This window comes from Taurulus bubalis (assembly GCF_910589615.1).
Source record: "Taurulus bubalis genome assembly, chromosome: 8".
NCBI lineage: Eukaryota > Metazoa > Chordata > Actinopteri > Perciformes > Cottidae > Taurulus > Taurulus bubalis.
Window position 1 is genome coordinate 6,156,709 of NC_136596.1, and position 144,179 is coordinate 6,300,887.

Genomic DNA, 144,179 nt, shown 5'->3' on the forward strand with positions numbered 1-144,179 from the left:
ATAGAGTGACAACTACAATGTGGCCAGTTAAGGCACTTTTTTTTTTTAAACTGACAAGCTTGGCTAGAGCGTTGCCAGACCTAGTAGCCAGACATGAGCAAAGTTCATTTGAGTGTCAAAGACACTGGCAGAAATATAAAATAAGAACACCTTCCGTTCCTTTTCTCTGGATTATATTGACTACAGATTAAAAAAAGAAATACTCTGTACGAAGTGCAACTACAGCAAAAACTATGCACCAAAAACATAAAGACAGGAATCTCAACAACAAAGTTTTCCACTATTGTTTGTAAGACTGGACACAGTGTACTGCATCTCCCATTGCAGTCCATTAACATCAACATAAGCATGCAGTGTGTGTGTGTGTGTGTGTGTGTGGCTGAATAAAGGGCAAAATTAAACAATGCAAGAATTCATGGCTGCGGGTGCAACCGGCCTGCCTGAAATGCTCCATTTACAATCAATTATTGCTCATCAGACCTTCAGTTTTGATAATCTGTCATACTGGAATCCTGATTAAAAACATTCCCGCATCAAAAACCAAAGCCCCATTATCACGCTGAACTTAACAGCCCTGTAATGAGCACTTTCAAACCAGCTTTTCTTTTATGACGGGTTAAGTTCTTTGCTCCTCTTTTCTTTTTTTCTTCACATTGTCATTTCCTTCAGAGTTTAACATTCTTTTCAGTCGAGTAATTAAAGTACTATAACAAGAGGCCTCCATATAACGGTCCCTCCACTCCGACATGTGGCCTCATGTTAATCCCAGCATTAGTCTCAGCCCCTCACTCATGTGAAAGCTTCTGTGAAAAGCCCTGGCATGGCTGGTGCTTCATCTCCATCTCGTGCATGTTTCTCCTCCATTTCTCTCCTCCTCTCGGCCAATTGCGTACTCTCAGACTCGCGGGAAGGCCGCCTCGGCCAATGAGAAAAGAGGGAGGCTCAGCCCAGGCCTCCTGGGGTCTCTTGGTAAACATTTAAGGCCTCTGTGGTCAAACCTCCTCCCACTACCTCTGCCCTAAAATACACACACACACACACACACACACACACACACACACACACACACACACACACACACACACATCTTGACTTGGCACCCCCCACTGCCAGCACCATGCCTCTCCCATGTTTCCTCAATTCGCTATTGATCATCTGTGTTTGTGCAAAAAGGGAGCTGTCAAGAGAGGGAGGAGGCGGTTAGGAGTAGATGGGGTGATGGTGTGAGGTTGAAGCCAAGGGAAAAAAAAGGTTATGGGGTGAGAGGTCACATTATCTCTGTGTTAGCCCTTTCTATAGCTGCAGAAGAAAAGCATGCACACACAAACACAGATGTTGCAAGCCCAAGTTTATCTTGGGGTTCCTCCAAAGAAAAAGCAGAAAAGCCTGCTATTTTGCCTGCTATTTTGTCTTCATAACACACACATTCACCATCTCTCTGCACAGCTGGTGGACACTACTCATCTACCTTTTTCTATATATGTGTGTCTGAGGATGCTGAAGCGAATGTTCTTTTTTTGTGAGGACAGTAGTGGCGTCATTCAGCTTCACTTGCATTTCTAATTTGTTATCGATCGGAGAACCACCGTGTGAGGAGGTCTAAATGTCACAAATATCCTTGTGTTTTGTATTACTTTTGAAGCTCATGACGAGTGAATTAGGAGTATAGAGATTTTTTTACATTTTCTGTGTTTTGGATGGGTGTTTATTTAGCAAAGAGACAGTAGATTGCACCAGTCCAGTGTTTCAGAAATCACTATGATCGTCTATGATATCCTTACATTATTTCTCTAAAAATGCAATTATATATTTGGAGCTTTTGTGATGGTTTCTGAATATCCTTTAGTGGCCTTAGAGGTAATATAGTCTCTGAACTTCTTGACCACTTGCGGCTCATAGGAGCGAAAGGCGACGCGATACACAGTCCCCGCCGTCTTCCGGGAAGCGTAGCAATTCCCCACTGGCAGTGAAGAAGAAGACTGCTAGCACATGAGAACAATGAGCAATTAAAAAAAAAAAGGTTTAAAAAGGAAAACACATCCAACCTGTTTGTCAGACCTAAAGGATATATGCGTTTTGTTAAGAGACAACGAACGTCAAGAAAAATACCATCGAGGCTATTTACTTAACATCCTGAAAAACTCGAAAAGCTAGAAAAGGAGTGTGTGGATGTTTACCTTGAGGTGGGAAGCAGGCTTGGAAACACACACACACATTCATTAACACGATTATAGAAATGCATACATCCGTGCACAGACATAAATGACACTGAGGTTATCTCTTGAATGGGATTATGGTTTTGATGGACCACCTCTACACTCGCAGCCCTCGATGAGCTGTCAACCTCAATCTGTGAGAGACACTCGGTAGAAACAGGTGCACACACACTGTCGTTAAAATAGGGGCGTGTTGGCCTTGGGATAATTGACATTACCTTTTAATCTGTCTCTTTCTTTACGTCCCACCATGCCTCTGTCAACATTGCAGTAATATCAGACAGCCGCGGTGACCGCCTGAGTGGAGTTAAGTGCTTCGGGCTAGAGGAAATGAAGTGCAAGGCAGACAGAGAGTGCTGGCAGACGTATCACTGAAGGTAAAAACCACCAGGACAAAGCTCCTCTGAGGGAGTGCTATTTCGGGCTGTCCAAGATGAAAGTGCGCAATCAAGAGAGAAACATTTTGATCAAATCAGAACTAAGAGTCCTTATGTCCTCAATCTTGTTTTTTTTGTGACCAGAAAAGATGTAGAGGGCAGAGCTAATTACAACCAAAATCTGAAAGACCATTTGTTACAATTAACTTTCATAAACTGTAAACACAATGGAAAAGGATTTTATTTGGAAGACGAAAACAAGGACAACTCCTAGACCGGACAATGCCGTGGTAGCTACCTGTCAATCACAAGTTAACCACTTAAAACAATGTATTTAAGTCTGTGACTCATCTTGTAGAATGTGACATACAATAAACATGCAAGGTCACTGTTGTTGCACAGTGTACCTTAAGGGCCTTACAAGGGGGCCCCGGGCATGCTAGCTAAATATGTTAAATGTAAATATAATATGTGGGTGCACTGCAAAAAGTGCATAGTCAAAAACAGTCACTGGGCTAGTAGGTCATCTATGAGTTCTTTTTATTTTTTTATCACGTATCCAAACATGTTTTTGGTGATGGGGCTGTAAACAAAGCACTTGATCTATGCCTTTAGTCCAACAGGGTTTCAAAAATATCCTACAGTATGACAAGAGGCATGACTTTCAGTGAGGCTTTAGGGACTCCTCAAGTCTTTGAATGAACTAATGTGATGCCTCCCATTAGTGCATTCTTGATCTTTCGCCGCCTCACTATAAAGTGTCTCACTGCTGGGCTAATTGAGGGCTGAAAACAACTTAAAGGAAGATGTTAATCAATGTAATATGACTTTGGAACCAGTTACTGAATTACTTGCCATGCCCATATAACAAAATCTATTCAGCGACTGATTTCTCAAGGAAAGCTCCAAAACAAGAGGCAATTTAAAGGCAAACTACAATCATGGAGTAAAGCTCACATGAGTGTGATGCGACGAGGAAACCCGCTGAGAGGAGCAAGCTCTTTGGGTGAAATGTGTCGACGTTAGCTAGCCAGCGGTGTAGCTAGCTGGTGGTGTAGCTAGCTGGTGGTTTAGCTAGCGGATGGTTTAGCTAGCCATCGTTGTATCTAAGTAGCTAGCCAGCAGTGTATCTAAGTAGCTAGCCAGCGGTGTATCTAAGTAGCTAGCCAGCAGTGTATCTAAGTAGCTAGCCAGCAGTGTATCTAAGTAGCTAGCCAGCAGTGTATCTAAGTAGCTAGCCAGCAGTGTATCTAAGTAGCTAGCCAGCAGTGTATCTAAGTTGCTAGCCAGCGGTGTGTAGCCAACACTGCACTTACACAGTAAAATCTCGCAAATATATATATACTAAATCTTACCCAAAAGACTTGATGTCCAGCCATTGTGCTTACAGTTTTTTTTTTTATTATTGCTCACACACTAAATTCACACATAAAGCACAATTATACTGAGACCCAATTCGCAATTCAACATTCAACAGCACTTTAATTTGCCAAAACACGAGCATATCAAAAATCCCTCACCCATTGGACCAATTATCCAAACACCTGATTGCTTGATTGCATACTCATCAATCAGGCAACAACAATGGAGACCAACATAGCAGTGAGACGCCTGTTTACAAAGACGTGTGGTTTTGTTTTTGTTTTCGCAAGTGATTTTGCTGTGTTTATGCTTTGCTTAAAATATGCTCTTTTCAGATTTTCAGTGCAAAATGCGACCCTTGGAAATACATTAATGCACTGATTGATTTCACAACGTGGAGAGAAATACATATTGTCATGAGTGTGAAACACAACTCGTTCATGTGTGTTGTGTTTGGTCAATATATTCATGTAGTTCACTCTGACAATGTTGCCAAAAAAAGCAAAGGCTGGTTATAACTGAAAGAAAATGTAGAATGTGTTTTAGATTGAGCACAGTGATTCGACATAAAACAGGTCTTGCTGAAAAGCAAATTTGTCTAATAAATGTGACAAAACGATACAAACGTGAAAAAAAAGTGGTTATGTAATAACTAACTTGTTCGGAGCAACACAACAGGCCTTTCCATTACTGTACATCCAAAAACCGCCAAGCAACTGGCACCAATCCATGGAGCATCTTTAATCACTCCGCCTCGACAAGGCAAGATTTTATTTCAGGGCTCGCATGATCACCACCGTATATTATTTCACCAATATCGTGGCAGAATGACTTTAACACCGTCGTCATCGTTTCAAAAATAATAGCAAAGTTGTCCACGGTCAACTGTTGGGTCTCTCAATAATTACACAAGAATCATGCAAATAGATAATCTGCCCTCGACTTTCCCCCTCACCACTGCAACCTCTTTCTTTAAAACAAACACACTGAGAGTAAACATACCACAGACTTCAACATGAGCCTGCATGTTAGACCAGAAACTAGTGAGGAAGAGTCCACACAGACGAAGAAGGCAGGGCCCGAAAACTGCAGCCCAATCAGCTGCTTCTAATAGACCTCCAGCTGGATGTATTCACATAAATACTTGGACCTGTGGCGAGATGAAAATGCATGCGTTCGTGGAGTGGGTATAGGCCTACGCATTTTTAAACCGTGTCTCTGTGAGCACGCCCAGGCATTCAGATCTGGCTACTGGATGGGCTCTAATGTCTCCTGCTCTTATTTCATAAGAGGGAGAGAGAGAGTGGAAAACTCAGAGTCAGCACACTGGCATGAGGAGAGCCAGTGCTGGAAGCAGGACACACATCTGCAAACCCCGCTACAATCTGTATGTGTCTGTGTGTCTGTGTGTGTGTGTGAGCCGAGTGAAAGCCAGAGTTGGGTTGTTAGCGTGCATGCGTGCATGTGTAAAATCAAGTGTGTGTATCAGAGCGAGAACAAGAAAGGTAAAGAGTGCAAGCAAGTGCCCGGGTCCAGCAGGAACAGTAGAGAGTGTGTGTGCCGCACAGATCTGAAAGTGTATCTTTGTGGAAAAGTTCTGCTTTGCAGCAAGTTGTGTATCTGTGCACGCACGGGCATGCAACAGTTTGTCGAAGATATTGCAACTAATAGCTGCCAAGCTAAATTCCGCCTGGATCTAACTTGTTTTACGTCTGTTGTCTCCGCTGCTTGACATTAGCACAATAACCTCGGTTGGTCATTTCATCCCCAGGACAACTTCCTACCGGTCACTCCCATGCACATCCCTTCATACTTCATATTTAAATACACTTGCCCCTTTACCGTTACTTTCACATACACCTACAGTACACTTGTTTGTAGTACTGTCATCTGTTTGTCCGTGCACTTTATTTTATATTTTATATTCTGTTGTAAATTGAATGTTTCTATTTCTGCACTGTGATGATTGTTGACAAATTGTTGACAAATTCCTCGTATGTGTAACACACCTGGCAAATAAACGGTTCTGATTTGAACTAATCAGACTAATCGGGTTTCAAATAAATGCCACACATCCAGTGCTTCGCGTTCAATCCCATGTGGGAGAATAAAGAATAAGTATAAATGTGCAGCACGTAACTCCTTCTATGTCCGATGCACACACATCCTGACAACCACCATCACTGAAGACAAAGTGTGGGTTATTGTGTGTCAAATCTAATGGTTTTCCAGAGTGCTGTCAGAACAGCTGTACTTAATGTTGTATGTGGGAGTGTAGCAAGCAGTGAGACAGAAACTGATGGAACTATAATGCCTCTTGAAACTCCTCGCCTCATCTGTTAATACACCTTGTACCTCAGCTACCTGGAGCGGTTCTGTAACGGCTGCTATTAAACCCCAACGGACTTTCTCTCTGCATCTGAGGAGCCAGATGCAACGATGAATCATATTAAATATGACTCAGCTTTATTTTGGTGAACGTCATCCAACCATGCGCCCTTAAAGGAAAACATGGTTTGTGATAGGCATAGCATCCCACAGTGTCCTGGATTGTGAATTATATCTAAATTGGCCCCGAAACTAACGCCATCCAGCGGACGCAGCATTTTATACAGCTATGCGATGTGATTTAGGTGGAAAGAAAGATCTGGGGAAACAACAGAGGAAGAAGTCAGTAAAAGGAAAAAGTCATGGGACTCAACGGTGCGGTAAAACCTTTTTCTTTAACAAACTGAAATGTTACGCAAAACCTGATTCCCTCAAAATGTGGATAACTCAAAAATGTGATGAATGACGATGAGAAAATGAATCCTCTGAGAGGGAGAGTGTATATTAATTATAGAGTTTGCACATTGCCTCTCATCACAGTGTGCTGTGCTTTCCAATACAAACTATATATCATAATAATAACAATAACGTCAAACTGTTACAGCCATGATTGGCAATAATTTCCACTGAATCAATGTAGTTACGTGGTCTGGCGACTATTTGTAATGGTCATACGTCATTTAACCAGTAATAATCTAGACATAAGATGGTTCCAGTTACTGTATAATAAAAAAAGAAGAAACATAAATCCTGCTGCTTTTCTCTGTTTCATATTGATGTGTTGTTTTTTGGCAGCTAATGAGACAACAGCAGTTTAAAAGGCAGCATGAACTCTGGCAACTTCTCACTAACACTAACACATCTGTTGACTAATAGATCAGAATAGTTGAAAAGAAAATGTACCATCTCCTTATGGTTGCACTCCTCGTGTCATGCATCTACAGTAAATACGTGAATAAGCATGGCATAGGCTTATACTGATTTCTCTGTGCATACAGCTATACACCATGCTGTATACTATCTCAGCTGTGCACTTTCAATTTCGAGGTTTGATCCCCCCTTTTTGTTTCCTCTCTATCTCGGGCAGATGTTTCTATTCCTCCCTCGGGATCTGATGTGTTTCAGTACATCCGTCCACACTGGCCATGGCAAGTTGCAGCGGAATTTTAGAGCAACTTTTAAACGTATGTCACACATAACGTGAGCTCCATTCAGCCGTGCAGTACACTCAGCATACTAAATGTGTATGATTGGTCGAAACATTTTTTTTTGTTGCAACGAGCAGCCCGAGTTGTAAAAGAAAAGAAAAAGAAACGTTTTGCACTTTTTGTTTCGGTTTTTTTTTGTGTGTGCAAAGGTTCCAGGACCGTGCGTAAGCGGCGTAAACACATGGCGTTTCGGGGGGATATAGATGAACGCACAAAAAAGTATAAAATAAAATGCAACAGAAGAAGTGGAAACACAACACACACACACGCGCGCGCGTACTCACTTTCGACGTCTCGAGTTGAAACCCAGCGAAAGACAGCGCGGATCGACTTTTTCACAACTTGGTCATCTGATGGCCAGCGTGAGCAACAGGCACAGAAAAAGTCCTGCTTCTTCACTCTCAGCCTGCTCGGGCCGGTCTGATCTCTGCGATCAGTGTTTCCACATCATCCCGATCATTGGAGAACCGCGCAGACCTGCGGCGCTTTTCGCGGTGGAGATAGTTGTTTTGATCTTATCTGCAACTCAGTCCATCATCTCGTCCACTTTCAGGGCTACACGCGCTACGTAGCTAAGACCGAGCCAGTGTGTGTGCGTGTAAGTGTGCCTGGTGCGTGTGTGTGTGTGTGTTCGTTCGTGTGTGTGTGTGTGTGTGTGTGTGTGTGTGTGTGTGTGTGTGTGTGTGTGTGTGTGTGTGTGTGTGTGTTTCTAATGGCGGTGAAGCGCCCTCATCCGCCAGAAATCCAATCTGCTCCATTATGAGCAGGGACAGCCGGGGAGAAAGACTGTCCGGGCCATAACCTCCAAAATAAAACTCTCCTGCATGCGAGGCGCTGGCACGCTTTATGGCGAGGGACAAAGTTTACACCAAGCAGCGAAGCAGCATTTTACTAGTCTGCTGGTTCACAGAGAGAGAGTCGTGCTCTGCGTACGAGAGGGCACGTGCAACATATGCTATTTCTATTTTAAACCAACGAGTTTGATGCTGATGTCCTGTGCACGTAGGCAGACAGTTGAAAAGGCACGATGCATACAATGACTTTAGGTCTCTCTGACTGGACTTGACTGCGGGAACTTGTCATATCATAATGATTAGAGTTAGTTTTTTAAAGTGTGACTATTTATTTGTATCATAGATTTTCCAGATTCAAGACTTTACTGCATTCGGCACCTCACACATTTTCCATTATTATACTTTTGTATAAGCTCGGGGCTTAAGCTTTGTTATATTCCTTTAAAAACAAAAAAAAGGTTGATTTGTCTATATTTAACATATACCGTGCATTCTTTGTAAGACTGTTAAACTGAAAGACTGAACGCGATTAGTCTCAATTCCTGTTTCCACAAGCAAATATAATGTATTGACCCATGTGCACAGGGTTGCCGCACTGGATACGCATGCGCACGGCAGCTGTGCACGCGCCTGCATAATAATGCGTGGCCCTAATATCACAGCGAGATCAAAGGTGTTTAAACTTTAAATCATGTGATCCGAGCTCATCTGTTGACAGTAAAACGCCCAACACTTTTCTGGGGTCGTAATAACGTGTAATAACGTGTCATGTTTCCAGATGATCCAGATGTCCTAGTGTCTATCAGAATCGGCTCCTCAAGAGGACACCGAGGTCACGGATCACGTCATATCTTCGTGTTGCTACATGCACGATTTGCAACCTTACGCACGTAAATTAGGCTTTTGTTTCTGGGAAACGCGAACGCGTCACGTCTACCATACGGGCTGCCGTAATTTAAACGCGGGGGCTGCAGGCGGAGTGGCCCTATACGCTAAAGAGGGGGGGATGACGCGCTCGAGCTGTTGCCCCGGGTTACCCGGTGATTCGAGATGGAGATTGCTGTTGAACGGATCCCGATGGTCCAAGTTGTGTCCAATAGTGGTCCACAACTTTTCTCCTTTCCCCCCCGCGGAGCATGCGCGACCCGTCGACGTGTCAGTTCACAACAGAAACTGTGTTGCATAATTAACCATAGCCGACCGGTTTATGTGTGCACGCGAGCACGGAGGTTTCTGCGGTTATTTTTTTTTTATTTTTGTTGCCACAGTCTGCTGCTTGTTGCACATAAATTAACCAGCGGACATGCCGCGCGTAATTGTGGCTTGACAGTGCACAACGTCACTCCAATTAGAGGCTGCAGCTGGAACAGATACTTGCTACCTTCAGATGGCTGTAAAGAAAATCCCCAGAGAATGTAATATTAATATTATTACTATGTCTGCTTGGCATTAATAGCCATAATACAAACTGGATCTAACTTCACACAACATGATGACTTCAATGCTACTCGCAGCTCACGAATGGCTGCGCATGTCTGTAAAGTGGACCCTCACGTGGAGGGTCCACTGGAGAGAAGTGACGCCACGAGAGGCTCGCCCAGAATTTCAGCTGTCCGGATATACACGTACCCTCCCCTCCCGGCTCAAGAGCCATCAATTAGCATGGCCGGCCCGCCCCGACACGTGAGAGAGACACGCCCCCATGCGCCCAGCTGTTGCTGCTGCTGCTGCTGCTGAACTGCTGCATGTATTTGCCTGCGTGGACCTTGTGCTAGTTTTTATTTGTCGGGCATTGAAGGCAAACATCAATCATGAGGAAAACTAAATCAATTGCAGTAAAGAAGCCAAAGCATCAGTGTTCAAATTTGCAGACAGTTTCCTGTTCACTTTATACAGCTGCACAGTGTGCACCTTCACCTTATGATGCCATGTATAAGCCAATAAAGTTGAGTTAGAGACAAGATGATAAGCTGGAACCTGCATGCATTCAACACAGTCAGCTGGGGAATAGAAACAAAGACGGACTGACACACACACACACACACACACACACACACACACACACACACACACACACACACACACACAGGCAGCTGAAGGAGCGGTGTATTTCCCTCTCCATCAATGCACCGTTGTTGTTGTTGTTGCACAGAATTTGTGATGCGAGGAGAAAATAAATGAAATTGGCACGTCTGCATTGAGCGCAGCCATCCTTTTTTTATTTTTATAGGCTTATCCCCCATCTCTGTCAGATCCACAAGGCCCACAAGTTATGGCTTAGCTTTCCTAAGTCCTGCGGCTGCAGTGTGCATACAACCACCCTGTGAGACAAACACAGCTTCTCCCACGCAACGCACACACGCTCAATTGCAACTTACGAATCTGCACAGAGGAAAGAGCCATGACTGAAATGTATGCAATGAGGTTTCCCGGTTTTGTTTAGCATCTTGAAATGCCAACTTTCTTTCTTTCTTTATTTCTGGAAACAAAAGGTAAATTCAAGCCATGTTGTGGTTACTGTAATTAGCTGACCTTTCACTGGCCCTGTGACATTAATTACCAAACAGAGAAAAACCACACTGCAAACAATGTGTGTGTGTGTGTGTGTGTGTGTGTGTGTGTGTGTGTGTGTGTGTGCGTGTGTGTGTGTGTGAGACCCCCGGACGTGCACATGCATTGGTCTGGGGGGGATGGAGAGCCCTGATTGGAGCAGAGCGGGGGGCGTCCATTGAATTAGTTCCTTTGTTATGGAATACTCATTCCTGCGATTGTCTGCCCTGAGTGATCATGTGCACTTATACCGGATTGAATGTGACAACAGAACAATGCATCCGGCCCTCAGGCCGCTGCCACTGCAGGGCGCTGGGGGCCCAACCCCGACAAGTGTGCCCTCAGACATATTCATCCATATCCAATAATCCACAATTAATAAAGGACGGGCCAGGGGGAGGATGTTCAATATCGACGAAAAGACCAGAATCAACCACGCATCAGTTCCACAAATACTTTTCAACTTCCACATCCTGTCTGTGAGTCTCAGCCCTGGAGGCTCCTGCTGACACTGTACATATTCGTGAATGGCTCATATTTATATAATAGTTTCATTTCTTTAAAAGGGCTAAATAATTCCCTATAACAGCTTTAAGCGCTAAGCTTCAAGCACACATGAGTCAAAACTGAAGTAAACAGTGAGTTCGTCAAGGGCTATTTTTGGCGGCGGATTTACTGTGTCAGTGAGTACTTACAGCAGGGGACAGGTGTCTGCAGGAGCAGTAAACAACCAAGAAACAGACAAAAACAACAACTACAGCTCCAGTTCAATGTAATAATGTAGTATGTCTCCCAGTGTAACCACATTACTCATTTATGTGTGTTTAATAGGTTTTGAACAGATATAGCACAGAGGAATGTAATATGTCAGACTTTTACACCGGAAATATTGGTTGGATGTTGTGATTTGTCGAAATCAAAAAATATGTCGCCACACTTTTCTGCATTTCCAGATCGGTTTGCTTCAAACTCAGAGCCACTAAGCTTCAGTCCATGCAACCATATTCCTGTAATAGTTTCTTGTTGTTTTTGTGATAGCTATGCCGGATCTCTCCATGTTTGGCTGTCTGTTTTATTTCCCACATAATGAAAGAGTGCCCTTTGTGTCATCCCCTTCATGTCACCTGTAATGCATTTAGTGCAGCCTCACACCACTCACAACTATATGTCAGCACCCTGCTGCCTATTGGATTAGGGTACAAGAGAGGAGATGCTACAGGGGGAAAGCAGACACACACACACACACACACACACACACACACACACACACACACACATAGAAATAACACCAACAACAGCAACAAATACAAGGATCCCTGTGCTCCTGGTTCCATATCTTCTTTATAACCGATCTACCTATAGATTGAAAGGGATTCACATGTAATTCACCATTAGCGCTTCTAAACCCTGATCCAGTATTGCGAGTATTGCAGCAGGAGGTCGGTGGGACGGACGCGGTGAAGTGAGGAGGAAATTAAGCGAATTGGTCGAGATTGCATGGGATGAGTAAGATCCACCGAGTATCAGCATGAGAGCCCCGCCATGTGCAAAACAACACAATTAAGAGGGACGCTTAGCTTAATCAGTGAATGCATCATGCAAATGCTGTTGTTTTTTTTTGTTTTTTTCAATGCCTACTTTATTAATCTTGGCCCATATTGCGGAATACAAATCAGGGACTTAACTCTAATGAAAGGAGGAGAGAGTGAAAAGGGTGGGATGAGACAAAACGGGAGGATGGAGAGGATGATGCCCGAGGAGGGAGGAGGAGACGGTTGCTGCGCTGCTGCATTGAACCTCGTGGGGAGAGGTTTTAGCAGAGTTCAGTCCATTGTCGAGTCTACTTCTGCAATATCTTTGCCTTAACGATGCTTTATGAATACACAATTCTGCACCACCACAGCCTCAGAGAGCAATATCACGGTAATAGTTACTGCAGAATTATAGATTTATGTCGTACAGGTGTTTTTTTCTATTGGTGTTCCACCTCACCTGTTATAGGTGCACGGAAAGAGTTTTAAATCAAATATACTCAACAGAAAGGATCTTTAGATTTGACTTCCATGCACATTTTCAGTAAAAAAAAAGAAAAGAATCCCTTATTTTGTCAATTACGCTGCCGGGTGAATATGGTTCTCCAAATTCTCCAAAAAGTAGTGGTGAATGAGGCCATTATGGAGAAACCTCTGGGAATTTATAGGAAATACCTCATTCTTTTTCGTTTCTATGGCCTCAGGCTGTGTAAGGACCACTATAAACACACCTCTCTAACATGGCACAGCACCAAGAGGAAGTTGTGCGCCACAGAAGAGCCTTTAACATATTTTTTTTATACACACAGTGTTTTCAATACGCTGCATCCTGGTGCTACACGCCATGTTTTCACTGTCAACACACTGTTGCAGACTTCCGGAAACTATCTCGGGTCAGTGCAGGGCTATCTTCCGTGTGACATCATTTCTCAGTGGCCCCTTTTGATTTCAGTAGACAAGAGGCAGCCGGAGGCCCACCCTGCAAAAAACAAGACCCCAGGAAACCTCAGTCTCCATTATGTATGGATGTGTGCTAATGGTCCACAGTCTGCAGTCTAAATAAACAGACTCTGAAAATGTCCCAGCAATGGACCCAACACATCATGGCTGCCAACCCCCACAGGATCTTCACGGCTAGTTGACTTTTAAGCTGCATTCACACACAAAAAAAGCCTCATTTTCATTCACTTCTCCTTCATTCAGACTGCAACTTTACACGTTCATCCACACCGACAGCAGAAGGGCTTCACCTCCATCGGCTGCATCGTGAGTAGGAGCAAAGGATTAAGCAGTCGTTCCCTGCATACCTGCCTTTAAAAGTCAGTGTAAGCATGAGCGTTCATACACACAACACACAGACATACAATGTAAATAACTGTGGAGCGAGGGCCTAAGAGATAGACATCCTGTTTATGGAGAACAGTCAGATGAGTTGAGAGGAAAAGTCAGATTCTCTCTCTCTCTCAGAGACGCACACAGGGACGTTTTTTTTTTTCCTTAACATTTCAGCATGGGGGAAAGAAGTGAAAAAAAAAATAAATCTCTGCTTCACCAGTATTCAGCTCAGCTTAATGCACCTAAATTGCAGCAATCATGGTCCTATTTTAAATCTGTATGTCTATGAAAATGATTGTTGAGACAAAAGAGCCTTTTGATGGAAGAGCTGCCAGGAGGGGATGGGCATACTTTTACCACAGACTCGTGGTTACCTAGGGGACTAGAACAAAAGAGCACCAGCGAGGTACATTATCCTGTCATGCCTTCCATGCTGCCTTTAGGGCGTCCGAACGCTGCCGCCAGGGACACCGAATATGAATGGGGTGGTCATTTTTAATGGGACAAACACAACTTATGACACATAGTAAGTGAGAGGGCCAACTGTGCATGTGGATTAGCTACAGGAGAACCCTAAACAAATGCATCTGTTCTCCTGCTGTCATATCCATGTTTGACAAATATTTTTCACACTTCATATCTCTATGGTCAGTGCAAAGCTTTTGGCAACCGAGCAGTGAAATATAGAGCTGCTAGTCACGCCCCCTGCTGGCCACAACAGGATATTCTCCCTCGCTGTGGGTCCAAGTTTTCATGCCAGGGCTGACCTCAGAGGAGAGGAAAGCAGTGGAAGGCATATTTACCATGGATATTACACTTGTGGATGTCTGCAGAAAAGACATGAAAGAAAGGAAAGAGAGAAGACCAAAAGAAAAAAAAAGAAAAAAAAAAATCACAACTGACCTACATGAGAGTTTTGTCGTTTGTGATTACTTCAACGGTGATTTACTGGTTATTTACTGGACATTTAATAACATTATCAGTGCTGTGAGGGACTGAAAGTGTGACTCGTCCACCACGAGAAAAATCTGTAATCATGAAACCATTTGTATAACAATTTTATTGTATATATATATATATTTTCAAATTGTACAAATAACAGATGCAAATATTTAAAATCAGAAGGCAACATAACATTTTAAATAAAGTGAATTCATTCAATTGCTTGTATTATAGTCTCGCTCTAAAAGTCATATCTTTACGGTATATATGAGAGTGAAGCATGGATCAGAGGGCAGTGGATTTTGTCTGAAAGTTCTAGAAGCTGACTGTAAAAATGCCAGGTCATTATGAACCTTGGATGAAACGTTAAAAGAATATCACGTCAAATCATGAAAAATCTCTTTCCCATGTTGAACTGAACAGCGGGCGACTCCATTAGTCAGCAGCTCACGAACCTGTGTCGGGAAAAGTAATGTGGGAATAAATTGAGTCAAAGTGAGTTTTTCCATTTTCCATTTGGGTTTTTGGGGTTCGGCACCGGAGTCTGATGATCTGCGTTTGCCTGCTTGTCTCGTTGAACAATGCAGTGCTCCTCCTCAGACAGCTGAACCGACCCGAGTGTACCGCTGTCTCTAAATGTATGTTGGTACTGCTGCATGTATTATTGTCTGAAGTGAACAAACCCAGTTTGAGAGGAGATTGTGAAGCTCCCTAATAAATTCTAGAACCTTCCGTCCTGCCATCACGGCTCCATGTAGCTCTCTCGGTAAATAAGAACAGAGCCTCTCTCAGTTCTCCCAGATGAATAACAGTTAGAAACCCATCAGCGCTGATCCAGTTCATTGACCCCGGCAGGCAATCCTGAGACACACACGTGGCATGCATTACTCAGGAAATGCCGAAGCGTGTCTTGGTGTCAGGATGACACGCCAATGAAATTAGTGGTTTCCATTCATCTGGCAGCCAGCAGAAGTTAGAGAACTAGCTCCCATAGGGCTTGACTCGAGAACATCGCAGCAGCCAGGAGACGCCATCCAGAAGACCCGATAGGGATTCTGCTACTGTATCCTGCACCTGAATAAGACCCGAGAAACACAAACACAGGTTGAAAAATATATACACTACCGTTCAAAAGTTTGGGGTCACCCAGACAAATTTCCAGTTTCTTCGCAATTTCTCACATGGAATAGCCTTCATTTCTAAGAACAAGAATAGACTGGCGAGTTTCACATGAAAGTTCTCTTTTTCTGGCCATTTTGAGAGTATAATCGAACCCACAAATGTGATGCTCCAGATACTCAACTAGCTCAAAGGAAGGCCAGTTTTATAGCTTCTCTCACCAGCATAACTGTTTTAAGCTGTGCTAACATAATTGCACAAGGTTTTTTTTAAATCATCCATTAGTCTTCTATGCGATGAGCAAACACAGTGTACCATTAGAACACTGGAGTGATAGTTGCTGGAAATGGGCCTCTATACACCTATGTAGATATTTCATTAAAAAACACATAACATTAACAATGTATAGTGTATTTCTAAATACAATTTAATGTTATCTTCATTGAAAAAAAATGCGCTTTTCTTTGAAAAATAAGGACGTTTCTAAGTGACCCCAAACTTTTGAACGATAGTGTATATATATATATATATATATATATATATATATATATATATATATATATATATATACAATTTAAAAAAGCCTCAAACTGACACTGGATTGATGTGAATGCAGTGAAAGCCCTTCAGTTGATCAGACCCTTACCATCCAGGGGTTAGCCAGCTGGGGTAGTCCGAGTCTCTTTGCGATGTCGACACAGGGCGTTCGACACCGGGCCCCGTTTCGGCTGGTTCTGGTTTGCAGGTGGGTTATCCGGACTTCTTCCGATTCTTCTCTGGAGACACAGGAGAGCACCAGCAGGGGCCTGGTCGCCGAGCCCTCGGCAGAGCTCAGTACCGCCCGAATCTGAGCCGCCTCGGACTCCCCATCACCTACCGAAGACATGCAAATGATCGGCGTTGGCAATTCATATGGCGAGAAAACGCTGCGACATTGGCGGTAGCGGGAGCAGCGAACAGCAATGCCGTCTGATCTCACCTCTCCCGGGCTCGGCGTTGGCGACGTAGATGAAACCGTCCACCGCCTGGCACACCTGCTGGACCTGAGGAGCAGGGCTGTAGATTGGACAGCCCGAGTCATCGGTTCCTTCCAAGGTAAAAAGTTTATTGCTGATGCTCTGCTGCTGCACTCTGGCTTTCTCCCTCTCTGCCCTGCACACACACACACACACACAGTTCAATGACTGTGGCCCGTATTCACGATAATACGCAGAAAAACTGATGACTGCAACTCCCGCGGTGTCTTCGAACACAACGTGCTTACCGATTGGTCGAGTACAGAGTCAGGATATTGAATTTGTGTTGGTTGTTGAAGATGTAACTGATCCCTGAGCCAATACCTAGAGTAGAAAAACAAGGATGGTTAGATTCTTGGGGCAGCTTGAACTGATAACAATGATTGGCTAATACTGCCACCTAGTGGTGGGCAAGTACACCTACAACACACAAGTATGTCTATGTGACTCACTGTGCTAATAATAACGCCTGGTGAGAGTTTATCCTTCATTATCAGCACTCTACATCATTTATCATCATCATCATCATCATCATCATCCCACCATTTATCTGTCTTTGAGGAGTGCCCGACACCGGAAGCACATCTGGAGTTTGCATGAGCCTCGTGACTAAAGAGATGTCCAGCTGCTCCATGCCGGGGCCGAACATGGCATAACGCGGCTCGGACGCGGGCACGAGAGACTGAAGAAAAGAGGTCACGACCTCATACGCTGGCCGCGAGGGAGGCCATTGTCGTCGGCAGGACGGGCAGCCTTTCAGGTATCTGTTGAGACACGAATAAATAATCTCGGTCAAACAAACTTTGCACCTAGATGCAGGACGATGAAGAAAAACAAAAATGACACCCACTCTGACATGTAGTCCACTTTCGATTCCGTCTCTTTGACGTCCCACTCTTCTCTATCGTCCAGGCTCTCATCTTCATCGATCAGCGGCGCGTCCAACAACTCCAGTTGGGGCATGCTCACGTGATCGATGGAGGGCCAATTTGGCATGTCCCTGAGCAGGAAGTACCTCCACAGCAACGGATCTCTGACCATGGCCCTCCAGTACCGACTAGTGGCTCCCAGGCCGCAGATATCCGGTGGAGACAGAAAGGTCATGATCAGGAACTGTACGTCAACCTTGGAGAGGGAGGACGCGATTTAATAGGATGACTTCAACGAAGCTAAAACAAAAACAAAAAAAGGGTCAAGAACTAGTTAAGAGGCAGGGAGGAAACGGTGGAAAATCACTTTAACGTGTAACAATATGGTATGAATAGAAATATTCAAAGGGATAAGTAAAGCCCAGCATTTCAACTGTTACTTTAGTGAGAGTTGGCTACGTAAATATTATCAGCGAAATGTGGGCTGATTAAGTATCACAGTAGATTATTGTAGTTTATAAAACTACAATAGAGTAAGTAGAAGTACCATGACAGCACGACCTGACTAAATAGCTATTTCTCTTTATGGAGGTTAATGTGACAACTTGTCCACAGTTTTGTTCCACATTTTCGGATCTAGTGCATTTGACTCACAGTTCAAATGTGATGCTTTATGAGGCCCATTCGACCAGCGTTATGACATTGAAAGCTGCACCTTGAACAGACCTACCCTGAAGCTGCCTTTAAGGCATTTCCAATTAGTCATATAATTCGCTTGCTTTGACATCACGACCGGTTGTTAAGTAAAGCACACTTGTGTTATAGAATTATGGAAACAACTTCCACATTTGAGTTGCAAGGGCGCCGGTCCCATGACCGCACGTGCCAGTTTAATTCTGGGAAGTAAAGTTTAGTTATGACGTTCTCCAGCAGACTTAAACAACCTACGCATGAGGAATACATATTGGACATGTCACGTGTCAAAGGTGCACCAGTCACAAAAGCCCTTCAGTTTCCTGGCTGTTAAAGAGTTGCATTTGAACCTCACATACCTTACCCTCTCTACCTCGGTTTATCTATGAGTTTAACATATACACTTCAAACGCGGAATAGTTTTGGACATCTGAAACGAAGCAAATGCCATGTCCATTAATGTCACTCACCGGTAAACTATCCATGAATCCCGGCTGTGTTTCTCTCACAGCGGGCGTCAAATCGTCTTCGACAACTTTACCACCGTTTGGAAAATATCGATCTCTGAACCGCCGCAGGCTGCGGATCACCACCGACTCGTTGAGCTGCTGGGTCTTTGCTGCCATGATGTTCAAACAGCGAGTCAATCACTGTAATATCGACGTAGTGAGCGGTGACAGTACATCCCCGTCTTACTTCCTTGTTGTTAGCTGTCGCGGGGCATTGTGGGTACTGACTTCCTTCAATAACGTGCAGTTAAATCGTGTTTTTCTTAAAACAACGCGCGTGTTTATTGTCAACGAGGACATAAAAAACAGAAAAATGATTTTTCGTCCAAACAACACAGAGTCTCTATTAATAGTTATACTATCAAGATTATTTTTGCAATAGATGGGAATACAAGTGGCGCATTACAAAGCTGGTATGAACAAATCTGAACATACTTCAAATAGTCATGAATACATCATTGTCAATTGTTTTTGAACACCTTTCTTTTGCCTTTAGTGTATATTTGTATACACACATACATATATAATGTATATGCAATTATAATATATTAAAAAGCATAACAAAACGGCAAAAAACAATAAATAAAATGTTACTGTGCATCGTCTCATTTCCAGCTGAATTATCTTCAATCTTTTAAAAAAAAGAAAAGGAAAGAAAAAAAAGGTCAATTTCATTAATAACCTTTTTATATTTATATTAATGTTATTATAACACATTCTCAGAGCAAAATAAGTGCCCCAGTCAACAGTCTGGAATCAAGATGATAACTGCTTTTTCAGCAGAACAGGGCACAATGTTATTTAAAAACCTTGGCTGCATCCCCTGCCAGTTTTACACCACCAATCTTATCCGTTCTAACCTCTTGTTTGCCTGCTTTGGCCTGGGCCGTTTGGCATGGGATGAGGTTGCCTGTAGACACTGATTCAAAGACTCTTTTTTTTTTTTCTCCTTCACATACACTTTCTCCCCATGTCTCCACCTTCACCTTCCACAACATTACACCCCACCTGATGGATTGCATTTTTATTTGGGGTTGACACACATTTGAATACTGAACTTAGATTTGTGCCTGCGAGCAACTTCAACACAGGGGCAGCTGGGTTCACTGTAAAATACTAAGGATTTCCTTGGCATTTTCTGTGTTCCAGCCCTGGCCCTGCAGAGGGCCCTCACAGGCAAGCACGTATTTGTTCAGGATCTGTGTGCCAATGTCCCGAAACTGGAGGCGATCTTCTTTGCGATCCATAGTGTCAGCACTGCAGTCCTCGTACTTGACCGCCCAGAAACACATTTCCCCGATGTACATCATCGTCAACAGGTGTGTGTCTGAGAAGATGCCTGGACAAAATCAGAAGTAGTGATTATGATCAAACAGCTCACATGAAGAATTGTTTCAAACTTGACTGAAGCTGCACAAGTTTGTGTTATTAATAGATAATTGATGACATATTTACCTTCAGATAGGAAGTTTGCTGTAGCAGTGTCATGGAGCACCACGCCATCGTTGAGCTTCACAGAGTTTCTCACCTGCAGCATCCGCATTAGGTAGCGCACCCCTTCCTGAATACACTGGATTGAAATATCAGTCAGGTGAGCATTAGGACTAATCTCAGCATATGCCAAAAAACAACAACCTTAAAATACTAAACTTCTGTTTTTACCAAAACAAAGTAAATCTATCTGGCAGAATCATCCCACTACTTTGTTCACAAAAACAATTTACTGAATCTACTTAGATCTCTTCATACCTTAAGGAATGTGTCCTTGTTCTTCTTAATCCACTGTTTTCGTTGATGAAGGGTGTGGCAGTACATGTACAGCAGAGCTCCACGTCTCCAATAGAGGCATTCTAACAGCTCAAGGCCCAACATAGACTGCACCTATTAAAAGAAATAAATAGTACTGTTAGACAATGAGATGGAAGTAAACGTGTGCTATTGCTTTTTTTGTGCAAAACTATGAACATTACAGTGGAATTGACATTACTGGAAATACGCTAAAAACATGTGCAGAACATGCACACATCATCATCTTGAGACACACGTATACACACTTCTTGTGCTGGTGCTAGCCTCCCTGCCAAAACTTCTGGCTCAGTCAGGTCTTGCAGCAGCTGCTGGATTTTAAAAGGTGAGCAGTCCTCAGGGAACTCTTGGTCCACCAGTTTATTCTCTTCATAAAATGTGATGTCCAGGATCACCTAAATGATTAAAAACAAATGTATACTCAGACTTGTAATGTAATACAATGTTCAAGAAAACTATGCAACAAGTTTCACAATTACAAACAACTGTTTAAGTCATCAGAAGCAAACTAAATTACTGTCAGCCAGGAAGTGGGCGCCACAACTGTAGCCTCTTCTCTAAAGCAAACTCGAGTGCCTTATTTTACATATTTTCTTATACTATTAGCATTTATAGCAATGTATTTTTTTTTACCTTAAGTTTATTGTAATTCTGTGTGTAAGGAGGACCTAGCAAAATACGCTTTTCATTGTACGGAGTAACTGTCTGTTATCTGTGCATATGACAATACAAAGATCTTGAATCTTGAGATCCAAGGATCACAACAAACAGCTAAATTCTAAAGTATTGAGTAGTCAGTAGTTTAGATCAGGGTTTAGATCACTTCACATCAACAAGACAGCCGTATCAATCTACAACTAATCTCTGACTCAGCACACACATAGCTTTAATCTTCCTCAATCTAAGCATCTCTTGGTACAAAGTTAAGTAACTTTATCGCAGGTTGGGCATACATTTTCACTCCTACATTGTGAAAGCCATTTTATCAGTGAGTTCAGTAAATAATACCCCTGTTTGTAGATGTATAGCATATGGTTTTGAAGTCAAAGGTTACACCAAGGGGCTACGAGTTGGATGTTTATAGGGGTAAAATAAATAAACATCCATTTTGGCAATGATTTGGTGTTTCTGCCTTCTTGGAGGATGGCTTTCCCTGTTTAAGGAAAGCAAGCGTGACTGATTACCTTTGAGTTTTGGACTCTAAGACAGATACACATCACAACCTGAACATCACCTTGAGTTCACGGAATTTGAGATCGGCATTTTCCCCTATTTTATGATGATTCATGGGAAACAGTCAGATACTAAACACTAATGAAGTGTAATGTAATGAAGTACCTGTGTGTAATCCTGAAGCACCTTGGAAAGGTTGCTACTTTCCCCTCCTTGCCTGTAATAGCTTTTCAACTTGTCTAGTATGGCAGACGCATTCTGTAAATAGTCATCATCTATGGAAGAACGATATATTAACAGGTTACCAATTACAGGTCTACTCAAGTAAATAGTCTCCAATGTGACACATTTTTGAGTACAGTTAAGAGTTTTAACTTCACAAAGTTAAAAGGCAATGTGACTATTTGCCAACATAGTTAATTAATACAATCACAGCATGACATGTGAACTAACATGTTCTCGCGTTTGACAATGTTTACATGTATACTGACTAAGATAACAGCTCAAATCAAACATAATGTAATGGCAACTTAACTTCTAACTCTCGTCCCTATTGTATTTACTTTGACGGGGCGTCCTGTTTCATGACCAGCTAACGTAAAACGTTTGTCAACAATAATGCATTTTTAGCTAACGTTAGCAAATTTACGCTAGCCGTTAACTCGGGACACCCGGATGTACAAAAACAAACGGGCAGCAAGTAACCGTTACTAAGCTAACGGTTTACTGCCCGTTAGTTAGCTGTAGGTGAAGTATTATTTGCCGACATGCAACGTTTCACCGTTACAGCGGCTGTTGTTATAGTTGCAAGCAGTGTTAGATAACGTTAGCTAGCTTGCTAGTTAGCTAACAAACTGAACAGTAACCTAAGCCACGCACGCGAGGTGCCAAGAATGGCGACGAGACCCCAACAAATAACAACGTATTGTCGATACCTTGCTTTTCAGCTCTGAGACTGGAACACTTGATGTCTAACTCAAATATCCTTCTCTCCAACTCGAAACCCTGTCGCCTGTAGTCGTCGGCCATGACTAAAAGTATGCGTCACGTGAGCCAGGGATTACTCACGTGCTCATAGTGTCATCCCCGTTTCCAAGACATCAGTGCGTTTGTGTGCGCGCGCGCGCCTGCGCCTGCGCCTGGGAGAGTATTTATCTCCGCACTACGCAACTTATTCCACCCTTGAGTTTAAACAAAAATAATAACATTAATGTCTCTATAGTGGAAGCATTTTGCAGCTCGCCGAGTACTACACGGTTGCGTGGTGCTGAAAGGGTTAAATGCAAATGAGCGTGCCGAGCCTCTCTCTGTATTCACTCGAGCTGGTCCAGCCCACTGAGGCATCGGCCAATGTCATTGTGGCGCTGAGTTTTTGGTGCGCGAGCTAGCATTGCTAATAGCCACACTGCGACCTTTCAGCAGCCTACATCATCTGTCGTCTCGTCGGCTGGAGCTATTACTGTGCTCCTCGTCTCTCTCTCTCTCTCTCTCTGCCCGTGTCTCCAAAACATGGCGGCCCTCAGAGCTTTGTGCAGAGCGGAGAATGTGTTCTTCAAAAACCTCTCAGGTCCCCGCAGAACCAAATTAAATGTGGCTAATCTCCAATTGAGCAAGGTTGGTACGGTTCCGTTGATTGGTCCTAGAATTAACAAGGTTGAGACGTGGTGGTGGTCGGACATGGCAGGAATACATGGGTCGTAACATTGGGACTACTTGATTCCCCTTATGTCGGAATAAAGTTAATTTTGTAATTCCGCATTCATTACACACATGTTACTTTTGTTTAACTTTTCGGTGAACTGACCTTAATAAGCTGCGACAGTTTAACCCTGGCAGGGCTTCTCCATATTCACGTCAACACAGTTCGTCACCACATGGCAAACTTTTAGCTGACTTTTAGAAATGCACAATGGGAATTTGCATCTGGGCACTGACTTAAAACAATGACTATTATACATTAGTCAAACCCGCAGCTTTACACAAAGCATAGCTGTCAGTCCAAACGTGAAGGTGTGCTCGCGCTTGCATAATGTTATGTCTGCAATTTGACCCCATGAGGAAAAGCAACATTAGTGAATCCGTGTTACTGAAATCACATTATCACCGGTGTATAATCTAATTGCACTAAACACAGCCAATAGAATCAAACCCCAATACTAGTCAATACAGTGGTTCTAATCCATTGTAGCCCTGTCTGTAAAATAATAGGGAATACATGTGCTGCAGAATAATGTTATAATCCAAATTGGTTTCAGCACCACAGGTACAATTTGAGTTGAGTCCTAAGTAAACTGTTGCTTTGGGTTTCTTGGCTGTGGGCTAACCCTCAAGCTTTGCTCCTTTTGTTGAAGGATTTGTTCGTCAGTTTTGCTTATCTTTCCTCTCCTCAACCGAAATAAACTCCATCAGCCGTTTGAACTGTACAAACATATTAGCTGCCCTCAGGCATCTGTCAGTTCTGTTTTAACTAGCTGTGTTAAAAATAAATACAATTAAAGTGTTGTTATACTGATATGTTCTTATTCATGAACACGTATAGTCGGTTCCTTAAGCACTTTTAAAAAACTACATAAATGTTTAGTTTAGTTTCATGCTCTTGATCTGCTTTCCACAGACCTGCGGCTGCTATTTTTCTACCTCCAACCAAAGAAGTTCACGCTTCTACTCGGATCCCACAGAGGCAGTCAAAGACATCCCAAGTGGCGCTACCATTCTTGTGGGAGGTAAGATAAACAACACTTTCACAAACAGACTCTTGCTATTACACGGTGGTTTACATAAACGCCTCAACTGACAGTGCTGGCAAATTACCTCACTTTTCGTTTCTTTTTTACTGCATGCCAGCTTCGTTAACTGAAAAGTACAAAAAGATGTTCAACAATTTTATGTTGAATGACCGCTCAACAACAGCAAAGTGAGCTTGAACTCTGTCTGGCATGGTGGTTGCATGGTGGTTGCTTACCACTTACGGAGGCACACAAATTCCACAGCTCTTATTTATAGTCAAGTTCGGAGTGACATTGTTAAACATTTTCCGTTGTGTCATGCCTCTACCTGGGGGGGAAAACACAGACAAACAGAAATCTGCCTCACTCGGTGTAATATTATAAACAGCATATACGGACAAACGACTAGAAATACCTGAGGCTTGATTCAAGGTTGACCATGTTATTGGTTTTAAGGTGTGTCCTGTGTGATTTGTAACAGCTGGAAAAATCTTTTTGCTTTGTCTTCTTTCCAAATGTGCCGCGCTCCTAATCTACTCTGTGAAAGTTCCACCTTGAATTACCATAGTTAATCATTGTCACACGTTCTGCAGTGGTTCCGTTCCGCTGCTTCCACTTGTTTTTGGTTAATTATGCTTTGTCTGTCTTTTTACGTGTTCCAACACAGGTTTTGGATTATGTGGCATCCCAGAGAATCTCATCAACAGTTTACTGAAGACTGGCGTTGATTGTCTCACGGCCGTCAGCAACAATGCAGGGTAAGTGTGTGTGTGTGTGTGTGTGTGTGTATGTGTGTGTGTGTGTGCGTGAACATGTGCTCGCAAACCACACAGGACACTTTTTATGGCGAAGCTTGATTTTAGATATTAATTTAACGCCATCGCCACCATCATTCGAAACTCCCAACTTGTTAGTTATTTTAGGATATGTTGATTGAGATTATTTTGTTTATTTAATTCGTTGGTTTTTTTTGGATCCATGTTCACATCTGGAAAGGTGAGCGGTGTCGTGTATCCCGTCCTGTGTCATTTCTGTTTCATTAGAAAGTGTGCGTTTAACTTTTTTAATGAAATAAGAAAGTTCAATCTGACTTTCTCACACCCGTTTTGGATAAATGATCCCAATGCAGTCTTGCTTGGACTCACGGATGAGTGTGTCTCTTCATCTCCTCGACAGTTTTTAAAGACACATTGGAGAGGTATCGGTGACCTTGTTGCTGTATCCTCAAACAGGCGATGTTGACCTTGAAAGATGCCCCGAAGTCAGCTTCTGATATGTTATCAGATTTGCAGGCACAAGGAAAAGGCGTCGCAGTTGACTGCCTCTCCTTCAGTGGTCAGGTGACGTTGTGTGTGATGTGTGTCTTTTTCTCTCAGTGAGACAAACTCCAGATACACTTTCAGAGGTTTCCTTTCTGGCAATCAGCAGCTGACATCGATGCCCTTTATTAAGCATCCCTTTCTTGTTATCGCATACCTTGATGTGCAGCAGAATCTTCTTTAGCATTATGTTGATGTCTCTCTTGTCGACTAGGAAACGGTCTTTTGTCATGTTGCAGCCTTTCTCCGTAATTAAATCCCAACTTGCCGCTACACAGTAAACGTACCTTTATCTGAATTGTTTACATGGCAACACTGAAACTTGAGTCACTGGAATCTGTCCCAGTTAAATATGAAGACAGATTCTGCAAAAAAATAATTATTTCCCCCTGACTACAGCCTGCAATTTAAAAATCCTCTTCCATCTTCTCCATCGAAAGTAGTAGCAAACAAAAAAGATTGAGCTTTCACCTAAACCTAATTTTCTGGTGCAAACTGTAATTGCTTAACTGTTCCAATTTGCACTCTGCGTACAGCACAAATTAGAAAACCCCACTCTGAAATCGATTATTATAGAAACTTTTTTTTAAACATTCATATATATATATATATATACATACATACATACATACAGAGAGTTATATTTGTAACTTGGGCCAACGGTTGGGATGTGCTACTGTAATTGCAGTACACAGCACCAGTATTAAAGTCTCAACTATTGGAAAAAAAACTGATAAAACTGCAAAGTTGAGGTTTAGGGTCACAAGTGGTGGCACACAGTGATTCTTATTGTAGCTGTGCAGTAGAAAGATTGAATGGGTTCAAAGTCTTTGCACAGGCACTTTGAATACATGTATCTGTGCCAGTAGCTATTTTAGCTAGAAAAACACACTGTCCTACAACATGAGCTCCACAGAAGTTACTCTTCACTCAACTTTTTCTCTTGGACTTTGTGGTGGACTTTGATTTTTGGAAGAGGTTCTCAAAAATATTTACATGAGCCAATCGTGAGCCAAAAATCATTGCACCCCAACTATTAGATTCCAAATAGTGACCATGTTGTCTCTTGTGTGTGTTTTCTGAGCCGGTCCATACGGCATCGTATGCATGTCTACCTGTAGGCTACATGCACATTTTAGTGGGAACTATAGTATAGTTCAGTCGTGCGTCTGGCTCATATTGCAACAAGGGACTGTTATTGATTATTCTTGTTTTGCAAAGCGCGTCTGCAGGCAAGAGGCCTGCAAGGGGAAATCATTAGTTATGTAACATTTCATTTTGGACAGAAGATTTCCAAAAGCTGAAAACTCAACTTCCTCTGCTTCCTTGTTCTTGGATGCCTGAATGGGATTTCCATCCTCTTCAAGTCTCAGAGGGAGGACAAGAGTTTACACTATCTATGTGTTACTTTTATCTCAGGAATAATGCCGCCATGATAACAGAGAGGACACGATGAGCACTTTGGAGAACACAATTTCTTTCCCCACAGACTGCTATAATCCGAATCCTTATTTGTAGTATTGCAAAATATGACGGCTGGAAGTTTTTGCGAGTAGAAGGGTTTCCCTTAATGATCTCTCGTGAGTCCATATAAGAAGTAAGTGCAGTGTGTTTTGATGTTTTGACACACTGGGAAGATTGAATTCTGGCGTGATGGAGAATGACACAGTGGGCTCTCAATGCACTGTAATACGAGATAAGAGGGGAATTCAGCTCTGCACCAGAGGAGATGATTGAACTGTGACAGAACTGCGCCCCCTGCAGCTTTGTATTCATTCTTTAATCCGCATAGATTCTGTGTGAAAGGCAGAAATTGTGTCCAATGCTGAAAGCTTTATCTCGGAGAGCTCGCATTTTGGCTCTATATTGTTGTCCGTCCCCGACAGGAGAGTCCACCCATTGCAGCCGACATGATGTTTGTCCTCAAACACGCAGCAGTTCCATTCACAAGATCACAAACTGTTGCCGTTAGTCCGACTTGTCAAATCCTTTGACATAGACGACCTTCGATGTTTTTGTAACTCTAGCGGTGTGTGGGACAGGGTTACACTCTCATCTGTTTTTGATATTCTGAGTGCACATGGCCTAGATATCTTGTCGGCTGAGGATCTGAGATTAGAGTTGTGGACAAAGGGTTCCTGGGAAAGAGGAAAGAAGAAGTAAGCTCTTTGCCAAGCTCAGCTTTTGTATTAGGCTCTGAGCGGTGACGCTTTTCACATTAACATACAGTACTTTACTTTTAAAGTTTGATTATTTGATTTGATTGCAGTGTTCTCAGATGAATACTGCCTGTAATCAGATGGAATTTTACAAGATACAAGGGTGAACCCTGTTTAAACCGCTTTATATGTTTTATGAAGACTATGCTTTCATATGTTAATAGTTGACCAGCCACATAAAGTCAGTCACCTCACACAGACGGCCATGAATATCCTAACAACCCTAAGTAACACAATGACTTTCTTGGGTCACAGAGAGGAGTATGTCACAGTGAAATGAGCTTTTCTCACAGTTAAATCCTGATTGTTTCTTCAGGTGTTCGTGGTCTCAATGTGTGACGTCCTATGGTAACCCAGACTTGAGACTCGGGTTCATTTTTGCATGCATCACAAAAATAATAATTCTGTGCAGTTTGGCCAGACGATTAACAAGGTGACGCTCTCAAATGTCTCAGTCATTACTCATGAGCTTTCCATCACGGCCGTGGATAGGCTGTTCCCGTCTTTAAGATCACATGAAAGGAGCTTTGTTACTTGGTTTGGCCCAGTTACCACAACCGTGAATGACCTCTCTGGGGGTTTTCTGTAATATGAGCTATATTACAAACAGTACAAAGGACACTCCTCCCAGTCAAAGAGTAGGGACACATGAGCCCTAACCAGTGGAGAGAACTATTTAAATCAGTGGATGTAGTTAAGATTTTAAAGAAAACAGATCAACAGATTAAATCTTCAATGTCAAAGTGGCAACAAATCTCTATGAGCTAACCACATTTACACATTTTCACCCATTTAAGGCGATTTGCAGTTAAGCCAAGTTTTGCAGCCTTATGTCAAACTACTGCATTAAACTTGTGAAATCTTTTTCCATTTTCTCATTTTCTTTCAAATTTGTTGAATATTGAAAATGTGAGTTTAAAGCCACACTTTTCTGTCTCCAATGTACTGTTGCCTTGCTGTGGCTCAGGAGATGGAGCGGTCGTCCAATAAGCAGAAGATTGGCTGTTCACTCGTCTTTGGTAGAGTGCTGTGTGTGTGTGTGTGTGTGTGTGTGTGTGTGTGTGTGTGTGTGTGTGTGTGTGTGTGTGTGTGTGTGTGTGTGTGTGTGTGTGTGTGTGTGTGTGTGTTAATGGGCGAATGTTTGCTTGTGTTTGTAAAGTGCTTTTAGTGGTCGCGAAGACAAGAAGAGCGCCATATAAAATCCGACAATTAACAATTTACCTAATCGTTCCCGTTTCAAAGGTTCATGATGATGCGCGTATGCTTTTCTTCAGAGTGGATAACTTTGGCCTGGGCCTGCTGCTGAAGACTAAGCAGATCAAGAGGATGATCTCATCATACGTCGGGGAGAATGCAGAGTTCGAGCGACAGTATCTGACGGGGGAGTTGGAAGTAGAACTGACGCCACAGGTTGGTCTGGAAACATAAAAAAAAATAATACCAAATTCACTCAATCAAGAGGTCTTGACATGTTCAATTCCAACATTGAAATGATCAGACCTCATACTGTATATGTGGTATGCTGGACAATAACAAAGGCATGCAGTGGACATTTATGTGTTGTAGTCTTTTAATCTGACACTTTTTTTTCCCCTCAGGGAACTCTTGCAGAGAGAATCAGGGCTGGGGGTGCTGGGGTTCCAGCCTTCTTCACAGCCACTGGTTATGGCACACTGATCCAAGAGGGAGGCGCTCCTATTAAGTACAACAAAGATGGCAGCATTGCCATCGCCAGTGAGAAGAGAGAGGTGAGAGTTTTGTCGACTTCCCAAGAGCTTGTCGTTCTCTCAAGAAATGAAAGCCTCTCACCTCTCTTCACAGTGGACGACGCATAAAGGCAGAGGTCGAGGAAGTCATTAGGATAGGCCTAACATTACAAAAAACACACGCTCAGAGTGTGAACGTCTGCCTGCAGGGCACAGCGCAAAACTCGTGACTCGGGAAAACATGCTTTGTTGGAACATTTTCAAATGAAAATTGCAACTTGTTTGTGTGGTTTGATTCTAGTCTTTAAGTAGGCCAAACAACACTGCATTTAAGTAACGAAAGTTAAAGTTTACAAAAATAAAGCCTTTCACAGATGGCGTAATGTTTGTCGCGCTATTGATTTCCTTGTGTGAAAGGAAAAAAAAATCAGCAATAATGACTAACCTAGATGTGGAATCTCATCTCTTGCCTAAGTCTGAAATGCTGTACAGGGTCAACATGTTCCTACTCGCCACGCGCTCTTTAATTTGTGTTGTCATTGTACAGGTGCGGGAGTTCAATGGCAGGCACTACATCATGGAAAAGGCCATCACTGGAGACTTTGCACTGGTTAAGGCATGGAAAGCTGACAAGGCTGGAAACATTATTTTCAGGTAACGGGATATCATGGAAAATACCAGTATTTATCTCGGAAAGGATTCAGGTTCTTCCGGCCTCAAAGCACATTGGACTAGTCCTTCTCACCTCGCTCGTGTTTGCACAACAATCTGCACACGATGATGCTCTCATGTGGTGAGGGTGAAACGGGTGAAGGACGGGCCGGGATTGGTTTCCATTTAAGAAGTTCTTAAGTATGGAAATGATTTGAACCTTGATCTTTCAATAAGATCTTTGAGGTACATCTTCCATCTGTATTAGCTCCATGCTTTTCTGTTGTTTAATGCATCGTCTCGATATCAGCTTCTATATCTTGAATTAGAAGCTGTTCAACAATGTACATGGATTAAAGTCAGAGAAATCCAAATAATAAATCACTCGCTAAGGATAATGAGTGAGGAGGATTAATGGATATCCTCATCAGTATTAACACAGTCTAAATGAAGTGTTGACCCTCCATCTACCATCAGTCAGGTAGTTTGCACCAACCTGGTGGATGGAATGATTTGAAAGTAGATGTAGGAAAGCATTTCTCCACAAGAGAGCAGTATCTTCCATTGAACCATCAGGCCATACTGGATACTAGATATTCGATGTTACACTGAGAGTTTTTGCATTTACTTGCTCATCTCTAGCCTTGGATTGAAACATTATTATTATTTGTTTTCATATCCCTTCTTTTTTGCTCTCCTCTGTCAGGAAAACAGCCAGGAACTTCAACCAACCCATGTGCAAGGCCGCCAAAACCACCATAGTTGAGGTATGAATTTCCAACAACGCAGGCTTGAGCTTTCCTTTTAATGGTCTTCGTGCATTACGTATACTTTCATTTTCTGGGAATTTAGTTATTCTGTCCCTCTCAGCTGAAAGCCACCCTCCTTCCGTGTGTGTCGTTATCTGAGGGTCTCCTTGCTTTGTTGACGTAGCCGGGCCACGCGTGCTTCTAGTGCGCGTTGGCGCACGTGAGCGTGCTCCACTGATTAGCTCGCGGCCGCCGCTCTGCGCTGCTCTCACACGGCGGTTACAGCTGACGTCGCGGAAGTGTAGAACCCACCCTCCGGTTCCCTCTCTGGTGAACACTGTTAGCTCCGTCAGCACTTTTGTTAACTATGAGCCTCTGGCTCGCCATCGACATGTTGGCGAGCCAGTGCTCCCAATCTCGTATTCTGCACCGCCTGGAACTGATCTCGTATGATGTGACTTTGTGTGGCTTTGCCTTTCAACTCACTAAATCACCCCACCACCCATACAAATACCCATGTGGATTAAAAAAACACATTTTATTTCGGTTTAACTTTAGTTCGTGAAGGAAATGGTGTAAAAATAAAACCAGCCATTTGACATTTGATCCAAAACCACACAAAGTCTGTAGTCTGCTATTCATTCGTTGCGGCAGAACAACGACACAGTCGAACGACAAAAAAAAGAAACATCCTTTTCACACTCGAGGTCGGAAAGCTGAAATGTGAAACGAGCATTTTACAGGTGCAAATGGTTTGTATTCAACTGAATATAACTCTTAGACCTCCAGATTATTAAACGATTAGAAGTTCAAAGATCTCAGCCTCAATTTGTATGGCCGACAAGAAAGTTAGAACGTCCCGCTATCTCTGGGATGTCTGTGTCACCCTATCTGTCTGGTTACCGGCCTGCCTAGCATTTGATTGTCTAGAAAGGCGATCGTGTGTGTGTGTGTGTGTGTGTGTGTGTGTGCATGTGTCTCCAACACACAAGCGGCTTCACACCGTTTGATTAAGAGAGCAGCAGGAAGAAAAACTGTGTGTGAGAAAACCATAAAACACTGGCGCTAACAGGGGCTCACATAAATCTAAGTAGGTTCCACAAAGCACATTTTCAATTATTCCACGGTGGCTGGATTTGAGATTTAGTCCTTTGTTGATTTTAAAAATGTCTGGGACCAAATGGGGAGAGTACATTTTCTCTTTTTAAAGCAGTATGTAGCAAAGGTATTTATTTGGTTTTAAGACGGTCGTCTGCACAGTGTGTGTGTAGAGACAACGCCTAGGATGCCAGTATTGGATATCAATGAATTATGAACAGTGAGTTCCATGTTGAAAAAGAGAATTATAATAGGATAATAACACTAGTCACTCTGCCAGCAAGAAATAGTCTGTGTGACGTCTGCTAGAGTTGTAATGCAGACGGTGGTGACATAAATGATAATGCAGCTCTGCTCAGACGGCTGCTTTATTAAATGCAAGCATAATTGGTTGTATTTAATATTGAATAGCCTGCTTCAACCCCTGTGCACCCAGAATCATCTGTTCGGGGTATTTTTGGTGAGTGTGAGAGGATGAAACAATTGTTAAATGGATTTAGAGACCCAGACTGCATTTGGACTTTTTCTTTTTTTTTTTTTTTTTCCTCAAATCCCAGGTGCTTTTCTGAGATTGTTTTTGTGGCATTTCTACTTGCATACAGTGGCAGGAATGAATGAAAGGAAGAGAGAGGGAATGACACGGCAAGTTAAATGTGAGATTTAGATGCCACATTATCACAAGCTTCCAGGAAGCACCAGCCATACTTCAGTTAACAAGCACCGAGAAAAGTTATGGACACAAGCAGCTTCTGCAAAATCTCATGTATTCAGAAATAATGAATTTCCCAAACAAGGAGACAGTATACAGTCATTTTAGTTGAGTACTAGACATTGGTGTGTCGCCTCAGGAAAATTATAAATTGCTTTTGCCCCTATTTGTGAAAAGAAGTAACGTCTCAGTCAATTAACCTCAACCAAAACACATTCCAGACCCTGACACAGATCGGCTATTTTGGGAAAGCAAAGCTCTGCATTTGAACTTGAATTAATCCATTTTCAACGTAACTTTGTGTTCCCTGCCAGCAGTAAAAACCCGACTGTGTCAAACAACTGTGTCAGTTTCCGCCTCGTCTTTGAAGATGTTGCATTTCACTCCTTTTTCTTCGCGTCACGTTCTAATAACAAATGGTGCTTTCAGACACTTGTCATCCAGGGATCAACTAAATGCTTCTATCCATCCAGTGGGGCGTTCATTGTAAATGTGCTACGGTCTGACAAATAATATCAAACAGGATTTTCAAATGTTAAATTGGAATTCGGTACATTTCAAAACTGTCTTCCTTGCATCATGCGGTTATGGATTTATTTGAACTTTCTTTAAAAAATATATATAACCAAAACTGAAAAAAGTGAGGTCTCCCTCTTATTTGATACGGATACACTTCAAAATAATAAAATAATAATTAAACATGTATCCTCATGTCAAATACATCAAATAAGTGCCAAATTGGAAATTAACTAATATATTCAAATGTGTATTTGGAATGATATTCATTAGTGGTGCGAAGTACTTAGAATCCCATTATAGCTGCCTGAATCTTATGAACCTTATGAGCCTGAACCTCTTATCTTCCTATCAAGGTAATTTATCACATTGTACCTGCCATTTTTTTTATGGTGCCTTTTATTTATGGCACTGCAGGTGTAAAATATGAACATTATCGATGACAGACATATTTAGTGGCGACAATACAATGATAGCTCTGTATTGCAATACCTATTAAGGACCTTTTTATCTCCGATACTGAAGCAATTACCATCTCTCTGGTAATACATGTATCTTTTAGGATTCAGTGCATGCTCAGTCATGAATCTGGTAATGTGCTGTCAATATTGACCCTGCTATCTTAGTGCACTCATTAAGGCTGGGAAAGGAACCAACAGACAGCGGGTCAGGTGTTTTTTTTTTTTTTTTTTTAAGCTCTTGGTGCAAGCTCTTTGACGATCATGTTGCAGAATAAGCTGCTCGGCTGCTGCACCATATTTCTTTCTCCATCGCCTGTAAACAGGCAGGTGGGCTCAAGCTGTTCAGGAGCTATGCCATCCATTGTCATCAAAGGGCAAAACAATTTTGGGACATTGCGATGGGAGACCAACTGGACTCATGAAAATTGGGTCGAATAAAGATTATGCACTTCTCACGTCCAGTTTAAGGGCGGCAACTTAGACGGAAGATATAACCAGGACGGCTAGGTTGATTTTTATCTGATTCAATCAGTTGGGAAAAATACCTCTGCTGACCTCTAAATTAGCAAAACGAGATGACTGTGTCCAGTTTACGTGTTTTACGAGTTCTTCACTTGTGGCTTAGTTCTTTTGAAAGGCATATTCAGTTGGAATATTTACATACCTCATATCCATAACTGTCTATTTGAAATTGAATTCTGAGCAACTTCTTCGCCTCCGGCTCAGTGGATGTGTGTGTAATGCATTAGAGGTGTGTCAATGGGTAACCTGGTGACTCCACTTCTGTACGGCATTAATGGAAAATTCTGGGAAGAACCAATCTTCAAAAATATTACATAATGATACGTGTGCCATTTTAAAAAACACCACTACGGCTTCATTGCTTAAGGTCAGTGACCACTGGCGCATCATTGTAGTCCTTATTTTTTTTATTTTTTTGACTGAATCTAAACTACAAGAGGTGTGTCAGAAAACGAGATAACACAAAAAGCACTTTAAAAATGACCAGATCATCATCAGTCCTGTCATGGTTACTAGGCAACCAAGCCCTGCTATTCAATGGTTCAATGTTGCACGGTTTCTAGCTGGTCCAGTTATTCCCTCATCACAGTTGCAGTGAAGGCCCCCATTGCATTGTGGGATACAGCACACCAGAGACTGAATCAAAGCAGTGGTTTCTGCTGTTGTTCGACCATCAGTCACGGTAAATGACTCAACTGTATTCTGTTACTGTGGCGGTGCAATACAGCGGCGTGGGTGTTGTTGTGCAAGAACAACCAACCAGTCATGCATGAATTTAATGAATGTATTTGTCAGTATGTTCTTTTACCATCTAGAAGTCTAATTGGACGTAAATTACCTCCATCCCCCAGGTTTCACCCTTAGCCTCCCACAGTAAATTTATGTTGAAACAAAAATGGCAACATACAACCTACACATTTGTGTGGTGAATTGTTAACTGTAACTATGTGTAGGTGAATGCTTTATAGTGCTTTTTTTTCTTTGTCCCGACAGTTTTTTGCCTCGGATTGACGGTTGTTATCATCGTGGTGCATGATGCTTTGTTTGCTCCCTGCTGGAATTCTAATTATTTATCACAGCCCACATTTGTAATGCTATTTTACAGCACTTGCTATGCCTTGTTGAGTTTTCTTGACTTGTGCCCCCGACTAATTCCATTCCTCAAGCTACTCTTGGCAAATAATTATGAATCCACTCGTTTTCCCCATCATTTCCTGCCTAAAGAGGTTCTTGAATTAGCTTTCGTGTACATAAGAAGTGCAACGAATGTCATCATTTCGTTCCTTTTTATGCCTTGGCAAAACCTGGCACAGCAGTGGTGCCTGTCTGCACCTAAAGGAGGCGCCTCCTGCAGGCTACAAGTTGGCATTGCAGCTCTGGGCGTGGTGGGGGGAGGGGGGGTGTTTTATCTGGATACCTTTGGCTGCAGGTCCCCGATCCCCAATCTTTGGAAAGTTTAGCTGATATATGCTTAACGCCAATTGGCCTGCTAATGATCTCTCTCTGCTTTCCACCTATCAGGAATTTTACCTGACGAAGATCCAAGTAGGATCAAAACAGTCATTAGTTAGGATTTTGGTTTGCTAGACTTGCATGCGATGTGAATATGATTAATCTTCCACACGCCCTTATGAATGATGTCAGGAGATGCGGTGACTTAAACCGAGTAAAAATAGAAGAGCTATGAGTAAGGGAAGTCTGCTAGCCGCTAGGCTAATTCATGCAGTGTAAAATGCCATCGGCAATCAGTGCCCTGTCTCCGAGCTGCTGTGTGAAAACCTTATTTTTGTTTATCACAGCACACTTGTAATGCACTGCAGGTGGAGTTGTGTTTTTTTTTTTTTTTTTGACATGGCTTTGAAATTAAAATCCTTGCTGTGCAACATTGTAATGACTCTTGTTTTGAGCCAGTATCTCTACAAAGGCATTGCACACTTCTGAGGCCCCATGTTTGACATGCTATAGTATGTGACACCAGCACAATTAACATTGTCCTCAGTATTGTCTCAGTCTGGGTTTTTCCTATTTTTTTTCTATTACTTTTTAAACCTTGAGCTGAAACTTCTCCGGCGCAAATGGTGGTAATTGCAGGGATGGCTGGGCTACAACCCGAGCAAATTGCTGTAATAACTATGGACAGAGGGGAATAAAAGCCTTTGACATCCTTTTCCCCCACAAGAGCGCGCGCACATGAGCTCGTTTGTATGCATGTAGGAGAAGAAAACGCTCTACGATGACACTGATAAGACCGACATTGCACTAGCTTATCCATTCAGCAGACTTTAGATGGTGAGATTACACATCAATTCATGAATAAGCGACCTTGATGGTGATGGAGGACTACCCAATTTGTTTATAGTAGCCTTGATAGAAAAAAAATATATATACACACTTCAGTGAGCCAATGAGTAAGGCTTGATAATGGTAGCAGAAATACAAGAGCAGATGATATTCTACATTCATGTGTCAGTTGTCTGAAACAAAATGTAGGTCGTCCGTTTGGCTGTCCATTTCCGTTTTGGCGCTGGTGCATCAATTTGTGCAGATAACAGACATCAAAATCATATTAGTGTCTGATTAAAGTAGTCGACTGGAAGTAGTCTTGCGGCTGCTCTGCTCGGGCCTCTCCTGCATTAATTCAACCATTTGAAGGCACAGTCAACAGAAAAGATGATTCATATTTAAGAACTACTGTGTTTTGCGGCTTACCTTTTTTCTTTTCGGGATATTGCCAGCAGTATTGTGCCCATCTGCACTGCCAAATAAGAGGACGCGCTGAGTGATGGCATTGGCTTGTGTAAGAGTGTGTCAGTTTCGAAATAGGCTTAAATTCACTGATTGATACTAAAGCCAGTGACAAACTGTATGGCGAGTTTAATAATCAGCTGTACTGTAGGTCTCTGTATGAGTGATTTGAACAGAAATGCAGGGAAGAGGAACGTATAGATAAAAAAAAAAAGCCATGACGGGAGCCAACAGAAGGGGAAGAGAATATTCACAAACTGAATGTTTGAAATGGTAAATTTGCATGTTACACGCTTTGACTGGAAAGTTCAAAGTTCCCTGATGATTGCCTGCCTATCATCTGAATCTGAGGCTCGTTGCGCAGAGGCTTATGTGTTCTTTGAAATGTAATGTAAACATTACTATTTGAGCTAGGACTGGAGTTTGAAATCCTTATGACGCAATGTCCTTTGGTGTGCAGTGCGTGTGTGTGTGTTTCTAAGCTTCTATAGCGTCGCCGGGGTTTGCATTGGCTGGCCGTCTCCCAGTCTCTGGATGCAATGGAGGCTGTCGGGAGGCGAGGCAAGTTTCCACTGAGAGGAAACAGATTGCTCATGTTGTCAGTATTCCGGGTTAAGGCGTGGAGCCGGAGCTGAGCCCCGAAAGTGGCAGCAGAGCATGGCCGAGTGCCCGCGTACACATACGCACACATACGCACACTGGGAGGAAGATGGAGAGGCTATAAATACTCAGGGTAATGAGAGTGTGGTGTCACTGTCATCCGGATCAGCTGTTGCCCGTACCCACACCCTCTCGTTCTCCGGACTGTCGCACGTCAATGTCACGCACACAAAACACACACACAATGGATCGTGAAGTCGAGGTAGCTTTGCAATTATAGTGTAGGGCCCGCTGACGATTGTACGGTCTGTAATATCTCAGTTTGTCAAGGTGTTATACAGATATGCTTTAAGATTGATAATCGAAACTTGATCGGTCCCTGTGGACGAAAGTGGTCGCGTTTGTTTTTGAGCCCATTTAGAAAATGTCACATTTCACTGCAGCAGCAGTCTGCCCCGCTCAGTCCTGGGCATGGTGCCCCGCTCCAGGCCCAGCAATATGTCCTGGGTCTACACCACCATGCTGTCGGTGTTGGCTCCCAGCAGGGACCTGCAGAGCAGCAAGGTGAAGCTTTGCCCCGGGCCGGAGGAGGAAATACCGCTGCCGGGCCACTGAGCTACCAACCTAGTTGCACCAATGACAAGCATTAGGAATAACTATATAGAAAAAGCTAAAGGTCTCTCAAATTGTTTCCGTTGACTTATGTTGGTCATATAGAGTCACCAGCTAAAAGTTCCTCACAGTCCTCACACATTTCAGTGTGTCTGTTTGCACCCGGGTGACAATCGTCACACGGCAGCTATTTGGCTATTTAAGCCCAACAAAGGTAAATATGACAAAAGACGTAGTTGCATGGCGTGGTGGTGTTTAGTATAGATATAGTTATCAGTCATCCCAACACTTTGAAAATACAATAGCCAAACAGCTACTTGCCAGATTGAAATTCAATTTGATGTAAACATTTATAGTCCCTCGCAGATGATTCCTTATGATCGTGGTCACAATCAGGATTTATTACCACCATCAGGCTAAATGTCCTCGGTCAACGTTGTTTCAGAGTGTGCACTAGATGTTGAAATGGAAGGCACTAATTTAGCCCACTGCCTTTTTGTAACAAGGATGTAATGAACATAGTAGCCTTTAGAAGCTGGCAGCTTACTATTTTGTCAGAATCATACTGCAGATAAGATCTAAAGACACAAACGCATGATCCAAATTGCTCACGTATGCCAGAAGGCCAATAGGGTCGTGATCCGCTCAAATGAATACTTTTTGGAGCATTGAGTGTGATTGGTACTGAAGGGTTGTCTGGCTGCCGAATGCCCGTCTGAAAGCGTGCTGCCGTTGTTCACTCACTGATCATATTCAGTCTCACTTCCATGCACTTGAAAATGCGGTCAACAGCAAATGTAGCACTTTTAGTTTTAGTAAACATTTGTGATAAGCAGGGCACATTTCCAGCATTGTTTTAATTTAATAACCGTAGAGGAAACACTGTATGCAACACCGCTGTTGGTGGTTTATTTTAGGAATCTGCAAGCATTGTGATCCAATCGGTTTGAGATTAACACGATTTGACAAAGCTCACAGCCTAAAAAAAGGCACAAACCTTCGAGAGAGGAAAAAAGAGGCTTGTTGTGTCCCCGGAGGGCACTTTGATTCCCTCTATCCTCCTGCCAGCTCACTTCATGCCTGGCTCTGCTCTCATTGATGTGAAAATCATTCTACAGTTACAGGAATATCAATGTGTGTGTCTGTGCGTGTGCCTGTTTGCTTGCTCCACACACCTTTTGTGTGTGTGTGTGAGATTGTTTGTTGTTCTTGTGTGTTTTTAAATTTCATTATAATGCTTTATTTGTCCCCATCCATTGAACCTCCTGTCTGAACTGCAGCTGAGCGCCGGTGCAGGCGGGACACATCACCTAGATGAAAGGAGCAGGAGGCTTTTTTTATGTACACAGCACATTTAAATTGTATGAGCTTGTTATTGTGCCGCGACTTCGCTACGGAAGGCTAATTGAATATATCGAGTGGAATACGGGGTTTGTTTTCATGTGACCACTGAACAAATGGACATGGAGAAACTCATATTGGACGTGCGATTTCTTTCTTTTTTTTAAAGGGCCACGCTATTTAACGCTTTTGGAACGAGGAGACATAATTAGGGATTTTCAAACTGTTTAATCAAAGGAATTACCAGTAATCTCAAGTGTCAAAATTCATGCCATCAAATATCTGCACTCAAAGTCTTCCCTATTTTCCCACTGTAACTGTTTCATAATGTGACGAGCTCAGTCTTGCTTGATGAAGACGTCTTTGGAAATCATCGTTCTCACAAAAGACAGATCAAGCCCCCGAGAAGGATGTGGGCGGATGTGTGGGACTGCCGTCTCAATTCTCTCGCACTACCAATCTCATCTTGCATGGCCTCATTTTCACCGTGGAGCGTCAGAGATTTACCATAACCCGACTGAGGGAAACCAGAAGAAGAGTCTTAAAATCACGCCGCAGCCCTGAGTGGCCCTCGCTCGCCACAGACCAAAGCCTGTGTATCCATGACAACACTAAGATGGGATCCACTCTTAGGCATTGACTCCTTTCAGTCAGTGCCGAGTGCTGAGGAAGAAAGTAGCGATAAGGAGAGATTCAATTCAATTTGCTCTGAACGGCTGCTTGCCCCTCATGTAAATGGAGTAACTAGGTTACACTCTGAGCTGCACACAAGCGTAAAAAGGGAGGGCGAGAATTATGTTGTCATGGTTAAGTCCCCGTTTGATCCCCCAAAAAAGATGTGTCAATAACTCTCTTTTTTTCCATTTAATGTGTGTCGATTCCAAAGAACTCTCTCCCCCCCCCCCTCTCTCTTGGAGTCTCTTCTGTTTGTTAAAGCAAAAATCCTCTACACTTAATCTGATTCTTATGTTGACCTACAATCTGAAGGCCCCATTGTGTTTTATAAAATGTAAGCAAACAGAAGCATGGCATATGCGTTTTTTAGGAGCCAGAGCAGGCTAAAATGAGCAGCAAGATTGAGTGGAGCCCACACATGCTGTCCCTGAACACCTGTGTAAGGTCAGGCTGTAGGCTCGGTTTATAGCAGTTCCTAATGTTACCTAAGGAGGAGGGTGCAGGTGCGTTTGTTCTGGGATTTCTATCCCAGGCATCTTGACCCGGCTCGGCTTAAATCAATAGCCATTTCCATCTGTCTTGTTAGTTAGACAGAAATAACCCTTTATGTACACTCCTCGTCTGCTGCTGGCCGCTTTCTACATAAAGGTGGTGCACTTCTGTCTCAGCCAGGAATATATTGTTTAGCGGATATCTGACACACAAAATGATGCCATATAAAAGTAATTAAAGTGCTATGGGTGGGGGTGTATTTAGACAATGTACATGGCCAATGTTGTAGCAGCTCCACTTAGAATCCGCAGAATAAGCCGAGCTGTAAAGGTTGTCAGAGATTCTTCAGGCCGGAGTTTGTGGAATAGACCTAAAAATATAGACCTGTAGCTAAACATTGTTTCCCCACATAGGGGAGTAAAATATGTATGTTTCTTTTTGAACTGTGCGTTGGGTTCGACCAAAATTCTCCCAACGCCAAAACAATCTCCCCCACGAACCCCGACTCCATCTCCTTTTATCCCAGGATCAAGCTACGCCCGCTGGGCCTCGGTGTGTCTGATGATGCTCTTCTGTTTTTAGTCACACAGGCTGGTTTTCAGAACACAGGCGGCTTTCAGTGAACTCAGTGGGGCTGCGAAAAGAATAAATGTAAGATCGTCTCCAACAAATATTTACCTTGACTTCCCCTTGAAAGGCATGACTTGTGTGTGTCATCCTCAGGGTTGTTTGTAGCTCAATTGAGGATTTAAGAAAAAGTCTGCTGTATTGTTTAAAATAACGCGTGAGCTTAGGGCTGGGTGCTATGGCCAAAAATTCATATCACGGTATTTTGTAAGATTCTGGCGGTTTCACGATATATCACAGTAAACACATTCATTCATTGACGCCGAAAAGGACCGCCGGCCAACTGAACAGCTGTTGCGAGTGGTGAGCAGCTGTTTGTTGGTACATAGAGGGTGTTGAAAGCTAAACGTGGAGGGACTTAGGACCCGGGGGAATGTAGGTGGAAAAAAACTGCGACGGGGTGTCTTCTTGGTGTGATAGTGGGTGAGCTGTACCCAGCATGCAGTTCGACGGTGTAATTTTATAAATGTACAATTATTAAAGAGCAATAGTTGTGGGTTATTAATTGTTGCTATAAAGTGTTAACCATGACTAAAGTTCTAACCATGACATATAAGTAGCTCTGACCGCTGCGTCCTCAGCGGTGAAAAATACATTTTGCTGCCTGCCAAAGAGCCACAACAGTTGTTACGGCTATGGACGGTATATGAAAAATTCATATTGTATGGAAATTTGAAACCGGTATATACCGCTCAGCCCTACTTGAACTTCCTTTCTTTTCAATCAAGTGTGGCCCTTCACAACTTAAAAATCAAGATGGTCTCTTAAGATAACCTCGCCGAATGAGAAAAACTCTTCAATCAGTTAATCTGTCCAGTTTCATAGCCGGGTAGACAGAGGCTATTTTCTGGGTGGCACAGTTCCACCAGATGCGTGGGTTCTTTATCTGAACTTTAATCTCAATGGTCGTGAGATATTTTACAGTGTAAAGTGGAGCTCACCCCTCTGTGTCTGTGTAGGTGGAGGAGGTGGTGGATGTCGGGACCTTTGCTGAAGAGGACATCCACATACCCAGCATCTACGTCCAGAGGGTTGTCCAGGGAGCCAGCTACGAGAAAAGGATTGAGGTACAAAACCAGGCCTGTGCATACATATACATTCTCTCCATCGTTTCGGAATTATGTGAAAGTCGTGTTCCATTCATCAATTGGTTAAATTAATAAATAAAAAATGGAGATTTATCATTTAACATCAAAGTGCACAGTCAAACCCTTTCTGACTAAGCCATTGTAGCAGGATTTTACATTTCCAGCATTGTTCAGAAACGCACATACTCGCTCTTCTTTATTCATACGTGTCTTTATGCTCAGGCAGAAATACCCTCTCAGCATGACGTCTCCCTGATCCTCATATATTCCTGTTCCAGAAACGCACGGTAAAGAAAAGCCAAGAAGGGACGCCCAAACCAAAGAAGGAGTCGGATATTGTTCGGGAGAGGATCATTCGCCGGGCTGCTCTGGAGTTTGAGGATGGGATGTATGGTATCCTTTGAAAAAGAATGCAAGCCGCGGGAAAATCACGAAATCGTATTCGCTCTGTGCTCGAGGTTCCTCCCTTTTGAATTACAACAAGTAAAAGCAAACCAGGTGTGCCCTGCCTGCCTTCCTTTCTTTTCAACACACAATGAATAAGTGTTGCCCTTGTGCAAGTTGATTGCACTTTAAAATGTATACGTTGACGTTTATTTATGTTATTGTGATAGCTTTGGTCCTTATGAAAGCAGGGGCTGATTTATGATGAACCAATCCCGGATCTCAAATCGTTCAGCATGAAATATTTGGTACCTTGGAAATGTTATGACTTCATAGTTCTGTGGAATCCACGGTGTGCTCTACCGTGTGTGTGTGTGTGTGTGTGTGTGGGTGTTTCTTTTAAAGCAGCTTTCAAAAGCAATGCTGAATATGTTTTTCTCATACCTGCTTCACGTTGCATGACTTCAAATGTAATAATCTTTAACAAAGCGCCAATCAGCCAACCTCGGTATTGGTATCCCCATGCTGGCCAGCAACTTTATAAAACCAGACATCACTGTCAACCTCCAAAGTGAAAATGGAATTCTAGGACTGGTAAGACACCTCCAGAGAGCTTTCTTCCCACTCCGGCCTCAGCGCTTTCAGTCTGGATTAGACAAGCTAACGAGCAGCTTATTTTCCGTCCTGTGTGTCCACGGTCGTTTTTAAGAGCAGTAAACATTTTCCCACTGATTTGTGCTCTCGGCATGTATGAATAGCCACTCATTTGAGTGGTATCATTTGAAATGCACCGGGTTTGTTATGTAACAGATCGTGGCAGGTTGACTTTCTCTTCCATTTTTCGGTCTCACGATCATTATTTGCTGACAGAGCCTTCAACAAAGGCTGCTGCTGCCGCTGCTATGGAATGACTTTCCATTCAGTTGTTTTGGCAGGAGAATGTGAGCGCCTTTGCTAATGCCGTGTTTGTCAGAGTTTCTTTTGATTATATGTGCCAGTTTTAAAGAGATACTGCTCTCCTCTCCTTTTCTCTCCATCCCATCCAACAGGATTGCTCCCTTTGTTGAGCACAGAGAAAATCAATGTCTCATCAAATCACCAAAATGTGATTGTGTCTTTTTTTTTCTTCTTTGAAAGATCATGGCCGGTGAGGCTAAGTGACGGGTGAGAGTATGTGCTGCTGCCTCGCCTGTGCACACCGTCTTGTTTATGTTCAATCTTTTCTTCATAGGGCCCGTACCCCACTGAGGATGCAGTGGACGCAGACCTGATTAACGCTGGTGAGTGTTATCCTAATCAATACAATGATATACTGTATGTATGTAAAACTACAACTGTATAGATTAAGAGAGCTTTTTCGGTTAACATTTAACATCTCGTCATTATTTTTCTGATTTCCTGCATTCTACATACACATGTTGATAATTGCATGTGTGTGTGTGTGTATTTTCTATGAAAGTCATTTAATGTTTTGTCCAGTTCTTTTAAAGTGATACTAATTTATTGTTGACACTTCTCCCATTTCAATCAATACTGCACATTTTCTTTGATTTACGCAATTATTTTATATGATTTAACTTCCTTTCTATGCGATTATACTTATATGTGTTGCATTAAAATAACTTTGCTGTGATAGATGAAGCCCAATATGTGTGCTTTGCCAAAAGATTCATAGAGATTCACTGACTGGTTTTATTATTTTTGCCAGTCACATTTGCACACTTAGTAGTTGGTAGTTTTTTACGTTTGCACACAGCAGCACAGACGGTTACGTCACAGCCACACACCCAGGACATGTCGTCGGTGTGAAAGTGGTTCAGTCTCACCACCATTGGAATAGATGGTTAAAAAAGAAACTTACATATTTTACTCCCCTATGTGGAAAAAAAAGTTTAGCTACAGGTCTATATTTTTAGGTCTATTCCACAAACTCCAAAATAAGCTGTGGGGGAACAACCTTAAAATATTATATTATGATTTATTCCAATGTATGTTCCTTAGAGTAATCGTAGTGACCGGCTCGTCTGCCGACAGCACGGAGTGTCTCCCTAGCACAGGCCTGCTCATAACAGAGGTTGCATTGACTTGCATTACGATGCATTCAAGAACAATTTGTATTGGGTAAAGGTCAATTATAATGTTATCATGATGTGTTCAAATGCAATTTTGCTGATAAACTTGAGTAAATACAATTGTTTAACTTCGTAAGACTAGCTCTAAGCAGCTTATAATACATAATTAAAACTAATAATATAAATAAAACTAAATATATTTTAGCAAAGCAATTGTCGAAATAAAACTGCAAGATTTTACTCTTCATCTTTTTGAATTGTGATTTTTCATGCAAATAACCGCCATAGATGACGACAACAAAGCTAACGGATACAATTTAGAATTTTTTAGCATATGCACGGACTTCGGGAAGGTTGAAATAACTTTTCAGGACGGAGGTGGAAAAAGCTATCAATTGTAGTTCTTAAAAAGAAAATCGGAATCGGCAGGTGAGACTTTTAATAAGAAAACTACAACTGCTGCATCTCTAAGAATTAAACATGTCGTCTATCTGTTCTGCAGGAAAGGAGACTGTCACTGTGCTCCCAGGGGCTTCCTATTTCTCCAGTGACGAGTCGTTTGCCATGATCCGAGGGTAAGGCCATAACACTGACGCTTCGATATGTATTTACTGACTCAAAGTCAAATATGCCTCACATTTCAGCTTATTAATACCTTTAAAAAATTAAATCATGATACTACCGGTCACTTCTCTAAACTTGTGGTGAAGTTTATGCAGAAAAAAATAAACAAAAAACACACTTTCTTTTCTTTTTCTCAGCAAATATTTCCTTCATTTACTAATTTTATCCCCTGTACTATAACCTGACCATTATATTTGACCACAGAAGATGGCCTTGATTTGGATATTAGCAAATAGCTATGTCACCACACTAGATATAGATGTGTCACCAGTACAACCAGACAGCCGCCTTGCCAATGATCCCAAAGTCCCTGGTTTGTATTGATTTGCCAGCTGTCTGAAATTGCCCACCTGCACACCCTGCAGCATCAGTTCTGTCTGTCCACCCAGTGGAAATCCAATAGTGTTCATAAATAGCGCCGTCTAGTCACACTGGCAGGGAGCGAACAGGACCGCGTGTGTGTGTGTGTGTGTGTGTGTGTGTGTGTGTGTGTGTGTGTGTGTGTGTGTGTGTGTGTGTGCGCGCACATTTAAAGAGACCAGCGTCACTGAGGGAGAATAGCACAACATATGATGGATTGTGAGCTGTGTGTGTTCCTCTCATACTGGGATGACTTGTACGTCTTCATCACAAACCTTGTTCACTTCTTGTAGCGGCTATGTGTTCGTCTATTGGTTGCCATATGCGATGGAGGAACGATGAGGAAGTTACTGTCAGCTGCAGTGCCCTAAATACTGATTTAAATATATGCAACTGCAAGCATCCTAACAATGCTCCAAACTGCTTTCGAGGCAGGTAGCAGACCTGATTATTCAGGAAGAAAGGACTGAAAGGTGCTAAGAAGGAGTTTAAAAAGGGATGAAAAAACAAAAACCTTCCCACTAACTTTTCACTGGTGACAACTTCTGAATCCAGAAAACGACAGCGATGGGAAGATGGTTATTATTGAGAAGGCATTTCTTTGTCTGAATATATACTATCATCAATTATCAAGTATGTGCATTTGTATTGTGTGTCTTGTAGCAGTACTGTATGCATTTTCTGATGAGTGGACTTGATGAGTGAGTTCATGAGCAAAAGAAGTGATTCTGAGGTTGACAGCTGTCTTCTTCTTTTGTGTCATCCCCTTTAGCGGTCACATCAACCTGACAATGCTGGGAGCCATGCAGGTGTCAAAACACGGAGACCTGGCCAACTGGATGATCCCCGTAAGTTGGTTTCACATCCATCTTTTTACAAAATCTGTCTTACTGGTTCATCTGCTGGGGATCAACACGCTTTATGAAGCATATAATAGCCTTTTTTTGTGGTTCAAATATTTTGGTTTTTATTTAGTGTCAATCAGAAGTGCACTTGACTTGAGGCTTTGGTATTGATGTCAAAATTGTAAAGAAAAGAAACTGAATACATGTCTGCATCTAGCAGTTATCTTTATTATGGATTAATCCGGGATTTGTCTGTAACTTAAAATTGTTTTAAAATCTAACCACAATTGCAGAGAGCCGAAAGCGACGTCTTCAAATTGCTTCTTCTGTCCGAGCATCAGTCCAAAACCCAAAGATATTCAGTTTGGTGGTATATTATCTATCTTCAGAGCGTTGACTGAACTGTCAGCTCTTGTTTGTTTTATAGAGGATTGCCTTCAGCATTCCTCATAATCGGAGGTGTCTTTGTCGAAGCGGATTCATAAAGGTGCAGCCTTGTCTATCGTTATTCAAGAGCACAGGGGTGTGCTTGTCAGGGAGGTCGAGGGGAAGGCCTTGTTTGGGAGCACTACAGTATATAATGGCTTGGAGGCATTATTGCTCGTTGTTTCACCAGGTCAATTGGTCTGAACTCCACCGTCCTCCTCAGTGATTACTTAAGTCACAAACCCATTAAAAGACCGTTCACGACGTGGGAGGGCTCAACCAGAAAGGCGACCCCCCCCCCCTGGCACACATCTGCTTTCTCCTTGACTGAAGTGTACTTGCAAGGTCGCTTCAGCCATCGCATCATTTTATGCAGATGCGTCTTCTTTAAGTGGGCCGAGATGTTCATGTGTAGAGACCTTGAGGATAAAACACACAAGTTGTGCACCGAGGTGGAGGAATGCTGATCTCTCAATGTCGCGTCGTGATTAATTTTCTCTTTACCTCTCCAGTTGTAATTGTTTGACCATGGTAATTGCTAATTAGCCGGTGGTTAATTAAACATGTACAGACATTGAAGTCCTGCAAGTGGAGCTGTTATTCAGAAGCAGCGGGTTTATCTGGTTGGGCCATTCTAGTGTTGAGCAACACAGACAGAAATACTGCTCTGTCCTCCTCACCTCCACATTCAATCTTCATTATCCTCCCATTTTTTTTATAGGATTGATGAGGAGAATTACATTTCCCACCTTCTAGGATAATGAAAATTATTCACTACCTAAGATGGGTACACAGCGTGAAATTGAAAATGTTTCACGTAGGAGTGGTGGATGCAGTACTCTTAGCGTGATTATGTTGATTTTGAACGCTTTAAATATGCAAAATGCAGAGGATATATTTTTCCAGTTGAGGGCTTTGAAATGCTTTTACATCTCCACTCAGTGTGAAACATCTGGAAAAACAATAGATGGAGAAAGAGGCACTAGAATAAATAAATATATATCTCTATTGGTGCACTCTTATATCATTTAGCTGCTGGAGCTTCGTCGAGCTGACCTAAACATTGTGCTCTTGCAGACACGGATATTTCCTGTGATCACCTGCTCGCAAATTTTAGCCACACACTGTTTTTTTTTTTTTATTGATTTGGGCTGCCTGAACAGTGCTACTTTTACTTTTCACTTGCTCCTTCAGTGTTGCTTCATTTGCCTCTCAGATTTGAACATATTCAAATTGACCAAAGCAATACAAATTAAATGTAAAAAAATATTGAATACAATACAACTAAGTTTGATAGTCGTGGACTTAACAGAGAAAACAAGCGCTACTTCAGAAATATATTCCCGAAACCCCGGAGACTCAGTATAACTGCAGCTTAAGTGCTACAATAACTTGAGCTACTGACTATTAAAATGTATTGTGTGCTTATGATAGGCCCTGATGCCAGCTTTATGAAGAATATAGTGCATTTGACTGAGAACTTCAGACGTTTTCCTGCTGGATCATAAAACAGATTCCAGTTTATCATCAGTTAAAGTGGTCCGTGGGAGCGTTTAAAAAAGTACACAAACAACATTTGTAAACGCTCACCAGCCGTACGCTGTACAATGTTATGTATTCCAGTCACTTTTGTACGCGTTGTCCATTCTCTTCTCAATTGTCCCAGTTGTCTGGGTAACGGAAGGCTTGTTGTTAAATTGAGGCCCATTTGTATCAGACAGTCAGAGAGTTTGTGAGGGAGAGAAATGAAGCCGGTTTTGTAAGTGGGAACTCTTGGATTATGAAGGGGGTCATTTTTTTTTCCCCGTGTTGTTTCTGCCACTGACTGAAAAGGCAAACACTTGCACAACAAATGAGGAAATCATATTCTGTTGTCATGGTAACGCACAAAAAAATATAATAATTGCAGGTCGAACCCCGAAGCCTGTTACGACAAATCCAGCGCTCGTCAAAGTGCGTTTCCCTTGATGCTTTTTCTCATGCGTTCGTGCGAAAGCAGCATATTTTGGAACACCAGTCCAATAGAAACAATTTTCTTTTGAGTCAATCCTTTTTTTTGGAATAATAACGAATGAAGATGCGACCGAATTTTACTCTTCTAAATGTTCCCTCTCCGAGTGGAGTATGTAGAGGTCGCTTTGAGAAGAATCTCAAACTCTGAATTGCTGCAACTGTTGCCCCACATTCCTGGAGAGAGATTTTGCATGCACAGGAAATCTCAGTTTTACTGCACTTTCATTTCCATCCCATGCTTTACTCGCGTAAAATGCTGTATAGGCCTTTTATCTATAAATAGCCTTACTTGTATGCCATTGATGGCTCAATGAGAAACCTTGCTGGCTGAGTGGGATCTGACTGTCTCTGTTCTCACATGTTATAATAGGTGTCATCTTAGGAGAGCTTTAACATGAGTCTTGTGTTTTGGCTTCTGTGTCGTTTAAATGCTTAATGCATTTCCTTATATGTATTTGCAACAGGTATACCGTGAGTGTGTCCATACATTTAGTAAAACTGAGTACTTTATTATGGGGGTACGTGTTTGTTCTGGTATGTTCCTGTATATGCCATCATCACCATTAGGTACCTCTTTGTACTTTTTATATATAATATATTTAGCCTTGATATACTACCGGTGTATGTATTTGATATACAATGTATTTCCATACTGATATTTTATATTTGACATCAAGCGTGCACTTGTAAACGCATTATGGGTATTAAAGATGGCGACTGTCTGCGCTTGTGACAAGTCTGAGGAAGAGGCCTGGTTCTCAAAATAATACATGTTATCATCCTATCAGACACTGGACGTGCGTGTTTTTTTTTTTTAGTGTTTTATCTGGGTTCTGCACCACTGAGACCACACTATCTGACACTTTTAAAGCCATTATATGAGTGGATTTTCTCTAACGCCCATTTAATTAGTATATGTCAAAGATACTGTATATCTGCCTTTGGCAAGGACTCGTTTCAAAGAGAGGGTTCAAAAAGCCAAGGGGAAAAAGTAGAATGGATGTTTCGAAAAAAAATCATCTGTGGGAAGACGTGCAAGGAGATTTTCTCACAACCGGTGCTCATTCGCGGCACAAAGAATACACGGTGTGTCGATTGAAGCTCGTAGTGCAGAACCAAGGCTCGAAAGACGAGATCCGCCCGGAAACCTAAAACTGTGAAGCAATATGTGTTGAGGTAAGCACAAAAAGCTGATTGCCGTGCGAGTCGGTGGCCCAATCAAACACTCTCAGACTCTGAGGCTTGTTCCCCTCGAAGGCTTTGTGGTGTCACACCGTCAAATCGTCGAGCGCTTTAGGGCCATCTCAAAGACATTTTGAGCCCTTGATGTACACCGTATGCATAAGTACGCATTTCTACAGACTTTGCCAGAGGAAATTACCCACAATTTGTAGCATTGTGCCATTAAAAAAAGGGATCACCAAGGGAAGCTTGCAGGCTTTAAAGAAGAAGAAAAAAAACAGGCCAACAAAGAGGATGACACATGCTTTTCAGTATTTTGTGCAGTGAAATATATAAGTGTTTAAAAATGTTCCCTATTTTTATAATTAGTTTTGTCTCTCTTTGACACTAGCACTAAAATGTCTGTTCAAAAGAAACGTATGCTGCTTTTATTTCCTACAGTTCCAAACCCGCACTGTGACGTTTGTGTCCTGCTGCACTCCTAAATTCAGCAGTTGAACAATAGTCACATTTTAGAAGGGAGAAGTCTCACCGGGCATCGTCACCCCATGGTGCTAAGATTACAGCAGGCGAATGGACATAATCAGGGCGGTGAGGAAATTAAAAACCTGTGGGGCTTCAGTTAGACCAGCAAGGTTATTATCACCAAAGCTGCCCTGATTTAAATTACTAATACTTTCAGTTTTAGTGCCTTCTTGCATGTTATGCTGACCTTTAAGTGTCCATATCGGGTTTTTTGTACAGACTATTTAAGATTCCATTTCTGCCAATAGATCCCGCCCAGTGTTCTTCGTGGGCTTGATTTTAATTGAATAAATCACTTCTTTGAGCAGGATGTAATAGGCTATTAGCTAATCCCATCGCCACCATTTCATGAATTTTGTTTTGCTGCACGGAACGGGTCGGATCAAAGCGGCCTTGGGTAACCAAATGCAAAGCCGTTAATCAGAGGCAAGCAAATGCCAATCCTCCCAGTCATATAAGCCAGGGACAATACTCTGTAAGCAATGCTATTTTCTTATCGTGTTTTCTATTCAAGCATATATATAAATCTGACCCCGTGCACACACACAAGCTGATATGTTGTTCCTGCATGCTTGGCTGCTGTCACTTTGATGCAACACAGGCACATTTAATGTCAAAGCTTGCATGCATTCCAAAATAAATGGCCCATAACAATTCCCGTCACTTGATATCTGCATTTCCAGTTGCCAGAAAGACTCAACCAATTCAGTTTTTTTATAGGAAACTGTGGTTCCGACAGACATTTGATTGCCCCCACAGCAACGCAAGATCATTTCGCAATTTTAGTTTGGACTCTTTTATTGATCGTAGCCTGACTAGTGTTTTGTCACGAACGTGTACTTTTAGTAGCAGATGCTCACTTTGAAGAACATAGAGTTACGTTTCTGGGTGGAGGACATTAGCAGCTGTAAATCCAGACTGGGTCCCATCAGGTGGTTATCCCCCTGAGGGCTTCTGCACACGATCTTTGACTGTCAACGTGTCAAAGTGCATTAACATCGATCATATGAAAAAGGACACTGTTTCTATTTGGAGCATCATCTTAAGAAGCACTGTGTGTTCAATTGTTTAAAGTTTCAAATTCAAAACAGATCCTATTTCAATCACATAGACGTTGGTGTATGTATTCAGGGAGGTTGCGTTAGGCCCCTTTCCATTGGCGTTCTTTAAGATGATACCATTACACATATGAAATTCAAATGCAGCCTCTCCTATATCTTCAATCTATGCTTCCCCTCTCTGTTGATATCTTCTCCACCCAGCTGGCCTCCCTGAAGGCAGACAGTCTCCCTACCACACTTGGCATATATATATCCGCTGGTTATCGAGCAGAGAGCAAAGCAGGCTCTTCACATGATTGATGCTCAAATGGGATTTTAATTCAGTTACTCAGCCGTCACCCTGTGGCCATATCTGCATGTCAGCCTTCCTTATTTGGAAACCCTCTGTACTGAACACAACGAGGGACTAGACAATTCTTCACCCGGCTCGTAATTCTGTTGCTCCGATGAGCTTTTAGATTGCTTCTTGAGTACTTTGTTGACTGATTTAAATTGTAAATTTTTGCAGAAAACACTTTTTTATTTTATTTTAGTTCACTGAATTGTGACGAGACAAAACATATGAGCATTCAGACATGAGTTAAAGCCCGTAGTGTAAGCACATTATCTAAGCAACTCATGTTGCACTGCAATGCTGCTTGCTCGTTGCTTTGCTCACACGTCTTAATTTCTTTCTGCCTAAATGAGAGACTCTGCTGTTCTCTGGATATTTGCGGATTGTTGCGATTGTGATCCATGGAAGAAACCGTGGTCTATCATCGCTTCTTTCAACAATTTGTATCCCGTCTTTAGCACATTATTGCCATCTACTAGCAACACTATCATTTTCCAGTTACTGAATGAGAGTTACTGCCAGCTATCTTATTTACCAATGCAGCTGTGATAACCTTTAATTGAAAACAAACAAACACCCAATCACAGCACCAAGGGGAACGCATTCCAACACTAAATACTGGAGTCCTGTTGCTGCTGCATCTTAATGCCGGCATCCATTAATGCCTTTTACTATTAGCTACACACCCAGAATGGCGCTGCTCAAATTGTACCAAGGACCATGAGTTTTGATCACCTTGCTCCTACAAGTAATGCTTGGGTTCACCGCCGGTTGTATCTATTCATGCAGAAGGCTTTGGTTTCATTTCTTCAGGTGTTCAGATATCGGTCATATCAAGCATGTCTGCCAGTGTCCCAATACAAAGAGGGTGAAGTCTATTGTTGTCGCCGCCAGGAGATGATAAGATCAGTCATGAGTGTGTGTGTGTGTGTGTGTGCGTGTGTGAGGGAAGTAGTGTGTAAGTGTGTGTGCATCTGTGTGTCAGTCCACGGCTAATCTTGAATACGGCTGCACCCAAACTGCATATTTTGGATCCTACCAAGGTAGCACACACTATAGGGCATCATTTTTTACCTTTACACACCATATATGAAGCCTAAATAATCGCGTTGCAGTTCTATCCTTGAAACAGAGACACGCCTGCACAACGCAGATGCAGACGTCCGCGATTGAAATGAGAGCAAATCTGTTGTGTGAAAAACGTCTGAAACGTTTGCAGTCGTTTCAGCAGTGCTCGTTGCAGACACACCTGGCGGAGGTCTGCAGTCTACTGGGTGCACCTTTAGTCTAGTTGTTTGGTGCTCACTGCATAGAAAAAAAGAAGAAAGTCTTTCCAGTGAACGCCTAACCGCAACTCTGTATAATTCACAGAGCTCGCAGCCATCAGTTTTCATTGGAGCTGCTTTGTCCAGCATCCAGCAGTAAACATGAACTGCAGTCAATGAGCCGCAGCCTGTAAAGGCCGCAGACCCCTTAAGCCCCGCCCCCCACTTTCGTACAGAGGGCTATTGCTTTTTTTATTCAAAGCGTATTAATACTGAACGTGAACAGCAATACATCCGCCAGTCATGAAGTCGATGAATGTTTCTCGAGATACGCGAAGGACACACACACACACACACACACACACACACACCTACAGAGATTCCTTGCTTTATAGTTAGATTCTGATGATCCATTCTAAACTCCTCTTCTGTGTCTGTCTGCAATGTTTCTTGTGGGGTCGTTCTAGTGCAGGGATGGAATTATTCTTTACCAGGCACAGAGAAGATATCCTCACTTTGAAGACACAGAGCTACATATCAGTTTTGTAAACTGTTGTGTATTTTTGATGGAGGGAAAGTTGTTTTGGGGAGAGCTATCTACTTGAAACAAGCCACCGAAGGATTCTTATTATTAACAGTTATTGCTTTCATTTCATTCCACCCTTTGAAATGAATGCTTTCGTTTGTTGTTCTATTTTTTGTTCATTGACATTTATGGTCATTTTTAAGACCATGGTTAATGGCTGTTTAAGATTCGAGTGTGTTATATTGTAAAGTGTTTATGTTGTGTTGTTCTCCCTGAAAGAAATGAAACTTTAATAAATGTGTTATATTCCATTCTTAGGGTAAGATGGTGAAGGGAATGGGAGGAGCCATGGATTTGGTGGCTAGCGCTGGAACCAAGGTGGTCGTAACAATGGAGCACTCAGCTAAGGTGTGTGTATACAAGAGTGTGTGTTTGTGTGCGTGTGAAAGGATTCATTTCCTTCCCCAAGGGTCCAGGTCCAATTAAATGTGCAATCTTCTTTTCCCATGTTGGTACGACCCACCAGCGCACCTTGGCTCTGCTTCCTACAGTAATGAGTGTTATGACTGATTGTGGATAATTCCGTTAATGGATTGCTTAATGCCTCTTCATCGGAGAGCGCCAGATGAGGTTTTGCACACAAACCATGTCTTGTTTGTTCGGCTTTGGTTAATTTGAATAGAAGTCCAGAATTGGACTTGGTGTGTTGGGAACAGCTGATTAGTTGGTCTTGTTCTGGAGGAAGGGATGAGGAACCCCACAGGGCCTTCGACACAAGCAGTAGATACTCCAACTGAAGTGGTTTACTTTCCGAAAGTCCAGACCGACATGATGCAAGTTCAACGTAACGTTCTGCATTCAGAGTAGCATGCTGTTTTTTGCTAATGGGGGCCTGTCTGGCGCCTAGCTACATTCCAGATGGTGCAGCAGGTGAGCATAAATTGACTGCCCTGAAGTCTGCTCTCATTCATTATTGGGTGGGTTGTATGATGTGTGCTTCTCAGGCAGCGTCAGAGCCATTTTGATGAGTGCCTTTTCTTCAAGAAGACTGTTGGGGAAACTGAGACAAACCCATGTGGAATATGTGCTGTGTATATCCTCTGAGGATAGGATGAGTGTTCATAACGAACCTGGATATATTGAAACTGAAGCTGCATGCCTGGAAGCATCAATACACATTCTGAAGGTGGCTGACCTCTAATACATTTTTTATGTCTTATCAACTACCCTTTCTCTTTCAGGGAGGAAAACACAAGATTTTGGACAAATGCATCCTGCCTTTAACTGGGAAGCACTGTGTGGATCGAATCATCACAGAAAAGGTATCGTTATTTGTTTGTTTAATTTATATATATGTATATATATATAATTCATAGACAATTCATAGCAGAGGAGGTAGCTCCTTCTTTATTTTTGAGAGGCAAGACGGAGATCAAAATATGTAACAGAGCAATTGGTTGACAATTACCAAATAAAAAAATGTAACTAAAATTATCCATAAATATTATCCAGCGAAACCATTACATGCAGAAATTTTTAAACACGTGACATGAATTTTGAAAAAATGTGGTGTTTGGTTTCTTCCAAAACCTAAGAAAAGAAGACACGTTTTATTTCATGATGAATTTGTAATGATGTTGTCAAAGTCCTTTATTCATAAATATAAATTCAACAATTAAGAAAATATGTAGTTTGTTGTTGATGGATGAGTCATGAATTTCGGCTTCTTGCTCATCGGTGCTCCTTAGTTGGTGGCAGTGAGTAAGCTGTGGCTGCGCAGTACATCTGGCCTGTAGAAGACTTGGATTGGGGGAGGGGGGTCATGAAAGGATTTGATTTATATTAACATTTCTAGGACATATTTTACATGGAGGTGGATATCTGTGACTTTGAAGTTAATTCTGCATTAAGCAGCAATGTTCTTGTAAAACACGAATACAACGAATACACCGACAAACCGTCGCCTACCACTACAGATAATAAGCCTTTAACATGTGGCCAAAATGGCAGGTTCCTCTCTGTACAACCAGTTTTAATTTTGTTGTTGTTTGTTCCTTTTAATATGAATAAAACGGTCTTGGTTAATCTGTTTTTATTAGAGGCCTGGCTGTTCTCCTTGCCAAGTATAACAATCTCCCACCTTGCAGTCAGGAGGAGTGATTAAGTGAAACCGAAATCGAATAAGTTAAACCCACTCAGTAGGTTTGCATTACTTATTTGATCACAGCCAGTCAGTCCCCTGAATATGTAGGCAATAAGCACACACACACACACACACACACACACACACACAGTCGGTGAACACAAGTTACACATTGTATCTTTATCTCTACTACTACTACTACTACTACATCTCCCTCGCATACGAACACGTACGAAAACAATAACACTGGAACTGAGAGATTTTTATGATGCAACAGAGCGACACGAGTAGATGGAAATTACATTTATTCAATTAACATTAAGTCAATCAGTTGTTTATGGTAAGGAGGCTTCTTATTGATTTTTTTTTTTTTTTTTTTTGTGGTTTGTTCATTTTCATGGTTTGGGTTGGGTTTCCCTTAATTATGTATTCTGTTGATACTCCCATCCCTGCCTGCCTAAGGGCCCCGCTTCTAATGTTGTTGACGCCACAGCAATAATTGTAGTCCTAACTGATCTGCAGCTTTATATGTTTTGCACTCTCTCTCTCATTTATTTTGTTGTGGCACAGATGGAAAAGATTGATCCTGGTGTTCTGCATATGGTTGGCCCACGTTTTCGGTGTGGAGTGAGAGTTGGGGACAGGCTGGCAGGCTGCGCTGGTAGTTGTTTTTTTTAAACTTGGGACATGTACAACAGGGTGTACTCTGGGGAATCTCACTGCTCAGTCTCCCTTGGAAAGCTTATGGAGCTTAGCCAAAATTCAAATCTCCATCGTCTTCATTTGAATATGAAACGCTCTCTTTCTGCTTTGAATTTCATCCGCTCCCCACAGTTTGTGCTCTGCATGCTGTGATGGAAGAAGGTGAAAACATTTGGAAACAGCCATTCACAGCAATATGTTGTCATACTCGGGAGCACACATGGCGATGGGGCAGGGGAGGGGCGTGAACATTATTTGAATGTTATTTTGCGTCGCTCCCTTCCAGTTGTAATGGCCAACATTCAACTTACAGGTAACACTTACCTTGTCACTATAGTGCTTATGATGGCCCACGGGTGGAATTGTCTGTTGAAGTGGAAATAAGCCGACGGTAAGCTAAAGTACTAGACTGGAAGAAAATTAAGACAAGTGAAGATGCGCGGTATATAGCAGTTAGAAGGAGGAGGCATAAATTGGGGGGGGGAATGATGGTCTCGAGAGACGGTGATGGAGATGCTCATGTTGTACTTTAACCCTCCGGTGTTCTCCGCCTTCAGAACTTGCTCATTTAAAAAACGACCCGCTAGGGGTGAAGTCAGACAGCGGGTCCATGTTTTTTGTTTTTTTTCTCACCCGCTCGGCCAGCTTTTGTTGTTGTGATTGCGCAACATTTCCCAGCGAGCAGGTTTCTGTCATTATTTATAAAGGTTAAAGCTCTTTCCACGGACTTACTAGCACTTGCACCACCTCCTCCTTTTCGGCTTCCTCATTTTTATCTCCTGCTGTTTTCCCGCCCTCTATATCCATTAGTGCTCCCTCCTCTTATTGCATCCCCGGCTTTTTACAATCTTGGTAATGACTCAACTTCTTACGTCCTATCATTTCATTTCATCATCTCTTTAAACATACTTATTATGTTTCGTAACGCTCCTCCTCTATTCGACTCTCCATCCTTCAAATTTCATGTCTGTTGCAATGTACAAAAATAATTAAAGATTCAGGTGAATTTGAAGTCTGCGGAGGGCTCGCACACAATGCATGAGAAAATTAATGAATATATACTTTATTAATCCCCAAGGGGAAATTTACAAACACAAAATAAAATATAAAAACAACATAAAAAAATAAATAAAAGATATATACAATAATAATAATAAAAATAGCTGGGATGAAAGATATGTACAGCAAAAAAAAGTATTAATTTAGGAATTAAATTCACACACTGTTGCTAGACTGCTGGGAGTTTGAGAACACTGTGAGAACCTCTCGACCTCAGAGGGCATGTGCAGTATGTAACGGTTCCGTGTTATTGATTGGAAAAGGTTGATGAATAAACAACCCGCAGGGGGCCTTCCAGTAGCTGTAACCGGGAACCAACTTTATTATCTTCTTTTTGGGGGATTAATGCACAGCACACAGATTTTTACTCCACTATGTATTACACTTGGTTCATAGTAATTTGATTATAGTTTATACGTACACAGTTTGTAGATGATGTAAGGTATTTAAACGTCCACAAGTGTTTAGTTTCTCCCCTTTTCTTCAGTTGATATCCATAAAACGAGGTGAAACAGGCCTTCAAAATTTTTTTGAAAAATTGACACACACTGGTTTCCAATGGAGGAAATGGTTTCCTCCCACAACGCCAGTGGGATTTAACTTGTCTACGACAGATTTATGAAATCCCTTGTAGTATCGTTTAACAAGCGATACATCCGGAAGTAGAACAATAGCTTCCTCTGCTACGTGTATCTCCATGACAATAAAGAATGATCTGGGATTTCCAGTAAAGGCTAATCAATAAATCTAACCGTTTGCCAATAGATGAGGCTCCAAGCTGAAACCTCAGTGAGGATATTGCCAGGACGTGTGCATCACACACATTTGTTAATTATCTTACAGGAAGTGGTGGGAAACTAAAAACACATTAAAGATGTTGACATGAAAACCAATTAGGGCTTAATGTCTGAGTCAAGTGGAACCTTTTTATTCAATAAAGTAGATCATTAGAATACAATAGCACACCAGTCTAACATTTCAGCTTTTTGTTCTATTATTCGCCCAAAATCAAATGACTGAGCGGATGTGAGAACATTATTGTGCTGATCACCAGAGAAAGCTCCCAGTGGTAAAACACAAGGGTCTATAAACCAGGTGGCAAACAATGCTTTCAATAAGCCTTTTGACGGTTATCCTTTTTTATTTTATTTTTTTTTTTTTTACTGTTTACTGCAGTCACGCATAAATTGCACCCCTGCTCCAATTTAGTTTTTTAAAATGAGAGCAGAAACTGGTGGCTGCCAAACCTGCCAAAAAAAAAAAGCTACCGCTCCCTCCACTCGGAAACTCGCGCACAGATGCTGATGCACGATATATTCTCACAATCGCAGCATCCGCCTCGGCTCTGGATGGCCAGAAGGGACGGTAATTCTAATGTTGTCCTAAATAGTGCTGCTGCGATTTGAGACCCGGGGTGACGGGGAACCCTGCCGCCCCGGGCAAAGTCACCGCTGCCTCCCGACATGGTTCCGACCATTTTGTAAACTACGTTGCCCATTTCTTTTTCCTCTTAACCACAGTCCCCCCCCCCTGTTCACAAAGCGGGCTCGCTCGCGGCATTGTCATTGAAATGATGGATTGTGATCATTTTTAGTGTTCATCACATGTGCAGAGAGCGAATCACACCGTTCCCGTGGCCCCTGGTGCTCGAGTCGCAGGTTTCTCGTCTCAACAGTTATTTAGGGAATTGTCTCACGTTTTTTTAAATAAATAAATAAAGAACTCTCAAAATAAATATTGCCCACTCATTCACAGACGACGCGGAAACAACTCCTGAATTATTCAGTCATCATAATGGGCCAAGAAATCCGTTACCTGTGGCGTTTGCCCCGAATTGACGACAATTATTACTCCAGAAACCAAATTTAAATGATTTTTTTACTGTCACACTGTCTTTTGTTTGAACACATCTCCAAAGCCTGCCCCTTGTAATTGCTGCAAAGCATTGACAGGACACTGGCTGAGCTTTTGAAGTGTGTTTGTTGGAGGGTAAAATGTAAATTCTTTGTCGGGTTCACGTTGGACTCGAGCGTGAGGCGGGCTGAATGATGCTGGCTTATTGCTGCTCCACGACATTCAGCCCACCTCTCGCCAGATGACACATGGGTTGGACGAGCAGCTTCTTTACGACTGACTCACATCAATCTGGTTAATGATGGTGGTGACTCTGAAGACTGTGGAGAAAAGGTGACTCAACAGTTTCCCAACAAAAAGGCTGCTTTGCTAATGGAGGCACTTTTTTTTTTGTGTGTGTGAATATCAGAAACTAGGTCAGTCGATGGCCCGCCGCTTTATGATTTACTCGCCCAGCTATTTTTATTTTTTTTTGTGACATTGTCCTGTGTTTTTAAAAGCAGACAACGTCAAACTGTGAGCTCACATTGATTACATGGCACCTGTCGTATCAGCACACTGCTGTTCTTCCTATATCCAGCACCTCCGGGACATCCGTAATCACTTGAGAAACGAGTCACGATTAGAGAGGCATGTCAGTGCCTGTGTTATCCAGAGACCCTTCCTCCTTGTGGCATTCCATCTGTCTCGCTGTAGTGGAGTGAGATATCTGCCTCCTGCTGTCACTGTGCGTGTGAGTGTGAGTGTGCGTGTGTGGGCAGGCAGCCATGTGTGTGTGCATGTGTGTGTGGTTCTAATGAGCTGAAAGTCCTGACAGGCTTTGCCCGGATGTGTCCGTGGCTTGGTCCGTCATTCCCGCTGAGAGAAGCAACAGGAACCAGCTCAGCTCAGCGAGTATTTTTCGCATCAATAGGTATAATGATATGGATCCAGATTTAGTTTAAAGGGCTGTTGTATAAGCAGTACTGCATGTACACCTACCTGACTTCACGTCAGACTTGTAGCAGCAGTCTGTCTGAGTTATTTCAAATTGAATCTGATGATGTCATCAGTTGACAGAGCTTAAAGGTGTGTCTGATTAATGGGGCGATTTAGGATTTGGATATATACTTTATTTATCCCCAAGGGGAAATTTGGTTGTGGCAGAAGCAAGCAGAGTTACAAAGAAGACATTTAAGAAAATGAAATAATAAAAGTGCAAAGTATATGAAGTGTGTGTGTGTGTGTGTGTGTGTATACTGTATATACAGTGAAATATAAGTATGTACAGTGTCTATCCAAAGCACAAAAGCGGTGCTAGGGTTGTTGATGTTGATGATTCAATTGATGGATAATCTGGTCAGAGGTGATTTATTATACAGGCTATTTATTGGCAGAAATTGAACATAATATTCATAACTGTTTTCATTAGTGTATAGTCCCCTTAACGAAAAACTGTTGTGTTTTCGTTAATTGAGCCTTTCTCGTCGAGTCATTTTCATGGAGAGAGCCTGTCACAATTAAACGTAAAAATGAGGGGTTTTCAGTTGGATGCAATCTGCAATTTCACCACTAGATGTCACTATATCCTACACACTGCTCCTTTTAACCCTAGAACACTAACGTTAAAAATAGTCACATCATCACTAACGTCGGGTGAATTTCACCCGATATAATGTACCTGATAAAATATACTTCTCATCAAAATATATTTTAAGCCCCACATGGACCTATATAGGTCCTTTTTTTAAATTTTAATTAAACTGTGTAAAACATTACAATAATCATGAACAAATATATTGATGCTACACATCAAATTAAACAAGAGAACCTGGGCTACAATAATTAGTCAGCAATTTCAACATAACTCAAACACCAACTAAAATAATTATTAAAATAAAATAGTTATAATTTTGTCACGAGTCAGCCCACTCTGCATGTTTCCGGAACTAGCAGCCCGTAGCTTGGTGCTATCAGAAAAAGACAAATAGCAAAAAGCAATACAATTCCACACAGATTCCAAATCTATTCACCAAATCCATCTGCTGCAAAGCATCACCGAGATACGAACCAAAGAACACAGCAACATAAATCGCTGAGTCAGCACTTTTTGAAACTTTATTTTTTTTTGTTGAAAAAATGCATTTCCCCCAGTAAATCCACACTGATACAAGTTTATTTAACACCAGAAGTCATATGAAAGTGAAATATAAGGTTTGCTACATGAAAAAATTCAAATGTCACAGATGCGCGAAAATATGCGCAAAAGTGCCAAAATGCAAATTTTGGAAATCTCGCCTGAATTCTCTCTGTACTTTACCCAATCTGACTTTGTTCTGCTTCACTTTTTCAAGTGAAAACTGTGCATAGAGACTGTTCACATATTGTGCTATGATTTGGGAGAGCCTCAGGGCTTAATGAAGCATCATTTAAAGGAGATAATCATCCTGAAAGTGCTTTTTTCTATAGGCGGACCTGAAACTTCTATTTGTTCTGTGTTTCAATCTTTATTTACTCTTTGCCAGCAACATATATACTAATATTTACACATCTGACCAAAAGCTCACAAGGGTTGCCTTTATTATAACACCAAAATTATTCAAATAGCCCTTGTGGTTGCAGAGATACACCCTTTTTAGTTTGGGTATGCTATTTCGAGCTAAATCCTAAAAAATGCCTTGGTGCTTAACGGGGCTTAAAAGGTTAAAATACAACAATACAAGGCAAGTACTCTTCTTTTATTTGACCCTATAGAACTTCTCATAAAACGATAAGCAGGTGTCATGGGTGGGACCCCTAAAAAAATGCTCAAAATCCGGTTAAAAATTAGGGAATCGTCAATAAAACATTTAAAAATATAAATCAAGAGCTACTCCTGAAAGTAGCTGCTCCCTGAAGGTACTTCACAAGCAGATTGATTTCCTTTTTTGCTGCTCCTTTTCAGAAAACAGAACATTACTTAGTTTTTCTTTCGAGACATTTCCAGCATTTATGGTACTTTGGCCTTCGGTGTAAATGACAGGTTTGCGAGGATTCTTATTGGTAATTTGCGAAAGGTCTCCGCCTCCCAGTCTGTTCAACGGGAGCGTTGCCCTTTCCCGTATACAGCATTTCATTACCGGGGCCTCATTTATGAACCGCGCACACTCTGGTTTGTGCATAAACAATGTGCATCTTGGAATCCAATTAATCAATACTTGCTTGTGAATGTGTCTTTATTCAGGACAACTCCTCACGAAGCATATGCACAAGTCCCTGGTCGTCATGTTGTTGTAGAAGTGTGATCACAGGTATAAACAAAAACTCACAGTGACACTTTTAAGTGATGACAGTCAACTCTGGACACTGAGGAGATGCTTCAATTGAGTTACCATTGACCCCCCCTCCCTTCCTTCTCGATGCTCTCTGGTGCTACATCACAGCAGCACTCAAGAGCCAGCATGGGACTCGTGAATGCAACAGATTTTTTTTCCTTTCATGTTTCCACTGTTAAAAGTATTACCACAATTAAAATGTAATTGCTCTTTACTTTGTAGTGGTCCTACCTCATGGAGTTGAGGACCACTCTTTGGCACACTCACAATTCCACCATTAATTGCAGCTATTTCGTCGTCTATATGGATGACCCTGAAGTGGTGCGGCAGGGTGTTGTCATCTCTTTTAGATCACTTTGATAATTGAGACCCCCCGCATCCTCCTCTGTGACCCCGGCGACCACACACCATGCGGTTCAAACCCACCTTTTTAAGGAAATACTCGTTCTCGCCATTTTGTCTTTGTGTCTCATCGCTCACCCTCGTCTTTTTCTCTAAACGTGTCATCCTTTTTTCTTTTTTTTTTCCTTCTCTCCCTCCCTCTTTTTCTGCCCCGTTTCTGTTCGCCAGGCCGTGTTTGATGTGGATGCGACAAAGGGCCTGACTCTGATAGAAGTATGGGAGGGGCTCACTCCTGAGGATATCAAAGCGTGCACTGGCACTGATTTTGAAGTAAGTAACTGAACAGTTTGGCTATATTTCATTTCCCTAACTTCATAACGAAACATGTCTTTTCCTTCCCGTGATCTGTCTGGTGTCTTCTAGGTTTCCCCCAACCTGAGGTCTATGCAGCAGATCTAGAAGGAGCCTCCAATGGATCTGTGTTTTTGGTTTGTGTGAGAATAATTTTTTTCTCTGTGGTCAACAGCTGGTTAAACTATGCTTTTAAAAATTACTGTGAAAACAGGGAATCTTCTTTATATGTTCTGTAAGAAAAATGCAACTTCACTGGTACAGAACAAAAATGAAACCATACTTGAAATCATATTTAAAGTGCATCAACAATTTACTGTAAAGGGTTATAGAGAGCTGAAATGTGATGAATTTAGAAAAGAAGTCTGTTGTAGTCGAGTTGATTCTTCGTTCAGCACAAAAGGAAATGTGTTTATTGTTGTAGTTGTGAAAAAGCTGTAACAAAGTAACAAAAACATCCTTGGCGTATGCATCTAATGTAAGATATATTTTAGTTTTTCTTCCATTGGAAAATTAAAGAGATTTTTTAACAAGGATCCGACGAAAACATGTTTGTAATAATCATCGCTGCCATAATGTAAAGCCCTTTTTTCTTTCTCTCTCAGCCTCATATTTATTACACAGGCATTTGCTCTCCCCTTGCCTTTGTATATAAAGTCAAATACAACCTTTTTTGTTGAGTGAAACAACTGTAATATTCATTTATTTTTTGTTTCTTTTCTCTAAATCTTCTGATTTCTGGATTAAAAAGTAAAACGACAACGACAGCGGCTTGTTTGTTCAAGTTCTTCATCAAATCACACAATGATTGAACGCCAATGGCTTTGAGAGTGATGGCTTCTGACACTCTACAGGTTAGAGCTTTCTATTATGGATGGTGCACTTGCATTGACATTCTTGATGTGATTTCTCCACTCGAGTAGAGAGGCGCTTCCATTACCTGGGGGCTGTTACATAACTGGGAAATTCAGCCGGTGGGCTTTCGGGTTCAGGAAGATCAACTGGATTGGGTCATCAAGCAGAAAAATGGAAGAAAGTGACAGGGGCTTTGGCCACCGGCTGTTGATGTAAATCCAGCACATCCCTCCATGAGTCAAACGCGAGCTCTACCCTGTAAGCCTACATTTGGTAGCCTATTTCTCATGCTGGTACTCAAGTGGAAAGGGAATACGGGAAACCTTACGGGCTTTTACAAAAATAAATAAGGCTTGAACATAAGCAGAGTGGCTGCACTTTGCTTAGAATGTGAGTAGTTATGAAAAGTACATTGAGTATTGGTATATCATTAAGTGCAATAAATAAAAATGTGCAGTTGCTTGTCTATTCTTCCAACTTTCCACCATGGTGACCCCGTTTGTTAAATGACTCCCAACAAGGTGTCCTTCCAGCTGATCATCACCACAGTGAATGTCACTTAGTCATTATCACTGCCATAATAATGGCGATGATAATGAATTGCTGCCATATGGCGCTCTGTCAGACAAGTGCATGACCTCAGACGCGCTTCTAGGTCAATTGGGAATTCACTTTCAATCCCAGTATTTAGAACTAACATTAATTTCAACAAGTACATTACATAGTGGGTTTTTTTTCTAGAGAAACGAAGAGATAATGCACTTCTCCAATATTGAGCTTCTGAGGATATTTGCATTTTATTCGAGCAAAAATACTACTGCTCCTTAACAAGTAGGATTATATGATCTGATTAAAAATATTGTGTGTGTTGGAAATGCTCAAAATACCATATATTCAAGTGCATATCCCACTATGTGTAACATGCAGCCACTGGTTGGTGTTCTGCCGCCATGCTTCAAACACGTCTGAGAGAAATGCGTGGATGTTGGTCTTGGATCGTTTAGACTAAATAAAACTGAAAACTGGAATTATTAATGGAAGGCTGCTATTTTTTTTAATGTAGATTATAAAAACTGAAACGTGTACTCGTTACAGTGTCATGCGTACAAGCTGTTTCCATATTTGGATCGATCCAACAAACCCCATTTTTCGTAATTGTGGCATCCGCCGATGCGTACTGCTCAAAGGGTGTGTGGACTGGCTCGGTCGCGCTGGTGCGTGCGTGCGTGTGTGTGTGTGTGACATACAGACAGAGAGAGAGAGAGAGAGAGAGAGAGCGGCAGGGAGAGTGTGTTTGGGTGTGTAGAGAGAGAGACAGACAGAGAGAGAGAGAGAGAGCGAGCACTCCAGGTTGGCGCAGGCACCGGACCGGGAGAACGGAGCGTTGTGCACGGCGGCAGCATGGCTTCGTCTCACGGGAGAAGCGACATGCGCTTCGCAGACTGGATGGCAAGTTTACCGCAGAGCATGCACACTATTCCGCTCACCAACCTGTCTATTCCCGGTAGGTGTTTCTTTTACGTCACCCCAGTGTAATCAGGTGTATGTCCGTGTCTTTCTGTCCGCGCGCGCATTCCATGTAGCCGTCGTAGTGGATTATACATAAATATAAATGCTACGAGTTTCAACATTTACAGTGTTCTATTGGTTTGCAAACTTTCATGTTTTACTTTGCACCCCGTGCATCATATACGTGGCTTTGGTTCCATTGCACCTTATTAGAACAAAGGGCAAGACCTGTTGCGCAACGTGAGAAGTGCCATGTCTTGTTGAACAGTTCAGCATCCTCCTGTGATGCTCTGCTGTCTTGCTCGTCCTTCTCATATTGCGAGGAGAAGATATGAGGTATGAATCAAATTAAGACTTTGATCTGCTGAAGACTAAGAATAGACATGAACCACTAGCTCTGTTTATGATGTGGGACTTTTGGCGTTTGTACTGGGGTGGTGGCCACAGAGGAGGAGAGATGGGATGGGTTCCTCATAAAAAATGAGCTGTTGGACCGTCAGCCAATCAGTGTGCAGGCCCCCTTAAACTCCATTCAAATTGGAAATGCTGGTTGTAAAGCCCACCACTGATATGAGTGATGGAATGGCCTATTAGCAGCCAGCTAATTCCATATCTGCTGCCTAGTGATTATCACACCTCCACACAGAGCTCTTTCATTCTTCATTTTCTTAATCCTCCGAGCTCCCCGCTCTCTTTCTTTTTTCTTCTTCTTCTTACTTCCACTTCGTCTCCATCTCTTTCTCTCTTGCTGTATACCTGCTGTGTCTACTGATGGCATGTGCAATGATGGCTTTTTCACGTGCAGATGCCTTGGACCTTGAGTCCAATGAGGCGTGGCACATAACCAGCACCGTCCACTGCTCCGAAGGATGCCAAGACACATGGGGTCCAGCAGCATGTAATCAAATACTCACTGAAAGACAGTCGCTGCATGACGTGTATTACCTCACGCTTGTAATTTTGCCGAATCACGTGGTTCTCCACAGTTCACCCATGCCAAGCCAGCATGCGAACATGCTCTGTCCAATTTAATTAGGTACCATTACTTCTTATTGGCCCTGCAGCTCAGCTGCTCTCTGTCTGTCCTCCATTTGGATGCAGATTCCGTTAACATGCGCAGATTCTTTGCACTTTCTTGTGCTTGCGTGCACACTTTTGGTGTCAGGTGTGTATTTGATTCCCTTCAGAAGTCTGCCTCATATCACATCCCCTTTATCTCATTTTGGAACTCAGCATTACGAGCCTTTGTTCAAACTGGGACAGACAAGAAACAAATGAGACAACGGTGTTATTTCCCCCCCACAAGTTTCACTCTTCCTTTTGCGCTGAAAGAATATGATATTCATCCTGTTAGATTCCTGACATACAATCCTCGGCATCCGCCCACTGTTGCCTGTAATTCAGCGATGCTATTTATTTGCCAGGAAAAAATAGTGAGTTCACCAGCCGACAGCCTCAATGATCCAGGGCAAGGTATTTTGGCAAAGTGGAGCACTCATGTGGGGGTGATGTGATGGCATGGTGCTCTGCTGTTGCCAACAAAGCTAAACAGTCCCCACTGTGTCTGCATTGCCAGCATTGCACTGCTGTACTCATTAGTAAACATAATCATCTGTATGATTTGAGATTAAGCTATATGAACATTTTGTGCTGACAGAGAAAGATGGTATCTACTTTCTACGATGTTTTAATGGCGTCTCTTTTCCATTTTTAGAGTAATTGGATATGAACTAATGCAGCCAAATGACCTGAGTGTAATACATGGCCATACACACAAATAGATTATCAAGGTAGCATATGCATTTTTGACAGATAATATCTCTGTCTGCTTGGTGTTACGTTTGACTGAGATCCACATTATACAGTGCAATACACTAATGCATACTGATTGATCATGGACCATCACTTCTGCCGTTGTCAGGAGGAATACATCTTGGTCAGTTTATTTGTTAGTTTAACTGTCTGTGTGAGGATCGCACTAATGGAGAAGCTCTAGTTAATCTAAGCAAGGAGACCTAACTCCATACAGTATTTGTGCAACATACCAGTATGTAAAAGCAAGTGGAGACCTTTTATGGACAGAACCTACAAATATTGATCAAAGTGTGAAAAGTTTAGACAATGTGAATAAAAATACCGAAAAGTAAAGTGCTCTGCTGTTCACACCTATAAGTATGTGTGAGCACAACAGACTTCATAAGGGGCAAACTGTCAAAAATTGGAAACGCTCAATCATCCACAGTCTTTCTCAGTTTAGATTGGAAATATTGGTCAAAAGATGTCAAGGGTCTGGAAGTGGAGATGTACTGTACACTGTCTGTCCAGGCAGTACTTAAAAAACAAATCAAATTAAATATCATGTACATCTGATGCCGTTTGTCACGCTGATTTCCTTTCGCCAGTAGGTGGCACTTTGACTCCGAGTGAAAATAGGTTTGTCAATATCCTCAAGCCGTGACTTATCAAGTACAACAAGCTTGGGGCAGATTGGAAGAAGTCCAGTAGAGTTACAAGAGCTTGTTTAACGAGGAGACATGTAACATGTGTAGGGAGTTGCATGAGTTTTTGAGCATCCCAAGCCTCTAAACAAGGAGTAATGCATCATAGTATAAAACATGTCATTTGCTTTTGCCAGTAGGTGGCGCTATGACAATGTGATCATTTATTTGAGGTTGATTGATGCAATTGGAAGACAATGCAGAACAGGCTTTTCTCTTTCTTCTTGGGTAGCCTCGCTGTTGCATGTTGAGCTGCAGGCGAGACGAGGCCAACTGACTGACTCCCACACGAAGAGTTACTGTAATCAATAAGTGAGGAGATAAAAGCATGACAGAGAGTCCCAAAAGAAGAGAGAAACTGGTTGACATTTCTCAACAGTTCTTCAGTGGAAAGACCTTCCACTCAGGACTCAGTTGGAATTTAAAAAGTCATAAAAAGATGGACAGCAGGTTTCACGAAGCTGCATAGTTGGATATGAAGTGTTACTAAATATTTATTTGTGCAGAGGAAGACACAAGGTTTTACTAAATCCTGAGCGCCAACCTGATTCCTCCATATTACAAAATGGATTGCTCTTTTCTCTTTGACTGTCAACTGAATTAAAAATGCATGATTGTCAGAGTCCAAAGACAACAATAAATCATTTGTCACCCTGAGGAGAGCTGACTCAGTGCTGTTGTGAAGGCTGACTGAAATGTGTCCAGAAACAGAGAAGAGCTGTGAAAAGACAGTTTTAGTCAGAATCATAGATAAATAAATTTCAAAAAAGTATACGAAAAGTTTTTGAATATGTACAACAGTTTTTTTTAAATACATATATACACGAGGGCAGCATTGGACATAGCTTTTTAAAGCATGTGAGTTGTTTATTTTGCTGTGACTCATGACACAACCCAGCAGCCAGGTGCACTGTTGTTCTATCATCTATTATATAAAAAGAATATAAATATAATATTTTCATAAGGATATTCTTGCCAGTCCTCGCGCTGGTCCGAATCACCTTGTTTGTGACTCATCGCTCTGTGTTTGGCCCTATATGCCACTTTTGCCACTCACAGTGTGCCAAACTATGGAGTCTACAAGTCAGATGACCTGCGCCGGCTCCTCTCTGGCGCTAATTGGGGAACAGGTGAGGGGACGAGCAGAAGGGAGCTCTGGCAAATTAAAGATGGAGGTCATTGAAGGGAGAGAGGGAGGGAAAGATGCAGGGAGTAGTTATGATTTTCCGTCCCCTAAGCCGATCAGCGGGGGATATGATGGGCTGTTTTTCCTGAGGCTATTGTTAGATCTGCTGGGTGAGTGCTGCAGACTGCCAGGCTGCACGTTCGTTTGACTGAGGTGGTCAGCCGAGGTCTATGCCAGAGATACTAAATCTGTTTCTCTGTGGTTCTCTAACCATGAAACAAGCTTCACTGCAGGGAACGGCTGCTCTGCTACCTATTAAACTGGATTTTCAGTGTATATCTGTGTCCTACAGGTCTGCACAATGACTATGTACCCAGTTATATGATGTTTATATTCATCTAAGCTTTGCTTATTTTTAATCAGCCAAAGTGTTTCCATTTTATCTTCAAGTAGGTGAACAAATAATCCACATCTTTTCTTTCTTGTTTTTTTTTTAAACTCCATTAATCGATTTTTGGCCACTAGAGGGCAGAGGAACGTCAAAACAGGCCGATAGACATACAGCCGTTACATTATTTTCTCCTTATAAATGACTTGTTTTACCCCTTTTGTAGACACGTAATGATTTGTTTGTATTTGTTGAACTGGCCTAACTCATTGGTACCATTATTACCACACGCTTGGTCATAGAACAAGTTTGGAAAAGGGACACATTTGATTTAAATCTCATTTTAATCTTGCATTATGACGAACAAAATGATCATTGTAATACTACTGTGATGATTCGGCCAAGCTATATTGAGCACATACATTGTGTTTGTTTGTTTTAGTTTCAATATATATTCAGTAACTCATAAAAAAAAAAAGTATTATGCAATTCAAAATTAGACATGGTTTGTAGCTATACCCAAAACGAATACATTTGGGGGAAATCGCATTGTGTTTGATTCAAAGCACGCAAACTATTAGACAGGATACATTACTTTACCTCACATACACTGAAAAGCCCACAGGGTCATATTTGCATGAGAGGCCTCTAGGGAGCCATACCACCCGTCTCCAGTAGCTGACTGCAGCAGCTGATTGCTTTACGAGAAGAAAGAAAGGAATAGCATACCTTAGGCCAGGGGGAAAGGGTGAAGGCAATTGGATTGAGTTAAGATGGCCTCCCAGGCTATAAAAACAAATCCTTTGCAGAAGAGGCATCTTCAGTCTTGCCGGCTCCCTTGGGGCAGAGGAAAAAGCCGGCCCAGGACTTTTAGCTATAAATCTGTCCGTCAGTCCCAAGACCATTATGCTGCCACTTAATCCCCTGAACCAGGAGGATGAATGGTATCAGATGCCAGGATGACCACTGGTAGGGCAGTGGGATGCTTGAAAGGGCCGGAAATCAGTCGGTCTAAAAGCCATTGGAAAAAAATCTTGATTCTAAAAGTCAAATAATTCACCCTCATTGGAAATGTATGTGCTTTGTGCGCATTGCCAGTCCAACAAGATGGAAGAGAGAGTAGCAAGGTGGGAGACGAGGTGAGACTGGAGCGAATAGAAGTTTGAAGAATAGCGGGGCTGTGAGGAGAAACATTTCAATCACTATACAATCACATAGAGAGATCCACGAGGGGATGGGAAGTGTCATTTAGCTCACCTGCACCCTGTTACTTTCCATTTCCTTCTTATTTTCTACTCTCGAGGGTCCATGGTGAGAAAAGTTATTTGTCACCAAAAAGGGCACCAACCATCATCATCATCTCATCATCATCATCATCATTATCATTCATTCTGCTGGTTTCAACCTTTATCTTTTCTCACACTGGCTCGTTGTCTCTCTTCTCCACGTTCTTGAAATCTCACTCACCCCATTGACGAGATTATGCTCCAAAGTTCCCATTTAAAAGCTCTATTATTTGCACTATTCTAGGATGTAGTTTCTTTCAGTGCATGTGTTGCTGTTTGTCCAGGCACACATCTTCCTGACTATCTACTGATGTTGTACAAAGAGAGTTAGATCGGTCAAACAAACAGGACTTTCGTCCGGAGACCGCTGTTTGTATCCGTTTCCGAAAACGTAAAGCTAACTTTGACATTTTGTCACAGCAGTCGTTAGTCCTGTGAGACTTTAGTGCGGTTATTTACAGTTATGTGATGCTCGGCCGAGTCGCTAGTCAAGTTGTCGTCACGCTCTTTTCCTAAACCTAACTAAGCTGTTTCGTTACGGTAGTTTATTTTGAAAATGTACTCTGCAAGTGGAGTTAGGAGTAAGAATATGTCATATCTTCACATCTATGAAAGCTGAACCTAACGAACTGCATGAGTAGTTTATATATTGTTCACGATAAGCAGGTCGTTCCACATGATGGACTGTGGCCCTTTAAATGAACCAAAGCATAATCAGTTTGTTTTTTGATAAAGAGGGTAAAGAGAAGCAGTCATTTGGATTTCCTTCAGTAAGCTCTGTGGAAGCAGAGATTACTGTCTTGCCTAATTTCTGCCAGTTAAACATATTAGGAAAAGGAAAAATATTGTGTGCACATCATGTACTGTCTATAGGAATGTGGATTGTTATTTCCAGTCGACTATAATAAAAGGGAAATGACTCGCGTCTGAAGCACGGTGCTGTCGGTTGTGAAGAATTTGCATGAGGATGAAAGTGCGACGTCTGCACAGTCAATTTCAAAAGTGTTTCCTCATATTTCTAAATGAATGTGTTGCCCTTGAGACACGACCCCATCATTTAAGTGGAGCAGATGATTTTATAACATAAACAACAATTAATTGTGTTTCGAGCTCAGGTAGCTTTCTCTGCCGATTCTTACAGATGTCAAGCTCCTTTTGCACAATGTGTCTCTGCAGTAAAGCAATATGCACGTGTCTTTTTCTCATACTCGTTAGTAATGCACACATTTATGATTGTGATTATTTCTCACCATCATTAATGAAGAAAATAACTGGTAGACAGTGGATGAATCAAATAATTGTGATTATGATTGTGGTGTTTTGTTGCAAAACAATGTTGTTTTATTGTGCAAAAGGTTAAGGTCGTACTCTGTTACGTTGCGACCCTGCTGGTGCGGTTGAGCCTGCAGAGATGCTGGTTGTTTCCCTGCCCCAGGATTCAGCTGTCTAACCTGCTTATGGTCATTCTCTGGGCCGACTGCGAAGACCCGACACTGGAGTATCGCTGAAGGTCAATGCGGGCTCTGTGTCTGCCTGTTGGTGGAGGAGGGGAGGAGGAATGTTTGTTGGAGTGACTGAGGGAACGGGATGAAGCTGATTGCAGTTATGAGAGCAGGAGGAAGATACTAGAATTACTGTCAGCCTAATTTGAAAAGCGCACACACACACACACACACACACACACACACACACACACACACACACACACACACACACACACACACACACACCTTACCTCCTCTCCAACAGGAATGGAAGGATACACGACCTTCAGACTTAGCTTAGCTTGCTTAGCTAGAGTTCCCCATGGATCGATTGTAAGGACTTGCTTAAGTGTCACTGAGGAAAGCATCAATATATTGACAGACTTTTTGTCCAATGTTTATTTTTTCACACCCACCAATGGGATGGGATTTAGTTGTGTTTCTCTTGCAGCTCCTAGAATAATGGTTCAATTAGAATAAGCTTTTGATGAAAGGATTGATTGAACCGAACGATAGTAAAACATCACTCTCTCTCTCTCTCTCTCTCTCTCTCTCTCTCCCAAAAAGTGGTTTTAATCCTTTCTCATAGTTCCCATTTTTTCTGCTGAGATTTTGAGATATCTTATCTCTGACATTTCCGCTGCCACTCCAAAACAGTGGCGGCGAATGCAAATGTATTTGTGAGCCTCGAGGCAATGGGAAATGACATTTGAAAAAGCATGTATCTTTTCCGTCTTGTCAGGGCCACTTTCCGCAGAAGAAATATATTTATTAATCTTTGGATATTTTACTGAGTAATAATGAGCGCTACAGTTGGCGTGCCAGACATTTAATGGAAGGTCAGCGTGTACATCTCAGTGCAGGCTGTAGTTCTGCAACCTTGTCTGGTAGAGGTCTATTCAATTCTGCTTGTAAAGCGATGTGAGGGTGCAATAGCTTTGATCTACCTGAGAAATATGATGAGTTTGTAATCTTTCTTTTTCTCTGCAAGACATCTATTCATCATGTATGCATAATACCTAAAACACTTTCTGATTAGATGTCTAGGCTCTTATTTCCATTCGGGGAAAAAGTTGGTGTGAAAAGAAAATCTTTAAACTTGAATTTGGAAAGTTACCACCAGGAATCAAATCACCAAGGTAGCCATGACCGACAGGAGTATACCAAAGGCGTGGTATGAAACGGAGGAAGGATCTTACTATCTACGGGAACATTTGACATACATTTGCAAGTGTGACAGACCTGTGAAAGGTAGAAATGAGCCTTTCAGCCGGGTTAGAAAGTCTCCACGGCTCTGAAATTGCACATTGAGTCATCGGAAGACGAGACTAGACCGGATGTTCAGGGCACACTGAGATACAGAGGCAGAGGATCAGGTTTAACCAACAACACTGTTATGCACTGTCAGCATTGTTGCCATGATCCAGCACTGGACCCCACTCTTCCAGCTGTGTCCCACCAGCAGTGGTCAACACCTCATGTTTGTGTCTTCTCCAGGTTCCCATGATTCCTTCAGTTTCTACATCGACGAGTCGTCCCCAATTGGACCCGAGCAGCCGGAGACGGTGCAGAACTTCGTTTCTGTTTTCGGCACGGTGGCCAAGAAACTAATGAGGAAGTGGTTAGCAACACAGACTATGAACTTCATCAGCCAACTGGAGTCTGGGATCCGCTTCTTTGACCTGCGCATCTCCACCAAGCCCCGCGACCCCGACAACGAGCTGTTCTTCGCCCACGGGCTCTTCAGTGCCACGGTCAGCATGTAGAGCTTTGCTGCTTTTTCATGTGGTGAATATTTTTGCAACGCCTGTGGTTGCTAAGTGATGTTTTGTGGCAGCAAATTTAAGTGAGAGGGCAGACTGACACATGCTCCTTCAGGGATTTAAAGTGCATCACAGTCTTACTTTATGTGTCTTTTTATTTCATGTAATTAATATCAAGAAACGAATGATTTATACATGTATTGTATGGGCTTTTCTTTTAGGTCAGAGAAGGTCTGGAGCAGATCAGCACTTTCCTGTCGTCTCATGCCAGAGAGGTTGTGTTCCTGGACTTCAACCACTTCTACGGCGTGCAGAACATGCACCATGAAAAGCTGGTGGCCATGTTACAAGAGGTGTTTGGGGACAAACTCTGCCCAGTCGTCTTCGCTCAGGAGGTACAGTACAAGTGTGTGTGTGTTCAAATGTTTTTGAAAATGATTGTTTTGTCAGCGCGGCATTACAGTGATTTCTATGTTTTGATCTTTTGAGATGCAGAATGATGTTTATCACATCCCTTATACTTGCTCATTGTTCTTCACACAGAATATGTCCGTTTGCATCGAAGTAGAGTAGAACAGTGATCTCATGCTCAGATAGGTTTGTCTCTGCTGCTTTTCTCGGTTGTTTTTCCTTTCTTTTCCCCCTCCATCACTTGATCCACCTCCCTGCCTATCTCCACCCGAGGTGATGGTGTATTTCTTGAACCCGGAAAGAAGAAGGAGTAGCAATCAATGCCAAAGATCTTAGTTTCCTGTCAGGTGCTGCTGCTGAGTGAGGATCAAGTGTATGAGGAAGAGGCCAATAGCGACTAGTGGATTCTTGTCAAAGTAATGATTCCAACAATAAGTCTTCTCAGTGCTTGTCAGTGCATCTCAGGTGGTGTTTAGAGAAGACCAATGACTGTTCTTTATGTATTATATTCACTCCTCGCTCCCCTTTCTTCCATTCCTTTGTCTTTGAGGACATCTCTTCTATTCTCTTGTCCCCTATCTACCTCATAGTAGATTAATCCAGCGCACCATTCTTCTCCAGTAGTTGTTCGACTCATTCTCAGGCACAGATGGAGGCTGGCTCATTATCACAAAATACATCTGAATGATGGAGAATGAAAAACAATATATGTGAGCAATGTGGACCCCAAGGTCGAGATGGAAAGGCTTGTTTTATGCCACCTCCCTACACACTGTCCAACTCAATACCTATTTGTTATTTACTGGGAATGGGATTTCTGGCACGTCGTCTTCAGTCTTCCTGCTCCTCTTGACTAGCCTGTTGTTGCTTTAAAATCTTAAATTATGTGTTTTACTCTTTCACCTCGATTAGCAATACACTATGATTATAGTATAATAATTATAATAATAGTGTCAATTGTGTATTGGAGTAGTGGAGGGTATATGCAGGTATACAGAGTAGGTTTTTGGAGTATATCCCCCTCGATTACTGTAAATTAAAAAAGCCATAAAAGCCATTGAAATACATATAGTATACCCCCTTTCTCCTTAGTGATCTATCTAATGCGGTATACACTCGTCTATGGCCAATCAGAACTAAGTGTTGAACTAGAAAATCAGCTCTAGTGATGCATCACATCTGGCAATTATATCCAAGTATTCATATTTGCTTCTATTCAAATACACATACAGCTTCAAAGACAAACTGCGAGGTACATCTCATCTACTTGTTTAGAATGTTTTCTGTCACTCAGCACACAAGGGGCTGTTTTGTATATTGTCTATTCAACACCCATCATCTTTTTTTTCTTCTTTAGTCAGCTCTCACCATGTTCCCCTTTGTAACCTGAGCACATGCCTCCATCTCCAGGTGTCTCTGCAGTATCTTTGGGAGAAGGAGTACCAGGTGCTCGTCTTCTACCACCACCCCATGGCCCTGGAGGTGCCCTTCCTGTGGCCAGGGCAGATGATGCCTTCTCCCTGGGCCAACACCACCGACCCGGAGAAGCTGGTGCAGTTTCTCCAGACGTCTGTCACTGACCGCAGGTCAGCCGCTACACATTATTTTAATGTAATGCATGAGGTTAAATGGGACATATCTCTGTACTTTTGTCATGTCCCCTGTGCAGGTCAATCAACCATGACCTTGATTTATTGTCATATGCTCATCCTTTGCTCAGATTTGAGGAATTAATGACTTACAATTTAATTTGCTGTCGTTAGAGGATGGAAACTGGAATGCAATTAGTTATTACAATCCCTGGCTATGTGACACACCAATGGCTAAATTGTAAACCAGACTAGGCCTAAACCTATTATGGCCCGCTTTGCTGCGGTCAAGCCAAAATTAAGGTAAAACCACATTTCCCCCCTTTAAAACTCATTAATAGGAAAGGAAACTCCTGGCAGTAATAGGAAGCAATCTTCTTCGAAATCTGACATTAATTTGCATGTGAAATAGTTGTATTGTTTTTTTTCCTGACAGAATAAGTGTTTTTGTACCTTTTATGGCTACTTAAAGTAATTAAATTCAAAGTAAGGCAAAATTGATTCGTTTAGCACATCTCTGCAGCAGATGGCATACGGTCTTTTACATAAACAGATTAAATGAAAAAAAAAGAAGAAAAATACAGCAAAATAACTTGTAAATACGTGATGTGACTCCTGCAGGAGGAAAGGGACCTTCTTTGTCTCCCAGGTGGTTCTGACACCAAAGGCCAGCACCGTGATGAAGGGGGTGGCCAGCGGACTGAGAGAGACAATCACAGAAAGGTTTGTACAACTGTTTGTGTATGACATAGAGATAAAAAAAAAAAAACGTTATGATCGTGTTCAGTATGACACTATAACTGGATAAGATGCGGGGTTAGCACCATACAGTGTTATTCAACACACAGGCCCGGTGGAACCAAACGTAGAGCAACACCTTTTTGCACCAGAGGCCACAGCAATGACACGGTTTACACAAAACAACTTAGAACAAAGAGTAATGTGCACACGTACACACTCGCATAAACAGTCACATGTGAGTCATTGTAGCATTTTATAACAAAATCCAGAGGCATGTTGGTTTTTCGGCGGTATCCCGAGGCGCTTGACACTGACCTCTAAGTTCTTTTTTAAACATGCGATGCTTCTCATCCTTCTCCTCCCTCTTTCTTTATCTCCCCTGCTCAGTTCAGGTTCAGGATTTGCTTTTTTTTATGATTTACCCCCCAGTTTGGTCTGTATATATCTCGCTCTTAGTGTCACCAGTTTGTGAAAAGCCTCAGCAGCGAAAAAAACGTCCATTTTCCTGGCATGAATTATTCATTTGACAACTCCACTATCAGCCATTCTCACCAGGCGTTTTGGTTACTTTGATGTAGGCACGCAGACTGCCAGCGTAGAACTCGGCAGAACAAGGAAGCGAGCATGAGGAGGAGACAAATCAGAAACTTGGGGCGAGGCATCTACAGGAGTAGCACCCTCCCCCTGCTGCACGGCCCCCATGAACATGTCCAGCAAGTGTTCAGAGTGTCGGCCTCTCAGCTGGTGTCTGGCTTGCAGACATCTCATGCTGCGTCACAGAGATCTTTTATCACAGCGCGTCTCTCTCTGTGTTGAACCAGCCAACCATGAATCATCCCTTCTTCTATCCCCTCTGTGTGTGTGTGTCCGTGTCCCAGGGCTTTACCGGGCATGATGCAGTGGATCAGATCGCAGAGACCCGGGGAGAGCGGCACCAACATTATCACAGCTGACTTTGTGGAGCTCGGAGAGTTCATCAGCGCCGTCATCACCCTCAACTATCACCTGGACGACGAGGACGACGACACCTGAGAGCCCACGGGGGGCGCCGGGGAGCACGGTCACCACGACTAGCGCTTAGGGGGCTTGGTCTGTGCTCTCACTCTTTTCTCTTTGGCGTTTATTTCAGGAGGGGAGCTGCACTGCTCCTTTCACTTTATTTAGGGCGGGAGTGAATTGAGAGCTCAAATGGCAAAAGGGTGTTGAGTTGAAGAGAAGTTGGGATTGGGAGAAACAACACAGGTGTTTTGTTGGAGCACGACGAGAGCGAGGTTATGTTTTTTCTTTTTCTTTTTTCTATTTTGGGGATCAACATTTTTTTTTCTAGAGGATGTTGATTTTCTTTACTTCCTGTGCTGTAAAAGTAACTGCTTTTCCCACTGGTCAAATGCACCGTTTTCTGGCTTACCACTTCACCTGGGGTAGATTCCTCACAGCATATCAACTTTCAGCTAAATGTATTGGTACATTATTTTTGGTATTCTAGTGACAGTTTTTTTTTCTCCAGAAGTTGTCGTAAAATAAGCCTATGTAACTTAAACCACTCTGATTCTGGGCTGGTTTAAATAGCTTGCCGTTCTTTGTCCAAACCTGTACAAAAGATGTTTTTTTTAATTACCATTATTACAGTATGCAGATCAGATCCCTGCAGGTGTTTCTGAAAAACAGCATAATGTGTTTAAAACGTGTTATCTCAATCTCTTTACTCAGTACATAGACAATAAATGAAGCATCTTCCATATTACGTTTCCTCAGAAGTAATCTCTGAAGGGGCTTTCTCCCAGTAATAGTCTCCTCTGAAGTCGGCTTGCAGCCTAGACATTGATCAGACACCGCGGTGCATCGGTAAGTCCTTACCTCACTCATTCAAAACCACAGAGATTTTCTGGAGAGTGCAGCTCGGCGAGCGGAGATCAATGCACCGATCACGCCATGTGTATCGGTGCATCTAAATGAAACAACGATCTCAACTATGTCAGCTTGTTTGAAATTTTAAGACAAGTATCCGCTGTCGCTGCAAGGAACCCGTTAAAAAAATCAAAAAAATCTTTAGGACAGCTAGAAATGCGACAATTTCTAATAGTTAAGAATCCGATACATTTGTCACGTTGAATTCTGTGGTGGGTGCTGAGTCGTGATAGCCAAGTATAAAAATACCGTACATCTGGGTACGAGTGTGTATCCGCTGTCTGTGTGTGCGCCTATACTTACTGCTGTAGTGCAGTATATATGAGTCACCACGAGATGTATCCCGGTGTTGTGTCTTTCATAATAACAGGTGATGATGTTGCTTAACACTCACTCAGAGACACGTTTTATCTAAAGTCAGAAAAGGCTAAACATCATAACATACAGTCAGTGGGTCTTGATGTAACAGCTGTGCTTTGACACATGGAAAATAATACAATAAATGTTTAGTTTAATATCTAGCTGTAACTCTTTGGTGTCTACCTTATTAGATGTTTCATGTTTCTGAATGTTACTGAATCCCCGGATTTCTGCTATATCATTTAGTTCAATTTCATTTTCCATTTATGTTTAATGGGTGTCATTCTATACTCTGCAGTTTTTCATTTAGAAAGGAAACGTACTATAAAATGGCGCCCAAAAAGACAATTTTTTTTTATTGCAAGGTTTTGCGCCACTTTGCATGAAAACAATCGTATAGGAGTCAAACATCCACACATTTTATGATCAGTGGGGCATTTTCTGCTGAGAATGTATTCTGTAAGGACATTGTTGTCTAGTTTGGTAACGTACGACCAAAACGGGAAACTCAACTCTTTGGATTTGTGAATGTATGTGTCTTGTGAGTAACTGTGCCATTTCAAAAGAAGATTGTTTAACACAAATCTCACGTGATGGAGTGACTGAGGATCAGCTAGAAGGTCTTTTTTTTTTGTATTTTATGCTTTAATGTGGAGCTCAAGTTCAAGTTTTAAAGTTCGAACTTCTTGTGTGGTTTCATGTTTTTCATGTTCAAATGTTTTATATCGTGGAAAGTTTGTACATACTGTAATTGCAAATAGTATGCTGCCGATGAATTGTAAATTATTTAAACTTTTGCAAAGTCATTGATGATCATTTCTTAACTTATATCTTAACTGAGCTATCATACTGCTTCTTCTATTCCTATTTTCAGTCAAGTGCATGAACCAAACAGTGCATTTGTTGTTTAGCAACAGAGTCCATTAGTGTTCTGCTAATTTATCTTCTGCATAATGTTCTCAAGAGCATGCGTGCATCTCAGCTAGACATGGTTTTACCCTTTAAGACGCATCTCAAAATGGATCTATTTTTTAAATGTTGCACTGCTACTACCCCCATACACATGAAGAATGAAAAAACGAGCAGACTTTAAAGGCTTGTAAATTGTGTTGTAAGGACATTTGTGTCTTCCCTGGTCCAAGCTGTTGTCATTGCATTCATGTTCTGGTGTGAAAAGAGTCCTTTGCTGTTGTAAAACTCCAAAACTTTTGTTCAAAGGTGACTCTGTTCTAAGTGGAAACGGCAAATCAAATCAAATCAAATCAAATAAAGCTTCTATGCCTAATGAGTGACTCTGTGAAGTACCTGGCTTGTTGAGTGATGATTGGTTAGTCAGTTGCTTGATTGGGAGAAAAAAAAACTGTTTTTAAAGCCATTATAATACAATTTTGATTTAAGGAAATCACCAAATGACAGTACTATACATCTAAAGTAGATTTGCAGCTTTTAAACTAACAAACCAGTATTTCATTGCCCATTTGTGCAGCGGAGCATCCTAAAATCATCCAGTTTCCAGGGTGATGAGGATGGAGGCGGGTGGGCAGCGGCACCCAGGGTGACCTTGCTTTGTAATTCAGCGTCTGCCATTCTGCAGCCAGGTGTTGCTCACGAAGAGGAAACGGAGATAACTCGGATGCAGAGTGGCTCGCTGTGTGTGTGTGTGTGTGTGTGTGTGTGTGTGTGTGTGTGTGTGTGTGTGTGTGTGTGTGTGTGTGTGCATCTTACTCTCGGTTTAAGGTCTACTTTTAAAAAGAAGGAAACAAATCTGTATTTTGTTGAGCTATTCTGACCTTTTGTCATGTGACTCATAAAATAAGCATGCAGCTGTTTTTAACTAACACTGAATCAAATGATCAGGTTCTCATATTGATGCATATAAATGCACAGGGTTCCCTGGAAGCTCCCCAGTACAGCAGCAGTATTGTTGTGCTGGTAAACGCAGCTGACCGGACGGGTATTAAGTGCTTTAATTGCTTTAATTGCTTTGATTTCACATTACAGTAGTTGACTGAAAGGAAAGGTCACGGCTTATTAATTTCCCTTGTTTGCTTTATTCCATTTCCTAATGGACAGCAAGCCATTATTAATGCTGTCCCACGAAAAGTGAAAGAAGAGGCACTATTATGTCCTTGGAGTTTATGTAAACAGTTTAATCAAAATGCAAATACCCGATGGTATTGTGTCCTTATCCTTGTGTGCATGTGTTTTTGTCTGTCCGTCTTTCTCTGTCACTCTCTCCAACACACACACACACACACACACACGGGCAAACACACAGATGAGGAGGAGGTAAAGGTGTGGGAGGTAGAGATGGATGATGGCATTCATACGGTGTACAGAGGGGCAGTAACGAGATCAGTTTCAGAAAAGTTTGGAGGAGGAGGAGGAGGAGGAGGAAGAGGAGGAAGAGGAGTGATTTCCCCAGCCACTCCTGTGTCTAGTTGTATGGGATGCACAGAACACAGGCAGGCAATTTATCTGCCAATACAAGCCACACAACAATGGAAATTATTATAATGAGAGACGTAAACGGCTTGGATACACAGTTAATTATTAAAAGTCAACAAAAGGCCGGGTCATTATCGGGGAGAGAGGGGAAACTGGGGATTTGTTTACTCAGTCAGACATGAAAACAGCAAGTGGACAAAGTTAGGCAGCAGGCAACACTCACAGCAAGGGGACAGAGAGAGAGCACGGAGAGCTCAAGTTGATTGTGTCATTCTGTCTGAAAGGGCCATCAGCCAGAGCTGCCTGGTGCTTTATGACCTTGTTCATCGCAGATCATTACCACTGTGTGTTCTCTATAAAGTCAAAGAGCTAGGTTTAACCTTGCCATCAGTTTTCCTTTCTCTGTACAAGATTCAACATTTTTCCATTTTCTCTCACAGCTCAAAATTCATTTTGACTAGTGTTGGATATTTTCAAAAGTTGACTCTTTATGTGAAAACAACTTGTGACCCTTTGTCACAGGCTGCATGTCTTCATATTGCTGTCATATTGCTTATGAAATAAGAAAAATGCAGCCTATTTTAAAGCTTTGTGGCAATGCATTCATCTTTTAGATGGTTCTTTTTGCCTTATGCATACAGTAGATAATTGTTTTTCACCTGCAAAGGAAGGATGGTCTAATCGCGCAGCGACAAGAGTGATGTGTCCTTCTGAATCAGTTTAATAGTTTTTAGATAGGAGGTAGACTTATCCAGAATTTCAGAATAAAACACAGAGATTTCAGAAAAGTGAGAAACAAATGAAACAATAATATTTAGACCCCTAGGTTGGGGAACCATTGGCTTACAGTACGTTCCTTGAACAGATAAAGTTGTTGTTAATCGCTGTTTGACTTCACAGTCTCTGCAGTTTACTGTTGATGAGCTTCAAAATGTATTGAATATCTCTTATATATATATATATATATATATATATATATATATATATATATATATACATATATATGATTTATTCTCTTCTTGATTGACAGATGGTAGAAACAGACAGCTATCCTGCACCAAAAGATCTCCAGGGAAATCAAACCAGGGACGTAGCCGTTACAAACAGTATACTTTTAAACCAGCATGGCTATCAGGACACAAATATCACTTTAATGAAGAAATGTTGAAATATTGGTACGGTTTATTCTGGAGGAGAGCACATAAGCCCCATGTTCATTGACTAAGTCTGTCTCTGTTGTCTGGCAGACCAAACTTCCAGGGCAGATGGCGGTCAACAATACCCTCTGAACATCATGAGTCTCACCGAAGCGGCACTAATAGAGGGCACGGTCTGGTGGCCTATTGTCTGAGCCAACTGTTATTCTAGCCCGAAGTGCAGGGACTTGGCTCGTTGCTGTACAGTAGAGAGTCATTAAGCACCGGGTGGTCATTTCAGAAATACAGGAAATCACTTTTGTAGCCATTGGCTCAGTTTATTATGCACAAAGAAAACATCCCTTATGCTTTGATTGTCTACTTTGACCTGACCTCCTTGTTTTCATATGTTGGTGTGAGATCCAAAAGATCCATTGTCCTCAAAACATTAGAATAATGTAGTTATCTAGAGACCGTCTGGTTTATGACAGGTGTTGAATGAAATGATATATATGCACAGTGTATGGGAACAAATGATACGGCTCGCTTTTCCATTTACTCAGAGATGACAGTCAAGTAGAAAATGCCATGCAATTTCTGCATTGCTCTAAAGTTGCTGTACCTGGAAAATGGCTCTGGAATAAGATGCTTAACTTGAGGGGGTCTTAATTTTTCTGTGAATGTAGCGCTGAGATTCTTGCCAAGAAGTGTTTGTTTGAGCTTTGTATTTCCCTCTGCTTTATACCTCTGCTGTTAAGGGCCAGAAAATATATTCGCATTTCCAAAATGCCATCACCACTGTAGTAAAACATTTTTTTTATCTGTTGCAACTCATTTTGAGCTGCAAGTTAATTTGACATCCTAAATTTATGGCCAGGATAAAATTGTCTCTTGCGTATTTCTCACAATGATAGACAGCAAGAATCAACGCTCACTAACACAACCTCGTCTGCCCTAAGGCTGCCAAAAAAAACATTTCATTGCAACACTCAAGCTCAGTATTCCCTTTTGAACTGCCAGTATGTGATGGATATGCACAGTGTGGCCTCCTGTCTGGCTGTGACAGCAGATATATACCCAGAATTAGACAGTGAATAGGGGAAACACTTCCTCATTAAATAGCAGAAGAAACTCAAATATGGCTGCAAGAGATGTCCCTCTGCACATCTGGTTGGCATAGACTTCTTCATGGAGTCTCTCTTTCTCTGTCTCTTTCAACATGTGGACAAATCATTACATCGTGATTGATCTAAATGTCCTAATAGATTCTTAACTATATGCAGTTTTCCTCAAAAATCTCCTCTCCTTACTCACCGTATGCATGAGTTTGCTCAGCCTTGAATCACGTCTCAGCCATGGAGGTGGAAACGGTTCTCAAATCTCTATTGCCCTCCAGTGTTTACTCGACTAAAGCACATCTCAATACTCATCGTCATCTTGGTCTGTTTTCATGTTGTGTCTCCGTTGAAAAGGCGTCGAAAATGCTTTCATTAAATCTCCCTCTGAACAAGTTAGAAATGACAATATACATTCATTTTAGAAAAACAATAAATAGTTTGCACTTTGTGTCAAAGAAAATGACCTCTGCTAAATGTGGACTCTCCATCTTTGCTGTAAGAATTCTGCTGACTCGTTCTCTTTCACACATCTAAAAAGTGGAACGTAAAAATGTGAGGCGCAATGCGAGCTGCTAGCAGATGCTGCCATGGTTTTTTTGGCTAGCGGTCCCAGATGTGGATAAGGGTAAAAGTGTACATTGCTGAGAATGATTCAATATGCCTTTTAAAAGCAAGAAGCTCCCATCCTCTTTTTGTGACGCGAATACCTCAACAGATAAAAACGAAACAGATCCTGGCAGTATCTCCGACATGCTTGGGAAGGGAGTGCTGAGTGGAGGGGAACTCAGTTGGATGTCACTAAATCCTACACACTGCTCCTTAACTCCTTTGGCAGAAGTGAATGTGAACACAGATTACATCGGATTATTTAGCCCAATAGTCACCAACCACATATCTTCTGAACATTCTGACTCTGAAATGGCATTTTTCAGACGGACAAGTCAGGAAAAATATACTTTGTTCAAGACCTTTCTTTGTCTCAGCAACACACACTTATACCAATACTTGTTTGCAATGCCAAACATGGCTGGCATCTGTGTAAAGCTCTGATGTAAGCAACAGACAATGTAGAGGTATATATAGATACATATAATCCAATCTGCTTTCCTCCATCTGCGAGACTTCAGAACGAGGTAGGGGGATGGGAGGAGAAGCGAACATGCCATGACCATGCACAGTTTAAACACAGGAAGTGTTTACCCTTCTACACCATCAGCAGAGCTTGCAATGCGTCATCTTTGGCGTCTGTAGCCTCTCTCCTCCAGGGCTGATGCACAGCAGAGGGCAGAAGAGATTTAACTTTTGGAAGAAACCAAGATTGTTGACTTTGTGACTTTTTGGGGTGGCCTATGATGACATGACATCCTTAGGAGATTACATTTGAATAATAATATTGAAAGGGCATGATGCTTCTGGTACAAGGTAATTCATAGACTGCATTACTCAAAATGAAAACTGAACTGCATCTTCCCATCAGTGTCTCCTCAAGGCGACGAGTGTTGATCTGCTGAAGGATCATTGCTATTTTTTAAAGCACAAAAGTCATACAAATCAAATTAAGGAGCCATAAAATAATGCATCACAAAGGTTATAATAGGTCATAGTCTAATAATGTAGCAAAAAGGTAATACAAGAGTCATACTATATGTTACAAAAAAGTAATAAAAAGGTCATACACACACACACTTGTGTACATATTAGTCCAGTCTATCGTTTACCTTTAATTGTCCAGCTTTGTTGTCCTTGTTCCAAGCTGTTATGTCTATTTATGTGTACACTGAGAAAAATGCAAAAAAAAGAAGCAAAAAACATTCTTCTATGTATAGACATACTTGGCCAATAAAGTTGGTTGTGTTCCTGTCTACATTGGCTTCTAAATTGAACTTGACCTTTAAGAAAAGCATTAACTTTTGAACCAAAGTGCAATGTACCAATCAATTTCAACCCAATCAGCACCTCCAGGGCGGAGGTGCTGATTAGGTTGAAATTAAGGAACATCCGCCCCAACATGACATTTCCTTCACCTTTTACTGGACAGACATTTTTCAGAGCATCTGCCATTGTAGGAAAAGATGTTTCGCATCCAGTTCCATCATGAATCGTTGTCTTGATATACACTCTCACAGAAAGTGCAATCTCTGTCTTTGAGGTTATTTTTAGAGTACAAGTCTGCACTAAAGTAGCACTTAAATGGCAATTACTTATAACACTTTGTAGTTTTCCTTACTTGAAGAAATTGTACTTTCTTGATTCTTGTTGTTCTGAGTTTGTACTCATGGTTGAATGCACTCATTGTAAGTCGCTTTGGATAAAAGCGCCAGCTAATTGAATGTAATGTATAATTCTTCCAGGCCACGGCATCCCACCTCTTCCGCTATCTATTTTGCAGGAGCATTGTCGCTGCACTCTGTGCTTAGCACTGCCCAAGACGATTGTTATTGGTTTCAAGAAATGCAAAATAGGCCAGAGCGCAGCATTGGCAGCAGTAGTTCCAAAAATATGTCATTTTCTCTTGTTCCACACACACACACACACACAGAAAAAAAAATCAACCGTTCCCCTCATGAAACCCAAAGAGTTCCAAGGAATGTTCCTCTAAGAGTTTGACTCCCTAACTAGAACTACACTGAGCGGCGCCAACGCCTCTTCAAGGCTCTTCAGTTTGCTGCTCTCACAAGTGCATTTTCTGATTTCTGCATAACAAACTAAGATTTGATTTTGAGTGTTTGAACGTTTACTTTGTGTCCTCAGTTCACTGCTGTAACCTCTCATCTTCCCTTGTCTTCTTCTCTGCTTTCCTCTTCTCCTCTTCACTTCCTCAGAGCATTACACAACTCTTTTCAGCAGCGCTGCCATGGCTGCTATTCCTTTTCACTTCCAAGGGGTAGATCTGTTAATGCTCTACTGTTTTCAACATAAAAAACTAATAAAAAACAATAAATGATAACAACAATTCATTGCAGTTATTTGGTTTCATTATTTGAATCATTTGATTTAAAATGTAATTCCCAAGGTTTTGTAACCAGAGTGAATTTCCAGTGGGGGCCTTATGGTGACTGGTCAGAGTGTGATGGCTGCACCAAATCACAGGATAGGACAATTAATTATAGTATTGAGTAGTGCTCTTCTCTGTAAGTAATTATTAGCTAAGTTAAACACTTTGTATAATGTTGATAAAATACACATTTTACTAGCAATATATACATGTTTTATAATAAAGATGTTTTCCTAATGTATATGCTTGTTATTGTATATTTCCAGCTATGGCTGTCTATGCTCAGTTTGGAGGGAACCCCTGCGATGGGGAGCGGACCGAGACCAGGACCTGTGAAACCACACAAGACTGCCCTCTAGAGGATGGATGTGGAGACAGGTTTCGCTGTCCATCTGGTTAGAAAATACACTCTGCTCATGCCCATAATCATGCAGAATGAAATAACAACCACAGAGCGGTTTGTCTGTCTTCTGACCCACAGGGACGTGTATTAGCCAGTCTCTGGTGTGTAACAGTGATCCGGACTGTGAGGAAAGTGCCTGTGACATTGTACAATACATTGTATGTCTAAAGTCAGGTCTGCCACCTAACATTGAGCTCCTAGGACTCAGGTAAGTGACAAATCCTGTGTGCACCAACACACCAACATTGGGATACTTTCTGTAGAGTTGATGTGGTGTCAGGGCAGAACCCCTGTCATCAACACAAAGGGCATCTACAGCGGTTACCACAATGCTCTCTACAGACTGCCCCTGAGTACCATTCAGTACAACTTTATGGTTGGTCACTCAGGACACATCTAGAGTTGCAATTATTATTCATGCGCCTCTTGGAGTCCTCTCTCCCTGTTTACTGTAAAGGTACCCTGCAGAATTTTGATGGTCCATGACCACAGCTTTGTTTAGATTTAACATGTCTCAGCATCCTTAAGGCGTATTAACACGCAACTTTATTTTCTACCTGATAAAACATTTGCAAAGCAGTTTTATATATCTATTAGTTAGTTGCATACACTTGCAGCCTTTGTCTTCTTTTGCTCTTTTTATCGGTGCATTCGGATCGATGCATTTTGTGATCGGGTTATTTTTTGGCCACTAAAGCTTTTTGAATGTGGCGATGGCTGAGGCATTCAGGGACGAGAGATACACAGACGTGTTAAAAAATGACTTCAGTGCTCAGCATACTTAGTTTGAAGTGTTATAACCGATGCTGCAGATTGGAGAAGACAGTCTTGTAAGACCTGTGAATGCTGGGAAATTAGTGTTCAAACACTCCACAGGGTATTTTTGAAGTTTCTGTGCACGTATTTCCTTTTCACCTAACCCCCTTGCTAACTCCAGTGATAATGTATGAGAATGGAAAAGGAAAACCCATCTTGAAAATGTTACTTTTTCAGTGATATTTTTCCTTCCAGACCCAAACGCCATTGGTTCTAAAGAATGACATAGAGGTAGCTCAGTTCCAGAGCAACTCTCATCAGTACCTCCCACTATCTGAGGAGTTCTGGAAGGCTACTGGTCAAAGTCCCATCGGTCTACCTGCCTCGGAGGCTCCTTCAAGATCGTCGCCAAGATCGATGAAGAAACTGAACAACGAATGCGTGAGGATTCATGTATTATCATCAGCAGCCTCATGATATGCACGAATCAAAGAATTGTGAATCTTCATACGCCGGACAAATTCAGCATGTCGTGTGTTTGAGAAACTTTAATTTCCACGATGGAACATATTGGGAAGAAAGTACCTTTAACCTCCCATACTGGTGGTTGACGATCAAATGTATTCGTATGAACTTGACCAAAAAAGACTTAGACCATATTATTCACACAACATTATATATTTGAAATATATATTTGAAAGAAAATGTATTTTTCAGGAATTTCCAGTGTTTGATCAGAATGTTTTTTTGTTTTGTTTTTCAGAAACACATTTCATTAAAGCAAATAACTTAATCTAGAATTAAAGGTTTCTTGATAATTACAGCAAAATTAAATGTGTTTCTTGATACATTTAAAAATTAAAAGGTTCCTCAGACTATTTTTGATTTTCTTTCAACCGCAACATGGCATTACCAATGTTTAGGTCACAAATAAAAACGATTACAAAACAATGTATTATATAAAATAACAAAAACATTATTTATGATTTTAAATGGGCAGAGGGTAAATGCAACGGTAAATGCAACTATACAAACTGTGGTTAAATGACATTGTATTAGTAATAGAAGTATTAGTAGTTTTTTTCATCTGTCAATCTAAATATCCGGTTTGATAAAATTGCCACAACAGCCATGAAGCGCTGCCTCAATCCTGCTGTTAATTTCTGACAGTGACTTTTGTTTGTCTTTTTCTTTTAATTTCCCTTTCCAAGTCAGCACAAGCAATAATGACTGTGAAAAGACTAAACGTTGGGTTCTCATATTCTCCATCCACCATGTGGACTGCAAGAGAGATCAGCATGGAGCCACATCACACTGGGGTACAATGTTATTGTTAATACTACAAACATACCAGCCTCTGAAACCACTTGCCATTTCTGAATCATTCTGTCCTCCTTCTGCAAACCTTTTCAAAACAGACAATTCCAGGAGCAATAATGTGAAAAAAAGTGAATGTGCAGGGAGGAGGCATCCAACATATCGCAGCACTGACGAGCATGCAGCTCTCTGATCCAGACAGGAACTGGGAAATGTACTCAAACTGGGCCGAGTCTGTTCAATTATTTCCAGATGTCACATATCCGCACTTTGAACGATAAAAGCACGAACGTAGGATTCACTTATCATGTGCCTTTCAGTCATCTTATCAAACAACACTCCGTCTCTCTTGTTTTGGCAGCTGGAGCTGGTGAAAGAGGTCCAGTGTGCCGGGGTGAAGAGACTCTACCTTCGCCGGGCCACAGAGCATGTACCTGGCTTGAGAGCAACACCTGCCGCTGCCGGCCCTGCAGCAACAATGGCATGGTTGTGTGAAGCGGAGGGTCAGCCGGGTGGGTGGCACATTTTTCGACAGGTTCTTTCCAACTGCTGTCACTTTGGTCTCAAGGTGGTTTGATATGTTGAAAGGAATTATTTCAAATTTTGGAAAATAGGCTTTATTCAATTCCTTTCTGAGGGTTAGATGCGATAATGGATAGTTTACTATTTCTTTATTGGATACTATCACACAGACTGAAATATATTCCTCACTTTCTCCCTCGTCCTTCCTTTCTGCTTCTGCCCATTAAGGAGTGCTCCATGGTGGTTGGGCCTGCTGGTCAGACTGGTCGGTGTGCTCTGGGGTTCAGAGAATAAGAAGATGTTCCTGCTCTAATCCCACTCCTCAGGACGGGAGGGGAACAATGTATCGGAGAACCCACTGAGGCGTCTGACTGTGAGGACCAAGACCTGCAAAACCTAAAGTCAGAGCGAGTTTAAGTTTAATTTTGCAGCACTATAGGCACCAGGGTTCACTGCATAGAAGTGATAATATAAATCCTTACATTCTGCAGATATTCTCCATTACTCTTCATGTCTATTCAAATTCAGGTTAGCGAGGTCAGTATAACACAGCTATGCAGCTGGAGTTGGTTGTGTCTATGAAATGTCCAGTTTTCAAGGGAAGTCAGTCACACGCCTCCGCACTTCAACACCCACACCTGTTTACCAGTATATTGACATTAGAGAAGCAGACTGGTCGTTGCACGTTCCAGTCTTGTGAGAAAAGATGAGAACATGATTCTCCTCCTCTTAGACAAGTTAGAGCCAATAGAAATGTTCGATGTTCATGATGGAAAACCGTGTATTAAAGAGCCGACCTTCCGGCTGTTCGGGGTGGTTCAACCTGCGTGTTGACTGGACGACTCCCTGCTATCGCGATCGCAGCATTTGTTACCTTACTTATGATCAAGGAAAATAAATTCCGAGAACGAGAGAAGTTGTTTGGCTCTTTCTCTAAGGTCTGGTGCAACTTCATTTCCTGGTCCGTTGCCTCTGCACATACATGCTCGTCCCCATTGCCCATCTGTGTTGCCATGTCTTTAGCTGAGGCCTCGAAGTATATGTGTGTGTCTTAGTCAAAAGGCTTTGCAGAGTTGCCTGCCTTGCCGCGGAGAGTGTGAAAGCGTTTGACTGCAGAAATGCCACTACTCCGTGTGTGGAATGTACGACAGTCTGGTGCTCCATCGTTAGATGGGCTGTTTTTATCAGTGCTTTCCCTATAGCCGCTACGTGTCTGACACACGTAGGATGTCCCACTTCCACATTGTCCAATTTCCCACTGTAGTACATCACAATTCTTCTACCCGTGAACCCCTCCCCCTTTTGAAATAGGACTGAATTTACAAACCCGTCCTTTTTTATCAACATTGAGGTGAAAAGGTTTAGAATAGTCAGGTGGGTGCACCACCAGGTTTAGTGGCGACTATAAACGCGGCATCTGCTTCCTAGGTCCATACCAATGGTTTAGAGTAATTTTTATAGCCTGCCCCCTGTATAAGTCTCCTCAACGGGGATACCTGCTCTGAAAAATTAGCAATGAAATTCTTACTCCATGTCACCAACCCTAAAAACTTCATCATGTCTCTTACTGTTGCTGGTTTTGTATGCTGTAAAATCGATGATTTCTGTCCCTCACTCATGGCCTACCCTGTTCTGGCCACTATTCTTCCCGGGAAAGTCACCCTCTGTCTCCCAATCGGCAACTTAGACTTGGTTACCTTGAACCCATTTTTCTGTAACCACCCCAAAACTACACTTGTGGCCTCCATAATGGACTCTAAGCTGGTCTCTGCTAGCAAAATGTCATCCACATACTGCAATAGCACCACTCCAACTGGTAACTTCAGCTTTGTTGGAATGTTCTTTAACACATGGTTGAATATGGAGGGCGAGTCTAAATAGCCCTGTGGCAGGCGCGTGTAGGTGTACTGATTTCCCTGATATGAGAATGCAAATATCTGTCTTGAACCTTCAGCCAATGGAACACAGAAAAACGCATTTGCTTTGACCAAACTCTCTCAGCAAGTCAGATGTGTGGACACACCTGTTCTAATCAATGGCTAAATCCTGGTGAAGACTACTTAAATTTACAGTACATTGCATAACAAACTACGGCAAAGATTGAATATTTTCATGATCACACTAATTGATTTTCCAGTTTGGGGTCAGTAGGACCAAGAAGGGCACAGTTTAGTGTTACTCCTCATATCATTTACTTTGTCTTTACATCAGTCCGCCTACGTTGCCAAAGGCTGCACACCCACATTTTAATATGGATGAATGATGTCTTTTGGTAAATATAATAATGAAGCCTCTAAAGCAGAGACACCAACATGAAAAACAACAGGCACCAATGTGGGAAATGTTTTTGTGTATGTGAAATTAAATATCCGATGTGCTTCCAGTAAAAGGAAATGAGTCTGGCTAAATAGCATTGAGTCACATTTGTTAATTATCTTTCACTCTCTAATTTCTGTTTCTTTGTAAGTGATTTCTGGACATGAAATGCAAACTGGAGAAATGGAACTTGAAAGAACAAGTTCATGAACATGAAAAGAAAAAAAAGTTTGACTTCTCCATTACAGAATATAGTTGAAAGTACCCAGATTTCCTGGAAAGGACCTGAAGAAGTGTTCGCACTGGGAAGTTGATTGACCTCAAGAAAATGACCCACTGAGTTACATCTCTCTCCCAATGTAAGTCTTTCTGGAAAAGAGTTTTTTTGGGCCTGGCATCCCGTGAAACCCCCGGAAATTGTAATCGTAAAATGGGGACTTGGTCTCTGTGGGTACTACTCTCTTTCAATCAGGAGGTGTATTCGCTCACTGACATTTTGCACAAGCGTAACCAGCCAATCAGGATGTGACGACCTTAATAACCGAGGCAGCCGCAGCGGAGAAGTAGGTTGCTCCAGCCAACCCAGGTAGTATTTAACCAAACTTGGGAGAGCCATGGCCTAACCTTGCAGGGGTCAAAAAGGCTAGCGGTAGACACCTTGCATACCACAGTACCCATTTCAGGTGCACCACAACATCACATTCCCACCCTGGACACCAGTTCTGTGTCGTTCCAGTGAGTGTGTGATACCTTTAGAGTCCAGTAGAGGGTGGACCTTGTGTGGGATAGAACCAAAGTTTAACATTACAGTGTTACTCTGTTAAAGTCCACATTTCTTTCAGTCTCCAGGTGCAACATCCATTCCCTCCCTGATGACGTCACAGCCTCTCCCTTACAGCAGGCCTATGGCATAGGGGACACAGTCACCTTGTCCTGTCCAGCAGGTAGACAGCTACTGGGAGAACCAACGATTACATATGACTTCTGCATTTTACACCAGACATCAAATGCGGCCCAGGAGGTACATTTTACTTTAAAGTGTATAGGCCTTTAAGTCATCTAACAGTCTGCTTGGAACTGCTGCGTAACAAGATATGACTGCAGTGTATTGTGCCCTACTTTTCATTCATTCTTTAATGTTCCATGTACTATATTTTATATGTCAGCAACGTGGAACAATGATTTTTATGTATTCCACAGTCAGCACACGAAAACAGTGCAGCCCTCCTGGCGTGCAATGTAAACCATGGCAGAAGTCTTCTGGAAGAAAATGGGTTTGCAAAATGCCTCTTGAATGCAGGTACATTTTGCAAATTGGACATATTTCATTAATTCGCTTGTCCCTGTGGTTATTGTGTTTGATGATGATTTTTGTCAGTGTATGGGGAAGAACCATATGATAGCAGAGGAGAGCACATGCAAGTGGCCAGAGCGCGACACAACAGGTTGCTCCAACTGTCACATGTGGGAGACCTGTGATGGTAGGGACATCTAATAGTTACAAACAATCAATGAAAACGTATTTGCAGTTTGTAGTAATTGATCCCATTTGTCTTCCCGCCATTCTTTCAGATCAAACCGACGAGTGTCGCTGCAAAGACTCTGCAGATTGCTTGACCCCGGGATTAAATGTTTGTGTAAAAGTTGGGGAGGAAGCAACCACAGCGTCTCAGACCACGAGCGAGTGTGAAACAGGACTACGGAAATGTAAGGGAGAAAAGGTGTCAGTTGTCAGTACCCAGCCTTGTACTGCTGCAGATGAGGCTTCCACCATATGAATTTAAATCTCCACCTTCCTTTACGTATTAATCGTCTATGACAGTCTCCTCCTACTTTTCCAGTGGGTTAGTATTGTATCTAATGTTACTGCTTTCCCAAATTATTAAAGAACACTGTAATGCATGGAGACAACCATAATGTAAAACTGTATCAAAACAATGAATAAATACCCAAATGGTAAATGGACCTGCTGAAAATCTATTCTAGTTGCCCTTCAACAGTGTGAGTGCATGTGTGTCTAAACCGGACTGTAAACTGTGTAACAGCTACTTGACGTCATAAAAAAGAAAAATGTAGAATGCCATAAAAAAGTCAAAAAGGGTCGTAGTATAATATGCCATATAAATGTCATATTCCATAGTTATCAGATTAAAAGTCCAAATATATAATTGGATAAAAATGGTATTAAAATTCAGAGTATAGTAAAATATTTCATGAACAAGTCATTGTATAAAATGACACAAATATTGTAATAAAAAACGTCATAAGATTATGCACCATAAAAATATCATACCATCATTTTTTGTATTAAGGATATAATATGACGTAAAAAATGTCAAAGGCATCGTATTATCACATAAAAATGTCTAGTATTGTATGAATACGTCATAGTATAGTTTGCAAATTAGTCTTCTTATAGTATACCATAAAAAATAATTGTAAAATAAAAAGGGGGGGGGGGGGGGTCAATCCAAAAAGCAACCATTTATCCTCCAAACATATACAGTATCTATATTCAGAGCAATTGATGGTTTATACAATTCGTATACTGTTATATAAACCATTTATTATATTGTGATGTATGGGGGACTTCTGTGTATCCCTGCATGCATCAGACATGTCACTCAGTTGTTAAAAGGCACACATCTGTAGGCAATTTAGAGTCAGAATTAACCTAAACTGCATGTTAAGATTATAATATCATTTGGCCAGATTTTGGGGTTGATGAGTCTCCATGAAATAAATCATGTCAGACACTTATTAGTAGACAATGACGACACTTGCAAGCATTTCCTTTACTGGTACAAAATATATTCCAGCAGCAAAAGGTGACCAGCTAAACCAATTTTTCTTCAGTTTGACTCAAATGTGTCAGACAAACGCGACATTTCTGATAGTTCGTCTCCACCCGGTGGATAATTAAGTGAATTACATGCAAAGACAATTCCACAGTCAAGTTGATTAATTTCAATAACAAAAGTTTTATTAACAATGTAAAATGACCTATATCAGCTTCGACTACTGTACCTTCACCGTGCCATACACATTGATCACTATCATTAATAAGCAAGACCCATGCTGCCTGGCCTCTGTCTGCACTGGACTGCCTGAGACAGAGGGAGACCCTCCCAGTGGACACCCACAAACTGATTATTTACCATCTCCATCTTTGAAAATAATTCAGAGAGCATTGCGTAAAGAGTATGTGTATATACAAGTCTAATGTCTCAATGTATAGATAGATATTGTGTGCAAATAAGTTTTCTTTTTGAGTGTTGTATCATATATTCCATTTTGAAGCTGGAAATTTAAAGTTGGATACAGGTACTTGGTTTATGGAAGACTAAATTAAGTACATTAAGAAGAAAAAACAGCAAGAAACAGAAAACAGATACTGTTATACACAACAAACTTACTCTGCACAAACCTCTCATCTCAGCTTAGACATACGGAGATATAACTTTGTCTTTGCCATCCTGAAATATTCAGATGGCTTCTATTCATAAGTTTACACATTATTTCTGACAAAAACTGACAATTACATTCCCCTTTTTCTTTTTTCTTTTTTACATGAATCATCATTTCATTCACTCGGGTTTGCGGAAGTAAATGAACATTGACACTATTTCATATGACCTCTCATTCTCTTTCACATTGGACAATCAGATATCTGACTTCATTTACCAAAAAAGGGAGAATTTGTTGCAAAATATCTTAAAATATATGTTCATGACTTTTTGTTTTCAATACATTGCAGTTACAATTATTCTTTGTATTACAAAATAAAATTATAAAATGGGCAGGCTTTTAAAAAAAAGAGAAAAAGACAATTTATTTGAAAATGGCAGTAATAGATTGGTGGGAGACACAAGTGGTGAAGGACAGTGGGTAATGGTGTCTTTGTGGCCGCCTCCTACCCACGAAGGCGGGGCCCTTTAGCTGGTTACCAGGCAACAGAGCCCAAAGAACCGCCTCTTCCTCTGTCGGACCAGTGGGTAGGGAGTCAGGTTCAGCAAACTGCTGTCATCTGGGCACAAGAACACACAGCAGAGCAGAACACTGCCAAGTTAGACATGTGTGTTAGTTTTAGATATGTGTCTTTATCTCAATGAATTGTCGATACTTTTTGACTATGAAAGACTTTGAAAGTGTCACTGCTCTACGGGATTGATATGGTGATGCTAAATAAGTGTTAGCTTTCTATCTTACCTTGGTTCTTCAATGGTAAAGGCATCGTCTCCCTGAGTTTACTGAGAAGGTTCTTCATCTCCCTCATGTCCCTGCAGCAACACAAATACAGGCTTTGATGTAGAGCATCTTTCATGCGGTGTATTTACACACAAACAACTTCAGCGAATGCTCACCTGTCCCATTTTTGCAGCGTCATCTAAAAATACATGTTGAATAGATTGTATTCTGCATGATAACATGTATTTGTCTAATTTCTGAAGCTAATATAATACACACTCTGACAAAAGCACAGTGCAGTCTGTGACTACGAGATGCCGCCTCAATATGGGAGTTTTTTTTATCAAGTACTTTGCAAACAGTCCACGTTGCAACATCACAAATAAAACTGGACGATTAAAAGTGTTTATGATTTGGTTCTGTGTTTTACCAAAATGTTTAAATGATCAAAATCAACGACAGACTCAACGTTACATACTTCTATATATTCTATTCGTCAACTTTGCCAAGTACAGTCAGTTGTAAATACTGTGAGTTGGCATTGCACAAAAACATCTGGCAATTAGTTGTTGGAAGTCCTATCAGAAAAAAAAGTACACGCCAAATGTTCCTTAATACTGCTATGCAATTATATCTTCATAAAACCACATATTTAACAATGCAAGCTGTAAATGATCAACTATTACATTATTCATGAGGTTGAAAGAGGAAGATTTGAGGTGGGATCTAGTTAAATAAAATGAGTTAACTATATATATATATATATATACATATACAAATAATGTTATAAAGCAACCTGTTAATGCATCTCTGATCCTTTCAATCCTGTAAAGTGACAAGAACTGAAGAAAAATAAAATTGCATACTTTGCATATATGTTTCCACACATCAATATACACACACACACACACACACACACACACACACACACACACACACACACACACACACACACACACACACACACACACAACCCTTACTCACACACAGAGGGACACAATACGATGCTTTGGTCTACCTACTTTTCTATGTTTTCTATATCAGTGGCCACCAGCCAGAAGAGCTGAGGGAAGTCAGTGGGGGAAGAAGAGGTGTCCTCCAGGATGGGGATGTCTGAGCTCTCCTCCGTCTTACTCTCCACCCCGGGAGGGCCACAGGAATCCTTACCTAAAGCACACAGAGAGCAGCGAGCCTAAACATGTGTCACCACTACATTAAACATAGGAATAAACGCACGTAACATTACCCGTCAGACCACATGATTTGTTAACTATGTACAAAAGCACTTGTTCATATCTGTACTCATATATTCAGGTTTAGTGATTAAGCTGCTGGTGGTATTAAAGGAATGTTGCAACATTTTAAAAGTCGTCAATAAGTAACTACATCTGTGCATGTATTTTAAAATCTGTTCGTCTGTTTTCTTTGTCATTTGTTTTAAATGAATTACATTTTTTTTAAAGAGAAAGAAAGTGCGCTGTATATAAACTAGCTCAAAAGCTCTGCCATGAGGCTTGTCCATCTATTAACCTTTCCTGTGAAGCTGCAGGGAGCCCAGCAAGCAGACAGATTTGAGCATCTCGGTGATGTACATCTCCAGACAGCACTGCAGCTGGATGAAGAGCCTACAGATCTCAGGGTGGATCTCCCCGTCCTCTGGCCTGAAATGACACATACGACAGAGAGGTTACTGGATGGCTGAACTCTGGATACAATACACTTTATGGAGAAAAAATAAATAAAATCATAGTTCCGCTGTAGACAAAGTTCACGTCTCAGTTAAGCGAAAGTTGACTGATGAGTTTAGACTTGTTGAGCTCAGTTACTTGATGTGTATGTGCTAAACTTAACCTGGCATATAGATCCCAAACTGCATAAAAAGACATTGCCTGATTTGGGTGACCCAAGTAAAATAGTTAGAATGCACATCTTCTATGTCACTTCATTTTACAGGCAACCCACACATGTCACTAACATCATTATATGTATTGAAACATCTGGACAAAAAAGAAGAATAACGAATATCAGGAGGGGTTATAAACTCAACGACATCAACAGCGTTTACCAAATTTAAACCACCTTTCAGAATCCGGCTCTAACGCCATGACAAACTAAAGGGAGACACAGTGTTTAAGGCAAAACATAAGAAGATGTATTTGCTCACTAAGATGGGTGGCAGTACATCCCAAAACAACGCTGGAGTTTGCATCCGGGTGGAATAAATAGGAGCTGTCTGGTTCTTTTGACCTGTTTCTATTTCTTGATGTCAACAGCAGACAAGGTTTAAAATGACAATTGGCTGCATTTATTCTTGATTATGTCATTGCGTGTCCATATTTTTTGTTTGTTTAACCATCTGAGAATGTGTAAATAGAAGGCAGTGGAGAAGTTCAAACATAAAAACCCTCATGTGAGTATTTGTTGTATTCATTGCAGATCACTATCTCTTTTAAAAGCCACCGCAGTAGCTTCAGGACTACATCAATCTGGTGTTCAAGGGGGAACTACAGCAGGTGATAGCCAGTGGGTGTGATATCACAGGGAAAGTGACAGCGATGAAAGGCGTGAAACTTGCACCTGGTGCAAATATTTTTCACACAAATCATGCTGTTGCATTCCCCTCTTCCAACAGCGAGCTTCTCCTTCCCGTCCTTGTTTTGTCACAGCGCTGCCTTCTACAGTATAATATTGCTAAAGCAGAGCTGTCATCAATGCTATCCTGCTTATCAGCTTTCCTCTAGCACATCGGAGAGGCCCTGCATCACTCAGACCATTCAGACACACTGGCTTTATTTGATTAAAAGGGAATGATCTGTGCTGTCTAATTCAAGCCCTGTGTCTCTAGTAGACGGACATTGAAATGGCCCGCAGAGCTTTTAGAGAAGGAGGTTTAGAGTATTGTGACAATGACGTTGATGCTGCTATCGGTGGAAACTCAAGAGTTCTCTCTAAAGCTGCTACACCGTCTCTTTCTCAAATGCAGCAGCAGCAGAAAAGTTAAGCACAGGACAACAATTGATACTTGTTGGCTTGGAGGTATCACTGTGTCTAGCCGTATAATTACGAGCCATATAATGGGGAAAAAAAGCACACAGCATAAAGGCTCTGCACTGTAAACTGCTCTGTTTCTCAAATTATTTTAATAAGATGTTATTAAAGCCTTGCTATAAAAAACATGCGACTGAGATGTCCCTGTACATTGGATGTTGTATGATTCATGCCTCCGTATGGCAGGAAACATGCAGTAGACGTGCTTACTGGCTAACCATACGAGTGTGTCACGTACATGCGGTTCAAAGCCCATACATTAAATGGAAAGATTCTGTCATGCATGTAACAGACAGTGAAGGATATGCATTCTTAAATCGCTGTAAGATATAGCAAGTGGATTAATTATTGAGCCAGGAAATGGGTTGCAGAGCAGAATAGAGTACAGTCTAACACATTTCAACTCGTGCCTATGAAACATATGGCAGACTAATGTTTAATGGAGATCATTCAAAGATTTCGCAGGTCTCTGAATAAAAAGGTGTATGTAGGAGGAAGATGGGCTGTAAACCGGATGCTGCTATTGTTCCAATAGTGCCCAGGCTTTGGCAAGCAGCTAGCACTGCAGAGCGTCTTTCCAAATCCCTCTCACCAATGGCTTCAGTCAGTCCAATTGTTATTTAAGTAAGTTTGAGGGTGCCAAGTCAACTGGCATCTTAATGTCAGTGAGGACCTTCAAATCCCAAGCCTCACTTTGCCCTTCTTCCACTGGCACCAATGTGGAGTAGATGTTGTGCTCAGTGGAGAGCGCAGGCCAAGTCAACAGACACGTCAAGCTTCTATCTATGTAGCTTCTCTGCCCTGTCTTCAACAAAACCTCTAGCAAACAAAAAACACTATTTTAACAACCTCAAATCCTATGATCACTTTGCCTTGACTATTTCTTAAGGGGTATCTTTTTTTTTGGTTTCCTTTGCTGAAGAAAGATAAAGCTAAGGATTCTAGAATATAATAACATCCATTGTTCAAAAGCATGCTGGTATCTAAATGGTCAAATGACCATAGCAGAGACACAACCCACAAAAAAAACAAAAAAACACAAACACTCACAATACATTAAAAGCAAACACAATGCAAAAGTCCTGGGCTTCAAATTATTAATACTATTATCTCAGATATTCGTCCTGGGAAGCGTTCCACTTTGTGCATTAACGTTGTAGGCCCCCGGCTAATGGGAAGCGGTCAGTTACAGCATGTTGTTGTGATTGATTCCTGGTAAAGCTGTCTCACGAGCAATTAGAGACGTCACGCTTTTCTTTTTCTTTTTTTTTCTATACTTGAACTCTTGTTCTGTCCCCTCACACACACACAACACACACACACACACACACACACACACACACACACACACACACACACACACACACACACACACACACACACACACACACAGGGCGGACCCATAGATGGTTTCTTTTGAAGTGCAGAAGAGCTCGCTTAAATATACATGTGCCTAAAACGGGGATGCTTATGCAAATCAGAGATGTAAAAAAATTAAAAAAATAAAGCTACTGTACAACTTTAAGCGCAGCAATGTAGCAGAGCACATCACATCCGTGGACTAGCCCCCCTGTACAGAGCGACTTATTTCCAGCACCACGGACAGCGTCTGTGCCAACTCACCCCGATATCAAGGAGAGACTGTGGTGCGCCGCTCTCGCCATTTCGCAGCCTTTAGTTCGGGTCTTCAGCATTTCGGCACGTAAAGAAGGACAGTCCACGGTGATTTCCCCAATGGAGATGACCAGTTCACGGTACAGAGCCACAAGCGTGTTGAATTCTTGGACGATCTGTGTTTTAAAATCACACGAGAAAATAAGTTATTCCCCCCAAAAAACGACTTAGCCAAGTAAGCACCGCACACATGTAACACACAACTTTTGCTTGCTTGTGGCTTCCTGTTCTGGTCGTTGCACTAGAATGACCTTTATCCTTGCATGTCCAGCGTATTGACTTGTCAACATGAAAACGTGTGAGACAAGAAGGAATGCTGAGTAGTACTCAGCCTCACTATTCCTTTTCTCCCCACACGAACGACAAATACTGTCTGCATGGTGCTTTAATAGTAGTATTGTTTTGTATTGTCAACGTCTACATATGTGGTCACACAAGTGACAGTCCATTGATAACTAGAGAAACGTGTGACTAAGCAAAAAAGTGAAGCATTGCTATTAAAATAGTCCGCAAAGTCAAAGTGGATGATGAAACCAAAAACAACTAGATGTGGTTGTTTGCACATCCTCAGAGCTTGAAGTGCAAATATTTCGTTCATTTGTTGTGCAACTCCTGCATAACATCTTGCTGCACTCATCGAGGCTGCATGGCAAAAAACTGGTGTAAGAAAAGGGATTACATACGATCAATATGTGTGTGTGTGTGTGTGTGTGTGTGTGTGTGTGTGTGTGTGTGTGTGTGTGTGTGTGTGTGTGTGTGTGTGTGTGTGTGTGTGTAACATCTGTCAAAGCATGTGCAGTGATCACGAACATCTCGATAATCTGGTGATTGGGGCAATTTTAAATCAGAGCCCAAATCACCAACACTCCAAAATGCAAATCACTATCAACCTGCACGCAGAGATGATCTGTTTGCTTCCAATGTCGACCAAGCAATGCAAATGCATATATATCTATTTTTAGGCTCCCAGACCGGGTTACAATCTTTTTCCTTTTCTTTTTTTTTTTGCAGCTATTAACAGCTGTCGCCCTGTGCATCCTCGCATGCACGGGATAGTCGACCGTCCTAGAACAAAGGAAGGTTGTGCTAATAACATCTTCATCAGAGGCACCATGCAGGCATTGACGTGTCGCAAACCTACCATTCTGCAGTCGGCCACGGCGCGCTGGGCTTTGCGGGTACTTTCGGTGCTCTCCCTCCTCTCTGGGTCTCGGCAAGGAGGCTTGCCGATCTGGAAGATGTTCCCGGCGGATCTGGGGCGGTTTTTGCGCCCATTCGATGCAGAACTCATGCATACACATCCACTAATAAAACAGCCCTAATACAGCACGGTTTTCGTCTTATTTCCCACCACCAAAACTCCACCACTTTCCCTCTTCCTGCCTCACCACCCTGCACCTATACTGTGTTCACCTTATTCTCTCTTCCACTTAACACGCTCAATTCACCTCAGCCAACTACTGGCTGGGCTGAAACCCCGATTATTGTCTTCGCTCTGTCTGTCTCTCACGTTCCTCCCCCCCCCCGCCCCCCTCCAGTGTGGGAGACGGAGCAAATATTTTCCCAGACGAGCCTCAGAGTGCAGAAAAAGTACCGGATGAGCGCCTGAGACTCCTCTCCGCATTGCCTCGACTGCGACGGAGCGCAAGTCACCTTCAATCCAGCAGCACACCGTGCACACGGTGAAGACTTCACACACCCAACCCGGAGTGCAGCTAGCTGAGGTGTCTCCTCTGACGCACCGATGTCGGAAGGAGGCGATCGCATTCACGGATATTGTCCAAATGCAACCATTTTTTATGATTGCGCGTTTCCATTAAGCAGCAATGAATAAAAAAAAAAACACGATATTTTGTCTTATAGCCGCACAACCTCTTACAGAGACGCAATACCGCCGACACAGTCTCGCAGCAGCGCACAGGCGACACCTTACGCCTCTGTGCCGGAGACAACCTGAACGTTACAAAGAGAGAGAGAGAAACTTAATCCCCGCTATGGCGCTCTCAATCGGCTCCCAGTGTCTGTTCCAGCGAGTATTTTCCAGCTGGTCGGGCGGGCCTGTCTCTAACCTTGGAGAGGCAGGAGAAGACGAGCAGTTGCTACAGGCCTGACGTGGCTGTGGCTGGCAACACTGCGCACCCAAAGGACGGGCATACTGATTGGGCCCATCAGGTGAAACCCCCGCCCTGAGCTGCACATGAGCTCCTAAACGTGGGAACATCAGACTGCTGGGCCACTTCTCCTCCGCATAGAAAATAAGTTTAATGGAATTAGGATCATTCAATACACTATTGAAGACCAAATGTGGGTCAGTTGGAACTTTAGCATTGGACGCCACAGTTGAAAACACATCCGTGGTGTGTTTATGATATGTGCAGGGCCATAGTTTTGGGACAAAAAGTGTGTTTCATTGTATTTTTTTTTTTAAATCTGTCTGCAGCTATATAAGTATGATATGCTAACGAACATCTTTCTTGCAATCCATGTCATGCAAAACATGCCAGACAGACAAATACATAACCACAAAAAGTATTATATAAATTGGAAGTATGCTTCTTTCATGCACACACACACACACACACACACACACACACACACACACACACACACACACACACACACACACACACACACACACACACACACACACTGATGGAGCATGGTGCCATCACAGAAACAAAATAGACTACTGTGTATATGAATATATGAATACATAAATGTATAATTTATCAATAAGTGTGCCATTCATTGCCATGGTGACAGCCAAAAAAAACATACTCTTTCAACATTCCTATTCTTGGTTTGTATTCTATAAATGTGCTTGGATCCAGCTTTTAGCAGTGGCTATTTGCCCTTGCCTGCTTTCACAAGCACAAAGAGGAACGATAGATAGGTAGATATTCTGAATACATTAAGAGTCCATTTAAGTGTATGGTGAGTGCTCTTTCTAAACCTGCATTACTATTTAATTATGAATGCTGAGGAAGACTTTTTAAATCCATCTATGTAAGTGGCATACACCCACAGACGCACATAGCTCCACTCACACAAACACAAAGAGACACATACAGTGGGGATTGACAAAGGAAATGTACAGCGTGATTTTATGTCCATTAAAATGTTAAATATTCTGCAGTGATCATGTGTTTGAGTTGGATTTGGATCTTTTAGAAGTGATAGCGCCCTAACCCATCTCCTGGTTTCTTAGCGATTACTTTTTTTCTTCTTAAATGGCTTTTTACTCCAAAACGTGCGTTCCATTTTAATAAATAGAGTTATTATAACTCTGCCAGTCAATATTACATGCTATGCCTTTCTGAGTGAAAGTCTTTCTCCATGGCCTCTCCAATGTTTTCTCTGGGTCTTGCACCTCTAATCATAGAAACTCCGGTATAGGACAAAGTCCCATTTCTATGAGCAACCAGAGCCGAACGCTTTTCATGAACCCCAAATATATCCGTTTAGGGTTTCCTTGCTTCCTGCACAATACTGTTTGCCACTAACCCGAGGTAATGCTTTCTGTCCCAAGTGCCAGTTTGGGCCCTTGATGGAATGACCTCAGGCTACTGGGGGTCATTCCTCCAAGGCCCCAGACTTTTCTTGCTGTCAAACTGGCAACCCACCAGATCACTGGATTGTTTTTAGAAAGTTATTTCAAACTGAGAACAATGTGTGCACTGAGCGTAGCGCACCGCATTACACTGATACTAGTGGAAACTAAAAGTGGATCCCTTTGGAAAAGCTCAAACGTAAATGGTATTTGCTATCTCAATTAAATAACTTGAAATGTGTCAAGAATAAAGTAATTTATTTGGCTCAAACACATTGGAAATCACTTAAAATTTACATATTCATTTCAAAAGCCATGTAAGTATTTCTATGTAAACGTTATCGGCTATAAAATACCGTGACTTAGTCAAACATGATTCCCTCCAGGGGGTGTTTAAGAACAATACAAACCAAAAAGCTCCTTATCATTGTAAAACAGCAAATTAAAAACATCTGGCAAGACATGCTGTATCGTATAACAAAAGTGGCAGTAAACATTTTTTGTGCATGATATGGTAAAAAATAAATAGGAACAAAGTGGTTCATAAAACCATAAACACATGTGGTTGCAACCCATACAAACCAAAGAGCAAATCTTTCTTTTTATGAAGTTTTCTGAGGTGCTCACTCGTATTATAGTCTTTTCAGTTTTTAATGTGGTTTAGTTATTATTATCATGATTATTCATAAACTAGGATTTGCAATACAGTTTTATCATGGAAATATGCCAACCTGTGGTAGTACTGAAATGTTGTGTTCTAGGTTTTTGGGCAAAAGTATAAACAAGCACGGTCCACCATTTTAAATTAGATTTAAAAAAATACTCTTTACATTGTTAAGCGATTTTTGAATTTTTTTGAAATTTGTAGCATATTCATTGAAAGCAACCGGACTGGGAGTAAACCAGTTGACTGTGGTGTTAATCCAAATGTTAAGCAATAGCAGACTGTATACTTATGTTGAAAGTAAATCACAACAACCCAGGATATGTTATACATGTATTAACTCCCCTCAGTAACAAGACATGTGGTTCAACCCACATTTCATGTGCAACATGTGGAGACGGAGAACAATTGATTCCCAAACCTCCCCCTACAACATTTCCATTTAAATGAGTTATTAATAAGAGAAAACAAGCTGGCACACTCTTGTAATTTCCTCCTTCTACTGTGTCATATATATATATATATATATATATATATATATATATATATATATATATATATATATATATATATATATATACTGTATGTGTGTACTTGCCTTTCCTCTGCTTCATCTTTAATTCCTTACTTCACTCTGGTCCTTTGGTATGCTCAACCTCTCCTCTTTCTCTTTCTATGTTGCACCATCATATTTGCCATGACATGTCATGTCAAAAAGAAGGGAAGAAGAGGTAGCAAAGGAAACAGAATATGAAGAAGCCAATAACCCAGTTGACTGAGTAGATGTAGATGATGACCATGTCCATGTCAAAACGCCAGCCTCGAGGGTCATCCTCAAAGTCCAGCTCGTCCAGACGGTAGCCTCCTCCGTGGGGGAACTGCCGCCGAGCAATGGGACTGGACTGCCTCTGGAAGCCTGGTGTGGGTGACAAATGGGGTGGTAGTGATACTCCACCCAAAAAAATCTCTAAATATGTCTATTTTCTACCATGCCAGTTCCATATTCTAATGGTGACATGTTTTCATATTGGAAAAATGCATCAAAAGGTCATGAACGTAACAATTAATTGAGAACACCAACGCCAAGACCTGTGTAGTATTTCTGGGAAGTGTTCATTCTAAGATGACAAACAAATGTGGGTTTTAAGGGGGATTTTGCTTCAAATCTGACTGTCTTCTGACAAAATAAGTGTGGTTGGTGAAATAGTCAAACATGTCTTAGATTGGTGGTTTACATTGTATCTCAGAAAATGCTGAGCAAAATCTTTCAATCAACTTCTGCAGCGTAATCAACTTTCCCGCCGTCCATCCATATGCTCAGTTCATTCCCAACAACCGTTGTGTATTTAAGTAACATTAGCCTTATACAGCGTATCCACTGTGTGCTGCTCCTCTACTTGAAGCTGTGAGCTCATATTTAGCTGAAAGTAATTGTTGCCATAAGGTTGGAGGGTTTAACGGTGAAGTCAGCAATTCTAATCCAAAACACAATTTCAAATTTAGATCTTATCTCCATGCGGCCCATTCTGTGTGTGGGCTGAAAAAAAGCCGGTGTTCATACAGCTCAAACCGGGCCTCACAACACTATTACAGCCAATATTACAGCCAATCAACATTCATGCTGGTGCACAGGACAGGGGAAAGGCCATGGATGTACAAAGAGAGAGGCAGTGGGAGCGAGAGGGACGGTACATCTGTTTCATTATTATTTGTTTGGGCATTAAGTTCAGACATCAGCAATATTTCTCCTGAATTGCTGACTCAACATTTAGAATGAGCTTTATTGGCCATGTGTGTCTACACATACATGGAATTGGGCTCCGGTTTTACGTAGCTCTCATTGTACATATTATATATCAACAAGATAAATATAAAAAAGACATTAAAGACAACTGAGTAATGCAAGCAGTGCAGATGCAGGTGTACTTCAATGTGTATTTAAATTACTATCACTATGCAATATCAGTGCTTGCACATAGATATATAGCACACCATTCTTGGGGATGGTGCAACAATGCTTCCCCTCAAGATCTTCTCCAAACATGTTTTGTATCATAGGAAATTGCCTGAAGTGTTGTGTTTTACCATTGGAGCCTTGAGGTACTTTAAGGATGATTGTTTACCAGGTATATTTACTCAGTCACAGGTCTTGTCAAGACTTTCAATCGTACAAACAAAGAGAATAGCAGTTATAAATGCATACTGCTGCTGATACTTTGCCAGATCTGATGAATTGATCCTGAACTGAAAGAATTTCTATGTCGGGTAATTAAAAACTTGCCTCCAAAGATACGGAAGAGTTTTCGGCAGCTCGGGAGAGGCCACTTTGCACAACTTGCTTTCTGGAAGTTCTGTTTCCGGAAGAGGTATTCTTTTGGGAAGAATGTCCTCACTGTTTGGTTTAGCTCTGTAACAAAAGACAGAGAGACAAAAGTAAACACTATCAAACATGAACATCTTATTCACACCGCCACTTCACGATAGCCTGGATGGATTATGTTTGATTTATTCAATATAGACGCAGCATCACCAGACTCCCTCATTTTCTCCTTGTTCTGTGTCTGTGTCACCTTGGGTTTGGTAATCAACACAAGAATCTAATCTACAATGCTTGTCATCTAATCACTCACAAGAGCCCTTAGTGTGTCTGCTGCGCTCGTAACCACGGCCACTCTGTCTTTTTATGGCCACAGCAGCATCCCTGCCGCTCACTTTCTCCGACAAACATTTAGAAGTAGGCCAAAGTGACTCACGGATCTTCACGACCATGTAATCAGCATGCAGCGATAACAAGGTTCATGATTGGGGGTTAGGGTTTCTTTCTTTTTTTTATTGTTGCCGCCCTTGCTAAAAACATCATTTTTTGTCGTAGCCCAATGCATCATTCACTTCCAAGGAATTCTGTTTCTAATTTCCACCAGAAAGCACACACTAACAGTGTTCAGATGGTGTTTGGTTTTGTCTTCTTGTTCTCGTTCTGGGTGACTCATCTGGTCAGAGCTGAGCTAAAGGTCTGCTCTGCTCCCTATGGGGTATCTGCAGCTGGGCCCTCTGAACAATCTGCAGCTTAGATGTCATCAGTACAACAACCAACAGACATACGAATACACATAGAGCTGCACATGTACATGCATGCATATGTATTATTACCGGTTATATCACACAGTCATGGCTTATTTTATTCTGAACTACACATTTTATTGGCATATTTCAAACCGTATTTTTTATCCATCTCACAGTATTCAATCTAGACTTGTGATCAAAGTCATAAGTAGAGGTGATACATATTTTCTAATCATGTGACTTGTATGGCAAGTGCTTTCTGCCCATTAGCTCACCCTTCTGGAAGAACACATGAGTGATGATGGTTCTGCAGAGCGGGCAGGGGGTGCTGGTGGGGCTGTTCTTAGCCAGCGTTCTCAGACAGGGTTCACAGAAGATGTGGTTGCAGGGTTGACACATGTAAGGACTGAAGTACACATCCAGACACACGGCGCAGGTGTAACCTTCTTTGTCACCGGCGCTCATGTCCTCGTCCTCGCTGCTGCTGCTCGATGGGTTCCCTGTTGAACTCTGGGTGAGATGGAAAGGCAGAGAGAGAGAGAGAGAAAAGATAGAGAGATGTATCTGCCCATATGTATCTTTTCTTGTAAACCTCCTCCTCGTGCATGTCAATATCTATATGTTTATAAATGCAAACATATATGTATGGGTTGGTTTTTGTGTGTTTTAGACGAGATTCAAATCAGATTAGCGCCAAAATAAACTTGACTGATCCTATTTACAAGATAAAAGTATACAAATAAAATACTTTTGCCCCCTTCAATGAATCACCATCTTAACGTCTGCCCCAGTAACTCTTGGTAAGGTCTCTTTTAAGGCAAAGCGGTACCAGAGGAAGAGCCAGAGGAAGAGCCAGAGGAAGAGCCAGACCAAGAGCGATTCACTGACACTATAGGAATTGGCCAGAAAAGAGTTGTAGCACCTCGCCCCTCATGGTGCCAGCCCTTCCCTCTTGGAAAAAGCAGCCTATTCCAGCGTTGCCCAGGATGAGAGGTCCCAGGCAGGTGTGGGTGATACTCACGAGCCGCCAGCTGAGCGCAGCTGTGTTGGAGTTCTCCCCGGGGAAAGAGACGTTTTGCCATCATGCGACAACGAGTCACTGACTCTCTTACTGTTACAGCAACTCAGAGTACTCAGCCTTTTTAGAGTCTCTGAGTGGCATCCAGGAAACGGCGCAGACTGGGGACTGTATACCTCTGCTGGGGCGGGGGGACAGCCTCCTTGATCTGAACTAGTGGTGTGTTTCTATTGTAAAGACCGCGTATACCAAAACGTGCATTGCGAGGGAATTGGGAACGTCTGGCTCAGGCCGCTGTCCCTGTCTTCAACTCCCACTTACGGAATGATTTTCCACGCACCCTGGGGGAGGCTGGGGGCATTGGAATCCAATCGGGCCATGTTCAAAGCCTCCTTTGTAGGAGCTGTGGTCAGAGTGGTGTCCCAGCTGCCTCAGACAGACATATTAAGCAAAGAAGGAAAAAAGAAAAATACCAATTCAGAAATATGCGGTTCTGAGCTTACATTATCACTACGAGATGTCATCGAACCAGCTGGCAATGAATTCAAGTGAGAATGTCCTCTTTCATGTTCTTCTTGAGATTGTGTATAACATACTCTCTCCTTTAATACACCCTATTTGATTGGGTGTAAATGTCTTTGACACCCACCTGCACAACATAATAATACGTGTGAGGACATGAGGGTGTCAGGTGTGAGCTCAGCAGAGTGAAACGGCTACCTACCTACATTTTCTCACTTCTTATTGTAAAGCATGAACGTTGTTTCCTGAACCTATCTGACCTTGACGCTGACCCTAATTCCAACTCCATTCAGTTTACAGAAAAAAAGGTGTTGCATCTCTTCAGTAGTTTGGATTCTAAGATAAAAAAGTAATCTAGTTTTCATCCTTTTATTTCATGCAGCATAACTCATCTCCCTCTGCTCTAATCTCTCTCATCTCCTCACCAGTAAACCTGCCCCCCCCCCCCCCCCCCCCCCCCCTCCAGGTGCGTCGTCACCTAAATCCACACTCAGCATTTCCTAACTTCCAGCTTCAACTCATGAGAAAGGGAGTACCAAAACTTGTTTTGAGATCAGTATCCGGCCGGGGGGGCCCTCAAGTCCCCCGTCTCCTCCTCAGACCTATATCGGCAGACCCAGAGGATTGGTGTCTGGAGCATGGGTCTTGAAAAGGCAAGGGGGGGGTACATACAGTAATTACCGCTTTCTCACCCAGGGGGAGCTCCAGGGACTTCCGTGTTGCACCGGTCCTGCTTCCCAAGGTGTGTCATTAACACAGAGTAGAGAACACACAGTGCTCAGCTCCCAAGTAATCATGGGCACCGAGGCTCTCCCCTGGCAACACACATTTTATCCTGGCACCTTTGTCTTGTTTGCATTGGTAAATGGGTCTTTATCATAGGGAACGTAAATAAAAATGGGCCTAAGCCTTGTCTTTTCAACTCTTTTCTACTGTACCACCAACAATAATTGTCTCTGCAGAACTACGGGCAGCAACTAAAACCACATCTCAGCTTCTGTGCAACAGCTGGATAAAGTAACTGAGCAATCCAGCACTAATGGTTTCCCCATCACGCAGGATGAAACCACTTCCTGTGGGGAACTGGATGACAAAAACACTCGCTCTGACCGTTGGCCTTCCTCATAGTGTATGCAAACACTAGCAGGACATTGTACTCAGAAATTCTTACATGAGATTCTATCAGGGGAGTTAAAACAACCATTTCCGCCAAAAATAATGGTTTGTTGGCAATAAAGTTACATGAAATCTATCTATCTATCTATCTATCAATGGGTCCGAAAAATAAAAATAATTATATGAGAGGGTGAATGAGAAAAACTATTGTTTAGCTGCCCTTGAGAAGTGTCTTAACATCCCTAGGGCTCTGACTAATAGCAGGAATGCTGTGCTTGTAGTGAGCAGCTCCCATGTGAAAATGAATGTAACTGTGCTCATGCAAAGTTGGATAAAACGGAGGAAAGAGCATGCATACTCAATAAGCCTTGATCATGATAAATGACCAAGCAAATTTATTCAATTTCCCCTGACTAAATAGAAGGGTAAAGTTGGGACCAATACACTCACTTGATTTTTCACTGAGAGTTAGGTTAGAAGACTTTTATATAACTTGAATTTTGTATTTACTATGTGTCTCTTGTGTGCACTGCTGCTGTAATCCTGCAATGTCCCGACGGAGGGACTAATAAAGGATTATCTTATTTTATCAATACCACTCTCAGACAAGAGAGTGGTATCTTCTTATTGTTCTGACTCAGCAAGAAGTTTGAGTTTCTAACATTTGGCTCCTGGCAGATTGGGAAAGATTAAAAAAAAAATCCTGCATTTTCCTCATGGCGTGTGCCGTCTCTCACAGAAATAACCACCACATTATATTGAACACACTTGAATCTGTTCGAGCCCAGATAGAATGTGCATAACGTATCTACATCCTGCACACATTAACTCCAATGTAAGGGAGAGAGGACTATCTCAACCAAAAACAATACACTTAACGAGGAGACATTGAATGAAAAAAATGATATTCTGTGTTTCAAAGCAACGAATACGATTTCACTTTCTCTAATTCAGCTGTCAGAATAATTTCACTCCACCAACGTGACAGCCGATCTGCAGCTGCCAATCAAAACTGAATCTGCTCTTTTGTCTGGTTGTTTCTGAAGGGCTCTCCACTCAAGCCTCATCATGCAACTAATTCAGATCTAACCCCACTTTGAACTGCATAGACAAAGCTTTTGAGATGAGCTGGGTGCTGATAGGACTGTCGACAGTCAGACTCTAGATGAAATGAACATAGACACACAAATGCACAGAAATACCAGTTAAAAGTGGACCCAACAAGCGTAGACTGATTGCCTATTGTATTGTACCACACACACACACACACACATACACACACACACAACTTTTACTTGATTACTTTCCACCCTAAAATGTAAATGGGCCTTTAAGTGGATCAGTTAGGTAATTTAAGGCTGGAGTGCCTTGAGATTTGAGCAATTTAAGAGTATCCTACGGTTTCTCAAGTATCCTGCTAATGCAAACTGAAAAAGACTGCACATGATGACAGCAATGTTGGATTTGGGGACTGAAAGTTTTCGGCAATAGATCATTGCTCCTTCTTCTCAGTGGCCACATAGAAATAATGCATGGCTTCTTACTTCTTGAGTTCATCAATTATTTGCATTGTATTGATCGGCAAATGGGAAGAGACAAATACATCATTCAATGATTTAATCACAAGCTATTTGGCTCTTCTTAGAACACAAACAAATGTGAAGAAGTTGCTTGATCTTCATCCTAAAATGACTGGAAAAACATTTGGTCAAAGCACTGTGACTTCAGTGCGTTGACATATTGACGCTCAGTTATTCATTCTGTCATTCACCTGTCTGCTGTGTCTCCACCTCTCCCGTCTCCTCTGCCTCCTCCTCAGACACTTAATCCTGCTCTTCTCTCGTTTACTCATCCTCCTCTCCCCAAAGGGAACACAAGGCGGCACCACTGCTGAGGTTACGGTTTGACCGATCACCTCCATCACGCCACTGCCTCCTTCCTCGCCATCTTCCAAGTCCTCCACCTCCTCGTTCTCCTCCTCCTCCTCCTCCTCCTCCTCTTCTTCTCCTCGCTCTGAGCTGATGAGAGATGGGATGCGTGTCTGCTGACTTTGTGATGGCCGTCCGGCTGCTGCCCCGGTTCTCACCTCCAGCCAGAAGGGATCTGCCTCTCTGTACGAACCGAACGGGTGGCGGTGCCGGTTTCCTGCCGCTGTCCTGGATGAAAGTCTCTGAGGGGACGGAGGTGTGGATCTGGTTTGGATAGGAGGCTGAGGGAGAGCAGAAGACATGGACCTCATTGCTGGCCGAGGGGATTGGGGGTTTAAATTGGCGGTGATGGTCTGGGTGCAGCCGGTACTTGGACGTCTGGGACACGTACATCCTCTCTGCAAGTTGTTTGATCCTTCTCCAACTTCCAAAGTGCTGTTGAACGGGATGTCAGAGTTACTGCTGGACGAACTTTCCGTGCTTCCTGTTCCCTGTCTGCCCTGGGCTCCATCTCCATGTGCGCCAATTCTTTCAGCCTTTCTCTGTCGTTGTTTTCCTCTTTCCCTGCCCCCTACGTGTTCAACATGTTGCCTCTCCTCATCCCTGTCTTGGTTTCCCTCTGTCCATCTTCCTCTGCTGTCCTTGCGGCAGGTCTTCCTGTGTGCCTTCCTCCCCGGCAGGGCCGGTCTCACCAGCTGCTCCACACTGCTCGGCCTTCCCTCGGCGGCTGGATCCGGACTCCTCGGCCCAGGCCTCGCTGCTTTTAAACACCGAGTGCAAGACTCGCTGTTGTCGTTTTCTTCGGCGGCGTCCTCACTTCCACGACTTCCAACTCTGCCTGAGACATTTACACTAGAGGGTCCCAAAGCGGAGCTCATCGCAGCGCTTTCGAACCCCTCGGTCACTAGCAGAAGACTTCTGATTCAGCTTCAGCTAGCCTGGTCTTTCCCCTGACATCTTTCCCCAAGTTTTCTCTTCGCCTCCCACTCCTTCTGGAAAACTTTAAGCTTGTTTCTTCTTCTAAGAGCTAATGGGACTATTCCAGTGTAGAGGAGGTGAGCACTGCAGCCCTCTGGCCGGCCCTCTCCTGCCCCTGTTAGCCCACTGGGACATTCCACACTGTTGGAAAAGACAAAGTCCCCCTGGTGAGCCCCATCACAATAGGTGCACATGGCCTCCCTCACTATTGTACCGTGTGACCTATAGAAAACACAGTGCTATGCAACCTCCTGAATACACACAAAAATAAGGTGAAAAAACCAGAGCCACCTTTTTTTTTCTCACAACCACTATCATGGTGTCAGCTTTTTTTCTCCACTCTGCGGTTTACAAACAGAGCAGAATGAGAGTGTGTGTGTGTGTGTGTGTGACTCCTTTATTTTTTTTGATTCATCAAGACCCTAAGAAAACCTAGATGCATTTGATGATAACTTGAGAACACAAGATAACCTTTTCAATGGTGCTTTGTTGCAACAGATTGCTTTATTGTTTATCAAATGGAGAAAATAAAAAGGAAGAGGAGATTCTTCATCAGAGGAAAAACAGAACAGCTTCAGGATATTGTTTTACACTCATTATTCGTATGGGTTAGGTTAGGTGAAGTGTTTAAAGATATTGTTATATTTACTGAGCACAGAAAAAAAGCAGTTAATTTGAATATGTCACAGACACTTGAAGTAAATGCTTAATATAGAAGCTTAAGCAAATATGTAATCTAAAGAACAAGATTAAAGCTAAATCTTGTATCACACAGTGATCTAAATATCATCAATTCAATTGAAGTATCTTTGAGTACTATGTAAAGCCATATATAAATTAAATGCATTATTATTATTAATTATTCTGCACATTAAGTGAAAAGTGTCTTCCCCCCCCTAAACATTTATTTTTTTTATTGGAAAAAATGCGATCACTAGTTAACTCAATGCACTTGCAGCCACAAACACATGTGAACTGTATGTTTTCATGTGTTTCATGCCAGAATGCTGTTTCTTGTGTGCTGAATCGTATTTGTGGATTCATCCCAATAATTAGTTGTGTGTTGTCTGTGAGAATTCACATGTTATTTTGTTTTAGTGAAGGGTGTGATCGATGACGTCCTTCTTTTCCTGGTGTTGCCCTTTTTTCAGAAATGGTCGCACATTTTGATCAGAATCTTGACAAGGAGATTATTAAAATATGGTAAAACGCCTTGAACCCAGAGAACCTGAAGACGTGGCAGGCGATTTTTGAGAAAAAGAGGAAGTTTGGACAACAGAGACCGGATCAACCTCCAGACTTACCATCAGGTCAGAGAAAAGTTTGAGACTTGCCTACTCTGCTCCTTCTTTCTCCACCAACAGCCGTCATTGAGCCAGCCAAAATACTAGTCTTCCAGGTGATTGACGAGACTGTAAAGATATCACAATCCACCGAGGCTGTCAATGTAACTGCAGCCCACTGAGGCCTAAGAGACACTACAGTCCAAAGCTGTAAAGAAAAAAACAGATCCTGTAGAGCAGACCAGCAGAGACTCTATGAAGGATTCATGACGATCTGTCTGAGCTGCACTTGTTTGTTCTCGAAGAGGTTTTATCCCTCATCTAAAATATTTAAACAGTTTTGAACTTCCCTCCTGCTTCCTTTCCTTCCCTTCATTCTCTTACTGATCTGAAAGCATCAGACTCTTTGTATGTCCTTCATGAGTTGAGAAGTGATGAAGCTTTTTCTGGACCAAACAACAAGTCCAGTATTTTTTTGTTTATGGCTGTACGGACATGTTGTTTTGGTTTCTATTTCTTCCCCAAAAAGAAGGAGAAGACGGCTTCAACAGAATCAGAACAAGCAGTTTCATTCATGATGTTGTGCTGCAGTTTGAGCAGCTGTTGCCTTGACAGGTAAAGAACAGGATCAGGACCATCTTCAACCACTGACCATAACTTCTCCCCATCTCTTTTCTCCCAACACCCCATTATTTCCCCCTCTCCCTCATTTCTCCCACCTCTCTATATCTTTCTGCTCATGTTTCTTCATCCTTTCTTGCTCTCTGGCTTTAGATTTAATAAAGTCAGGATATACATATAGTAAGTGATGTGTTTTTACAGTGTTTTATCTGTCTGCTTCTCCAAATTAATACTTATATTGAGATGATTCTAGTAGTTTCTTGGAAGGATTACTCACAAACTATAGAATGAAGTTTAAGACCCATTGTCTGTTGCAGAGCTATTGCCACATAAGGAGCGTCATACAGACAGGAGTATAGGACTGAGCCTTGTACTTGTATTTTATGAGCTAAATTAATGAGTAAATCCACTTTGAATATTAAGTGTGGCTTGCAGCGATGCAATAGCTTGCCAACACTACGCACTCCGGCAAAAACTTCAAACTTCTGCCCTCTGATAAAACACATCCATGTGTGACTGTGACTAAACCTGAAGTGAAAGTGTTATGCTGGTGTAAAAAAAGAAGAACGAAAATGGCTAATGGCCTTAAGCTAGTACTAATTTTCATGAGACTCAAGGCAGGGAGGGTCAGTCAAGTTCAACGAGCATGCAGAGCAGAATGTCAAGGCGCCGTTGACTCTACTGTTGTCGCTGTAATGGGAGATATCAAATACTATTTGTCCTTCATCCTTCATATTTAGTCTATATGGTTATACTCTATGGACACACATGTTGGATTCATTGTACCCAGCGTTGTAACTGGTAGCTTGTAGTCACTCGAGAAGCCAAAACAAGGAAAATGTTTCTGCTCTCTTTTCTTAAAATGTTCCCTTTTTTTATTTTTTATTTGGGGTTAAATTATCCTGCTAACTATAACCCCTGCTTCTATCCCCCATACAATAAGTGTTTGTCTTCTCTTACTAGCTGTGTTTATTGTTTTACTCAAGAATGTTTCTGTCTGATTGCTCTCTCTCTCTCTCTCTCTCTCTCTCTCTCTCTCTCTCTCTCTCTGTTTGCTTCTCATCGCTTCAAATATATCCTTCGGCACCTCACCCCTTTCCTGTTTCCTCATCCTTCCTACAGTATCTAACTTTGCCCTAAACTCAACATACTGATGCAACAGTGGCCGTCATCTGAGGCAGTACCTGCTGTAACCAGCAGATGGCAGCAGCTCTCCTCACTGCACCGGCGTGGCGCTGTCCCTGGTCCTGAAACCATCTCTCGCTCCCAACGCTCTGGGCACCTTTTTCCGGCTCGAAATGCTTTTTTTGCGCCCAGAGTTTCTGTTTAAGGTATTTTGCTTATCAAAAAATGCCTGTTTAAAAATGAAGTTGGCTTAAACGAAAAGTTATTAAGAAGTCATAAACAATTAAGAAATGTTCTCAGTTAATATTTCTACCTGCAGTATCCTGTCGAGATTTTTTTTTGTTGCTATCATGCTATTTTTGTAATCACTCAGTTAGGCTATGAAGTGTTAGTCCTGACTGACACCTACCATTTGAGTTGTAAACAAACAAATCCACAAAATGTTACATTCAGTGAGTCCAAATACATTTAAAAAGAAAGAAGATAGAAAAAGAAAGGAGAGCCCTGCGCCCTCGTCGGCTGTCTGCAGTGAAAAACGGAGCTACAAGGAGAGGAGAGGAGAGAAACTCCAGGGCGACCTCCACACGGTCTGACGTACCCAGAGCTGCTGGTATAAATGAATTCACGGCGTCACCGAGTTCAGATGATTCGCAGTACCCGTGAGCGCACCCGGCTGTCAACACTCACGAGCTACAACTCACACAACTCCCCTCACACGCACACACACACACACACACACACACACACACACACACACACACACACACACACACACTCACAAACACACACACACGCACACACACACTCACAAACACCTCTGCGTCATGCGTCCTGAGCGCGACGGCACGAACGCGGTAACTCCGATGGACCCCGGTAAAACGCGCAGCGGCAGCAGTCTGAGGGGCTGACTGGGTCCTGCGTATCTGTCCAGCGTGTCCTGCACCGCTCTGGGAAAGTTGCGCTCTCGGTGTGGTCGCATCATGGATTTCATAACAACAAGCGGCATCAGCGGCAACGGCAGCAACGCGACCAGCGGTTACCCCGGCGGGGTGGACGTGGTTGTCGACTGGGACGGGAGCGAGAATGGCACGGGCTCTGGGTCTCCGCCAGATGTGAAGCTGAGTTACCAGATTATCACCTCTCTGCTCCTGGGGGCCCTCATCATCTGCTCCATATTTGGCAATGCGTGCGTCGTGGCAGCCATCGCCCTGGAGAGATCTCTCCAGAATGTGGCCAACTATCTGATTGGATCTCTAGCCGTGACAGACCTCATGGTATCGGTGCTGGTTCTGCCCATGGCGGCCCTCTACCAGGTTTTGAACAAATGGACACTGGGGCAAGAGATCTGTGACTTATTTATCTCTCTGGATGTACTGTGTTGCACATCATCCATCCTGCATCTGTGCGCAATTGCCTTGGACAGGTTCTGGGCCATAACAGACCCAATCGACTATGTAAATAAACGGACACCGAGGCGAGCTGCGATCTTGATAAGCGTGACTTGGCTAATTGGTTTCTCCATCTCTATTCCGCCTATGTTAGGCTGGAGAAGCGCCGAAGACAGGGCGAACCCCGACGCCTGCATCATCAGCCAGGACCCGGGCTACACCATCTACTCCACATTTGGGGCTTTTTACATCCCTCTCATCCTCATGCTGGTCCTGTACTGGCGAATATTCAAGGCGGCTCGGTTTCGGATTCGAAAGACGGTGAAGAAACCCGAGAAAAAAAAAGTGTCCGAGAAGTGTTTGACTGTGTCCCCGGCCATCTTCCACAAGAAAGCCAACGGGGAGGCCGGGGGCAAAGGCTGGACGCCCAGCTCTCCGTGCGTAAACGGCGCGGTCAAGCACGGAGAGGAGGGCGAGTCACTCGAGATCATAGAAGTTATCAGCAACTCCAAAACGCACCTGCCTCTGCCCAACACGCCTCAGTCCTCCTCGCAGGGCTACGAACACATGAATGAAAAGAACTCGGGGGCGAAGAGAAAGATCGCGATGGCGAGGGAACGTAAAACGGTCAAAACACTGGGGATCATCATGGGGACTTTCATCTTCTGCTGGCTGCCCTTTTTCATCGTGGCACTTGTGCTGCCTTTCTGTGCAGAGAGCTGCTACATGCCCGACTGGCTGGGCGCAGTCATAAACTGGCTGGGTTACTCCAACTCTCTGCTCAACCCCATCATATATGCCTACTTCAACAAAGACTTCCAAAGTGCTTTCAAGAAGATCATAAGATGCAAATTCCACAGAGCGTAACCCCCCACACAGTGAACACGTGTGTGTTTACCTATGTGGAGTGAATGGACGGACAGCAGGACATGCTCGCTGACTATATGGGGAGAGATCCAGACTTTTCATTCAGGGACAGTCTCTTTTTTCGGTGTGTGCTCCAAGGACCGTGTAAAAAAAACCGCTGATGAAGAGAGACAAGACGGGAACTTTCGCTCTTAATGTACAAGCTCATGTTTATTCAGTGTTGTAGCTACAGTATATAGCCTATATGCGACGGCAGCCATCGTTATATTGCCATGCAACACGTGTCATGTGCTGATTCCATGCATTCTATCGTGAGACACGCGGGGTTTCCGTCCCACACCATGAGCTTTGTAGCACTGAAACAATAAAAGCAATCAACGTCTTGTCATGAAGAAATATGAGTCCATCTTTGTTTAGACAATTACAAAGGTAATGAGCCAAGCGGAGATCAGGGCCTGTTGTAAAAAAAACAAACAAAAAAAAACAGTTTCACTTGGGACCTGTCTCATCATCATCATCATCATCATCATCATCATCATCATCATCTTCATCTTCATATTATGAATGAATAATTTACTGTGTTGTTGAGCAAACAAAGCATGGGAGCAATTTATGTGAGACCACACGGATGATGATGATGATGATGATGATGATGATGATGATGAGCGATTAGGCTGTGAAGTGCATGGTGCGTTTGAGGTTTTACAGCAAAAGGGTATGAAACAACCCCCTCTGCCCATCCAATCCATCTCAGAGTCAAAAGCAAAAGAAGATGGGCAATTTTTTTCTGAAATGAAGGCTGGTATTACATTTATGATATATGTTCTCAGTCCCCCCCCCCTCTCTCTCTTCTTATTCCAGAGCTCCCGCTTGCCATCGTTATTTCAGTGTGTGTGTGTGTGTGTGTGTGTGTGTGTGTGTGTGTGTGTGTGTGTGTGTGTGTGTGTGTGTGTGTGTGTGTGTGTGTGTGTGTGAGAAAGACTGAGGAAAGAAAATAGCTCAAGAGAAGAATCACGAGAGAGCATTAACCATGTGTTTTCCCTACATTAGGTTATTATACCATATAGCATTGCGTATTTGAGAAGACAGCCTGGTTGCATCTACATCAAGAAAAGCAGTGCTAAATTTAGTACAAGCACTCATAATATCACATAATGTAGAGGGGAAAGAGCACATGCTCCTCACTGCTATAACTGCTCTCGTCAATCAAACAAATCCCAGACACAAATCCACTTACAGTAGATACAAAAGATAAAGACTGTCAGAAGGAGGAAAACAACTTTCAGGAAGTAGTCCCCTTGAGGTCTGCACGCTTCACAAGATGGGTGGCTATTTGGCGTATGGTCATGGCAACACTTCAAGCCCGAGGCATCAATGTGGCAGGAGGGGTTAAGTGAGCACGGACAGACTAGAATGTAATATACTGTGTGGCAATGTATGACACCCATGTCTGGCACTCAGCATGCATGTAGGCTACAGGAAACATAAAACACTTAAAAAAAATAATGAATCCACGGTGGCAGTACTGTTCCTTTAAGGGTAATAATGTATAAGAGGTAGAGCTATAGGTACAATTGTTTTTAAATGATTTATAACACACTGTAATGTGGAGTATGCAGATATGAGGACATCTGTGTGTTTAATAATGTATGTTTGAGCAACTATAGCTCCTCCTGTGAGGCTGCATAACAGTCAATGAATCATTGATAACACAGAATAACAAAGCTACTTGAAAATAAATTACATATGAATAAACACACCTTAACAACTGCTTAAAGTTAGTTAGGAATTATTTATTAAAATGCAGTTGTTTTGTGTTCAGGACTCATGAAAACAAATTGAGCTTAAAAGTTTAGTTTAAAAAAAGTAACTCAAGGTCCACTTATGCATTTCTTCCAGAGCTTTCAGCCGCATCTTTTGCTCAGTTATGATGAAGTATTTATAAATACATAAACATCTGATAAATATAATCAGAATAATAACTTTACTGATTAATACAATAGATAACTATAATTATTATAACAAAATATTGTAGAAATAAAAAAATACAATGTGTACTATTCATGGAAAATATTACAACATATCTCATAAGATTACAACTATATCACATTGTTGATGATTCGTTAACTTTTAATGCAGTTACAAATGCTTTACGACTACAATATTGAGTCTTAAAAGCAATTTACTGAGCATAAATAAATGTGTATCAATGTGAAGTGCAGGGGTTCACAATAAAGTAAGATCTAAATGACACCCAGGAAACTTGCACAGTCGCAGTCACAGGACAATACAGTATATTTTATATCACAGAATTTAATTGAGTCTGAAAAACTTTGGACTTTTCCCTCCAGACTTAATATCACTCATTGATTTCAGGAAATAAAGATTTGGCCTGGGCCAAAAGAGAAGTAGTGATGCTGAGGTCTCAGCAGCACAGTCCCTCTACAGCTGAGATGAGTCAGTTACTCAATAGCCATTCTAAAGAAACATTATTCTGCAACTCTAATCATTTCAGCTTCTCAAATGTGAGGATTTTGTGTTTTTCTCTGCCGACTATTATTCTCAGGATTGTCAACAAACTATCTTGACAAAATGATTAGTCATAAAAAGTTAGTAAAAGATCAATAATGAAATGATTTGTTATCTGCGGCCCCACTTTGCACTTTTAACAACGCCATAGCAAAGTAAAAAATATTCTTGCCAAATATTGAGACTAAACTAGATCAGCTGACCAGCACTGCCTTTAGTTAGTGTAACAGATAATTGTGTCAAGAGAAAATTGAGCTGGAAGGAGGACATTATTAAAAAAACCTCTCTCTCTCTCTCCATGACACTGGTTACATTTTGCTCTCTGGTGCATTACTGCGACACCAAATGCACTCAAAAGGCTTTTGGGGAAATGAATCCCATACCTGTGACCTGTAGGTCAAGTTCTGGGTTCATGACGGTGCCAGAGAGGCCCGTAGAGGAGTTGCTGCGAGCCACTGAGCGCCGTCGAGTTTATTTTTCAATTGTGAGTCTCACTGTGTGTAAGACCATTAAAATCCTTACATTTGGGTCCTAATTACAAGGCAGTGACCTCCTTTAAACTATGCAGTAATATCAAAGCTTTGGATAGGACTGCATTAATCCCACTCCCTCTAGGATTCTTAAATGTAACGTTCGGTAGGTGGGAGCAGTGTGATGACGCAGGAGCATCGCCTTCAACCCCGGGCGGCGAGGAGAGGGGAGGAGGATTATATAAAATGGCAGCACAAACAGGGTGATTACAGGGTTTATTAGCGTACCACTGCCCTCTGGCCTAAAACTGGATGGAAACCGCATGAGATTATGCCTACACAGAGTCGTTGTTATTGGTCCTATAGGAGCAATTGAGCAAGAAGGAGCAGCCGGTTAAAGGTTAAAGGACGGTTAAGTGCAAATGCAGAACTCCTGTCTCAACACATTCTTCAGCACTGAGAGCGGCATTAACGTCAAGATATTAAACATTCATAGATGTCAGGAAATTACAGGCGCTATTCCACAGGCAACCCTCTTTAAAATGACATTTACTTTGGGTACACAATTGGAATTTCTTTCATCGTGCTACTTTGAAATTGATTAAATCGATCAATATCCAACAGCAGCTGCCAACTGTGACACCTCAGACCCTGCAACAGACGGTCCAAGTAACAAATCTACTTATTAATATTAATGACTCGTTGAATGCACTTACTATTTTTGCTATTAAACTTTTATTAGTTGGTTTTGAGGTGGGACAGTGAAATTCTTTGAAAGGATCTTATATATAACTCTGAAAATGGATGTTCTTCACGGATTGCTATACAGAGGCAATGACAAGGACTTAAAACACAGTTAATTTGAATAATTAGAATATTTAAAGTAAAGTAGTTCAAATGTTAATTTCGAAATGAACTCCGCTAATTCAAACGGACTGTCACCTGAGATCAGTTGACTAACTCAAGCCTGTGTTTCAAATAGAAATCTCAAAATAAACCTACAAAGTTAGGTTGCGTTCACAAAAGGAAAGACTGCTTTGTTGATGTTTTCACAAACAATGAGCACAGTCCAAAAATATTGTGGCTTTCTTTCAGACATTGCCGATCATTTTGAGTTTTTTTCAGCAATACAGATCATCAGCACCACAATACATTGTTAATAATAACTCATGGTCTAAAAGTGAACTCTCAGAGGTAAAATACCTGCAAATATTTTGGACTATTTTAAGAATATAATAAACTGTAAGGGAGGCTGGTACCAAAAATCATGTTTTTTAACTTAATTTGTGTTCCATTAAAGACACACACAGCACACATTTACATTATGTTATATTATTATCACATGTTCAGTGTAAGTTTCAGTGTTTTGGAGGACAATATAAAGAGGGGGAAAGCATCTTGAGTTGAAGAAGTTAGCGAGGGAATGAGCGGAAAGCAACGCAGACGGAAACACAAGGTTTGAAAGACAATGGGAAGATGAGAGAGGCAAAGACGAGGAGAATGTAAGAGAGAAATATATATGACGGAACACTCAGCACAACACATGTTTCTGCTTCGCCCCCATCCTACTTCAGAGTCTTTTTGATCTGTCAGAAATTGTTTTCAAGGATCTCACAGCCCACAGCCCATCACACGCCAGAGGCTCTCTCTCTCTCTCTCTCTCTCTCTCTCTCTCTCTCTCTCTCTCTTTCTCTCTCAAGCCTGAGAGAGAAAGAGAGTTTTCAGATACGTTCTTTTTTCTTTCTTTTTTTTACAACAAATGTTAGTTTACCTCATTTGGAGACAGATGCGTCCCTTCTGTTCCGCGGCACAGTCCAAACGATGATGGATAAAAACAAGTGTGTGTTCAGATTTTTTCACTCTCACGCAAACTCATCACTTTGATGGAGGGAAGGCATCACATGTTCAAGGACAACAGCAAACAGAAAGGAAAAAAATAAATGCGCATTCTCTCGCAAACAATCTAAAAGCATAAGAGTGATGAAGAGTCATGCTCCACCGGCCAGTAATATTAATATCACAGCCAGTGAGAAGCACGTAACCTCAGAGTTTACATTCCTTAAAGAGAGAGAAAGAAACATCTGCTGCCACTTTGTTTAATCTCAGCACTTTTTAAAGTGTGTGTTTGTGGGGCGGAGGGAAATTCAAATCTGTCATCATTTACAAGGCCAACTGTTCACAGCTCCCACCCGACTTCAATTTGAACTTTATTGTCTTCAAGAGGAAATATGTCTTGTAGCCAGGGGAAACACAACTCACACGGACTGAAAAATGAGATGCATAGAACATAATAAAATACATAAAACACTACGCACCTGACATAAAACAAGGTAGTAGCGGTGTCATCATCCAACCCAATCAACAGTGGTTCAAGCATCATGATTTTCCTGAGCTTACAGTTGAATGGCAAGATAGATATTAAAAAGAATAATAAAAAAAAGGATTCCTCACCTTGTCAGACAGCTGAAGCTCAACTCTCAATCTAGAGGAAGAAGAGGACAGTAAGAGCATTTCAATTTGCTCTTTTGCCAAAAAGTGATGTGGGGGATGACTTTTTTTAAAGCCTGGATGCTCACCAATAATTGATCAGCCCAGGAATTATATCTAAAACTACAAATGTGCTTGTTTGGACAAAGCAGGGTTGGAAAGTTCAGTGCATTTACCCATGTACCAGACTTTATTTAGGTATTTCTATTTGATGCTACTTCATGCTACATCGGCACTATATTTCAGAGGGAAATGTTGTGCTTTTACGCCACAACATGTTTCTGACTTGGGTTTTACATAAAGGCTTAAAAAACAGCATGCACTCTTTAAGATTAAACCAGTGGTCCAGATCCAGTTTATTTGATTGTGGTCCCATGTCACGTTTCAGAAGTCTGCAATTCCACCAAAGAGACGTTTCCCCTCTAAACTTATCAAATGGTTTCATTTAGATAAGTGTTTAAGGCTCAAAACATGTTTTACAACACAAAGAAAATGTATGCATTTGTTTCCCATAACTTTTACTATTTGGGGAAAAGCAGTACCGTATATTGGAACCACTCGATTCAATGTCTGAGCTGTCTATTACTATCTAAAGAATCATTCTCTCTACTAACACACATTAAGTGACAGTCTTTGTTTTTTGAGTAGCAGTGGAAGGGTTATCTATTCACTTACATAACACTTGAGGTTTCTTGGATCCATTACACAGCAAGTGTCTATCATCAACACTCTGTCGCTGTGGAGGCAGCCAGGTTGTCATAACTGCATTTGTTTTATCATTTACTGAGCCTTAAATATAATTAGTTGGATAAATAGATAAAAAAAAAATATGGCTGGCACTGTAACATCTTTACACGCATAATGTAACTTAAAATAATGAAACAGAATGAAACAATGGTGTATAATAATTTAATATAGTCATCAAAGGTTCCAAAAAACAGCAGAATGATGAATTATTAAAGTCCTCAGAGCTATTACCGGAACTGATTGTATCTAAAAAAAAAAAAGCAAAAATGGAAATGTGAAATATAATTACAGCAGCGGTGGTAAGTAAGTAAGGACGCATGTTTACTTACGTACAATATTGATTTTCTTGGACTTTACTTGATTTAATTTGTTATACTTCTGCTCCACTACATTTAATTTCATACATTACATGTTGTACTATATATTACACTTGATTAATTTGCCCGCTTTTCGGATTCAGATATTACATACATGTAGGCATTCAATATGTATGACCAGTTAATAATATATGGAGCATTGGTATGCTGTGGATTAAACTGGCTAGTATATCAAATAGTTAAATTAGCTCCAGATTCCCCAGATATAACCATTCTGCAGCTTTTTGCTGCTAATAATTCCACTAAAGTTAAACTAAATTATAAATGCAGGGCTTTGACTTGTAATGGAGAATGTTCATGGTGTGGCACTGCCACTTTAACTTCAGTAAAAGATCTCAATACTTTTTCCGCAACCCACTTTTTAACACAAACTCTGAATGCAATTGGGCTTGTTAGAAAAGCAAAAGTAGACTTTGGGTCCACACGACCAAAGTTGACCTATATTATCTCCCAGATATTTATGTTCTTAGTCGGATGTTACAAAAAGGAAATGAGTGTGTGCTTCTCTCAAAGCTTTAGTGCTGGTTCTAAAAGAAGATTTTAATTTGGATCTTACTGCCGCCAGCTCCTCGTCGGCGGCGTTGGAAGATGGAGTCAGAAACAGAGAGCGAGGGACAGAGAGACAAATTGAGAGAGAGAAAGAGACGTCTTGGAAAGGAAACATCACTTGGCTTATTGCATCATTTTCAGTATCAGTCAGCGGGCAAAATATGCCAAGAGTGAGATCTATTGCCTTAAAATGAACTCAAAACAACAACAAAAAGCCTGCCTGTCTTCCTTTCATGTCCTGCCAACTCTTGCGATGCATTTTCTCAGCATGTGTCCTGTAAATATGTTCACGGCCTTTCTATAAATAACTTAACATGCCAGCTATTTGCCTGAGGGACATCTCATTTTTTTTTGGGGAGGGAATTTACATTTCCTCCCTGTGTCTCTGCAAACCATAATGCACCACCATCAGTTTAGCTTGCTTTCTAGCAATCAAGTGTCTGCGCCCTCAGTAACGACGGCTTTATTGCTGCTTCATAGATCTTTAATAACAACATCATCTCGGTGCTCGCTGTTTTGTGTCCTCTGAGACAACGCGTTTTTTTTCAGTCATGTTGTCTTAATCGCCAACAACAAACTGTCACTTGGCAGAAGATGTGCACGTTAATTGGGCAGTTATAAACACACACACACACACACACGTATGCACAGACAGAAACAAAGAAAAGATATTCCCCGAAGCCCCGTTGATAGTCTTGTTCCTCATTGGGTCTGGTTTGGAAAAATCTTTACCTTTTATGGTCACCGCAAAGTGATGGGACAGACAGTAAGATATTTATACTTAGATCGATGCCAATTAGTGTATATTGTGCTCTATAAATACATTCATACGGTTAAGTCTAGCTCAAGCAACCAAAGAGACCGATATGATAAATATTTGATCAACTGCACAATAATGGAGGAGCAATGAAATGGTGAACAACAATTTAGAAGCTTTAAAAAAAGTCCCTGATTAGTTAGAGCTCAAAGAGAGGGCCATATTATCTATATCAGAAAAAATAAATAATTCCCTAATCTTGACTCATCAAGCAATGGCTCACCAGTTTATTAGGGTTTACTTATCAGTGGGGCGAGTTTTAAAGATTTACATGAGATGGTTGGCTGACTATTGTTTGGTGAGAGCTACTTTTACCATTACCGCTGTTTGTCTTTGCTAATGCAATCGCTTCTCTTACTTTATGCTTCGTGATGGATTTATGGGCCCATGAATAAAAGCAAGAAGGCGGTGAGCAGGGCCCCACAATCTATGTGTTGACACACACAAAAAAAGGAACGACAGAAAGGAAAACAGGGAGAGAAAAAGAGAAAAAAAGGAAGGGAGAGCAAGTTAGTTTTGATGTGAAAATATTGTCTTCGGCCTCAGGCTTCTTACCGAAAAAGTCTGGGCCCGTGCACCACTCAGAAAGTGGATTTGTTACCGAAGGAAGAAATCCTCGGCATGTCTGAGGAAAATCAGAGTCCCGGCTCAAGGCTAAGTTGACGGCCTCGAGGCTTGAGATGATGAAGCTGCTGCTGTGTGCACATGTATGTATAGGCAGTACCCCTTCAAGCATGGAATACATACGGTACACACTCCTACAGCGGCACATGATGTATATTTTTGCTCGTGTTTTTAAACTGTATACGAATGTGTCATGTCTGGACGTGAGCAGGCTCCCCCGACGGCTCCAGTACACCTAGAAGGTCTCGTCAGTGCCTGGGTGTGTGTCGGTAAGTGTGACACGCTCGCATTTGTTTTTCCGCGTAGACGTGTGTGTGTGATTTATTTGTGTTGGCGGAGAGCAGCAGCAGTCCCCTTTGGCAAAGTCTACCCATTAGTCTCTGTCTCTGCCCAGCTGCAGCTCCGCGAATCTAACGGATAAGAGCTCGCTGACACTTCATCATTCGCAAACTGAGCCTCTAAAGGAGGCCAATTAGCTACATGCAGCGCTAACAGCAGCCAGGGGGCTTATCGTATGATCCTCTGACCATGGCATTTAGCAGAGAGTAATAGAGAGTGCTTGCACAGAGCTCTGTGGGCAGCCATGCATGGCAGTTTGTGCAAACAGAAACACATGCGTGAGTCCGCTCGGTCACCACAGCGTCACAATCGGGGCATATGGGAGATCCATATAGAGTATGAGGAACACGCAGCTTCACTCGCCGGCCCGCTATTCATAAAGATGTGATTAATTCTGGCATGAGATCCTGAGGGCTTCCTCAGTATATGTGTAATCCCTCCAGCGTGTTCTGAGTCTGCCCCGAGGGGGGGAGGGGGGGGGGGGGAATCCCTGGGAAACCTCCACAGGGAGTCTGAGAGACATCCTGATCAATATCTACTTATCAGTATCATTAATGCATTTCACCCTCTAAGCTGCCCTGGTCCCAAACCACAGTGGGCTCCTGTGTAAAACAATTAAAAAAAGCAAACTGATTCCCTTTGTTTTCCCTCTGTTATCCGTAGATGTTATTCTTGTTCAACTGTTTCTTTCTTTTTACAAAACAAACAAGGAAGGATTAAAAAAAAGATTTCAGCCAATTAAAGTTGAATGACTGTAATGCGAGATTGGGCGCCAGGGAAAGCAAACACACGGATCCTCCTCACGACCCCTAACTCCCTTTCTGGTCTGTGCACCTCGTCTCCCTTCCCCTTTGTCCTTATCGCTTTTTTGTGCACCTCCCAATGCTCTTCAATTTTCACCTCTTTACTCCTCTCTCACTAGGAACACTCCTCTCCTCTTTCCACAGTCTAGTCCCCACAGACCTTCCACTTAACAGCAACAGCAATACAAAAAAAAACAGGTCAGAGAAGAGCAGCATCCACTTGCTGTCTGGCTGGCAGAAATCCTTGACCTTTCGCTCTCGTTCTGTTTTCTGGGGCAGCAGAGCCTGTCAGATGACCGCTCGTCTTGAATGTTGAGAAACCCTTTAAATGTATTTGTGAGATAGACAGAGAGAGAGGGTGAAGTCGTGAAGAGAGAGAGAGAGAGGCATAACTATTTGGTACAAGAGTGTGTGCTGCTGCTAACATTTCAACACTGATATCATGCACTATTAAAGTGTTTTAAGGCTGCTTTGGTTCAATTTAGCAGATAGACATGATATATCCCAGTCCAGCATGAATGTGCCACTATGATAGTGTAATGTTTGAATTGACAAAGCAAGTAACGTCGTAACATTATATTATCAGAAGTAACGTCGTAACATTATATTATCAGAAGCTCGTCATTGTCCAAACAGACAGAAACGTATGGCAGTGGTGGCAAGATGATCAGCAATTACGCTGCATTGCTGTGCATCTGAATAATAATCTATTAAAAAGCATTAAACCATGTGTTATTTTCTAATCACTGAGTAACTGAATTTATGTTCACCACTTAGTATTTAAAGAAGAACGATCGCATATGGATGAGAAGCAGAAAGAAGAAGAAAAAAACGACTGATAGGAAGGAGGAAACAGTGTATATAAAATTGGAATGGATCCTGTATAAGTAGTATATTGATAAAGTATGCCTGCCTCAGCCTCTATTAATTATGCAGACACAGGGGAAATATATAAGTTTGCAGAGTCAGTGCAAAATCTGTACCGTATACCAATAATATATTCTCTAATAATCCTCCTTTTCCGAAAATATTCACAGGAGATGTGCTGCTGAGGTGGCAGTTTGTGCACGTGCATGTGTGTTTGTATGTTGCATAAGTGATGCACGTACATCCTAATACACAGATCATATTAAAATTTCAGTTATGATTTACATTTCATGCTGTCAGCTTCTCTTCTTTCATCTCCAGGGTGTTGAAATGAACAGGCAGTATACCACTCACTCACACGTTCTGGTGCCAGAGGTTCTCTGATCTGGTTCCAGCATAACTTTAACATGGCGCAATGGACTCACCCCTCACTTTCACAATACTGCACGGTAGCCTTCAAACCGCATGTCGTGGCATTGGGTTGTACTTGAAGATGAAAAGTTCAGCTACACTGTTGGATGTGGAGCAACATCTTTGACGCAAAAGGCCTCAGGGGGAAAAAAACAACAGTAGATAAGACACAACTGAAGCTGCCAATTACCATGAGGAGGGGGTGAGAGAAGCGCGGAGAAAAGGGTCACGACCACATTTAATGAGAAATGACAAAAGCGTCACAGCTGGTTAACGTTTGAAGAAGAAAAAAAACAAAATTCTTTTGGCAAGACCGCTAAAGTTAAAACTGTGAAAAATCATAAAACATTATTTTGCTGCTGCTTCTGAGACAAGAAACCCACAATGACTGCAGAGGTCAAACTCACCAGAGAATATATGTTTTTCTTAAACGATGCCTCCACTGAACAGCCATTTTGCAGTTTACATTCATCTCTGTCCAAAATGTCGTTGTTGCAGAATATTAACCTTTCAGCAATTGTGTGAAATTGTTGTAATTAGCATATGTATTCTTGAGTTATGGTCAAAAAAAGTGTTTTGTAAGGTCACAGTGACCTTTGACCAACACATTTCAATCAGTTTATCATCGTTTGGTGCAATTTGTGAAGCACTTTGAAATGCCACTGTGATGGAAATGTGCATTATAAAGAGACCTGCACTGCCTTTTTGCTATGCCTCTAAGGTTTAATAATCCATAGTGGCTGACCACTGAGATTATAAATAATTCCCCGTAATGCAAAATTATGCAATATGACATGTGGTTGAACTCTTTTGGTTAAAAGCAGTGGGGATGAGGAGGGTCATTCATAGTTCCATGACTTAACCGTATACCATATGATACTAAGCTGTAAGGCCGCATTTTAATAACTTTTGTAAATGCATTTTTTAGTGACATGAGATAATAACAGTTATAAAAGCATCATGTTTCCATGTCTATTTCTTTTTTAATTCATGTCACAAAAAAATGATTGATGTCAGTGAAACTCAATGCCCTTCATCCTATCCATATGAGCATGAATCCACTGAATGGATATTCAACTCAAGTACATGTCAGTAAAAGAGGATTTTCCATTCCTGACACAGAGTGCAATAAAGTGTTTCATTCAAAAGGTCTCCGCTCTTAATGGCTCAAAAAGGGAAACTACAGACACAGAGAAAGTATACAGTGGGTAAAATATGCTGTTTGACAAAATATGAATAATGCAGACAAGCGGCCCGACTGATAATCTATCGTGAATATGATTAAGCACACCACCCATTTCTTTTGAATGCTTTACTTTGATGTAAAGCTGGAGCCATCTGCCCTTACATATTGCCATGTTCACAAGTGCAACATTTATGTTATAAGAAAACTTAGAACACGTCGGTTGGAATGAGCGGCAAGTTACAGGACAAACGGACAGCAGCTGCAGACAGTGGAATAATGCATCTGATTCAGTCTCCTCCTGCTAAACCAGAGCACTTTCTCTCCCCTCAAACAACACCGAGCATCAGAGGGAATCTCCTGCACTAATCCAACAGGACTAGACCGGGATTACCAGAGATGTGTGAACAATACACTGCACTGATTGCCAAACTCAGCCTTGCATAAATGACATGACTTCAGCGCGTGAAACTCCAGGGGGAGAGAGAGAGAGACTTCTGTAAATTGGAAGCCGGAGAGGTTTGGCACTGAAAATGCTCGCATGCTTTCTTGCTTTATGCAAGTAAAGTGCATTCTTAAAAAAAAAGTAAAACACACACACACAAAATGAAGACTTTCTTCTGGTTTCACTGAACTTCTCTCTTCTTTTTATCACTCCTTCCTGACTTTTCCTTTTATAGCTCCAGCAGCCTCCCATCATTATCTTTCACTTGCTCTCGTTCTCCCTTTAATATTCTCTTTCATTTCATTGGACTTTTTCTCTCTTCCTCTTGACACCTTCCCCGTCCTCCCCTCTCCATCCTTCCTCAAACTTCGTCTCCTCTCCACTGCACTCTATTTTACCCAAATCCTCTCACCATTCCCCTCAGCAACTCCTCCGAGAGCCACAATCTGTCCTCTCCTCTGTCATTAAGATGCAGTGCAGGGAAGTGATTGCCGCTCCCGACCCCGGGGATATCTTGGAGGATCCGCTGAAATAAATGCTGCGGGTAGTGGTTCAGCATGCACAACAAGAAAAATGATGTAGGCAGATCATTCGCAGATGGCTGTAGACAGGGAGCAATTTCACACGATACGGCTTCCAACTTGTTTACCGAAAATATGTAATCCATACGCTTCTTTCTGAGTGTGTTTTTCTCAGAAGGTCTTACATTTCCATCACGTCCAACTTACATTTGAACCCGCTGTGAATATCCTTAGTCGATCAGTCCTCCATCCGCTGTCCTCAGATAACTTTAGGCTTTGAAATACAGGTGTAATATCAGAGAAAAGTATGTATATGATACATAAAGCAGTCACATAGTCCTGTAAAACCCTAACTGTGGGCTCCCTTCTTTCACTGGGTGCTATGTGCTCCCTAAATTTATCGGGCACATTAAGAATATGACTCATATTACCTTGAACAGTTACAATAAAGTTGATCCGGTAGCCAGTCAAAGTTAAATTGCGTAGCTGACAGGCATGCATTTCCTGCCATAATTGCATTTGGCAATATCCAATGGCAATAACTGCAAAACGTGAGATGGCCAATTCCGTTGTTTCACTGAAGTGTGAAGAGGATTGTAATTCAAAGTGCTTTGACATACAGTGGAGTTTAGCTTGGTCATCAAGTCGAAGACAAGAAAAGAGAGTGGGACAGATGGGGCCGAGGGATTCATCAGAATGACAGCCTTACAAATGGCTGAGCCCAAACCATCCACATAGTGGGTGTGTGCATTTATTGATAATAACAATGCACGAGGAAGAGGGTTTGCTGATGCAGGAGTGCGCTGGTACAGCAGAAGTACATGAGGGAAAAATGGCTCTAATAAGCCATATGTTAAATTTCAGAGACATTACTCTCTGTCAATCACAGGTGCCATTCGTGCATCTATATAGAGACCGAGTGCCGGTTATCAATATCCATTCTGCCTGGTCAGGATCAATGCTCTGCACACTCTGAACCAGTGTGAACACTGGGAAGAAATCCTCTGAATTAGTTTTTTCCTTTCAGCAGCCTCGCTGAGCCCTCACCATGCTCTGCTTTCCCTCCCTGAGCAGTTACGATCCACTAAGCACCTGTCTCTCTCTCTCTCTCTGTCTCTCTCTCTCTCTCTCTCTCTCTCTCTCTCCGCCTCTTACTCACGAATGTGCTCTTTCTAGCTTGCCTCTCATCTCTCCCTTGTTCTCCCTTTCTCTTTCCGTCTGTCTCTCTCTCTCCCTCCGTCTCCCTCTCTCCTTGGCCCCAGATGTGCAGTATCTCCACTCGAAAGCGTTTCCCTGTTTCAGGCCACAATAAACAGTTGTTTGCAGTGTGGGATAACAAAGATTGTCACCATGGATACTCTCCCATCCCGTGAGCGCTGAGTGGCCCTTTCCGAGTTCTAAAAGGAGCAATTATCTGATGACATCAAAGACAGGCGACGGCATAAAAAAGCAAAGCGAGGGACTTGGGCCAGAGCCATTTATCAGACAGGTGGAGAAGGGGTCTAGTCTGCCTTATTCAGCCGGGGTGACCGGACTCAGGCGACACACGCTCACCGAAAGGGGCCTGAGGCAGTTATGTAAACAGTCATTCTGCATGAAATGACCTCGTTTTCATGCAATATAATACAAATATGAATATGAATACGAGCAATATAATGGCTCCAGTGTATTCTATAAATGTAGGCCAGGAGGGAAACGAATAGCAGCTGTATCTGAACATTAACAGTGTTATACTATTGCGAAACACAGATATACACCATCACAATAAATGGTAGACTGATGATATACACATAGACAACAAATCTGATTATACAGGCACAAGTTTTATACCAGCCTTACCCACATTAATCACGATGCCACTGTCTGGTGAACGAAGTCGAGCATTTAGTGGCTAAAGAGACAAATATTCCCTTCATGATTTGGTGATGATCAAAGAATTTGCAAAAAGGAGAGTGAATGTTGGATTTACATAATATTGGGATCATTACTTTAAATTTGCATTATTTAAAATAATGGTTGCAAACACAGACTGAAGGCAACAATGTTAAGCATAAATCTTGAAGTTAAGTTAATAATATATAAATCCAACATTCCTCATAGATTTTGGTTCATATTGACATTGACTGTTGCTATAATACAGACGGGTAGTTTTCTTAATATAGATGTTGTCTAGATGTTCTTTTTTTAATCTAATTTGCACTTTTATTATTATTATTATTATCTGTATTCACTTTATGTTGAACAGGAAGGAAACGTTTTTTCTAATCTTCTGTATGTTTGCACATGTGAAAGAAATTGACACATAAAACTGACTTTGACTTTGACTTTGACTTTGACTTTGACATGATAGCATCCCGCAGTTGCAGCAGTTTTGACGGCTGCACATACATGATGAAAATCTCCCATTACACCACGTCCCAATGGTGCTCTTATTGGATTGAGATCTGTTTCTGGTTTGAAGCAAAATGCTGTCGAAATGCTTTGAGCAGTTGAACAGGTGTACCTAATAAAGTGGCTGTTGATCACCTTTTTTTCAAGCGAGAGGACCAGTGCTTTTATTTTGGGATTAAAAAGAACTCTTAGGGCGAAGTTCAGACACCAACATTACATACAATTCTGGTGTATACACATTATAATGAACTTCAACAGAACCACAAGTGCCTTTGGGCAAATCAACATTGAAGGTTCTTGACATTTTCATTTTAGCATTAGGAAATTGATTGCAATGTTGCTCCCTTAAGAGCAAGCTGGCATTTTCATATCGTGGGAGCTGAGAACTCTCAGAAATAATTTACAGTCCGTTGAGATGCAATCTCATTATAACCAAGAGATGTTGATCTCCGGCAAAGTTCAATATGAAAAATGAATTACAATACAGTTCCCCGCAGAGTTTTCCAGAATCAGAATCATTTCACATGTGTGACAAATCCATTGGAAAGTGACTAAATGGCGAGGGTGCAGAGATTTATTGATGACTAAATTGATTTGCAGTCTCAGGAGACAGAATAGAATAAAAGGCAAACCCGAAATACAAAATGAATGCATGATAGACTATGCAGAGCAATGTGTAAGTAGGAGGAGGTCAGAGGAGAGCCAAATAACAGACTGAGATCCTACAACTGAATGAAGTGGAAAAGGAAGTGCAGTGAGAGAGAGGAGATGAGTCACGGCTGGGTCAGTACACTTCTTGTGGGGGAAGAGAGCAGGGTTGAATTGACAATGTCCTCGCCAGAAAAACCACATCAGCTTCTGCTGTTTGTTCACTTAAATGACATTGTTACCTTCTTCCTGGCAAGCGACCTCTTGTGGTCATAAAGAATAATGACTCTCCACAATCAGAAGCAAAGGCAGACATTGTGCAACACTGAAAAACATCAATGTGGATGATTGGCAGTAAAAAATCATCTTTTTTCATTCATCACATTTCTTTGGTCACTTCCTGTGGTTACGACGATGCAACACCAAGGAGAGACTGTTAGCAAGTCTACAGCGTTATTCCCATTCATATGATTCCTAACATCCTTACGATGCTTTAGTGACCAAACTTCACCAAATCTTTTCCATAAATCATGATCACAGATGACAGATCTAAACATATCTGGGCTATTACCTTTTAGTTTTTGTTCCATCTGTGAGGAATGGGAATTGTTTCTATTCTAATGAGTAATTTCTATTCTCATATAAGTAAATAGTCAAACATATCAAAGCGTGCAATGTGTGACTCGTGGTTCATGTAGCAGCTCATTTCATAGATAAGTCCTGTTTTACCATATTCGTCATTTCAACTTAAAAAGACTCAACAGCAGGTATGGTAATGTCCCACCACAGAGGTATAACACGGCACAGCGATGGCCACTTACAGAGTGTTGTGTAATGAATGCAAACAGGTGCTGGCAGTCAGGGAGTAACATATGAAAATGAAAATTTAAAGCCCAATTAACACCCTGTGTACGGCCAACAGTTTGGATGGGACACAAGGTGGTTGATTGCTTTCATCCCAACAGTTTGGAGTCTACATGATCAGCATTCCAACGACTTCCCACGCAGTGGAGCGTACACAGTAAACATTTATATGCGGAGTCCATCCAAGGACGCCAGCAACAAAATTAAACCAGTTGGCTGCAACCTGTAATCGTTAAAACCTTGAGGCTGCTGGTAAAAGGTGAATCCATAAAACATAAATCAGGATCTGATCCAAGAGAAGTTGATGAGGAATGAGCACTAGCTGTAAAGCGAGCCTTGTGGAACAGTTAACAGCAACGTTTTGGCACATGTGGACTATTTACATTCATATTACATTTTATAGCTGCATAAGAAGCAGGGAATATATTATATTTCAAGAATTAAATGGATGTGTGGAGTGTGATATATTGTGCACTGGTCCAGTGCACCGCGGGGGGCACTGAGTGGAATACCACTTTTGGAGCAAATTGGAACAGCTGGCTATCACTTTTTTTTTTTTTTTGTGGCTGAAAAGTGTCACATAGCATAAGATCTGAAGCGCAGGGGGTTGTGCAGACACAGGCTTCCAAGCATGGGATCAGGTCACGGTAATATATGGTGACAAAACTGGTTTGTTACATAACGGAGAGGAATCCAGAGAGTGTGGGTTTGCAGGGTGAGTGAATCACTGCAACGGGATCAAAACAAGGTCTAAAGGATTCTCAGCTGGAGAAATGACGCTCGGGCTGATACGTCTGATTTACACACATTCACGTGCGTGCTTTGAAGTTACACAATCGCTTTGAGAATGTGTAAACAAAAGGTTGCTTATCGTCCAAAAAGAAGGCTTTTCTTATCTCATAAAACATATCTTTGTGTGTGTGTGTGTGTGTGCGCGTGTAATTTTGCTGTTGGCTTTCAGGCCAACACATTTCAAACTGTTGTTGAAAAATGATCCATTGACGTAGGGCTCCAACAACTCCTGTGAAACAGAGGGTGAAGCCCGAGAATATTACATTTAAATGAGGCACCTGGAGAAAAACTTGATAGTCAGTGTGTGTACAAAGGCAGAGCTTATTCCATCTGAAGATGTACTTTCAGTTCAGTCGGCCTCGAGTCCAGCACTGACAGGTTTGAAATGCTGCTCAGAGGTCCGGTGTCTCTTTGAGCTTGAGTTCTGACACTACACACACACGCTGCCTGTGGTGATCCGCGGATTGACAGGTCTCCTGCTGCGAACCGTGCTAGAGAAGACCGCACATTAAATAAACTGAGCTCTTTTTTCGAGAGGGTTGTTTGGTGTATACATATATCTAATCTGACAGATGATTTGTGTCTCTGCATCTAATTTGAGCTTTTCTATTCTATCTTGTATCTTTAATCATCATCATCGTCATCATCATCATCATCATCATCATCATCATCATCACCGTCATTGTCACTCTTTAACCTGCTCCTTTCTCTTCTTTTTCTGGGATGAGATTTCTAGAAAATGCTCAACTTAATTGTTGTTCCAATATCTTTATCTTTTTCTTCTTCTTCTTCTTCTTGCGTTTCTTCTTCTTCTTCTTCTTCTAGCATTTATTCTTGCGTTTCTTCTTCTGTTACATTTCTTCTTCTTCTTGCGTTTCTTCTTCTTGCGTTTCTTCTTCTTCTTCTACTTCTTGCGTTTCTTCTTCTTCTTCTTCTACTTCTTGCGTTTCTTCTTCTTTTGCGTTTCTTCTTCTTGAGTTTCTTCTTCTTCTACTTCTTGCGTTTCTTCTTCTTCTTCTACTTCTTGCGTTTCTTCTTCTTCTTCTTCTACTTCTTGCGTTTCTTCTTCTTTTGCGTTTCTTCTTCTTGAGTTTCTTCTTCTTCTACTTCTTGCATTTATTCTTGCGTTTCTTCTTCTACTTCTTGCGTTTCTTCTTTTGCGTTTCTTCTTTTACATTTCTTCTTCTTGCGTTTCTTCTTCTTGCGTTTCTTCTTCTTCTTCTACTTCTTGCGTTTCTTCTTCTGTTACATTTCTTCTTCTTGCGTTTCTTCTTCTTGCGTTTCTTCTTCTTCTTCTACTTCTTGCGTTTCTTCTTCTTTTGCGTTTCTTCTTCTTGAGTTTCTTCTTCTTCTACTTCTTGCATTTATTCTTGCGTTTCTTCTTCTACTTCTTGCGTTTCTTCTTTTGCGTTTCTTCTTCTTTTACATTTCTTCTTCTTGCGTTTCTTCTTCTTCTTCTACTTCTTGCGTTTCTTCTTCTTCTTCTTCTTGCGTTTCTTCTTCTTGCGTTTTTTCTTCTTCTTCCTCTTCTTCTTCTTGCGTTTCTTCTTCTTCTAGCGTTTCTTCTTCCTCTTCTTCTTCTTGCGTTTCTTCTTCTTCTTGCGTTTCTTCTTCTTTTTGCGTTTCTTCTTCTTCTTCTACTTCTTGCGTTTCTTCTTCTTTTGCATTTCTTCTTCTTCTTGCGTTTCTTCTTCTTCTAGCGTTTCTTCTTCTTCTTCTTCTACTTCTTGCGTTTCTTCTTCTTTTGCATTCCTTCTTCTTCTTACGTTTCTTCTTCTTTTGCATTCCTTCTTCTTCTTGCGTTTCTTCTTCTTTTGCATTCCTTCTTCTTCTTACGTTTCTTCTTCTTTTGCATTTCTTCTTCTTCTTGCGTTTCTTCTTCTTCTTGCGTTTCTTCTTCTTCTTCTTCTACTTCTTGCGTTTCTTCTTCTTTTGCATTTCTTCTTCTTCTTGCGTTTCTTCTTGCGTTTCTTCTTCTTCTTCTTCTTCTTGCGTTTCTTCTTCTTCTTCTACTTCTTGCGTTTCTTCTTGTGTTTCTTCTTCTTCTTCTTCTACTTCTTGCGTTTCTTCTTCTTTTGCGTTTCTTCTTCTTGAGTTTCTTCTTCTTCTACTTCTTGCGTTTCTTCTTCTTCTTCTACTTCTTGCGTTTCTTCTTCTTCTTCTTCTACTTCTTGCGTTTCTTCTTCTTTTGCGTTTCTTCTTCTTGAGTTTCTTCTTCTTCTACTTCTTGCATTTATTCTTGCGTTTCTTCTTCTACTTCTTGCGTTTCTTCTTTTGCGTTTCTTCTTTTACATTTCTTCTTCTTGCGTTTCTTCTTCTTGCGTTTCTTCTTCTTCTTCTACTTCTTGCGTTTCTTCTTCTGTTACATTTCTTCTTCTTGCGTTTCTTCTTCTTGCGTTTCTTCTTCTTCTTCTACTTCTTGCGTTTCTTCTTCTTCTTCTACTTCTTGCGTTTCTTCTTCTTTTGCGTTTCTTCTTCTTGAGTTTCTTCTTCTTCTACTTCTTGCATTTATTCTTGCGTTTCTTCTTCTACTTCTTGCGTTTCTTCTTTTGCGTTTCTTCTTCTTTTACATTTCTTCTTCTTGCGTTTCTTCTTCTTCTTCTACTTCTTGCGTTTCTTCTTCTTCTACTTCTTGCGTTTCTTCTTCTTGCGTTTTTTCTTCTTCTTCCTCTTCTTCTTCTTGCGTTTCTTCTTCTTCTAGCGTTTCTTCTTCCTCTTCTTCTTCTTGCGTTTCTTCTTCTTCTTGCGTTTCTTCTTCTTTTTGCGTTTCTTCTTCTTCTTCTACTTCTTGCGTTTCTTCTTCTTTTGCATTTCTTCTTCTTCTTGCGTTTCTTCTTCTTCTAGCGTTTCTTCTTCTTCTTCTTCTACTTCTTGCGTTTCTTCTTCTTTTGCATTCCTTCTTCTTCTTACGTTTCTTCTTCTTTTGCATTTCTTCTTCTTCTTGCGTTTCTTCTTCTTCTTGCGTTTCTTCTTCTTCTTCTTCTACTTCTTGCGTTTCTTCTTCTTTTGCATTTCTTCTTCTTCTTGCGTTTCTTCTTCTTGCGTTTCTTCTTCTTCTTCTTCTTCTTGCGTTTCTTCTTCTTCTTCTACTTCTTGCGTTTCTTCTTGTGTTTCTTCTTCTTGCGTTTTTTTTTCTTCTTCTTCTCTTCTTGTGTTTCTTCTTCTTCTTCTTGCGTTTCTTCTTCTTCTTCTTCTTCTTCTTCTTCTTCAATGCCTCTACTTATTCTTCCTCTCCCTTTCCTGCTGCTTCCGTTCCATCTTCTTCTTTTCTATTTATCCTCCTCCTCATCATCACTCTGCTTTGTCTCCTTTTCCTGTTTACTTCTTATGATGCAATGTGTCCTTCTTCTTCCTCTTGTCTTGATTTTATTCTGCTGCTGCTTAATTATTCCACTGTGATTTCAAGTTGCGTAATATAAAATAGGAAAAAGCCAGAGGGGAAGTGAGTCATTTTTACACACTTGGTTATTGAAAACATAAAGACAATAAAATATATTTTTTAAATATATCATATTATTATGATATATGTTGCTGCATTATATAAAGCTTTTCAAACGCATTTCTCCCCGCATGTTGCTGTTTTCTTTTTTTCCACCCCCGTTTCTTCCCATGTCTGATTAGTGATTAATGCATATGATCTCCTCGGCTCTCACAGTGAACAAACATGCATTACACGTTACTGTAGATGAACATGATGTACATGAAGAATCTGCCATGAAGCACTGATTGTGCTGGGAGTGGACTGATGCTGCATGCTAATCCTGTTGCTCTTTGATGTCTAATCCACGACTTGTTCTCGTAGATGTAATACACGTTAGTATTTTCCGCATGCTCGCACACGTATGCAACTAACCATCTGCTACTGTGCTACAACTTCATCTGGACCCCTGCTGTGCATTAACCTGCACAGAAATAACATCCCACCGCCTTCATAGTCTCCTCGCTGCAAACATAAACTTGTGAATAATTTGGTGCCCTCAGCATGATAATATTGTAAATGTTTGTGGTCTGATTATTCTGTCACGACATTCTAAAAAAAAACATATGAAGAAAAAGAAGTTAAAGAGTTCAAGTTAAATCGAGACATGCAGAAGCACGTATGAAAGCGAGGATCTCTGCATATACGCACACGTTTAAAAATACTGTGGGAATTCTTTACCCTTTGTATTGGCAGAGGAGTACACCTGCGGATCATTGTGTATTTAGAAACAACTTTGTAAATAACTGTGAAGAAAAATTATCCACATCCAAGGCTCACATGAACATCAACCCTCCTTTGATAAGAAACTGTACAGCGGTAAGCAGGAAGCTCAGGCCTTGGGGGATTTTTATTTGTGTAGCATTGTTCTACACATTTCAAGTACATACAACTGTTCTCCGGCTTCATACACATTAATGCATAAATAATGCAGACTCTAGGTATGATGAAAAAAAACGAACAAAAAACATCTGCGCACACTCTTCTCCTCCTTCCTTAAATATTCATAATCTTGGGATATAAGAAAACAAGTCAGTGGAAAAGTAATAGCTGTGTTCTTGGATGTGGAAGAACATGTTACTCAGAAACACACACACTTGTTCCTATATATATTGTATGTGTGAGATACATGTTGCATATATATATATATATATATATATATATATATATATATATATATATATATATATATATATTGTATACACCGTGTAAAGGCTCACACCCACTCCAAAAATATATGCGACCATGTAGAAGCAACAATGGATAATCTGCAATACCTTAACAATTACATAAGAGGAATGCCCGAGGACTTCATTTATCACTCCATCCATCCTCTTGTTTCTCACTCTCCACCCATCATCACTCTCCCTGTTCCTCCCCCACAGGAATGCTTCTTCAACAATTCCTTCATTTTATCCATGACTCAGTCATCTTCTCCCTTTTCTCTCATCTGTAATCTAGGATTACTTTTATATTCTTGGCTCCAGTCGCTTGTCACATTGCATCTCCTCTTCTCTCCCTCTCCGGCTCAGAAAGAGAAGAAGGAGATAGGAGGTGGAGAGTGCATGCTCACGTCGCATTTCTCTCACAAAAAGGCTACGGATGTTGAAGCAAACACACGTCAAACTGCCTCAGAAACAGGGACATCCAGTGTGCTCCCATTTAGAGGGGATGTGTTACATCAACACGAACACAACAAAAACGGGTAACGATGCACTTTGATGCGCTCATAGACGCATCAAAGTGCATCGGTACCCGTTTTTGTTGTTTAGGATGATTATTTGCTGTTCATCCATCATACTAAGACTAATTCTTGAATTCCTGATGTCACATATTTAAAAAAATACCGTAGCAGATCACTCAGGCTCCGGACCTCTGCACCTATCCATCATGTTGGGGCGACTGTGGCTCAGTGGTGAGCAGGGTCGTCCTTCAATCAGAGGATCGGCAGTTCAATCCCCGGCTCCGCTAGCCCACATCGATGCGTCCTTGAGCAAGACACTTAACCCTAAATTGCTCTCGTAGCTGCGCCTACGGTGTATGAATGTTAGATAGTCCTGATGTAGCATCTTGCATGGTAGCACCTCTCATCAGCGGGTGAATGATTCCTATGTAAAAAGCATCTTTGAGTATTCAGAAAAGCGCTATATAAAATCAAAGTATTATCACCTCGTGACAATTTGGAAAAAAATGAAACGATGGTGCAGGATCTGAGACTGGGAGCATCTTGACGTGCGTGAACGGCTAAGAGAGCTACCGGTGTTTAACTGAGAGGGAGCCGGAGGGAGGATGCTACGCTTCGCCGTCGTCGGTCAGGTTGCCGTTATCGACTGTAAACACTGAATGGGAGCAGTGCAGAGCGGGCGGTCGTGAGCGAGCCAGTGGGGCCCGCTCACATGCATCCACATGCAAAAAAAGCAAGCATGACCCGCTCACATGCATCCACATGCAAAAAAAGCAAGCATGACCGGCTATACATGCACAAAGTGAGGGGAAACTCAGATTGCAGCACACAAAGAGGGAGGGCGACTTCATTCTCGACATAGTGAGTAGTTGTTTGCTGCTATATCGATAGTTTGAATGTTAAAAACGGCCATTGCAGGGCCCAGGGGGGCGCTATAGGGTCCGTCTGCACACCCTGCAATGACACAAATCTGGTTGGAAAATTGGCCAAGTTTCCCTTAAAGAATACGCCTCCCCTACAGGTGATCCCAAGGTCTCTGAGCTTCAATAAGACGGCCCACACAATATGTTTACCAGATATGTAATGTCTAGAATTACCGCCTTGCAGTTGTATGCCTCCGCCAACCATGTGTCTCAAGTTTGCTT

General features: G+C 41.8%; 8 protein-coding genes across 8 annotated transcripts; 4 read left to right on the forward strand and 4 right to left on the reverse strand.

The window, feature by feature from the left end:
- Positions 1-14,752: 14,752 nt before the first annotated feature.
- On the reverse strand, positions 14,753-18,967 carry fbxo4 (F-box protein 4; the record flags this gene model as incomplete). Its single annotated transcript, XM_079223010.1, has 7 exons — positions 14,753-15,718; positions 16,410-16,636; positions 16,743-16,915; positions 17,028-17,103; positions 17,323-17,543; positions 17,630-17,904; positions 18,812-18,967. The coding sequence occupies 7 exons, from the start codon at positions 18,965-18,967 to the stop codon at positions 15,626-15,628; spliced, it is 1,221 nt and encodes a 406-aa protein (XP_079079136.1). The 3' UTR covers positions 14,753-15,625.
- Positions 18,968-19,113: 146 nt separating this feature from the next.
- On the reverse strand, positions 19,114-22,858 carry rimoc1 (rab7a interacting mon1-ccz1 complex subunit 1; the record flags this gene model as incomplete). The annotated part of the gene is made up of 6 exons (XM_079222129.1): positions 19,114-20,189; positions 20,306-20,420; positions 20,600-20,731; positions 20,905-21,051; positions 21,995-22,104; positions 22,765-22,858. The coding sequence occupies 6 exons, from the start codon at positions 22,856-22,858 to the stop codon at positions 19,954-19,956; spliced, it is 834 nt and encodes a 277-aa protein (XP_079078255.1). The 3' UTR covers positions 19,114-19,953.
- Positions 22,859-23,338: 480 nt separating this feature from the next.
- oxct1a (3-oxoacid CoA transferase 1a) lies at positions 23,339-64,813 on the forward strand (the record flags this gene model as incomplete). Its single annotated transcript, XM_079222031.1, has 17 exons — positions 23,339-23,443; positions 24,444-24,552; positions 25,223-25,313; positions 29,368-29,503; positions 29,692-29,841; positions 30,347-30,453; positions 31,157-31,217; positions 42,557-42,664; positions 42,964-43,078; positions 43,569-43,663; positions 44,301-44,349; positions 45,644-45,716; positions 46,898-46,973; positions 54,621-54,710; positions 55,544-55,624; positions 63,924-64,025; positions 64,119-64,813. The coding sequence occupies 17 exons, from the start codon at positions 23,339-23,341 to the stop codon at positions 64,152-64,154; spliced, it is 1,584 nt and encodes a 527-aa protein (XP_079078157.1). The 3' UTR covers positions 64,155-64,813.
- A 1,489-nt stretch (positions 64,814-66,302) lies between these two features.
- plcxd3 (phosphatidylinositol-specific phospholipase C, X domain containing 3) lies at positions 66,303-78,728 on the forward strand (the record flags this gene model as incomplete). Its single annotated transcript, XM_079222103.1, has 6 exons — positions 66,303-66,405; positions 74,690-74,946; positions 75,177-75,350; positions 76,777-76,952; positions 77,577-77,678; positions 78,575-78,728. 6 exons carry the CDS (start codon positions 66,303-66,305, stop codon positions 78,726-78,728), a joined length of 966 nt encoding a protein of 321 aa, XP_079078229.1.
- Positions 78,729-86,072: 7,344 nt separating this feature from the next.
- c7a (complement component 7a) lies at positions 86,073-90,632 on the forward strand (the record flags this gene model as incomplete). Its single annotated transcript, XM_079222297.1, is given in 14 exon segments — positions 86,073-86,088; positions 87,418-87,550; positions 87,680-87,683; positions 87,688-87,775; positions 87,928-88,056; positions 88,143-88,210; positions 88,345-88,440; positions 89,076-89,174; positions 89,176-89,224; positions 90,239-90,261; positions 90,263-90,400; positions 90,402-90,419; positions 90,499-90,570; positions 90,573-90,632. Coding segments are annotated over 14 exon segments (993 nt in total).
- Positions 90,633-96,910: 6,278 nt separating this feature from the next.
- On the reverse strand, positions 96,911-103,176 carry rgs7bpa (regulator of G protein signaling 7 binding protein a; the record flags this gene model as incomplete). Its single annotated transcript, XM_079222578.1, has 6 exons — positions 96,911-97,002; positions 97,185-97,255; positions 98,186-98,330; positions 98,694-98,824; positions 101,835-102,001; positions 103,027-103,176. 6 exons carry the CDS (start codon positions 103,174-103,176, stop codon positions 96,911-96,913), a joined length of 756 nt encoding a protein of 251 aa, XP_079078704.1.
- A 3,633-nt stretch (positions 103,177-106,809) lies between these two features.
- rnf180a (ring finger protein 180a) lies at positions 106,810-118,732 on the reverse strand (the record flags this gene model as incomplete). The annotated part of the gene is made up of 7 exons (XM_079222298.1): positions 106,810-107,015; positions 108,381-108,506; positions 109,438-109,672; positions 113,590-113,708; positions 113,905-114,181; positions 114,439-114,580; positions 118,563-118,732. 7 exons carry the CDS (start codon positions 118,730-118,732, stop codon positions 106,810-106,812), a joined length of 1,275 nt encoding a protein of 424 aa, XP_079078424.1.
- On the forward strand, positions 118,692-120,008 carry htr1aa (5-hydroxytryptamine (serotonin) receptor 1A a; the record flags this gene model as incomplete). Its single annotated transcript, XM_079222660.1, has 1 exon — positions 118,692-120,008. Exon 1 carries the CDS (start codon positions 118,734-118,736, stop codon positions 120,006-120,008), a length of 1,275 nt encoding a protein of 424 aa, XP_079078786.1. The 5' UTR covers positions 118,692-118,733.
- Between the last annotated feature and the right edge of the window lie 24,171 nt (positions 120,009-144,179).